At 37.4% G+C, this 130988-nt stretch overlaps 1 protein-coding gene and 1 long non-coding RNA gene across 3 annotated transcripts; one reads left to right on the top strand and one right to left on the bottom strand.

Moving 5' to 3' along the window:
• Positions 1-40702: 40702 nt before the first annotated feature.
• Positions 40703-78413, top strand: LOC125244248. The gene is made up of 6 exons (XR_007179265.1): positions 40703-41388; positions 41527-41649; positions 43761-43965; positions 59650-59708; positions 59810-59974; positions 77692-78413. It is a non-coding gene; the product is annotated as an uncharacterized LOC125244248 (long non-coding RNA).
• Positions 78414-92685: 14272 nt separating this feature from the next.
• eny2 (ENY2 transcription and export complex 2 subunit) lies at positions 92686-94667 on the bottom strand. Of its 2 annotated transcripts, XM_048154037.1 has the most exons (6): positions 94578-94667; positions 94414-94463; positions 93651-93724; positions 93243-93313; positions 93076-93150; positions 92686-92945 (listed from the first exon to the last, which is right to left on the bottom strand). In XM_048154037.1, exons 2-6 carry the CDS (start codon positions 94432-94434, stop codon positions 92872-92874), a joined length of 315 nt encoding a protein of 104 aa, XP_048009994.1. In that variant the 5' UTR covers positions 94435-94463; positions 94578-94667; the 3' UTR covers positions 92686-92871. The 2 variants fall into 2 exon arrangements, with proteins under 2 accessions (XP_048009994.1, XP_048009995.1); XM_048154038.1 differs by lacking the exons at positions 94414-94463; positions 94578-94667 and adding an exon at positions 94018-94198.
• Positions 94668-130988: the final 36321 nt, after the last annotated feature.

Below are 130988 nucleotides of genomic sequence, written 5' to 3'. Positions count from 1 at the left end.
GGTGGATGGAGCTCATGTTCATCATGATGCTCTGGAAAGCATGTGGAAGAAGGTAAAGGACTTCATGGGATCTCCTGAGAGACAATCTGAGAGAGAAACCCCGGCTTGAGGGCGGTGAGGTAGGTCTGGATGCTGGCAGAGGTGATTGAGTTCCCACAAGCTGGTGGTGCAGCCCATCCCAGGGTTTTGGCAAAGACCGGGAGGCTCCTGGTGGGTTTGGTATGAGGAGGGGGCATTCCAGAGTTCCAGCCAGGCTGATCGGTGATTGCTGCTACTCCTCTCTGCTCTGAGGCAATGCACTGGCCCCGAGCAGCAGGATGCCCCCTGACTGGCATGTCTCATTAACTGGAGTGAGTGGTGAGAAAACGAGAGAACGACCCAAGGAAGCCACTTTCCATGCTGAACACTCCTACTACTACAGCTGCATAGTACTGTACGTTTCTTCAGGTATAGTCAAAGGTGTAATCAAACTAGATTCAAATATACAAACAAACGCTCACTTAAAAGTCAAGAAAGGACGTGTAAAGAGAGATGAGCGTATTTGACTGAATGAGTAATGTGCAGTCTGAGGGGAAAATGAGATCGAAAGCAGCTCGCTGGCTCCATCAACAGGCTGCTGATCTGAATGACGTGCCCTTGGGCCAATTGCATTGCTTAGTGCAACAGCCATTAGCCAGTTTAGCTGTGAGACACCACTGACCTCTGGAAGCTGGGATGCATCTTAAGAACATATGGCAGGGTGTTCAATGTCTTTTTGGGGACTTAATTTAATGATTGTGGAGCTTTTTCATTTCATATTTATTTTATTTATTTTGGTGGGTGTTTGTTTGCTTTTCCAGAAGTCTTTTTATTTTTTGTTTTGTTATGTTTCTATTATTTTTTTTCAAATTTTATGTTAATATTCATTTCTACAGGGACAATTCATGCATTTTAACCATGTTACATAAAAGCTAAATTTCAGCTCTAGTCCTTAGGTTGCAGCATAGACCATGAGATTATTGACTTACAAAAGCAATGATTTATTAAAATACTAATCTACACATTGTTTAACACATTTTAGACATTTAGTGCAAAACACTAAGTACATTTCCCTTCCCAGAAGATATTTTATTGTTAAAAATGTTTTTATTTTATTTTATTTTTATTTTTTACATGTAAAGACATATTACATAAAAGCTGAATTTCAGCTATAGTCCTTAGATGATTTATAAAAATCCTAATCTGTACATTAAATAAAATGTCTTAAAAAAATAGCAAAAATTATAAGTGCGTTTGCCTTCCCAGAATATATTTTATTGCTAAAAACACTGCTTTTCATTGCTCTTAAGAATGTGGTTCAGTTTTTTCTTTTTTTTTTATTGCACTCGTGATCACAATAATTTTAGTTCTAAATTTTGTAAATCTGTGTTTTTCAGCAAACTCCCAGGTTTAAATCCCTTTTTTATTAAGTCCATTGTGTATCCAAAGAGACATCGGCAGAGCAGAGAGTTCACTTTTAAAACACTGAATAATAACAATCCTGAAACAGACAAACAAAAGCTTTCCAGCACACAGAACTGTGTCAATAAAAGCTTGGATTTACAGACATGTCAATTTTATGAGTTGGCAGTCACAGGACCAACACTCTTCTCTTACTGTGCGCTGGTCACATAAAATGGCTCGAGTGTTTATGTAGCCTGTGGCAAAGCTCTGCTCTTGGTTACAACAGTGCCTGCGTGACAAGATGTTTCCGGGTGAAGTTATGTGTATGATAAAGTTGTAGTTTCACATCACATAAAAAGGAAAAATCACAAATGAGATCTTCTCAAATCTCAGTTGTTTCTCTTCAACCAAAGTGTGTTTAGATGGACAGTTTCTTGCTTCTCATATTTTCTCCGCTGTAAGTTCAAATGGATTTTCATAAGAGACCTGTGCAAAGATACCGAAATTTGCAATCAGAAGTCAGACATTTCTCTATGAATTCAAACATTTCTCATTAAATAGTTCCAAGACCCATTTTTTTGAGCTACCTCTGCTGAAAATGTATGCTTTAAACCAGCCTGAGATGGTTGGCTGGTCTTAGTTGCGTTAAGCTGGTTTAAGTGGCCAAAAGCCCTCTAAAATCAGTTAAGAGAGTTGTTTGAGTTGGAAACAGCAAAAAAATTTTCACCCAAAAAGTGAAAATTCTATCATTAATTACTCACCCTCATGTTGTTTCAAACCTGTAAGACTTTCGTTCATTTTCGAAGCACAAAGAAAGATATTTTAAATGAAATCTCCATTGACAGCCTATGCAACTACCACTTTCAAGCCCCTGAAAGGAAGTAAAGACATCATAAAAGTAAATTTTCACAATAGCACGGTGATGCATATGTGTTGTGCTGGTGCGAGAGCAGACGTTGTTGCGTGAACACGCGTTGGAGATTGATATTTTGTAAATAAAGTGGTAAATTATGTCATAAAAATGGAGGTTAAACCACTGGAGTCACTTGGATTACTTTAATGATGTCTTTACTACCATTCTGGGGTTTGAAAGTGGTAGTTGCATAGGTTGTCAATGGAGGGACAGAAAGTTCTCAGACTTCATCAAAAAGATCTTCATTTGTGTTCCGAAGGTGAACGAAAATCTTACTGGTTTGGAACGACATGAGGGTGAGTAATTAATGACATGAACAATGAACAAACCCTTTAAGATGTTTTTTTTTTTTGTCTCTCTCTTGTCCTCTAGGAGGGATGCTTTCCACATTCAAAAAGAACATATATACTTTATATCTTGACTGTATATTAACATTTCATTTAATTTGTTTATATTTTCCCTAAGGAATTACAGTAAAAAACATTTACAGTTGATCTCAAAAAAGAACCACATTAAGTCTCATGAGAAATGAAATAGCAGTGTTTTTAGCCATAAAATTTTCCTCTGGGAAAGCAAACATGAAACTTCTGAAGCACTTGATGCTTAAACTGGTGATATGTTTTTTCTCTTACTAGGGAAAAAAAGAGAACTTGCCAGTATATAAAAGCATTACGCACAGCATTGCTGTAAACAGCGTTTTCAACAGAAACAGCTCTGGCTATATACATGGAACAGGATGGTGGCAATCTGCTTTTAGTGATGTCATGTTGCCGGGGATGGGGTCTCCCACCCCTGCTCAGCGGGGAGATTTTACAAGGGACACTATGATCTCACATACTACCCTAGGATCAGTGGTCGGCCTGTGGGGGAGTTCTGCAGTGCGGTGTGTGTTTCTCTGCCAAGCACAAGTCTAAGTAAATAAACAGTGGAACATTAAAAGCTTGGCCCATTCACCTCTGCACCGCTGCATTAGATTGTGCAAACATACATTCATCCACAGTTAGCGCTGACACTGTGCTCTGGAGTTTGGTGATGATCTTCTCCTGCAGTCTTGACAAACCACTCTTTGCTCTTTTGATGTAAAAAAAAAAAAAAAAAATTCTGTTATCATTTACTCGCCCTCAAGTCATTCTAAACTTATATGATTTTCTTTGCTCTGTGCAAGATGAAAGGTTAAAGGAATACACACTCTTAAAAGGATGTTTTTCGCAGGGATGCCATTGTTGGTTCCCCAAACAAACTTTCAGTAAACAGTTCTTAAAAGAACGATTTTCTTAGTGTGAAGAACATTTTAATAATCTAAAGAATCTTTTTTTCCACTATAAAGGACCTTTAGTGCAGTGGAAAGTTTACATGGATGTTAAAGGTTCTTCATGGAACCATCTATGCCAATGAAGAACCTTTATTTTTTTAAGAGTGAATATAAAGAATAGGGATGATAAAAGTATTGTAAAAGTGATCTATATGACCTGTGCAGTTTGCACTACATTCTGATTGTTCATAGCGATGAGCTTTTTGGTGAATGAATCTTTTCTGCTCTAAACAATTAATTAACATATCAGAACTGAATCAGTTCTTTTAGTGTTATCGTGATCTGTTCAACTAAAAAAATCTATCGTATGACTTGAGAAGACTTGAAATGCAGTGCACAAGTAGTATGGACTGCTTCTATGGTGCTTTTGTGTTCTTTTCAGTGTTTTATTTTGGGAAACTTTTACTTCACTACACTCCAAAGCATAATATCATATTTTTAATCCACTTCATTTCATAAAAACATTGTTCCTCGCTATTTCATACTGAAGAAATCTCCACCCAAAACCCAAACCAAGATGCAATAGCAATGTCTGATTCGTGAACGAGCCGATTCTTTCCAATGAACCCATTAAATTGGTTCACAAATTTCACTGAACGGTTCGTTCATGAATCAAACTGATCCAATTGATCCAACAACTCACTGATTCAATTATCCAGTCAAAATGTCATCAAAGCTTGAATGGCATGAAAAGTTACTGCCGAATTTGTAAATGAAAGTCAGATTTAGGTCATGACTGTGAGTTATTTGTGAAATCTGCTGTAAAAAAAGTATAATAGTAAGTACAATGTATAATAAGTTTTGGCAATAAAATAAAAAGTTTGCTTATTTGCAGATCAGTAAATAAATTTCTGCACTAATCTTTCTTATTAGTGCTGACTAATAATTAGTACTGGCTAGAATAAGTAATAAACAGGGTTCATCAATCATACTTTTTACTTTTAATATCGTTAGCCTCATAGCATAATTGCCCAGATCATATTTCAAAGGCAGATATCACAATTTGGCCAAAAAATTACTTGATATGTAAGTACATTAAATATCATTTTTTTTTTTTTTTTTAACTTAAGTAATAATGAAAATGAGTACTATTTTTACTGGAGTAATATTTTATTAGGGTATGTGTGCTTTTACTCAAGTTTTGTGTACTTCTTCCACCACTGGTACTTTCTGAAGCTTGAAAGCTTGGACCCCATGTGAAAAAACTGACCCCATTTGAAAAAAAAAAAAAAAAAAAACATCACTGCATTCATAAAAATTTGGTTTATCCTTTTTTTATTATATATATATAAAATATATTATAAGTATAAATATAAATAAATATTGTTTTGCACAGATGAAAGAAAGTCATTCAGGTTCGACATGACAGTAAATAAATCATAACAGTTAAAATTTTTAGTGAATCAAGTTATTTATCTTTACTTGTGTCTGAGAGAAAGAGTGAGAGAGTTAAGTGCACTCACCGCATTTGGTCTGTATTTATCCGTTAGCCGTTCATTTCCCTTAATCACCTTGGCAACATTGCCATGGTTTAGAAAACCAAACAATCCCGTTTCCAGGTAGATCCACCAGCATTAGTGGATGGAAAGCTCTCGGCTCTCTAAAGAGCTTGTGAATTAGAAACCGTACCTTTGTGCGCAGTGACCACATCATTAAAAGTAGATGCCGAACATGCCCTTACATATTTGTGAGGGTGCAAGCATGTGTTCATCTGTTTGTGTGTGTGCGTGTGCGTGTGCGTGTGCGTGTGTGCATATGACCTGCATTACCCCCACCTCCCCAAACCCTGGTTACAGTCTTTCGTGTTTTTGACTCATGATTTGCGCCCTGAGGCAGACAGCAGGGGTTCCATTCTTAGCTTCCTGTAAAAAATACCTCCCTACTCCACGTCCTAATTAATCTGAAGGGCATGCCCAAGATCCCTATAAAATCATACGAGACTATACCAATTTCCTGGTAGTTGTGCCCTACATGTGCTTCTTGTTCATGAGTATAAGTTTCTTTTCCCGTGACTCTACAAAGATTTATGCCTTCTCGTGTTTAATCTCTTATGTATGTTTGTATTTATTTATTTAAAGTTTTCCCTTTGTGAGATTAAGGTGTTATATTCCATGATAGTGAAAAATTCTAGATAACAAGCATATGGATTATCCATGTTTCTTAAAAACATCAAAAACATGTGGCCCTTGCTGTTTTAGCATATGATATGATTAACCAAGGTAGTGTGTCTGTTTTAGAGTATGTGTGTCTGAGAAAATGAGGGATTGTATGTTGTGTGTGTGTATGTGTGTGTTTGAGAGTGAGCATATATGCATATTGAGTTACACAAGGCCTAAAACAGTCACGGTCTGACATGTAAAGAAACATACATTGATTTCTGCAAGCGCTCCACCTCCAGACAAAACGACAAAGCCAGTGAAAGAAATGTCTGCGTGAAACACAGCAGAGCCTCGTTGCACATGCTAGAGCTGTGTGTCATGATTAAAAAAGAAAAGCATACACTCCCAAACCAATGGATGAAAAAATGAATACAAGTATTGCTCAAGTAATCACAATGCCCCGGTTCTAAAACAAACCAGATTTTATTCTCAATCATATATAGTTTGATATGGGTTAGTAATTTTTGTACGATTTTAAATATTATATCAGAAAATTAATGTGTTTAAGAATTTGTCATTTGCATTGTGCCATGTTAGGCTAAATTAATAGAATAAAATATATACATTAACGTTCAAAAGTTTGGGGTTGATTTTAAAATTTTTTTTAAGTAAGTCTATTAAGTTCACTAAGGCTGCATTTAATTAATCAAAAATGGTAATATGAAATATTATTACAATTTTGAATAACTGTTTTCTATTTTAAAGTTTTAAAATGTAAATTATTCTTGCAAAGCCGAAGATCCTTCAGAAATAATTCTAATATGCTGATTTGATGCTCAAGAAACATTTCTTATTATTATCAATTTTGAAAACAACTGTGCTGCTTAATATATTTTTGGAAACAGTGCTAGATTTTTTTTTCAGGATTCTTTGAATTCTAAAGAACAGAATTGATTTGAAATAGATCTTTTTGTAACAAATATTCTGTCACTTTTGATTTAATGCATCCTTGTTGACTATACTAATTTCTTGTCTTAATGACCACAAACTTTTGAATGGTAGTGTGTGTCAAATATTACGTTTGTGAAATCTTAGTTTCTTACTATACAAAACTGTGATAACAGGATTTATTATTTGGTCTCTTTACATACAAAAAAAGTTAAAGAAAAGAGGAGACTTTAATGTGACCACATCTTGAAAGGATGTTGAATTTGTTACTTTATTAAAGGAAATGTATGTTATTAACAGGGTAATGGGGTTGCCACATAATCTAGGGAAATAATGTCAAGTGTTTTTTATAACACATTGTTACAACTTAAATGTAAAACTTTATGTCAAGAGAACCTAGATTGGTAACACTTTATTTTGATGGTCCCATGTAGACATTCTGTTGACCATAAGTAACATTGCAACATGTAAAGTAATTTGTATTTGTAGTCGGTCTGCTTAATATCTGTTAACAGTTTTTGTTGCTCCCCCAACAGATATTCTACTGACTATGAGTAACTTTGCAAGTACATTACAAACCCTAACCCTACCAATACTCTAATTAGAGTTGACATGTAGGTGCAACATTACTTATAGTCAACAGAATGTCTAAACCCCTTTAAAGGTGCCCAAGAATGCTTTTTCACAAGATGTAATATAAGTCTAAGGTGTCTCCTGAATGTGTCTGTGAAGTTTCAGCTTTTTTAAAAAAATTTTTAATTAATTTTTTTAACTGCCTATTTTGGGGCATCATTAACTATACACTGATTTTGGCAGCGCCGCCCCTTTAAATCGCGTGCTCCCTGCCACACGAGCTCTCGACTATATTACAGGGCATTTACAAAGTTCACACAGCTAATATAACCCTCAAATGGATCTTTACAAGATGTTCGTCATGCATGCTGTATGCATGCTTGAATTATGTGAGTAAAGTATTTATTTTGATGTATACATTTGATTCTGTATGAGTTTGAGGCTATATGCTCCGTGGCTAACGGCTAATGCTACACTGTTGAAGTTGTGTTTATGCATTATACAGACTGCAAGTGTTTAAAAATGAAAATAGCGACGGCTCTTGTCTCCGTGAATACAGTAAGAAACGATGGTAACTTTAACCACATTTAACAGTACATTAGCAACATGCTAATGAAACATTTAGAAAGACAATTTACAAATATCACTAAAAATATCATGCTATCATGGATTATGTCAGTTATTAATGCTCCATCTGCCATTTTTCGCTGTTGTTCTTGCTTGCTTACCTTGTCTGTGCACAGATCCAGACGTTAATACTGCCTTTCCTTGTCTAATGCCTTGAACATGGGCTGGCATATATGCAAATATTGGGGTCATACATATTAATGATCCCGACTGTTACGTAACAGTCGGTGTTATGTTGAGATCTGCGTGTTTTCCGGAGGTCTTTTAAACAAATGAGATTTATATAAGAAGGAGGAAACAATGGGGTTTGAAACTCAATGTATGTCTTTTCCATGTACTGAACTCTTGTTATTTAACTATGCCAATATAAATTCAATATTTAATTCTAGGTCACCTTTAACCATCAAAATGTAACCCAGAGACTAAATGCCAAAGATTTGATGTATTTTGTTTTCATCCAAATGTGCATATTTGTATATAAATATACAGTGAAGATTGGAAAAGCATTCTTGGTCCCGTTTTATAGAATGGGTCAAAAATATTTTGTCAGGTAACCTAAAAAAGTACACATCAGTTACTTTTGGTAGTTAAAAGGATCCAGTTAGACATAAATAGCTGCTTTAAAGCTGTACATTTTCACTTGTACAGTGCAGCCTGCTTCTGGTAAACATGTTGAAAGGTGGCAGAACTGAATTTCAGCTGGTTTAGTTTTTAAGTGTTTGGCTATGCTTTATAAGTGATTGAATAAAGGTGCAATGGCAAGATATGAAGGTGGCCTAAGTGCTGCTAAAACAAGAAACACTTCCCTTCCTCTACCCTACAGACTGTGACGCAGTCCAGATCCCATTCCCGAGAATGTGTGTGTGTGTGTGTGTGTATGCTTAACTTGTTGTGAACTAGCATGGGCTGCTGCCTCTTATCTGTGCTGTCCCTCAGAGGAGATTCAATCCATCATGCCTAGACTACAAACTCGTTTATTGATTTATGTACGTTTCGAAATTGAACCCAGTCTTTAGCATTTGTTCAGCAAGTAACTTTTTGTTCAAACTCACTCTATTTAAGTTATATCCAAACTGCAAGCTCGACACCTTGAGGTGGGTTTCATGTAACTGGAAGGTTTTTATTGGCCTCAGACCAAGAAGCAGGAAAAGAAGGAACCTTGGCCAGGCCCTAGCAACAGACTACAGGCCTGAGGAAACGACTGTCGTTGGGTAAAGGCGAGAGCTTTGTGCTGACTGATGGATGATGGAGGTGACAGTGTATTGATAAGCAACAGTTTTGGCCGCAGCAGCGAAAATGCAGAGAGAGAACAATGTCTGTGGTCAAAGGGAGGAAATTGGGATGTGCAGTCGTAAAGTTGCTTGGTGGAAAAAGAGTGTTGTATTCTCAGATCAGTTCTGTGCTAAGAGAGATTACAAATAGTAAAACCTTCCAAAGAAAAATACCTTCATTTTGAAAAATTTGAGCTTTGTCTCACACTTAATATCTCACAATGTGACTCACGTGACTTTCTCTTATACATGTGACTTTGCATTTCACAATTTCAACTGTATCTATACTTGTGAATTATTATATTTCACAATTAAGAGTCTGCATTTCTCAGCTGTAACTTTTTTCTTACATTTGCAACTTTATTTCTCACAACTGCCTGTTTTATTTTTTTCTTCTGGGGCAGAATTGGGCTTACATACATTTATTAATGCTTATTTTTGACGTACTTGTGTATTTTAAAATTTAAAATAGCATTACTGATGGTGTCAACTGTTTAAATAGACCCGTTTTTAGATGATAAAAACAGCAGAAACATCAGTCAACCCCCCCCCCCCCCACAAAAAAATTATATTATATTATATTATATTATATTATATTATATTATATTATTTAAATTTAACATTTCCTTAAATAAAGTAATTAGACATGATTCCATATTTAACAGCCAAATTTATGTTTACAGGAAGCACCCACTAATTAGGCTTTTGTTCAAACAGGCCGAGTGTGACCGCTGATGTGAGCAAGACGGCCACGGGAAACCCTCCTATTACTCATAGGTGTGCTGTGTTTCATGAAATTTAGTCACTGGAGTTTTAAGTTGGTCTTGATGCAGTCAAAGGTTAGACATTTCAGAGAGCACTAATCAAGCCGTGTTCTCCATTTCCTCCCCATCCGTTTCTTCCTCTCACCTAGCAGCTGCATTCTGTAAGTCTAGCCTTGCACTGTAACGCTGCATCCCTTTCATCTCATGTCCTCATTAGCATTGCAAAGACTTGTGCATAGTTAAGGTTGCTCACGGAGAAAGGGCTGGCCAGGCAAGGAGGGAATACTCGTATAACAGTCCAATAAATATCAGGTCTGCGTTTATTGGTTCTGAAGCATATTTGCTATTTGTTGGGAACACTAAACCAAGGAAGGGTCCTGGCGAAGTGCTGGGGTGGTGCTCCTTTCTGGGTCAGTGAGAACACTGAGGAAATCCACCATGACATTAACAGGCTGCTATAGGAAGTGTTGTTGGATTAAACCTACGTAGCTCTGGCGGGCGGCTGGAAAGGCGGAGGTTGGGAAATCATGGAGGCTGGGGTGAGGGTTTGATCTCAGAGTTTGTGGCGAATATTGGCTCGGGGTGCCTATGATGTAGATTTAGCAAATTTGGAGGCCCTGACCACAAGGGTCTCTGTGAGCGAGAGGTGACTCATAGGTGTGGCCCGGCTCCTGTTCCTCTTTGCGGCACAATTATGCCCCAGGCACAGGGCGTGTCATCGAGTGGAGACGACAGAGTGTAAGGGTGAATCACTGATGGCCAAGTGCCGAGTGCCTGGTAGTCTGTCTTTCTTGCTTTATTTTCTTTCTAACCTTGAGTTTGTTTTATTTTTTTATCTCTCTAGAACTTGTGGCACCATGCACCCAGTGTCCAGTGCCACCAATGACAACAATAATCTTCACCCTTACAGCACTGAGCCAGCTGCATTCCAGCTATTTCCTGTGACATCACCCATTGCATGGCCCATTGCTTCTCAGAACCCTTTGCTTCTCAGGGTTAATAAGCAGGTAAGGATTTTAACGTGCTGTTCAGATTGTAACACATCTCTTGAGTTCAGAAATTTTTAGGCTAGATCGGTACTATATTATTATTATTATTATTATTATTATTATTAATAAAGATCGCATATGTGCTGAATTGAATATTGTATGAATTTCTTTGAATTGCATTCCATTAAAGGATTAGTTCACTTTAAAATGAAAATTGCATGATTTACTCACCCTCAAGCCATCTTAGGTGTATATGACTTTCATCCATGAGTTATATTAATAATCACCCAGATGCATCCACCCACCATAAACGTACTCCACACGTCTCCGGGGGGTTATATAAAGGCCTTCTGAAGCGAAGCGATGCGTTTGTGTAAGACAAATATCCATATTTAACATTTTATAAAGTAAAATAACTAGCTTTCACCATACAGCCTTCTGTATTCAACTGACGTTATGTCAGTTATGCTTGTTTTGTAAGTTGAATACAGAAAGCGTAAGCTTTTTGCACTGCGAGAGGCTTTACACTTTCTTTGTAAGTTGAATATGGAAGGTAGTCTGTTAAAAATTTGTTATTTTACTTTATAACATGTTAAATATGGATATTTTTCTTACAAATATGCATCGTTTCACTTCAGAAGGCATTTATTAAGCCGTGTGGAGTACGTTTATGATGGGTGGATGCACGTTTTTTTGAGGTTCAAACAGGTCGTTTTCCATGCACTGCCGTTATAAAGCTTAGGAGCATCAGGGTGATTATTAAATAACTCTGATTGTATTCGTCTGAAAGAAGAAAGTCATATACACCTAGGATGGCTTGAGGGTAAATCATGGGGAAATTTTTGTTTTAAAATAAACTAATCCTTTAAAGGTGCCCTAGAACACTTTTTCACAAGATGTAATATAAGGTGTCCCCTGAATGTGTCTGTGAAGTTTCAGCTCAAAATACCCCATATATATTTTTTTTTATTAATTTTTTTTAACTGCCTATTGGGGCATCATTAAATATGCACTGATTCAGCGTGCTTCCCCTTTAAATGCTCATGCTCCCTGCCCCCAAGCTCACAACTCTATAATACATTGTATAAACAAAGTTCACACAGCTACTATAACCCTCAAAATGGATCTTTACAAAGTGTTTGTTATGTAGCATACCCGATTATGTAAGTATGGTATTTATTTGGATGTTTACATTTGTTTCTGAATGAGTTTGATAGTAGCCTATGTGTGGCTAATGGGCTAAAGCTAACGTTACACACTGTTGGAGAGATTTATAAAGAATGAAGATGTTTATGAATTATACAACTTTAACCACATTTAACAGTACATTAGCAACATGCTAACGAAACATTTAGAAAGACAATTTACAAATATCACTAAAAATATCATGATATCATGGATCATGTCAGTTATTATTGCTCCATCTGCCATTTTTCGCTATTGTCCTTGCTTGCTTATCTGCATAAAGTCTGATGATTCAGCTGTGCACAGATCCAGATGTTAATACTGGCTTGTCTAATGCCTTGAACATGGGCTGGTATATGCAAAAGTTGGGGGCGTACATATTAATGATCCCGACTGTTCCGTAACAGTCGGTGTTATGTTGAGATTCGCCTGTTTTCCGGAGGTCTTTTAAACAAATGAGATTTACATAAGAAGGAGGAAACAATTAGGGCTGCATGATATATCGCACGATATGAAAAATAACATTGAACTTGAACACGATTATCGCTTAAATGCGATTTTTAGTGCGATTGTGAAATCGCAAAGGCTGCAATTGTTTTTTTTGCACAGCTTGTCAATGAAGTATGGCTCCAAATGCTAATCCATCTGAAAGCACTGCAAGTTTGAGTCGCTTATAATGTACATTTGAAAAAGCAACACGCGTCAAACTTTTCAGACACGAGAAGCATTTATTAACATCTTGTCCAACAAAAGACAACATTTAATAACATGTTTTTACTCCAAACTCACTTCATAACAACAGTTGAGCGTACTTCTGTGAAATCATGTGGCTTCTTACACAGAATAAGGCAGTTGTGTGTTTATTAGTCATGTTTAATTAAAGCGTTTCAATCTTCTGTTTACTCAACTACAGCGATATGATGCGTGTTATCTTCTTCTGCTGCAGGGCATATTTTGATTTTCTGTGCAAGAGCGCCCTCTGGCTTTCAGATGGAGAAGCATTTACTACTGATCACAGAGCTGTACAGCTCTGACAAGCCATGCATTAAATAATCGCAGCCTTTGCCATATCGTGTGCGATTTTATCGCGATAAATCGTGCAGCCCTAGAAACAATGGTGTTTGAGACTCACTGTATGTCATTTCCATGTACTGAACTCTTGTTATTCAACTATACCAAGGTAAATTAAATTTTCAATTCTATGGCACCTTTAAAGGTGTGTGGTATGTAGGATTGACAGCTAGTAGTCGAAATAGGTACTGCATTCCAAATTCAAAATATTGGAGATTGTGTTTCCCCGCCCCTTCCTACTCAGACTCAGTGCTCACACAGGTTGCCAGCTTGAGGACGCGCCACAGGAGCGAGCGCAATTGACAATAAAAGCAGAGGAGACTTATAGACTGTAAGTTGATGAGTTGATTTTTCTACGTTTTAATATTCTCTCATTCATAGAGATTTTTAGATGGATACCGAGGCTTTTTAGGTCAGGTAGAATCTGCGATCTCTGACCCATTTGTTTATTGGCTTCCATGGCTGCAATATGCTCTGTTTTTCGCCATCTGGCAACCTGGGGTATTGAAATACTATTGGGTGAACTGGCAACGTTTGGTATTGCACAGACCAAAACAAAAACAGATGTTCCGACACGGAATGCACATTTCAAAGTAAAATAACTGGCTGTAGCATTGTTTTTCAGAGAAACAAATATGTAAACTTAGCATGTTTCCTAAATCTCTGTACATATTATGGTATTTTTATGCTTTAGTAAAGTGAAACACTTATATACAGCACCTTTTAAAATGGGTTTTTCATTAAATTCAATTTTGTATTTTTACTTAAAATCAAATTCAGTTTAAAAATGTTTGAAAATTTGGCCAAAATGAGGTGTCTGTAGGTTCAGTGTAATTATTTGGTTTGATTATGACATATTGAAATGCTATCAAAAGGCGGCTCACTGGATTTTGTAACACAGCTATTGTCTCTCTTGTATTACAGACATAGTCAAAGTCAAGTCTTTTCTCTTGCTTATAGAGCTGCAATGTTCCCTTGTGTTCTTTCAAATGCAAACAAATGGAAATAGCCGGATATGAAATTGGAATGGGAATAATCATCATACATTACACTGACAGATGCAATAATTATATAACTATGGCTGTTTGATTAATACCTCATTCTTGCGTAACTGCTTTGTGGACCAAATACAACTTTGCTTCCATAGAGGCCTTTGCTGTTCTAATGAAAGTCCCGGGCCAGGTTGCAACAACTCCTTTAAGCTGAGAAAACCCTTAGTTATAATGGTAAGAGAAAATATTTTCAAGAATGTTTCAACTATTTATGTGTATAAAATTAAAGTCAATGGGTTCCAGAACAACACTGGAGCCCATTGACTATATCATTGTATGGACAAAAATGAGATATATTGTTCAAAATATCTTCTTTCGTGCTCTGCAGAAGAAGGAAAGTCATACAGGTTTGGAACAGCATGAGGGTGAGTAAATGATGACAGAATTTACATTTTTGGGTGAACTATCCCTTTTAGGGGTTTGTTGCAATCAGTTGAAGCTCTTTAACTTGGGTCACAAAAAGCCGGAATGTTCCGGAAGGAGCTCACGGAAGCGAGGCTATCAACTCGCGAGCCCCTCCGCAGCCTGCTCCCACCCGGCCAACCCGCCGCCCAGCATCCAAGGTGATGATTACAGTTTGATAAGGCCCACAAGGGTCCGGGGCTCAGGCGAGAGAGCCCAGAGGGAGAGAGCGTGGGGGCCTGTAGGCTTGAGTAGCCACCCCCTCATAGCTGTCTCTCATCACGCCATTGACCCCCCAGGAAGCTTTAGATGCCAGAAGCGGTTTCATAATTCTCTTATCCCGACGAATCTGCGAGATAAGCTAGGAGGAGTTGAAAGTGTAAACGGAGCACCACGGACCTGGAATCCTGTTGCAGGCTCATTCTTTACCAGCCCGCCAGCATCGTTTACAGCCGGCATCCTCCCCCTGTGCAAAGACAGAAGTACGGCTGCGGGTCTGTGTTTTTCAGTTTGGGCGTGTATGTGTGTGTGTGTGTGTGTGGTGGGCCTCTGTCTTTTTGACCATTCCTACAGCCCTCATCAGGACCCTTCCGCCCGCCCTGCTCAGATAGTCGGAAATTTGATTGATCTGTGAAAAAAGAAAGAATGAAGAAAAGAGGGAGCGAAAGGCTTTGGTCACATCCTGTGACCGGTGCTGATTTCCTTTGCCTGAATGCAGCCCTGGAGTATATCTCGGGCTCAGTGTCACGTTTGTATATGTTTCCAAAGATCACTAAGAAAAGTGAATGCTGTGGGGGGTGGCGGGCGCAGACCTGTGCAAGTTTAAAGTGTGGCCCTTTCTCTGACATAAATCTGTGTCATGGAGAGCGGATGTAGCTACTGGGGAATGCGTTAATTGATCCACAGATCACATGAATCGTATAATGGTTTAAAACCAGGGTTTTCAAGCAGGGGTCCGTGAATATACAATGGGGGGTCCTCGGAGAAGATATATAATAATAATCAAAATGTTCTTCCATTTATATAGTGCTTTACATATGGAAGGGGGCAATCTTCCCAACCACTACCAATATATAAACACATTTTTTATGTCTTTAAATAACGTTTGCATTTTTTGAGAAAACTTTGTTTAGGGGGTTCCTTTGTTGCCCCCAATCTAATGATCTCTTCCTCGAAATAGCCACTTCTCACTCCTCGGCCTGATGTAAATGTGCTCTCATAACTTTGCACAGTCAGTTTGCGTATGATGCTAAGGATAATTGGCAGTTTCTTATGTGGTAATTCGTATTTAGAGGTGTAATTTTAGATCTTCTAACCTTACAGCCTGTAATTAGCTTTTATACCACCTGAGGTAATGTGAGTCACCTTTTTAGAAGTGGCTGATGTGTTTGAGGAGTTGTAAATTGATAGAATCATCCACTGTCCACTACCATGAGAATTTCACCTTTATTTCGCCAATCTCCTTGATTGACACACAAACTTGCGAGGTTTTATTGTTCACACCGCTAACTAAAGATGCAAATGATTCTGACGTTTTTCAATTGTTCAGTCGCCCTTCCCCAATACTGCTCTTGTACTACGCCGTGTTTTAGCAGGCCTAGATTATAGAGTGCCACGGCATTTCTTGGATATCACAGTAATACAGTAATGGCTTGGCATGAGAGGAGTCTCCCTTTAATTATGCTTTTCCAATTGTGCAAGGGCCATATTTTTTTCTCCTCTTCTCTTTCTCTATTCTTTCAGAGCTGTCGCTGTCTCTTCTCTTTCATCTCTGCTCCCACCTGATTGTGGGCTGGTGTGAATTTGAGGGTATGGTGTGCAGCAAAGCTAAATAACATGCTTGGAGACTAAGACTCTTACACGCTACACTCTTTATATAATGAGACTTCAAACCTGTAGTCTCGTTTCTCACAGGCATACACACAATGTCTATCCGGCTGTCCTGTGATTCATTTGGGACGTGTCAAAGCAGTCACCTCTTTTGGCTTGGGGATTATTGCAAGCAAATCCAGTCTGGTGTATCCTCGTTAAATGTGACGAGTGATTTATTGGTTTTCTCACAATAATTAGTATGATTGACTCCTTGTTTGACTCCTTGTTTTTTATTGCATGTTCTATCTATCTATCTATCTATCTATCTATCTATCTATCTATCTATCTATCTATCTATCTATCTATCTATCTATCTATCTATCTATCTATCTATCTATCTATCTATCTGTCTGTTTGTCTTTCTGTCTCTCTGTCTGCCTGTCTGTCTGTCTAGAAGAAACGGTAAATTAAAGAGATCTCATTTCTGATTTTCCTTGCCTACAAGAGAACTTCGGCCCACTTTGAACTCATGGCTGATGAGCCGGTAGAGGAGGAGGAAGACTAGGAGGAGTCCTCTCTTACCCAGGGGCTGTCCGAGGGAAACTAGACTGCTCGAAAAACCTCCTACTCATTCCAACTCCAGAGAGGGAACACTGCGATGATGTGAGTTCTGTTTGGTTGATAAACTTGGAGGCCTTTCAGTCAAAGAAATAAAGTGATGCTTGAGCATCTGTAAGAACGACAATCCAGTTGGCCAGTTCACCTCTCTCCAAAAGCTTGAGGTGTTTCAGAATGTATGTTAATATTGTTATCTTAAGGGATCAACTTCAATTAATCCCTTCTTTTATGTACAAAATCCTTCTGTGTTTGTAAAAGCAATTCCAATAGCACACACTTTACAAAAACAATTAGACCATGATGTTGAACATTCGTCATTCACTTCCACGTACATCCGCAGTCTGAAGTAATCTGTGGAGTCTCTTCTTTGTTACAGAGTGAATATCGCACATACCTCCAAGACCCAAGTGCATATGGAGCCCAGCAGCCTCTTTAGGTCATTTGCGTGACCCTGGGCGGGTGAGGGTCTGCTCTTGATCACACGTCCATCTTCATAAGCTCGTCTGCTCATTAAAGCGCTTTAGCGGTTGTGTTCAGAACCGATAAATCAGTGGTGTAATATAGGGGCATGTTAGCACAGATAGTAGCCTTCTCAGTTACCTCCCTCAGGAGAAAACCGGCCCGGTCCTCAGGTCTTAGTTCAAATCAAAAAAGCTGTTGCAAAAGGGGGCCCTCAGACCTCGGTTAGAAATAATGCATGCTGATCAAAGGACAGCTGGCTACAAGATTGGTTTATCCGGCCGGGATCAATTTTTCATCTGGGATACAGTGATGTATTCGCGTCTGTATGTGTGCAAGCGAGCGAACGAACATGTACTGCTGTGGCAGGTGTGTTGAAGTGTGTACGCTGAGGTGGGGTGGAGGGCACTTTTTCATTATGAACCTGCACATCTGTGTGTGTGTTTTTGTGCGTATGAGCTTGCATGTGTTTAAGCAAGCCAGAGAGATTGGACCGGGGGCCGTTTTTGGGTTGAGGTCTTTTTGTTATTGCTCAGTGGATGGTTCCTGCTAGTACTGGGGCTTCTTGTGTTTGCTTTTGGGAGTGCTTCCATATGCACGGCCCCGCCAAGACATCTGGCTGAGCGAGAAGGAGATCAGCCACGTTAGGACGCCTATCCCTGGCCTCTTTGCTTTCATGGAACATCTCCAAAAAAGAGCTGCACCTGCCTTCTTGATCGCCGTTGTTGTGTCTCGCACATGCACAGCATTCACGGTTTAGTTTCCGCTGGGGGTTTTCTTGTGCAAAGGGTTTTAACCGTCTGCGCATCGCTGGGGAAAGTCTGTTCCATCACGTTAAGAGTACTTATTAACACTTCCCCAGACGGGGGGGAACGTTCCCCGCAGGATGGAAAAGGTCTTTTAATAACCTCTTCCCACTCCACGTAGGGCTCTCTGGGGGAAAAACAGATTTAAACAATTATCAGGCTACTGTACGAGACCAGCGCCCAGAGAACAGTCCTAAATTACAGTGCTTAAACTGTCCAAATGTATGCTGTGCTACCTCAAGGAAAGAACATGTTATGCATGACATAAATAATTGATATCAGTTCTGCTCTGACAGAACTGTTCTACATTTGTTCCTTGTTCTTTCAGTTGCTTTCCTAGATTCTCCCAGATCTAAGAGGAACAATCAAAGCCAACAGCCAATTTAGTTGGCGTCAAATGCAGGAAGCGCATTGTGAACTTTCTGCAGATGAGACTTATTGTAAGTCACTTTCATTTGTGGGGCCGTTCTCAAGGTTTGTACTTGGGAGTTTGGAGAGGTTAGCAGGTTAAAGGGGGGCCGAGGCTGCACTGACGGACAAGAGCAAATTGATTGCATGTGGGAGAGGAAGCCTTTCTATTAAAGGTATTTATTTTAAAGATGTATGGCCGTGCCTAAGCCCAAGCGCTTGCTTATTGTAAGAAGTCACTTCCAATCACATCCCAGTGCGGGTCCTGTGGTGCGTGCCACAGAGCCATTGTCACCCTATCACCAGGTCCGAGGCCTGCTCACTCCAAACTATTTTGGCCCCTCCGGCCCCTCACTTTTCCTATCCTCCCCTTAATTCTTCAGGGCAATATATTGGGGGGTGGGGGGGTTATTCATGCTGTTGTTAACCTGTGTTTCACACCTGCTGCTCAGTGTGGGGGGGTCACAGTTCAGGCTCCTCTGAGTTTAATTTACTTCAGGTGTTTTGGTGCCTGTACCAGGCCTCCGCTGCCCTGTGTCCCAGCCAGGAGCGCTTGGCTCCAGCACTGAAGCCTTTCGAGGGGTTTGTTTCAAGGGCAGTTTTAAATTGAATATCAGGTTATCATAAACATCATTTGCAATTTTATCTTAGCTTGTGGTCCTCTGAGGAGCTGTGAAAAGCAATTTTCTACTTCTTGGCATGCAATTCTTTCACTCAAGGTGTGCAGCAGACTATATAGAGAATGCCTTATGGCTACCAGACAAAAACATAAGGTTGAAACTGGGGTTAAATCAACTTGAAATGTGACTTTGTGAAATGGTTGTCGGCTAAATTTGTTTTACTTTCCAAACTTTTCAAGTTCTGCTCCAAATTAAGGACTGATTGGTGTGTTTTTGACTGTACAAGCTTGTTTTGTAGACTTTTCAACACGTGCACACCAAATATGTGCACTGTAGTTTATTAAATTACATGATTTTAAATAATTACTGACACTTTGCGTTATGTTTTTGGCTAACAACATGATAAAAATGTCCTGCTTTTAATAATCACAATGCATCTTATTTGTATCTTTTTATTTGACTTACTTTTTTTTTTTTTTTTGAGAGGATTTGTGGTTTTTATTTCACTTTTTAACAGTGGTATTGTCTTATTTTCTATGGAACAGCTGTGTCTATATTTTCAGTGAAAGATTATAAATTGAACAAGTCATCTTGTCATGTTTACATTTCATTCCAGTATAAGCAGCCTGTCCTTTAAATCAGCACATCAGTATTTCTAAACTCAGAGTTCAATGTTGAAATTGCCTCCAATTTAATCAGCTCTATGAGCTTGGGGCTACAAAACATTCTTCTTCATTTCACTTTTTGATTTATTCTTGCATCAGTCTATAAAAGCTGTTTTTGTAAAGGTTTTCCCTGGAATGTCAGACAACATCCCAGGCCACGCAACACAAACTTTAGTGAAATACATACTCATAGTTGGTAGCAATTAATGCTTTGGGTGTGTTATGATATTGTGGAAACCGAGGGAGAGAGAGGAAGATGAATCATTGACCTTGGAGATTAGAGCACTATTATCTCATTTATAATTGTTGATTGATCTGATAGGCTGTGTCTGGATTCAGGGGCTTTTTTCCCATGGAGATTAAACCATACTGTTTAAAGTTGTGTCAAACAACACACTCGCCAGAGGTCAGAGGGCAACCACATAGTGGTGGCTAATGGTAGCAAATAATGTCAATCATGTCAAATGACCCAGTGGTGAGACTTGTGCCTGCCTAAATCTGGAATGCCAGGAATGAGCTTGCTAGGCGTGCGTTCATGTGGGGGAACCGTTGTCTGCTAATCTTTCTTTCTTTCTTTCTTAGCGAGATATAGTCTATAGAGTTATTAGACAGGGAATCTGTATGATATGTTTCAGACACTTATGCTGCCTTCACACGGTATCGGAATTATCGTAAAATATGAGTTTCCTAAAAATTGGACATGAACACCCTCTTAAGTCATATATACCACTGGAAAGTTTGGGGATAATTTTGATACTCAAGTTCCTGAGTTGGCCATGAAATAAACTTTAAACATGGTGAAGGGGAGAGCGTTTGCTACTGTGACTGGTATTCCTTATTAGTTTTCAACAATAGCTACATCGCCTTGTCTTGTCATTAAAGGGTTAGTTCACCCAAAAATGAAATTTCTGTCATTAATTACTTACCCTCATGTCGTTCCACACCTGTAAAGGTGATGATACTTGGGGCAACTTTTTGAGCAATGTTGCCGTCAACGGGCAACCTGATGAGACACAGGGCAACTAATTAGGGCAACGGACAGTTGGCAGCAACTAATCAGAGAGGAGAAAATCTATTGCCAACCCAATAAATACTTTATTATAAACACTTGTTAGGCACTTTATTTCAACTTTTTTAAAATATTTTCTTCATTTTTATTAAAAATAAATGCCTTTCTGATCTGATTTCTGAGAAGAGCGAGTTCAGCAAAAGGCGGATTCGAACCCGCGTCGATCGCATCAAAAGCTACATTCATGTGCCATACGCACTACAGCCTACGCTACTACAGACGTCAAAAAGATCCTGTCATTTTAGTATTTAACTTCAACGGCTTAATTACAACTTACACACATTACATTGGACAGTTGCTGGTATTTTAAGCAATATATGAGGTAAATTCCCTGTTTTGGGTTGACGCATGACAACTTACTAGCGTAAAAATATATAAGTTCACACTCCTTTTCTCCGCTCCACTGCCGCTTAGAGACCGCCATCTTGTTTGAATTTTTTCTGAAATCTCCGAACCAGTCACGTGATCGGCTGCTAACATTCTGATTGGAGGATCTCAAAAAATTGCCCACGACTGATCTAACGTATCCAGATATAAATTTGTTGCTCATTCTCAGTGGGAAATTGCCCAAGCAACGTTGCTGGGCAACATTTCCCAGCAACATTGCTCAAAAAGTTGCCCTGTGTATCATCACCTTAAGACCTTTTTAGATATTTAAGATATTTTGATGAAATCCAAGAGGGTTTTTTATCCTCCATTGAAAGCAACGAAATTACCACATTCAATGTCCAGAAAACTAGTAAAAACATTGATAAATAGTCAATGTGACTAGTGGTTCAACCTTATTCAACAAATTTTTCTCTCCCCTGTCATTCTGCTACGCTATTTTCGTTGCAGCACTTCCAGGTTCAGTATTGGTTGGCGCCTGTTCACATGAGCAGCACGAAGCATGCGTGTGATGCTGACGCTGGAGCCGGTCAATAATGAGCCGGCATTCTGACGTAAACACGGAAATGCAGCACTGCACCAACTGTGTAACAGACTGAGAAGAGGAAAATTGTTGAATAAAGTCGTTATTTTTGCACACGAAAAGTATTCTCATCACTTCATAACATTAAGGTTGAACCACTGTAGTCACTTTGACTATTTTAACAATGTTTTTACTAGTTTTCTGGACATTCAATGTGGTAATTTTGTTGCGTTCAATCAAGGATTAAAAAAAACCTCTCGGATTTTATCAAAAATATCTTAATTTGTGTTCCAAAGATGAACGAAGGTCTTGCGGCTGTGGAACGACATGAGGGTGAGTAATTAATGACAGAAATTTAATTTTTGGGTGAACTAACCCTTTAAAGTATTGCATATTATTTATATATGAATAATCATTTGAAGTGTATTGTATCTTTTACACACAGCGAAAATTGCCTGTATTTGACCGAAAATACAAAACTGTCAGTAATCTATCTAGATACCGCTTTTTATATGTTTTTATGGTTGTCAGTGAAGCTAAATATCATTTTGTTTTTCCAGCTCAGCCTCAAATGAAGATTTTTATTATTGTTTTAGTCTTTTTTTATAATTCTGCATAACCCATTCAAATTAGTTAATGGTGATGTGATGAATAGGGATTTATTTTCCTTTTAATAGGGATTTATTTTCCTAGTTTCCTTTTAAACGTTATTTTGAATTAGACACTAAATAGAATTAAATATTATGCTACATGTGCTACATGTGAAACTACCTAAGAATGAGCTAGATTCAAACTCAAATTGCCACATGATCACCACCGCTAAGCCACAGCTCCGACTTGAGGAGCACCGTCTATCAGGTAGATCGTCTTGTATATTTTCTTTTCCCAGTGCTATTTGGTGTGGAAGACTCTGAATTTGTAGATTTCTGGCTACTAAGCATCAACATAGATACACACATATACACAGAACCATATTCCCAGAGTATCTGCCCCTCTAATAAGTGCATAACTTATTAGAAAATGCTAAGGTTTGAGACAGAAAGAGAGAGAGGGAATAAGAGTGTATGTATAATGTGTGCGTGTGTGTGCGCGTTCTTAAAACTCAAAGCAGCCCCCTTGTCATTGATATGATGTATATCAGTATCACTGTTGGTAAATGGCCATTGGTATTCAGCCCATGAAACTGGAGATCAGGTGTGTGGCACACAGTTAGGATGTTAGTGCCCGTACACACACACACACACACACACACACACACAGATCTTTCATCAACGCACTACACTAAACACAGCACCATTGTACATTCAAGCTTGCGTCATTTGAAGTATGTGCTATTTATTGGACTTATTTTGTTATTTATACACTCTAATGAATTAATGAGCAAATTTACAAATAAATTCAATCATGTCCGCCATAAATCCACAGCCTCCTGCTTGGCTGCAAAGACTTATGGGAGGAGGAAGTGTCCCAATCGACAGCCAGAACAACAGCTCATGCATGCAGGTGTGAAATGACAGTTTTATAAGTCAAAATGTCTGTCAATGTGTGTGTGTGTGTTTGCATTAGGGGGTGCGTGTGTGCCCAGATGCAAAGCTCAGTAAAAATTCCTTCACATCCACATAGGCAAACTCACATACACATCCTACTATGTTTGATCAGTTTATGGCAGACCTTTGGCACTGAGTTAACTCTGACAGATTAATGTAGGAGAACCTGCCAGCGGCCCTCTGCCGGAGAATCGGCACCCGGATGAGTGCGTATGTGTGTGTGGATACATCATGACACGTGGTAAATTCATAGTCTCTCTCTTTCCATGCTCTGCCTAACCTGACAAATCCAATTATAAGACGAATTATTTTGTCTGGAAGTGTTTGTTTTTGTTTGCTGGAAATTGGCTCGGACTGAGTTTGCTTTATGTTCGTCGTGTATACTTGTGGTGGTCTTCCCGTAAGCGTTTTATCGGGGCTATATGCTGAAGCTGTTTCTTGAATCAGCGGGAGATGGCTTTATTTTAGAGCATTAATCAAAAGGGCTGCTCGCTAAAACGTCGCCGTTAGTTTGTTTGCATAGAGAAAGATTTGTGTCGCTCTCATTTGAGCCATATAGTCTGAATAGACTTTTAAAAGACATATTTTGCACTGCATTCATAACTAGTGTTGGCTTGTCTAAATAAAGCCACTACATCTTCTTTGTTGGCTGGCCTTGTCCTTCCACTTCTCTAAAAGATCCCCCATTGTTCTAAATGACAGATGGCTACTTTATCACATTAAGCTACAATGACACTCAAAAGCAAGTATTTTTACAACCTGCAAGCATCAGTGACCAAATTTAAAAGATTGCTTAATGCCGCTGTTGACCTGATTATCGGCCAGTGGATGTGTCTTCGCCAGGCAGCCGGCCTTTTTAAACTCAGCAAGGTGCCAGCGAGAGAAGTTAATGAGCTTTAAGCTGCAATGCTATGCTACACTCACTCTCTCTCTCTCTCCCTCTAACTTTCATGTTGTAGGTTATTCTGAATTTCCCAGTGCTCAGCTCACCACATGATCAGCCAGCTCAGTGTTTTTACACCTGTTAAATCTACTGAGATGTTGAAAGGCTTTTTTAAGGGTGGCTGTTTTTCAGGGAAAGGGCTTTTGATGAAATAAGACTAGGTTTTTCTTGTCTGACTACTTGTTTTGCTCACAGTTATTTCATAACCTGCAGTTATTTTTCTTATTTTATAGATATAAATAATGTTGGGTCAGTGCTTCTCGACTGGGTTTGCTCTCTGTGTGTGATTAAAAATCGATTAAAATTTTTATTTCTGCCCCTCTTACCTCAGTGACGGTATTGTATTGAAACCATTTTCTTGCTACATATACATACACAGAGTCATGGTCAGAATTATTGGCTCCCTTGGTAAATATGATCAAAGATGGCTGTGAAAATAAATCTGCATTGTTTATCCTTTTGATCTTTCATTCAAAAAAATTGCACAAATCTAACCTTTCATTGAAGTAAAAAAAATGAAAGGAGAAAATCACATTATGGAATGATTTCTCCAAAACGTGTACATTTATTTAAGGATTCTTTGATGAATCGAAAGTTCAAAAGAACACCATTTATGTATGAGAATATATGTATTATATATGTCGTATGTGATTATCAACCAAATGAAAATATCTTCATTCTTCATTTAATTGCAATTAAGTTAATTGATTAAAGGATTAGTTCACTTCAGAATTAAAATTCCCTAATAGTTTACTCACCCCCATGTCATCCAAGATGTTTATGTCTTTCTTTCTTCAGTCAAAAAAAAATTAAGGTTTTTGAGGAAAACATTCCAGGATTTTTCTCCATAAAGTTGACTTCAATAGTTACCAACAGGTTGAAGGTCCAAAGTCCAAATTGCAGTTTAAAGGTGCCATCGAACGTTTTTTTTACAAGATGTAATATAAGTCTAAGGTGTCCCCTGAATGTGTCTGTAAAGTTTCAGCTCAAAATACCCCATAGATGTTTTTTAATAAATTTTTTTAACTGCCTACTTTGGGGCATCATTAACTATGCACTGATTCATGCTGCGGCCCCTTTAATTCATCACGCTCCCCGCCCACGGAGCTCGCGCTTGCCTTAAACAGCATAGACAAAGTTCACACAGCTAATATAACCCTCAAAATGGATCTTTACAAAGTGTTCGTCATGCAGCATGTCTAATCGCGTAAGTATGGTATTTATTTGGATGTTTACATTTGATTCTGAATGAGTTTGATAGTGCTCCGTGGCTAAAGCTAACATTACACACTGTTGGAGAGATTTATAAAGAATGAAGTTGTGTTCATGAATTATACAGACTGCAAGTGTTTAAAAATGAAAATAGCGACGGCTCTTGTCTCTGTGAATACAGTAAGAAACGATGGTAACTTTAACCACATTTAACAGTACATTAGCAACATGCTAACGAAACATTTAGAAAGACAATTTACAAATACCACTAAAAATATCATGATATCATGGATCATGTCAGTTATTATTGCTCCATCTGCCATTTTTCACTGTTGTCCTTGCTTGCTTACCTAATCTGATGATTCAGCTGTGCACAGATCCAGACGTTAATACTGGCTGCCCTTGTGTAATGCCTTGAACATGAGCTGGCATATGCAAATATTGGGGGCGTACATATTAATGATCCCGACTGTTACGTAACAGTCTGTGTTATGTTGAGATTTGCCTGTTCTTCGGAGGTCTTTTAAACAAATGAGATTTACATAAGAAGGAGGAAACAATGGAGTTTGAGACTCACTGTATGTCATTTCCATGTACTAAACTCTTGTTATTTAACTATGCCAAGATAACTTTTTAATTCTAGGGCACCTTTAAATGCAGATTCAAAGGGCTCTACACGATCCCAGCCAAGGAATAAGGGTCTTATCTAGCAAAATGATTGGTGGAATGTTTTCTCAAAAACCATAATTTCTTTTCGACTGAAGAAAGAAAGACATAAACATCATGGATGACATGGGGTTGAGTAAATTATCAGGAAATTTTAATTCTGAAGTGAACCAATCCTTTTAAAGCAGTAGAGCATGGTGCTTGCAAACACAAGGTCATGGATTCGATTTCCACTTATAAAATATAGTTTCAGTCCATTGTGCATCACTTTGGATAAAATCATCTGCAAATCATGTTAATTGGCATATGATCAATTTTTTTAATTGATTGACAGCCCTAATAACTATCATTATATATGTTTCAGCCATATGTGGGGGTAAAGGAATGGTCACAGGAAATGAGGCAATAGTGATTGTACAGCTAGTCAAATGGTCTCAAACTCAGTGTGCACGCTTGTAAATGTGTGTGTGCTGTGTTGACCTGAGGGTAGCTGCATGAACCCTGGAGGGGAAGAGGAAAGGAGAGAGGGAGCGGTGCAGAAAAAGGGGGGATTTGGCTGAAGTACGTTCTAATCCTGTGCTCAGCCAAGCAATCTCATGATGCAGAGGGCTTAGCCATGGCAGTGAAAGCAATCTAATGGCCAATGAGTAATCAACACTATTGCCTGTCCTGACTAATATAGTGAAACAGGCCAGGAAGGAGGTAAAGAGACGAAACAGTTGCTGGCTGCAGACTGCATACATTTATAGACCAGTGTTTTTACACAAAAGCACACCTATGTGTTTGTTTAACTCACATTTATTGTGAATATTTTAAAATGTTTGTACTGTGTCCAGGCAGCACAACTGTTTTCATAATTGATAATAATAAGAAATGTTTCTTGAGCATCAAATCAGTGTATTAGGTTTCTGAAGGATCATGTGACAATGAAGAGTGGAGTAATGATGCTAAAAAATTCAGCTTTGCCATAGAGGACTTTTTAAAAAAATATATTGAAATAGAAAAGAGTTTTTTTTTATTGTAATAATATTTTACAATATAACTGTTTATACTGTATTTTTGATCAAACAAATATAATGCAGCCGTTTTGAGCATAAAATAAATGGTAACACGTTATTTTGATGGTCCACTTTAGAAATTAACTGTCACTTTGTAACTACATGCCAAATAACTCTCATTAGAGTATAAATAGAATGTCAGCTTAATATCTGCTAACACTTTATTTTGATGCTCCCACAACAGACATTCTACTGACTATAAGTAACATTGCAAGTGCATGTCAACTTTTTCTGCTAACCTGAAGCATAGCACCTAACCCTAACATCACAGTCTACTACAGTCTACTAATACTCTAATGAGAGTTACGTGTAGTTGCAAATTTACTTACAGTTAGTAGAATGTCTAAAGTGGACCATCGAAATAAATTGTAACCTTAAGAGAGTGTTTTTCAAAAACATTAAAGGTGCCATCGAACGTTTTTTTACAAGATGTAATATAAGTCTAAGGTGTTCCCTGAATGTGTCTGTGAAGTTTCAGCTTTTTTTTTATTAATTTTTTTAACTGCCTATTTTGGGGCATCATTAAATATTAGCCGATTTATGCTGTGCAGCCCCTTTAAATCTCATGCTCTCCGCCCACGGAGCTCGCGCTTGCCTTAAACAGTGCCTAAACAAAGTTTACACAGCTAATATAACCCTCAAATGGATCTTTACAAAGTGTTCGTCATGCATGCGGCATGCATGCATCGGATTATGTGAGTATTGTATACTGTTATATTGTTTACATTGATTCTGAATGAGTTTGAGGCTATGCTCCGTGGCTAACGGCTAATGCTACACTGTTAGAGAGATTTATAAAGAATGAAGTTGTGTTTATGAATTATACAGACTGCAAGTGTTTAAAAATGAAAATAGCGACGACTCCTGTCTCCGTGAATACAGTAAGAAACTATGGTAACTTTAACCTCATTTAACAGTACATTAGCAACATGCTAACGAAACATTTAGAAAGACAGTTTACAAATATCACTAAACATCATGTTATCATGGATCATGTCAGTTATTATTGCTCCATCTGCCATTTTTCGCTATTGTTCTTGCTTGCTTACCTAGTCTGATGATTCGGCTGTGCTGCTCCAGACGTTACTGGCTGCCCTTGTCTAATGCCTTTCATAATGTTGGGAACATGGGCTGGCATATGCAAATATTGGGGGCATACACCCCGACTGTTACGTAACAGTCGGTGTTATGTTGAGATTCACCTGTTCTTCGGAGGTCTTTTAAACAAATTAGATTTTTATAAGGAGGAAACAATGGAATTTGAGACTCACTGTATGTCATTTCCATGTACTGAACTCTTGTTATTTAACTATGCCAGTATAGATTCAATTTTTCATTCGAGGGCACCTTTAAAAAATATTACTGACCTCAAACCAGTGTTGGGGAAAATGCGTTACAATATTGCGTTACTCCGTGAAAAAAAACTAATTGCGTTACTTAATTACTTTTTATGTAAGTAATGCATTACGTTTACTGCGGTACTTTTTCTTGGCTGGGCTGGGCTTGCTTGATTGTTTTTTTTTTTATTTTTTAAATAAAATTTAATAAAAAAGTAATATTTTGGCGAATGTAAAGGTGCTTTCACATCAAAAGTGAAATGAATAAGCCTAAAGCTGAAGGAAATGCAGATTCACGCCTGTACAGTAGAGGGCACAGCTCAAACAAACCTTTCAGCTGTGCTGCCATTCTGGATTGCAGAAGAAGAAAGTTCAACACTCTTACTTCAGCAATAAAAACAAAGAATTAAACACATATGTGATGCTTATATAAAGTAATTTTTGCTTATTAGTATGCTCACATTTAGTCTAGAATTACAATAACCATCATGTTTACGCAGCGCACACAACGCCCCTGCCTTTTAGTCACGATTTCTCTCAACATTGGGACAGGAGAACTGTCAGTCAATAAATGTGAAAACAAAGTAACTTGCGTTACTTATTTGAAAAAGTATCTCAGATATTTTGTTGTAAATTTAAAAGTAATGCATTACTTTAGAAAAAGTAATATGATTATGTAACTTCCCTTACTTGTAATGCATTACCCCAACACTGCCCCAAACTACACACATGCACATTTATATGTGTATATTTATATTAATATTTATTGAATTATTCTCTTTTTACTGTCTTAACTATTGTTATAGTGACTCAGATAGTTCATGATAGTAAGTTTGCGCCTGCAGTTAGACAGGCATTCAACCAGCTCTGTGGCAGGAAGCAGCTCTGGCAAATCAAATGAAGGAAAAAACAAGGAAAAGTACTCATTTGATAGGATTTATGGAAACACATAAAATGGCATTTATTTTGCTGGCAGGGCATTGTGGCGAGGGAGCTGTGAAACCATGCTTCACCCCCGCTTTAATTTAAGAACCCGTCCCACCCCTGCTCGAATGATGGTTTGATCCACCTGCCAGAGATGGGACTTGGCCAATAGAAAGGATTGCAGAGAGATGGATTGTCAGTTCACAGAATTAAAAAGCAATAGTGAATACAGTCAGGTGTACCTGAATGGCTTTCAATGGCTATTATTTATATATAAAAACGTACTTTATGCATGAAAGACCGCAACTCAAACTCAACTTGAGTTTTATGTTTACTGAAGAAAATGTGAGTAGTGCAAAACTCGCCACCCCAGTGCAAGGGTTTTCTAGGTGGTTGCTTGCTTACTCAAGTCAAACAAGCCCACCCGCAAGTCACTATGATGTTTATAGTCTCTATATGCCTTATTCCTCATTATAAGTCTATTTTATAATATTTTATCATCATACTTGGCTTAGCATGCACCGCTAATTAAGTTAAAATTACTTGGAAGCCATTATTAAAATGTGCTCTTACATTAAATCCATTTTACAGCAATTACCGCTTCTGTGAAAGTTTGTGATTGCGACTGACTAGCTGTGGTTTTGTTACTGAACCTTGAATGACGAATATGGTTTCCTTTTTACAGCACTGCTCAGCAGGAACAATTTATTTAAAAACTTTTATTAGCCAATGTCTCATCGTGCAAATGTTTATCCATCTTTTTGAGTCTACTAAATGTTTCACTGTGGTCACTGGAAGGTTTTTTTATGCCTCCCCAACACACTGTGGTTTGGAGTGCGCATAATAACAGGCACTGTGTTTGTGTAACAGGTTCTTTTTTGATACCGAGGTAAATGTTTCCAGAATTCGTGAAGAATGACAATTTTGGTCGGTCTTAATAGCACGGCCATTTTGTGTGGGCGGCTTCGATGTTGTGGTGGGCTCCGGTGTGTTATTCTATGCTGTTCATTGACTTTTCCTCAAATTAGTTTTGACGATTTTTGGCCCGAACGCCACTCTCCCAGTTGATCTCTCTCCGCGAACGCCGTGACAGGAGCCATCTCTCAAAGAAAAGAATGGCAGTGAGAGCGGAAGCCGGCTAACCTCTGTCAAAAGCACCATCCATCACTCGGCTGTTTAACCTAGGCCACACTGAAAGAGGGCCCAATTACTCCACCTAATGAATGAAATAAATATGTCCTCACATTAGGGCCCATTATGATCTCTCTCACTCTCTCCTGTTTCCCTCCGTTCGCCCGCAGAAGGGAGACTGGAATAGCGCTTGGAGGCCAAACTCCATAGCTCAAAGAAAGCAGACCAGAAGCGGCCTTATCCTATGGTAAGATGCGAGATGTGGTCCATCCATCATATTTTCATTTTGTGAAATCCATAGGGTCTAATATTAGGGTCATTTAGTAATGATGAAGATTTATTGCATCTATGGCCTAATGGTCTGCTCACATCCTCTGATAAGTTGAGATGTGGTGTTCATGTGGGATGATGTGAGTTTGAATCCAATAAGCCTCTATGAAGCCTTAGACATCTATCCCTGATAATATTTTGACTCGTTTCAGCTGTGTCGTAAGCCTGTGTGTTCAGATGACCTCTTCGAACCACCTGCAGTCCCATCCTCGTCCCCTCCTGCATTCCAGGTGTTCCGACTTTACAGACATTTTCTGTCCTTTAAAGCACAATAAAGAGTTAGAGTGGGTTGAGGTAAAGTGCTGGGGGTGGGGTGGAGGGGTAACCCTCTGTTTATTAGACAGCAAATAGAGGGCCAGCAGCTTTATGATGTGGAAGGTCATTGTTGGTTAATAAATGGCCACATGAGTGCAGGCAGGTGCTGTGTTAACACCTCCTCTCAACGCTCCACCATTCATCAGCCTGGTGTTAATGAAGGTTGGAGCATTAATAGGTGGGTGGCGGAGAAAGCCAGTTAATCAGTGTAAGTCTTGGTCCTGTTTGAAGTACCAGGCTACGGTGAAGGGGGGACATGGGATGTTGGCCTCTGGGGGGAATTCAGGGGCCGAGGTAAGTCGGGCTATTGTGAAAGCTGTGGGAAGCTGAGGGCCATCATGGTTTTGTTTTTTCCTAAGGTGGTGAGTTAAAATGATACATTTTGTTTACTCACATATTATGTGTAAACCATTTTTATGGCAATCAAATGCAAATTCTAACCCAGGATGAAACCATACATTCAAGAATGTAAAAGTTTAAGAATTGTTGTTTAAAACCCAGTTGAAAAATCAGTTGACCATCATTCTGAATATTTGGGTTGAAAGTGTCTGCCTCAGTGTTTATGGGGGTTAAGCATATAATCTGACATTTAATTCAAAAGAAAATTAGTTCAACAACTATATTTGACTCACTTCAACTAGGTTTTAGCAGTCAGTGCACCAGTACTCCAGAAAAACTGCATTGTTATTTATTTATTGTTATTACTGTTATTTATCTTATTTTTTATTTTCTGCTAAACTCTAAAATTGCTGGGTTAAAAAAGTTGGGTTGAAAATGGACAAACCCAGCAATTGGGTTGTTTTAACCCAGTGATTGGGTTAAATGTCTGCCCAACCTGCTCGGTAGTTTTATTTAACTCAACTGTTGTTTAAAAATTACTGTATTGCTCACTTAAAATGAACCCAAAGTATGTTGGAAATTTTTCAATCCAACTTAAAGTATTTTTTTTTTTTTTTAGAGTAAAGAATCAGAATCTTCAAAGGTTTTTGTGTTTGTATTTACTTATTGATATTTTTATTGTATTTAATTTATTTAATTTAATTTTTTTTTATTTTTTATTACTGAACCAGCCTTTCCAGATACCAATTTGCTCATGTTCATGTTTTTATGTGCATTGTTTTTAATTGTATTTTTTTAACCATTTGTTTTCATCTTTTATTGACAGGATTAAAGAAAGACAACAGGAAAGGATAAGTCGGACTGACATGACCACCATTGCTGACTGGAATTTCTTCAAAGAGGAAATATTGGTAGCATTTTGTCTTTTTCAGTTTTGTACTTGCAGGATAGAGGAATGATGACAGAAAATAAATTTGATAAAAAGAAGAGAATGGGATCAGGAACTGACAAGAGAAATTTGTGTCGCTTATATAAGCACCATTGCTGATTTTCACAGAGGAAACATTGGAAGTCTTCGTAGAAAGAAGAAAGTTATTCCTCTCTGTCAATCTCTTTTTCACTGTTTTCTTATCTGTCACACTCTTTAATTTCTATAGCTTGATGGGAATACTGATTACTTCACATTTATCTCCTTGACAATAAATCTCAATAAGTCACCTATAGCAAGACCTATCTGTGGACTAAATAATGCAATAGATAATCTCAGGTGTGCAGTCATCTGGTCAGCTTTGGTTCAGAGCCCCTGTAGCTGGTCTGTCCAGTGTGTGAACTGCAGGGATTCATATAAGCAAAAACAACTTGTATCTCAAACTCATTCGACGCTATACATCCGAAGTGCTTATACGTGTGTGTGCGCGCCTGTGTGTGTGTGTGTGTGTTCGGGGGTGGGGGGGTTGTTGGGGGGTTTGCTGGAGCTTAGCAAGACAATGCGCTTTGTGAGGAACAATTCAAAAAAAGGCCAGGTCAGGAGAGAAGGTGGGGGGTAGTAGCTGAACTGTTTTCCACGCTCAGTGGAGTTACAAGTGGCCTAGCAGGCTCTTTCTTCTGCCTGAGGAGTTTGATGCATATCACCGAGCTCCTCTTTCGTCCTCAAAGCAAACGCTTCAGCGCTGAACCCGTACCGCTTAAACGAATCAGAACAGCGTGGTGATTGCACACCGGCTTGAGGTACACAAAGCAGCCCTCAGTACCTCAGAAACGCTACTAAACAAGAATCAAAAGTGACGATAACAACTTTATCCTTTGTAATTCTTAAAGAAGTAATTTAGGCCTGCATCGCAAGGTTTTGGGGCAGGCTTTTCAAGGGTTTTTGTGCATGTATTTGATTCACTAACCTAAAATGGAATATGCATACAAATATTTTTTTCAAAAAAGGGCCTGCAAGGGGGTTCATAAAGTTTGAAAGAGAAATACATTTTACAAAATGTGTTTTTAAGGCTGTCAAAGTTAAGGTGCACTTAAGATATTAATGAAATATGAATATATTCACATTCAATTTCTGCTTTTTAAAGACTGCTAAGAAATAAAAATTTAATTGTGATTATTTTATTGTATTGACAGGACTAGTTTTTAACAGTATAAAAAAAATGGGTAACACTTTTTTTTGACAGTGTCATTGTTACATATGTTACATGTTATTATAGTAATAACTATAAATTATGCATAATTACATGCAACTAACCCTAAAGCAAACTAAACCCTAACCATGACCTTAAGTACATGTACTTACTTAATATTACTCAGTACTTAAATGTATAATTACATTATAACAAAAACACCTTAAAATAAAGTGTAACTGAAAAATGTAGTTTTGTATATGGTTTTGTGGGAAAAAATTGTTTTTGTTGTATTGTAATTTATAAGTACACTACCTTTCAAAAGTTTGGGGTCAGTTTATTTAAAAAAAAAAAAAGCAAGGTTGCATTATATGGATAAAAAATGACTGTAAATACACTGATAATGTTACAAAAGATTTATATTCCAAATAAATGCTGTTCTTCTATTCTTTCAATTCAACAAAGAATCCTGAAAAATTATATCATGGTTTTTAACTGTTTTCAACATTGATAATAATAAGAAAAGTTTGTTGAGCAGCCAATCAGCATATTAGAATGATTTCTGAAGGATCATGTGACACTGAAGACTGGAGTAATGATGCTGAAAATTTAGCTTTGCCATCACAGAAATAAATTACATTTTAAAATATATTCAAATAGAAAATTTTAAATTGTAATAATATTTCACAATATTACAGTTTTTTTAGTTTTTTTTCTCAAATAAATGCAGCCATAGTTAGCAAAAAAGCACATATATATATATATATATTATAATCCTTTTTATTTTGTAATTATTTTTAATTTTCCCTTGTAAAAAGATCATCATATCTGGGGGTCCTTGGCATCAAAAAGTTTGAAAACCTCTGTATTAGAGGACATTGTGGGATCCAGTTGAGAGGTGAGTTAGGCAGGCTGAGAAAGGCTGTACAATGGTTAACTGAAAGGAACCATTCTTTTATTCAGCAATTAACCCCATCTAGGTAAATAATACGGTGTTGTGGAATGGATATACATCGCTCCTACGCACAGCGCTCAGAACCCGAGAGTGCTTCAAAAAGACCCGTGATGCAAAATGATGCACCATACACCGCCTTTCATGAAGAATATTACGTAGAGAATAGTGTGTCATTGTACAGTAGAGAGAGTAAGGAGAGGGAGAGAGAGAGAGAGAAAGGGATTGTCTTGAGCTCCTGTGATAGTACAGATAACATGTCTGGATGCACTTATCGGCCCAGAAACCTGATCTTATTATTTTAAATTCTGAGACTCAGGCACTTATAAACGGACATGGAGAGAGAGAAAGAGAAAAAGGGGAGAGAAAAAAGACCTCTAAGTGTGACAGTGATTTTGTGGGGGTTGGAGTCTGAGGGTGGGGGGGGGGAGTGGGGGGGGGTAGGGTGTTTGGTTTTTCTGGGAGCTTCATTGCATTGTGGCCCTTCTCTCTCTCTCTCTTTCTCTGTCTCACTCACTCATATGCTTGAAACGCAGATATGTTCATCCTGCTTTCTCATGACCCAAGCCCCCCTTAGGACACACATAGACACACATCCCAGCTATCAGTCGCTGACTTAGAGGAGCTGTAATTACTGTCGATCAAGCGTTCCTTAGCTTCTCAGTAGAATGGTGGAGAATCTGATATGGCAAACGTGAGAGTCGTCGAGCGATGTGTTGGTGGCGGAGAGGGGCCCGGGGCCCAATGAAGAGAGGACCTGATCTCCCCACTGCGACAGGCTCATCAGCCTCCAGCTAAACAGCTCTGGGGGTCTTTTTTCCCCATAGGCTGACCAACTGACCCTTCCGCCTACCCCCAGCAAGGGGCGTAGATCCTGAGGGTAGAAAGCGGACACACCCCCACTTCGTAATATTAAAAATGTAATGTTTTTATAATCATTAGTGTAAAGAACATTTCCTGTTTGTTTGTTCCCTTCAAGGTGAAATGAAGTATACATCGCTGACCCCAATGCCCTCTGAAGCCCTCAACACTAACAGACGGGGAACCTCTGGGGCCTGACTTGGAGAAGGCATCTCACCTGGGGCAAGTGTTTTCTCAGTCCTTCCCAACACTAGGAAACTTTCTTCTCCACTCATCCATCACTTTTACTCATTTACTAACAAATGAAGCTTCACTTTTATACTCCCCATTTGCAGGAAGGTCATTATGCAGCACCTTAATTATGCAACTCTGCAATAGTAAAAAAATGAAAATGATTGTATTGTAATTTAAGGACTTTCTACCAGACTTGTCACCAGACTTTCTTGCTCAGGCATTTAAAGATTAAAAATTATATTTATATTAGAACTTGATTATTCACACAATGGCAGCAAATTTAAAAGGGTGAAAATATTGAGTTAAAGTTGGCTTAAAGAGAGTTAGTTTATATAAAGGTGTCATATTTAATATTTCTAATCTTTTGAAATGTTAAAGTTTGTGGTCAGTAAGTTTTTTTTGTTGCTGTTCTTTTAATCTTTCTATTAATCAAAGAATCATAAAAAAGTACCACGGCAGCACAACACTTTATAAGAAATGTTTTAGTTTTTTTTGCGCACCAAATCTAGACTGGGTAAACCCAGCCTGATCTGCCGGCGATTTGATTTCGCCCGGCAACTCAGTCTGGAAACCCGTACATTCATTTCTGCTTCCTCTGTTACACTTTTGCGGGAACCAATCACAGACTGGCTTATCCACCTTGCTCGCTATTGGCGGGTACAGAGCTCTTTATATGGCTCTGGGCGGGTATAACACGATGACGTCTCTCGCACGACAGTCAATCCAATTCCTTTTAACCTCTCAACGATGCTAAATGACTTCTTTAGTTTAGCAAACAAATCACTCGACTGGGTGTAAATACCACTCACTTTCATGTTTTTTTGCACAACCTGCAAAAATTGCTCGATGCCATTGCTGCTTCTGCAAACCGCTGATCAATGCTACAAACTAAACCTGTCTGGAGTTTTCGCGTCGCTCTGCAAAGTACGTCACCCGGATCGTTGATCTGATTGGTTGAAGGACTATCCAATTGCGTGAATAATGCTTGTTGATCACGCCTCTTGTGCAGTAGGAAATACATAGCAAACTCCCCAGACCAATGTTCAATTTTAAATTGAGCTTGGTCTGGTGATAGCCAGACAACACCAAATCATCATATTAGAAGGATTTCTGAAGGATCTTGTGACACTGAAGACTGGAGTAATAGATGCTAAAAATTTAAATGGTAGTGTACCATCTTATATAATTTTATCAAACAGGATGAAATAAAACAAACAAAATAATACCACAAAACATGCAGGATTCATATGTGTTCAATTAATAGCTAATATTTACATATACTACAGATGATTGTGACAACATCTACTCAATCCAAGGGAGTCATTTTTTTTTAAACAGTCACCTTTATGTTCACTTAATTGAAATATTAGGCTTAAACAGCATGATTACCATCTTTACATTTTAAGACATGAATTCCAATATCTGAACATATATAAAATGTACTGCATAGTTGAAATATCTTAATTTTTTTTTCCTTTGGGGGTATATGTTTGTTTCACAAGCTAAACCCATCTATATTTGCATTTTCACAACAAACATTTAAGCTGACTAGAAAACACAAAAGCAGCAGATGAAAAAAAAATGAGAAAGAGATTGCGTTATGGACCAATGTAAATACATTGGGTGATGTAAACCGTTTAATAATAATTAGCTCTTTCTTCACACCAGGCTTGGACGGTTGAAGTAAACAACCCACATGAAGATATCAGGAGAACCGCCATGTAAATTTTCAGCTGCAAGTCACCACATTTCTGCCTGTCAGCACACTGCAGTCCATAATTGCACATTCTGTTTATTTCCATTTTGTTGTAACGCATTCCTTAAAAACAAACATCCTCGGAGGGGAAAAAATGTACAAGTACCAATGATTTGTGCAATATTTCTTCTAAATTGCAAAAGCAGTGGGCCAGCACGAGCTTTTGCAAAATTACATTTCTTCAGCGTAAGCCATAAAAATGCCAAAGCGTATAAACATCCTCTGGTGGATTTAAAAGAAATGTTTAAAAGTTCAATAATATTACACTACTATGATCTACACTGTCTGAAGCCAATGTTTGTTATTTAATCTGCGATTAGATCCAGGCGAAATGGCTCGCCTTCATAAATTCTGCACCAGTTCGCCCTTCTGTGACGATATTATACAAAATTCCTCGCCTGCAATCTGCTTTAATAATTGGTTACATTTCCATCTCTGGTTTGTATCAGACCTGGCTCTCCTTGGGCTCTCAATAAACTGCAGGTTTTTGGCCAACGATGGCAAGCGCACAAAGCACCTGAGCGTTTCGATTGGTGGAGATTTAATGTCTTGTAGTATAGTTTATTGTATAATCACGGAAGGCCTTTGAGAGCCAGCCATGGTCAATGGACCCAAGCGACATGCCCAATAGAGTGCCCAACAGACTGTGTCATCTCAACTCCCACAATCAAAAACAAACACTCTTGTTGCTTTTTTGCCACAACCGAGATTGGGTTTGGGGGGAGGGAGTGTACGCAGCCGAGCTCGGAGCGCTGAGGTCAAGTGAAATGTGCTCTTATCCCCAGCTCTATTTATTTCTTCTACAATCTGGCTCTTAAAAGACATGAACTGTCTGACCGGGGGGAAATAGGGGTTAGACATTTTCCGTTTCTTTTTGTTGCGCTCTGGGATCTGAGATGCTATTACGATTCTGCTTCTGTGAAGACCTTAATTTTGGATTTCTTGTCGGGGCTTGTTTAACGCGTTCCAAAGATGTGTTTGATGTCGACTGTGTGCTATTAGCGGGACTGAGATCATTGAGGATTGGTTCAGAGAATGGAGTACGGATAGAGTCTTGAAGGTTTTTCCGGCTCTTAATTCACTGTGTCTCGATACGGTTAATTTCCTGGCTATTGTTCACCTCATATAATCCAGCCACGTCTAGTTAAGGACATGCATGTGTCTGCAAGTCAGTGTTACTTTAAGCATTTAGTTTGTGGTCTTGTTTTTGAAGTTCATAATTTTCAGACCACTGAACCGTCAGCAGATCGTACTTGCTTTGAATAATGAAATGACAGCCAATCAGTCACACCGCACTTTCAACAGGAGTCCCTACTTGTTGCCTTCGTGTTAACACGGCCCCTATTAATCATTAAAGAAACCAATTCACACCACCGGCGTAACAAGCTCACTCATCTACATCCCATTAGAAACCACAGGCAGAGAAAACCAGCTCTCCTGTCCCACGCTTTAATGAAAGTCCAGTTTCCCTTGCCTAAAGGTAACTTGGTGAGTTGATGGTATCTGCCCGAACAATTACACTGTCACAATCAAAGGAAACAGACTTTAAATAGTCTGTCAAGTCCCATCGGGGGCTAATAACTACTCATTTCTCTCCCAGCGTGTCAGCGGGGCCCTGAATCCTCCCTTTGTTCTCTAGATCACCTGCCACTAAATAGGTAGCTTGTCCTCACACTTCAAGTGCTTAGATGTCAGAGGCGAAACCCCCGTGCCCTCAGGGTGAAGAGGGCTCAGGGTTGATATCCACAGTGCTGAACTTAGTGAATCTTCTCACTCAAGTCTTCCGCTTCTTAGGTCGTTGGGTTTTCTGTTTCTTTGGAACCATTGCAAATAAAAGACAACAAGAATAAGCTAATAGACATTAAGTTGCAGTGTTGGGGTGTGCCTAACTGAAAAAAGCAATGCTACAAGCTTAACTAACTGTTAAGGTGCGGCCATTTACTGTTGTTCTGCAAATTTATATAGGAATTGTGTGAGAACGAAATATTTCCCCATGCAGATTTCACAACAGGCTCAAGTTGGTTGCTTGAATTTGCCTCAATGACCAACGTAAAGCTGCGTGGGTTGAAAGTGAATTCTGTATGAGCTGTGCTTCATACATCACATCACTATTAACAATAAACAATGGACCTTAGCTAAGCTATTTTCAAAATAGTGTAGCTTTTCAGTAGCGGCGTAGCGTAACAAAACGCTAAATTGCTGTCACGTTTAGCCAAGCAAACTGAGACATCACACATGCTCTACAGTATTTATGTTAACTGTATCATTGGGAAAAAGGTTTTTGAGGAAAACATTCCAGGTTTTTTCTCCATATAGTGGACTTCACCAGGGTACAACGGGTTGAAGGTCCAAATTGCAGTTTCAGTGAGGCTTCAAAGGGCTCTTCACGATCCCAGCTGAGCAATAAGGGTCTTGTCTAGCTAAACGATTGGTCATTTTCTAAGTTTATATACTTTTTAATCACAAATGCTCATCTTGCACTGCGATGCGATGCGCCACGCATTACGTAATACGTTGGAAAGGTCACGCGTGAAGTAGGCGGAAGTACCGATCCAGTGTCTACAAAGCAAACATCCAAAGACTAAGCCAAAAGCCCTTTACAAAAAAAGGTAAAACAATGATGTTGGATGATTTTGAAGTTGGAGGAGAAAATTAGGAGTTTTTTTTACCTTTCCTACATGATTTCGTAATGTGTGGCGCAGAGCAGTACAAGATGAGCATTTGTGGTTAAAAAGTATATACAATTTTTTTTTTTTTTTTTTTTGAAAATGACCAATTGTTTCGCTAGACAAGACCCTTATTCCTTGTCTGGGATTGTGTAGAGCCCTCTGAAACTGCAATTCAACCAGTTGTACCCTGGTGAAGTCCACTATATGGAGAAAAAACCTGGAATGTTTTCCTCTAAAAACATAATTTCTTTTCAACTGACGAAAGAAAGATATAAAACTCTTGGAAGACATGGGGGTGAGTAAATTATCAGGAAATTTTAATTCTGAAGTGAACTAATCCTTTAATAGCTTCAATGTAGTTAGCCATTAGCTACTTTTAAGAGTAGCTTGACTGTAGTTTAAGTTAACTTGTAGCTTAAAAGTAGCTTTCCAATACTTTTCAGTTGTTTCAGTAATAAACAGCTCTTATTTTCTCACTGTCAAGACTGTTATTTATGTCTTTCCTTATACATTGTGTTTCTAAAGAGTCTGAGTAAACAGGTGCCAGTGCTTGATGCTAATCTGTCTAATTTATAACCCTATTATGCATCCTCTCTAGAAGATATAGTGTTCAGTTTAATGCTCACATATCACCTTCCCAAAAGGTAAATACCTGTTTCATGTTTTAGATCAATTACCGGGCAACAAGGGGAAGACACGGAAGAAAGGAGGCATCCTGGAGTCTCTTTCCCCCCCGAGTTTAATGATTTGCCTGTAGCCTGGACATTTGGCATGTGTGGAATGTTTGTCTCCACATCTAGACCCATTGTGTCGGAGGAAGAGAAAACTAGAGTAAAAGATCTACGTGCCTATCTCAGGATGGGTGTTTGTCCATTTTGAAGCTGATCAATGAATGAAAGAAGATTATTGTTTCAAAGCATCCAGAAGGTCCTGCTTGAAGCCAAAGCAGCAGCTGGTTTCACTTTACCTGCTTTATCGATGTACAGAACCCCATCGTAATAGGTACAATTTCTAAAAGTTATTTTTCTTTCAAAAATGCCTGTTTCTCTTGTGCTCTCTCTCCCATTCTGTCCCTGGGACACCCCATTCATTCATTTTTTATTAAACTTCAGCACTCCCTATGCTCATTTCCTTTCCCAGGTCCGTTCCTGTGGTTTTAGTGGTGGAGTACAGAGGGATCGGATAGGGCCCTTCTCACAGACTGACATGGGGACTGGAACAGCTAAACCTGGAGCTGGAATCTGCACTGAAGGGGTTTTGGAGGTTGGGTAGAGGCCAAGGGTTTGAACTTTGGGCATAATTCACCTGTTATTCAAAGAAACAATTCACACATTTAATAAAAATGCAAAACAGGCTTAGACAGTTGCTCTGTTCCAAAACCTAGTGAGCTCCCCACGGAGGGAGTATTTTAAGGCATTATGAATGTGTTCCTGATGCAACCCGTCCCAAAAAGTAGCTAATTTAATTATGCAGTCTCATAAGTTACCTAAGAAAGCAGCATCGCATGCAGCATTCACAGAGAGTGTGATCCCTGAATGCACTGCAATGCATGTGGTGATAATGTAAATCCAAAATGGTGGACAAGGTGAGAGGAATGAACTTGGCAACATCATGGTCTGATTGTGAATAGGAGCATGCATTTTGGTGTTCAGATATTTCAAAATATCAAGCAGTCTACACTTTTGTTCAAAGGTTAGGGGTCGTCAAGATTTTTTTTTTTTTTTTTTTACCGAACAGTATTTATATAATTTTTAACCTCTAATACACCACTATGTCCAACTGCGTTCAGCATTCGCTTAGTGAGGTCTGATCGCGCTCTGACAACAGCAGTGATGTCTCGTGCTTATACATCAATGAGAATGACATCACTGCCGTTGTCAGAGCGCGATCAGACCTCACTAACCGAGTGCTGAACGCAGTTGGACATAGTGGTGTATTAGAGGTTAAAAATTATATAAATACTGTTCGGTTTCTCGCACAAACCGATCGTTTCGTGTCTTAGGACATTAATGTGTCGTCACGAGCCGCAGGGTTTAATTTGGATTTGTCTGTGCATGTTTTATCGACTCTTATTGATCGATTTCCCATTCACTCCCATTATTTGACTGACAGACGGCAACGGTTGGAGTTAAAAATCATCTTTTGTGTTCTACTGAAGAAACAAAGTCATCTACATCTTGGATGCGCTGGGGGTAAGCGGATAAACATTAAATTTTCATTTTTGGGTGAACTATCCCTTTAACATGTTATAAAGTAAAATCACTAGCTTCCGGCCAAATGGCCATATGGATTCTACTTACATCTAAAGCGCAACTTACATGACGTACTACTGCTTCTACCAAAGGACTACGTTACGCCATGACATACTACGCCACGTGCTACATTACACGTTGCGTAAGTTATTCTTTAGACATAAGTTAAATCCGTTTGGACGGAAGCTAGTTATTTTACTTTATAAAGTGTTAAATATGGATATTTGTCTTACACAAACGCATCGCTTCGCTTCAGAAAGCCTTCATTAACCCCATGGAGCTGTGTGGAGTACATTTATGATGGATGGATACACTTTTTTGAGCTTCAAACTGGCACTGCCATTATAAAACCTGGAAGTGTCAGTGTGATTATTAATATAACTCTGATTGTATTCGTCTGAAAGGAGAAAGACATATACACCAAGGATGGCTCGAGGGTGAGTAAATCATGGAATAATTTTCATTTTAAAGTAAACTAATCCTTTAAGACTTTAAATATCATCATTGAAGTTGTAGACACCGATGATTTTGCTGGTGATTTATACATTACTGTGGATATTGCAATGATTTTAATACCATTTAACTTCCTAAAGAATGTGTCACTAGTTCAATCCTTGTCTAAAGTATAAAAGTATTGTCAGAAATGTTTTAATAGTTTCTTTGATTTAAATTTAAGCAACAAAATGCAGTTTGGTTCATTTCTGAGAATCAGTTCAATCACTGAGTCGATTCAAACGAAAATGTTTGCATCATCACTCAAAAGCATTCTCAGAAATTCAGGTCTTTTTATGTATTAAACTGTTTTAACAACAAAAATCAATATTTACCTCAACAGTATGAGCATCTATTCAACTACTAACGACACAAGGTTACATGAGCTTGCATTTTTTTATTTGTTAATTTCTTATTTTCTACATATAATTATGACATCTAGCGGTAACATCACTTAATGCTTTAGCATAATCCTCCTGTTGGCTAATTGGTTTAAATCTCTATTTACTTTTGTGTCACTTTGTGCCTTGATGTGTTACAGTAGGAGTAGGAGTAGTGTGCCCTCAGGACATACAGCATGAAAGATTTTATTCATCATGTAACAACAGTAAACTTCCTTCTCGCCTGCAGATGCCAAGCTGTTCTCCTAATGAGATGCATACCAGCACTGAAGCCTGTGAGACAGATTGGGCCTCCTGCTAGCGTGGTCCACCACGGTCAGAGACCTTCCACTGCCCTGCAGGCAATACAGCCACAGCTACACTCTCTTCCCATCATGCTCTATTGCTGCTTACCTTGTGCTCCTCCCACCTCTGCATGCTTGACATCCTTACAGGTCAGTTAACCCCATACAGAGTTAGGGGATAAGTTGAGAACAGGGATTTGTTTTATATATTTTTATAATAGTATTGTAGATGTGGGAATCAGGAACTGGTTCTTATTCAAAACTGGTTCCGTTCATAATGTTGATTTGATTAACCGTTAACAGTGCAGTCTGATTCGAGACCAAATGTCTCATACGAGCAGATTCTTTTAATTAAACTAAAGACTCATAACTTAAACTTTTATTAGACTTGAAGTCGATTAGTTTGAATCACTCTAATGAGTCACTTGGACACTGAATCATCCAGGTTCTTCTTTGAATCATTATTTGACCGTGAGCACTGCTGTTTTGGTATTATTTATATGCTATTATTGTAGGCTATTTATTCAGATTTTGAATTAGCTTTTATTTTTACATTTTCACATTTCTTTTTAATTTGAGTAATTTGAGCTTTTGTCATTTTAATTAGTTTTTATATTTATTTTTATTTTGCTTTTAATTTGAGTAATTTTAGTACTTCAAGTTAAACTTATTGATCTCAGTTTTTTATCTTAAGTTTTTAATCTAAGCTTTATTTCAATTACTAAAAGCTATTTTTAACAGTTTTAGTTTAGTTAACACTGTTTGTGATACTTAAATCAATATAATAGGAACTGATTGTTCACATGACTACATGTATTTATTGCTTTATTTAATCGATTAATGGCACTTTATTATTGTGTTTTTAATGCACTGTAAACCTCAATAAGTTGGCAAAACTCAAAAAATGTTGTACTCATACATTTTAATTGCTCTTAACTTGAAATTTTGGGGAAAGTTAATTCATACATTTAACTTAAAATTATCATGTAATCTCAATTTTTATTTTTAGCAGTGGAAATTTAGCTAGCTATAACTAGCTAATTCAGCAAATGCTAGTTGGTGACACAATGCTTTTATAACATTAGCATAACATAGCAATTGTGAAGTACGGATTAATACAAATTAGATCTTTGATCATATACTGTTTCTCAAACTAAGCTCATGCTCCTCTCGTCATCATGGTAACGCCTCAAAAAACCCCACATGACAGAAACTCTTCTAAATTGGGATAGCAAAGCATTAAACACTACTAAATCCCCTACTTTTCATTAATATTGCACAAAACATTATACAACACTTAATTTGAGCATTTATTCTCCCGTTCAAGTGTTATGGCAAAGCATGCTGGGAAATAGAAACCCCTGCCCAGTTTCAGGTAAATTGAAGTTTGTCTAAATTAAAAGAAAAAGTTTGTAAAACTCAAAACAACGGAACAATTCAGATTACTTAAAATGTGTTAGTTTCGCAAATTAAAAAGAAAAAGAAAGTTCTAAATACTCATAAAAGTCAATTTGTTTAATTTGAGTTTGCACGACTCAAACCAATTAATTATTTTGAGTGTTAGGGTTTACAGTGTGTTGTACTTTCATTTTTTTTATTCCGTATATAGACAAATTATTGCTTCGTCAAAAGTATTAAAGGAATCGTTTTTATAATTATTGAGGAACCAGAGCTGTTTAGTGTAATCAGAATCTGAACCAGATTTCCATCCCTTGTGAATAGTCCTATCATATTGAAAAAGATCTTCCTGTGCTTCGAATGTGCAGCATGATGAGTTGGAAACATTGGTTCGGTGTCGCACTGGTTCAGATTGTTCAAATTGTTTAATTCATTATGAAAAGCCAGGTTTAGCTGTGACCCAGTTTTGTGGTTATGAGTGCATTTACAAATGCCCAGTTTTGTGGGGTATTGATTTCCACAACCTGAGTCACTAGGGAAAAACAGCTGCTGGAAATTCCAGACTGCTTGTAACTTTCTTCAGAACATGACATTTAAAAGAAAACATTCTAGAAAAGACCACATGAGAACAACCGCTAAATTCTGCCTTTGTGCGTGACCTCTCGCTGGCTCGAAAAGCACACTCTCTGACTTTCCACTGGCCTGGTAATGATATGTCAATATCATAAGTCATGTGCAGTGGTATCGCAAAGGTTGAAGCCGTAGAAATCATAGTTTATACCTATTTATTCCCATTTTGAATTAATCTCTTTGATGTGGCTTGTTCATAATCCACTTTACCACTATTGAAAAGTTGCAAAGTTCCCTCTCTTTAGTCATGACTTAAGTCTGTCTGTTGAAGTTAAAGGCCGGATTTCATCCTTCGTTTCAGTGGATTTGAAATTACAAATGCACCGAATGGCAACACTCCAAAAACGATCCTTATCCAATCGCACAATCCTTACAGTGACCGTCTGTTCCGATGGATTTTGACTTTATTTTCTTTGAAGACTTAACCCAAACAAGAGATTTCATTTATTTTTCTTCCAGAGGAGTGTACACTTTGGGATATTGTCTGGCGTGCTGATTGTTTTGGAGGAGTTTCATTGTGTGAAATCTTTCCCTTGCCTAAAACAACAGAATGTGGGAAAAGGTGGGGGGTTTGCCCACTCTTGCCTTTCTTGATTTCCATCCAAGTTTGCTGCAGTTAATGTGGTTACAGGCAGGGCCTGGCCAGTTTTCTCTCCTGCTGAGCTATATCGAACTGTGCATTCTTTTTTTTTTTTTTTTCTCTACCCCCACTTCAATTTCATATGTCACAGTATCCGGGGGTGGACTCAGAATGAATGATATTTGCAGGTATGAACTGTAATCCCAGTAAGGTATTTTCTCACCATGGAGCGGCAGTTTATATACGCATCCCACAAGGGTTATGTTCCCTTATAATACTTGTTTTCTAAAATCATTTGTTTTAGTAATGCACATGATAACATTGCACAATTTAGAGTAAATTACACTCCTTGTGTATGATATCGCATTGCAGGTTGAAAAGGTGAAATGTAATGATTGCATAGAAGCTTCTACTTTGTAATTGTGCTGAATATCAGAACGTTCCATGTTAAAAAGTTAGGTCACCCAAAAATAAAATTTCTGTCATTAAGTACTCACCCTTATGTCGTTCTACACCCATAAGACCTTTGTTCATTTGATGTTTTTGGCCAGCTCCTGCGTCAGCATCACACGCATGCTTCATGCTGCTCATGTGAACAGTGTCGGCCAATACTGAGCCGCCGTTCTGACGTAGAACCTGGAAGTGCTGTGACGTAAATAGTGTCTGAGAATAACAGGGGAGAGTCGAATTTGTTGAATAAAGTCATTATTTTTGTTTTGTTTTTGTGCACAAAAAGTATTATCGTCGCTTTATAACATTAAGGTTGAACCACTATAGTCACGTGACTATTGTAACAATGTTTTTACTACTTTTCTGGACCTTGAATTTCATTGCTTTCTATGGAGGATAAAAAAAAAACCCTCTCAGATTTCATCAAAAATATCTTAATTTGTGATCTGAAGATGAACGAAGGTCTTATGGGTTTGGAACGACATGAGGGTGAGTAATTAATGACAGAAATTTCATTTTTGGGTGAACTAACCCTTTAAAGGGGTCATAACATGTTTTTTTATTATTTTAAAATGATTCTTAGGGTTCACTTATAATGTTAATGAAGTTTTTTTTGCACAAAAAAACAAACAAACAAACAAAACAAATATATATGTGGAAAAACGATTATTTTCAACCCCCATTCTGACCCCCTGTCTGAAATGATCAATTTTTAATGTCATTGCATAGGAAACCGTATCAATGCCCACTCGCTATTGCACGTAAACAAGTGTTTTGAAAACTTTTTCATTTACACACAAAGCATTATGAAATCATTTACTTGTGGTTTATAATGCAGTTGCTGTCAGATCCAGTACAGTTGGCTGCTTCATCTTTCAACAAAAAGTTTCTTTGCAAACTCTCCATTACACTGTGCCTCGATTATAAAATAAAATGCTCCGAACAAACATATAATCCTCTGACAAAACCCAGGGCGCGATTAAAATAAACCAACTACTTGTTTCCGACGCTGGAATCCTTCTGATATCTATACAGTTTTTGAAGTCAGTGGATGTAAGGTTGACCCCTTTGGGTTTTCCTCCCTTCTTCACCCCTCAATATTACTCTTGTTCTGTGTACTTTCCAAACATGTTTGCTTTCATTCACCCTTGTCAGTGCATTTGGGGAGCACAAGCTATGGATTGTCTGTCTAGGGTGGGAAAAGGTCTGAATCTTCTCACTCCAGACATCGACCCAGGTCAGATCCTAACAGTTCCTCTCCATCCAGAGAAAAAAAAAGTTGTTCCAAATGTTCTGGAGGAGTCGGGAGTGTGTGCGTGATGTGTGTTAAATAGCTGAGGCTGCACTCATGAATTTAAAAATGAATTATCTCTGGGAACGGGAATACATTTCTGCTGGTGGCTTTTTGGTCCACTGTCTCATACTGAACTAGTGAAATGATGTTCAACAGATACAATTACAGAAAAAAGAGAAAACACAACTTATGAAATTGTGCCTGTCTTCACGCTCTGCCTTAAGCAAGCCCAGCGCTGTTCATGGCCCAGCTCCTGATTAATTGTGCAGCTTTAGATTTGTGAGTCCATCTGTTTTTCCAGATGAGGTTAGTGTTACTGGGAGAGAGAAAGAGTAAAATTGAACAAGAGAATGAGACAGCACAATGGCTATGTTCCGAATAGCAAACTTCATACTACACTTACAGGATGCATACTGTGGGCAGTAAATCAATTTTTCTGTATGCATGTAATTTACCAAAATGTTTAGTACAGAACCTTTTAGCAGTGGTGAACAGTATTTTTACTTCCTTACTGTACTTAAAGGATTAGTTCACTTTCAAATGAAAATTACCCCAAGCTTTACTCACCCCACTCAAGCTATCCTAGGTATATATGACTTTCTTCTTTCTGATAAACATAATTGGAGATATGATGCATCTGAGCTTTATAATGTCAGTGAGCAAGACCAATGAGTATGAAGCTAAAGAAAGTGCCTCCATCCACATCCATCCATCATAAACGTACTCCACACAGCTCTTCTGAAGCGAAGCAATGCGTTTATGTAAAAAAAAATCCATATTTAACAAGTTATAAAGTAAAATATCTAGCTTCCGCCAGATGTTGGGCAATGTTATGGTGGTCGCACCAGCTAACAAATTTTGATCGCACCAGCAAGAAAAATGGTCGTAAAATGCGACCATTTAGTCGCAGTCTGGAGTCCTGAATTTATTCTTTTATTTATTTCATATGCATACTGTGCAGCAAGCAAATATTTAATTTTGAACAGCCAGAACAAAGTTATTTCCTGATTAATCTACTCATTGGTTACTACTGCAATGAATTCCTCCTTGTAACCGTGCACTGAACAATTTATGTACAACTAAATCAACGGTAATTAATTCCAGTTTACCGTTTAATTGCATTCAGCTGGAGCGTGTCATGTTTTCATGAAGGGGGAAGCATGCTTGGAATATCCCCTCTCTCTCTGGCTCACACACGCTCAGAAGTATGAAGGTACAGCAGGTGTGTGCCGTGGTGTTGTGTTCGTCTCTCCCGGGGCTCCCTCTGCCTCACACTTTCCACCCCATACTGGAATTTTACAAAATGCGTCTGTACATTTACGCTGCTGTGTTATCGCTCCAGAGGCATCTCTAACTGTCTTTGACACATAACATTTGGGAAAAAATGCACAGAAAACGTGATGAAAGTAAGAGCAGTGTTAGTGTTCATCTGCGCGGATGTGTTTGTGTTAGAGCTCTCACCGTGGCTGCATAAAGCTTAGGTTAATTTTGTGAAACTGTAAAAAATCAACTGCTTTCACAAGAGTCAAATTCAATCTCGGACGGGGCTCTGAGATGTTAAAGAAATCTGTGGCCCCAGACCTCACAATGAGGGATCTATTACACCGACTACCAAAGAAATGTTCTTTTAATTAGCCACATTTATCTTTTTTTCTATGTTTTGACAGAATTTCTTACATAAACATACAGCACAAAGAGAGACTGACACACAAAGCATGCTCATTTTTATGTTTGACAGAGCCACTCGGAACAAAAATAAAGGTGACCTTGCTGTGCCGTTTCGGACTGTAATGGGTTGCTCTGTTTCATGCGTGAGGTCATATCAGCAGCACCTGTAAGTACATAATAACAGATTAAACGGATGAACCTGAAAGGCCCTATGAAATCAAAAAAAGATTTTTGTGGCTTAGAGTTTTAGTCCATGTGTGTTAACTTTGAGGGCATCTTCATGCTAGTGTATTTCTAAACATTGACTAAATTTACTTTTATGTGTGATATGCATTTCAGTTCTTTTTTTCTTCTAGGAAAATGATACAAAAATACTGATGATGGAACAGTCGTGTTCTGTTTTGGTTTCGTTTTTCCTGTTTGGCTTTTTTAGTTCTCATTGCTGCATTCTATTGAACTATGGACAAAAAGCCTATAGAAGCTAGTTTGCGGTATTGAAATAATACAATTTAAAAGATAATTGTGACTTTTTATCTCACAATTCTGACTTTTTTCTCACAATTGCGAGTTTACATATCACAATTCTGAAATATAAACTTTTAGTTGCGTGTTATAAAGTCCAATTCTGACTGATTTTTTTTTCTCAGAATTGCGAGTTATATCTTGCAATTTTGACCTCATAACATGCAATTGCGACTTTATATCATGCAATCCTCACTTTATAAATCACAATTACTAGTTTATATCATGCAGTTCTGACTTTATAACTCACAATTGTGAATTTATATCTTGCAATTCTCTGAAAAAAGTCAGAATTGCGAGATGTAAACTCACAGTTGTGAGAAAAAGTCAAAATTACCTTTACTTTTTTTTCTTTTTTTAAAATTCAGTGGTGGAAATTTTTAAATAAAATGTTTAAACCCACCGGTTGGGTTTGTCCATATTTGACCCAAACATGTGTTGAAACAAACCAGCATTTTTTTTTTTTTTTTAGAGTTGTTTCCATGGTTGCTAATTAAGTTACACATCTGTTTTGTTGATTATTTCCCTGTATATATAAGCCCTCAGTTCTTGGTTTGGTGTCATCTATGTTTTACGTGGTTGTTTTCTATGATTTTTATTATTCCTGTGATCTCCTACGTGTTCCTAGTTGGACTTGTGAATAAAGATAGCCACAGCATGACGGATGACTCATCCTGTACTAAACAGATTTTTGTGCAATCAAATGCTCTCTACAATGAGAATGTTCCTCATTTGAGATTTTTTTCTCTAATGGGGTGGTTCAACAATCCCTGCAGGGTGTGTTGTTTTGTTGAATTAGAGCTAAATGAGAAAAACTATGTAGGACTTTTTTTTTTAATGTTGCATTTCTGTTGTTGCTTCCCATCAATGCTGACCACATGTTACTCATCTTATGACATGATTGTTAGTCACATCATTCTCCTTTATGTGAAATGCCCATAAAAAAGACTCAATCTCTATTTTTGGAACATTTTTTTTCTACTTTGGAGCAATTTTTATTATAATGATTGTTATATTATAAATATTAACAATTAACTATAATTATATTACGATACAGCACTAGCTTCGAGTACCTTATTGCTTTTATAAAACAGTTACCACACAATACAAATAATAAAGCCAAAAATATGTAACAATGCATCTTTAATGAAGTAAACTCTTACTAAAAGCCTTCCTTCCGCCGGAAAAAATAGTCCCTGACCGTGAACAGCAAAATAAGTTACATTATTACGCCATTAGATGGTGGCAAAGACTGTCTTTATGAGTGTGTCAGTCAATAGCGAAGACTTTTACATTGAAAAGACTAAATTGTTGTGAACAACATGGAACAAGACACAACTGACAAATGCTTTGACTGGCGCTGTCAGTCACGGGAAAACCCCTTAACTGTTAAAAGGACAGGATAATACATAAGACATTTAAACAGATTTTTTTATTATGAACATAGGACTGACCTGAAGGAAAATGCTAAATCTGAATGCAGGTAATAAACTCGTTCACTCCATCTTTTTCTCACAACACTCTTCTACATAATACAGTAAGGTTCAATGAACAATATCAATTGAGAACATACAATTTACGTTCTGTAAGTTAGTAATACACAGAACCGTGGGGTGAAGCGGTCATAGCCCCCAATTATTATTACTATTTTTTTCCTCGAAAACCTGAGGTAGGACAGTATTGTGAACTTGGCACCTTCAGCTTCAACTATCCCCCACCTGTATGTCTGAATGTTCTCAGCTGCCCGTCTACATGATGAAGTGTTTAGCCTAAGTAGGTGCAGAATCCGATTCCATGTGCTCTCTCTAGAATATAAAACCCAACATGACATCCAAACTGAGAAGCATTACATTTTTCCCTCCTCATTACTAATGTTTATCTGTTGGATTTTATCACAGTCTGTTGTTAAAGGTGCCCTCGAGTGAAAAATTGAATTTATCTTGGCATAGTTAAATAACAAGAGTTCAGTATATGGAAATGACATACAGTGAGTCTCAAACTCCATTGTTTCCTCCTTCTTATATAAATCTCATTTGTTTAAAAGACCTCCCAAGAACAGGCGAATCTCAACATAACACCGACTGTTACGTAACAGTCGGGGTGTACGCCCCCAATATTTGCATATGCCAGCCCACGTTTCCAACATTATAAAAGGCATTAGACAAGGGCAGCCAGTATTAACGTCTGGATGTGCACAACCAAATCATCAGACTAGGTAAGCAAGCAAGAACAATAGCGAAAAATGGCAGATGGAGCAATAATAACTGACATGATCCATGATAACATGATATTTTTAGTGATATTTGTAAACTGTCTTTCTAAATGTTTCGTTAGCATGTTGCTAATGTACTGTTAAATGTGGTTAAAGTTACCATCGGTTATTACTGTATTCACGGAGACAAGAGAGCCGTCGCTATTTTCATTTTTAAACACTTGCAGTCTGTATAATTCATAAACACAACTTCATTCTTTATAAATCTCTCCAACAGTGTAGCATTACCCGTTAGCCACGGAGCACTATCAAACTCATTCAAAATCAGAAGTAAACAATATAACAGTATACAATACTCGCATAATCCGACGCATGCATGACGAACACTTTGTAAAGATCCATTTGAGGGTTATATTAGCTGTGTAAACTTTGTTAAGACACTGTTCAAGGCAAGCATGAGCTCTGTGGGTGTGGACCACGGGATTTAAAGGGGCCGCAGCATAAAATCGTTTATAATGATGCCCCAAAATAGGCAATTAAAAAAATTAATAAAAAAAAACTCTATGGGGTATTTTGAGCTGAAACTTCACAGACACATTCAGGGGACACCTTAGACTTATATTACATCTTTTAAAAACATAATCTAGGGCACCTTTAAAGCAGGCTCTGATGTCACATGGCTTATTTTGGCACAGAGGGGGGTGACCACCACAGTTGTATTTGGATCATGATCATAAAACTCATATTCTGTCCTGGATGGCTTCTCTGTCCATGCAGGCACTCCTCTTAATACTAAGTTTTTTCACAGTAACAAAGTGGAATAATAACTGGTGATTGCAGCTATTGTTGTGTTCAACACACAAAAAAAATTGAGTTTTGAGAGCTGGCCTTTCCATGCAAGAAACAAAATGGGTCACTGGAAGGAAAGATTTACAGAGAATCACGATTAAGTCTTTCAGACTGGTTTTGTGAACTGAATCAACTGATTCAGTTAAAAAGATCTGACTCAAAGGTAAGATTTGATCATGAATCTGCTTAATTCTCACACAAAATGATCATGTGGTTTCGGAAGATTTGAAATGTCTTGAACTTGATTGAACTGGTGATTTCAACCAGCAATTTTTGTGTGCAATATAGTGTACATCAGTTCGCCAGTTTGTCTGAGGCTAGAAGGATATAGTGCAAAAAAGAAGTGAGAAATGTGATGGACAGAGATTGAGAGGAGAGAAATCGTGCGTAAGGAAATAAGAGAGGGAGAGAGAGAGTATGTGTGTGTGCTCCTCCAAACACTTCTCCTTTACAATGTACAGGTGTTGCTTGTGGAGTGTGGAATGGTGGTGAGGCCTGTGCCATTCTCTTAGCTGGCCGAGATGGCGTAATGGGAACTGCCAGCTGTGATGGTAATTACAGCACCACTGAAGAGGATGGGGGCTGTTTTTCTTCAGGGGGCTTGCAGCTGAACTGATTTTTCATTTACATGTTTTAAATAAGATGAAGGAGCTCCCCAAATGGGTTTGAGCCATGCATTAGCGAGAGTGGATACATGCTATTTTTCAAGTGTTGTTCTTTGTCACCGGCGGATTGTTTTAACGCACCTCCATGCTTGGATCTATTAAAGGAATGAGGTCTGGAGGAATGCTCAGGAAACGGATATAAACCTCAGCCCATGCATTTCACAAGGGACGCATTGATTAGGAAATGCTGTTTTGATTAGTCGATAAGGAAGTGCTTTATTAGTGGTGTTAGCTAAGGCAAGTATCACTATTATTATTAGTGATGCGACCATAATTCGTCCTGTGTCATTTGTGCCATAGAAATGAATGATACCTCAAATTGTTTATCGAGGAGAGGTGTGCGATTACCTTTCTAAGCGATCAGACTTATTTTCACCTGCCGGACGATGAAAGGGGAAAAAACAGACTTTAATAAAGGTCATGAGTCATGTATAACGTCCAGAATATTTGGCGTTGGTTTGCCAGATACATTTTCTGCAAAATGCGCACAAATTTTAAAGACGCTTGGGTTACATAATGGCTTGCATTACACTCATTAGTTCTGACATGATTGAAAGTAGATTGTATAATTTCATAGTCTAAAACTTGAAAACTGTTTAGCCAGAGAGGTTACGTTAAAACTAAAAGGGTTACTCATGTTGCACTAAATCTGAATACTTTCTTTCTCCTGTGGAACACAAAAAAAAATTGGGGTTTTGAGAGCTGGTCTCTCTTTTTATGCAAAAACAATGAGTAGGAGCTTAGATGCTTCAAAAAGGATGATAAAGCACCATACAAGTATCATAAAAAAATATTGTAGAAGTAGCCTAAATGATTTCTGCCCTAAGTCTTCTGCACTAAACCATACTTTGTTTGAGGAACAGACAAAAGTTCTTGATTTGTGAACAAATTCACAAATTAATCTTTCAATAAATCAGTTCACAAAACTGAATCACAAATCATGCTAATCTGGTTGTTGGATTTGATTCACTGACACCATGATCAAGGCACTGGAGGGAAAGATTTACAGCAAGTCACGATTAAATCTTTCAGATTTGTTTGTGAACTGAATCAAATGATTCATTTGAAAAGATCTGACTCAAAGGAAAGATTTGGTCATGATTCTGTTAGTTGTCTCAAGAACTTTTGTGAACTTTCTTTTCAAGTCCCTTTAAGAGAGCACAGGTAATTGTGAAATGAGAAAGTTGCTTGGCTGTGACTTCTGAAACCTTTCAGTAATGGCATTAAGACTGAGCACTTCACCGGCAACCGTGCCAAACTAGAGGAGGGGAGAGACCAAGAAGCTGAATGTATTGCAGATGGCACAGCTCTATTCTCTAACCAAACCATCTGGAGTTTACTTAAACTGATGACTTCATTATCAAACTCTGTTGCCAAATACTACTTCTGACATGCTCACACACATGATGACTGACACACACGTTAATGTTGACAGACAGACACACGCATTGGCATGATTCAGTGTATGGTACCCATAATGATGGACCGGCTTGAAGACGAGGGCACTGTATGAGAGTGTGGGTGTGTTTGTGTGTGTATGTGTGCATTCGATGAGACTTTGGCATTGAAAACGGTTTAAGCTTCGTAATTTGATGACATAATAGTGTAAAACAGGCGTAAGTGGCCTGACCTCTCTCTCAAAGGTCACATAGAAACCTCCGCTGACCCAGCCTTGTGAGTTTGTGCCTCAGCGTCAGAAGTAATGGTTTGACCTACTGTAATTTGTTTGAGAGGCCTCCTCTGAGACACCTGCAGGAACTGGGTGGGTGCGGGCAAAAGCGGCCAAGTTCTTGCCAATTAAATCATCATGGCACCAATTTTTCCAGTGCATGCCCTTCCAGCACTGAAGTGTTGTGGTAATTGATGTTCATGACATCAGAACTGCGTATTTTTGTAACCCGTATTAGATTTGTTGTACATGTGGTTTTGGCTGATACATTTTTTCTCATACAGAGCAGCTACTGACTGAGGACTCTAACCACAAGTTATTCTGCAGACCTGAATGAAACATATGCTTTATTTAAAGGGATAGTTCACCCAAAAATGCAAATTATCCCATGATTTACTCACCCTCGAGCCATACTAGCAGGGCTTGACATTAACACCCGCCAACCCGCCAAATGCGGGTAGATTTCCGCTGTGGCGGGTAAGACAGCCACTCCCACTAGCCACTTTGGCGGGTTGAATATAATTTCAGCCTACAGCCATATGAAATGTAGCTAAGCTCGTCGTATCACAAAATTACAATTCAGTCACAGTTCTTTATCGATTAACTTGCGGTTAGTGAAGGCGGGATAGGCGGAATCGCGCTGAATGGCACACAGCAGAAGCGCTCGCGTGCGCGCTCTCTCTGTCGCGCGCGATCAGTTCTCCTTGCGCCTGAATACACGCACACACAGATGTCAAAATGCATCGTGTGAAGTAGCCTATCTCGCGTGAATACAGTCAGCTATGGCTTAAGTGGACGTAAACAGGTGGGTAAAAACTGGATGTGTATGACATCCATGCATTCAGCAGCACCCAAATAAATACCTGTATGTCATTAATGTTAATCAAACATCATAAAATGTAAAAAAAAAAAAAAAAAAAAAAAAAAAGTATACATGCTAAATAAACATATCTGAAAAAAAGATTTTTTTTAAAAAAAATTACTATTTGTAATTTTGCTTCTTTGTTCTTTTTATATAGCCTAACAAAAATAGCCTAACTGTACATTCCAGCTGATACATACAATGTATAGTCTTGATTTGGGTGGTCAGTCTACATTTGTAAGTTTGAAAGGATTTTAAATCTTGTAAATCAAGTAAAATGACTCAAAATCTAGTAATTTAAGCATGCCAAAGTCAACTTTAATCATATAAAATGTAATTTCCCAACAGCAAAATTGTGGCCAGTGAAAATGCTGAGTGGCTAGTAACTTTGGAAAACCACTAGCCACAGTGGCTGGTGAGCAAAAAAGTTAATGTCAAGCCCTGCATACTAGGTATATATGTTCTTTCAAACGAACACAATCTGACTTAAATTAAAATCCTGGCGCTTCCAAGCTTAATAATGGTAGTGAAGGGGGTGTGAGATTTTGAAGCCAAAAAAAGTGCATCCATCCATCATAAAAAATAATTCGTACGACTCCAGAGGGGTTAATAAAGGCCTTCTGAAGCGAAGTGATGGGTTTTTGTAAGAAAAATATCCAAATTTAAAACTATATTAACTATATTAACTAGCTTCCGGCAGACGGCCAAACTCATTTTTCTTAGAAAAACCCATCACTTCACTTCAGAAGGCCTTTATTAAAGGCATCGCCAAAAACAACCACGGCGACGTAAAAGTGCATTACCAACGCCGACAGATGAAAGGATTCAATGGAATCAATTCAATGGAATCAATTCAATGGAATCAATTCAATGGAAAGGATTCCGGAAGAGAAGACAATGCTGAATAAAGTCGTAGTTTTTGTTATTTTTGGACCAAAATGTATTTTCGATGCTTCAAAAAATTCTAACTAACCCACTGATGTCACATGAACTACTTTGATTATGTTTTTATTACCTTTCTGGACATGGACAGTTTACCGTACATACATTTTCAATGGAGGGACAGAAAGGACTAAATCTAAAATATCTTAAACTGTGTTCTGAAGATGAACGGAGGTCTTACGGGTTTGAAACGACATGAGGGTGAGTCATTAATGACATCATTTTCATTTTTGGGTGAACTAACCCTTTAACCCCTCTGGAGGCGTACGAATTAGCCCCCTTCACTACCATTATAAACCTCTGAAGAGCGAGAATATCATTTAATATAACTCGGATTGTGTTCATTTGAGAGGCTCCATCCATCCATCCATCCATCCATCCATCCGACAAGTTTAAAAGGTTTTAACAAGTGGTTAATTAAAGACCTTTTCACAAAGTACTACACAAATTGTTCAGCAACACCAAATCTGATGTAAATGTACCATTCACAACCATTATAAACCTTGGAGGACTAAGGATATTTTTAAATATATCTTGGATTGTGTTCGTCTGAAAGAAGATAGTCATATACACCTAGGATGGCTTGAGGGTGAGTAAATCATGGAATAATTTTCATTTTTGGGTGAACTATCCCTTTAAGTCATGCTGTGTATTTTCTGATTCCTGAATGGTGCGAATAGGCCTTTTACTAATTTAACTCATCTTTTATACTATAAAACAAGCACACGAAGTTACTGTTACTATCCATTTCTTTGGCACTTTAAACACCACAGAATCGTCCCTCTCTCATGCTTAAATACACTTAAAAATGAATGTCATGTTTCTAAAGCTTGACCCAAACTGGGCTTATAAAATACACACAAAGCATATCAGTAATGTTCGCATTGCGCCCACAAAGCCTACCTCTGTGATTTAGTACATTTTCATTGAGATTACGTTCATATATTATTGTGAGCGTAATTAAAGAGTTCTCCTTCTCCGTTGTGCTTCTTTTACAATCCCTCTGTGTAGGGGAGTGGACCCAGTTAATTGCGTGCACACTTGTAACCATTGGCGTAATCATGGAGGTTTTTTATTTGACCGGCGCACAGCACCGGTTTCACACTTTCTCCCCACACGTGTGAGGCCTCCAGGTGTCATGCCCTCCTCCAGCCGCCTTGGACCCGTCGCACAAGCTCAACGCAGGAACGCAAGAGTGGAAAGAGAACCCAAAAGGTTCACAGGCCACTTGATTATGAGTTGGCGGACACAGCTGCGGTTTGTGCCACTTCATTAAAACTGTCATCTGCTTCACAACATATAGCAGAGGCACATGACATTATGGGATGTGTGCAGTTGCAAAACCTTGGTGGTGAATGGAAGACTGAATCCTTAGGCTCACAAACACTGAGGCAAGTTGTCACATTTTTGACTCCAGTAAATATTTCTTAGGGTCAAGGTTTTTTTTTCAAAAACATTCATTGTAGATTTAGCAACAAAAAAGCTTAATAAGAACTGACCTTTTGTGATAGCATCCATCCAATACAAAATCACTGCTGGAGAAATGCATTTGTGTAATTGAACTTTTGCCTCAAAACCTTATACTGAGTTAACTTCCTTGTGTGACAACTAGCCCCAGTCTCTCCTATATGGTTCATTATTGTGGCATGTTATGATTTATATTGCAGTCATCTACTGATATAATGTATTTACTATGGTCGTAATACTCATTTGATTCATGTGATTCATTCACACTGTACCCTGTAGAATAAGCTTGCAGGGAATGAACCAGGTTGGGTTACGCTGACATTTATAACCATTAAAATGTTGGCCTAGCCAGACTTACATGAAGTCAAACATTTAACACATGTTTTCATAATTCATATTTTTGTATACACAGTTGTGACTAGAATAAACTCTCCAGTTCACGATCACACTGACATCTGTATGCAATTATAAACATTTGAAATAAAAAATATATATATATTAATAAACCCACAAAGAAAAACCTCTAGATTATTTGGTGTATCCTGATAACTTGCTAAAGATGCAACAGCACAATGATGTACAGAATAACTAAATATATACATTTTTGTTCCCTTTTTTTGAGGCAGAGTGCCTGATAAATGGAATCTGACACAGGGGGGTCCGTGTGTGCCGCAAATGCCCAGAGGTTGTATCAGTTTCTTTTCCTAACTAAATATAAGATTGCATTTTGTTTATAAAAGAAAGTGAAGTACTCATAAATGGCATTTGTCTGTGGCTGCTCAAAAGTTTGACTAGGAGCTGAACAAAGAGAGCTGTCAACCAGTCAAGGTCCCACTTCATAATTAACTTCTCCTGGGGCACACTGACCATGTGGCCACACAGACCACAGTGAATATGAACTTCCCTCGTTTGGAATCCCATTCTACCTCAGAGTAAAAACACACAAAAAAGGTAATGAGATAATGGTAGTAAGATAATGTTTAAGATAAGAAATAAAATCACATTGTGAGATATAAAATACACTTACAAGAAATTAAGTTGAAACATTGTCTCAACTGCAAGGTTTAAGGTCATGTTGTGATAATATAAAATCACGTTGTGAGATATAAAATTGCAACTGCAAGATTTAGTCACATTGTTTTTTTATTTGCGAATATACAAAGTTCTGTCATGAAACTCTAGATGTCGCAGGCTGATAGATCCTTAAAGGTGCAATATGTAGGAATTTTGCAGTAAAATATCCAAAAACCACTAGGCCAGTGTTATTTAATTTGTTCAGTTGAGTACTTATAATATCCCAAATGTTTCAAACTATTTGTAAATTGTGAGAAAACTAATTATTGTTAGATAGCTCAACACGTTTAGTCTTATTGTTTAAATCAAAATTTCTTGATTTTTTGCGAGTGCCATGCTTTACCATGCCTCAGAGAAAAACACTATTTTGTGAAGTAGCTAACATAACATAATCGGATGCAGCTTTATTTTTAGTAACAGTAATACAGAATTTTCTCCATCATACAATACATTTTAAAATGAAATGCATGCCATGTATCAACACAAGCTATCCAGCATTTAATATGATATTCTAATATCAATCTAGCTTACTGCAGTGTGCAACAAGTGTCTCACAGCAGCCGCTGAGCAAATGCACAATGTAATGTCATAACATTTTCAACACACTCAAATGTATCTAATACAGTGCCCTCCACAATTATTGGCACCCTTAGTAATTATGAGCAAAGGCGGCTGTGAAAATAAATCTGCATTGTTTATCCTTTTGATCTTTCATTCAAAAAATTCACAAAATTCTAACCTTTCATTGAAGGAAAACAGTTGAAAGTGGGGGGAAACTCACATTATGAAATAAATGTTTTTCTCCAATACATGTTGGCCACAATTATTGGCACCCCTAGAAATTCTTATGAGTAAAATATCTCTGAAGTATATTCCCATTCATATTTACATTTTTAGCACACCAGGGTGATCATGAACATGAAATTGTCCAGCCATGACTTCCTGTTCCACAGGAGAATAAACATGAGGAAACACAGCGGCCAAATTCCCTTAATCATTCATCACAATGAGTAAAACCAAAGAATATAGTTCTGATGTGCAGCAAAAGATTGTTGAGCTTCACAAAATAGAAAGTGGCTGTAAGAAAATAGCTAAAGCATTGAAAATCCCCATTTCCACTATCAGGGCAATAATTAAGAAGTTCCAATCAACTAAAGATGTTACAAATCTGCCTGGAAGAGGATGTGTGTCTAAATCGTCCTAATGTGAAGTGAGGAGGAAAGTTTGAGTGGCCAAAGACTCTCCAAGGATCACAGCTGGAGAATTGCAGAGATTAGTTGAGTCTTGAGTCTCAGACAGCCTAAAAAAAAATGTATCAAAAGCACCTACATCCCCACAAGTTGTTCAGGAGGGTTTCAAGAAAAATCCTCTGCTCTCATCCAGAAACAATCTCCAGCATATTCAGTTGTCAGACATGACTGGAACTTCAAACTGGACTGGCTTCTATGGTCAGGTGAAACCAAAAAAAAGAGTTTTTTGGCAGCAAACCCACCAGATGGGTTTGGTGCACACATGAATAAAAAGTACCCCATGCCCACGGTTAAATATACTGTTGGATCTTTAATGTTGTGGGCCTATTTTTCTGCTGGAGGTCCTGGACATCTTGTTCAGATACATGGTATCATGGATTATGTCAAATACCAACAGATAAAAAATCAAAACCTGACTGCTTCTGCTAGAAATCCAATAATGGGCCATGGTTGGATCTTCCATCAGGACAATGATCCAAAGCAAACATCGTTCAGCTCCCACAACACTCGGTCCTGCTCTGCTTCATACTACAGTAACGTTAATAATCGCATCCATGAGCATGATTTCTTTCTTAGTCCTATCCCGATTCTTTTCCACTGGCTGTGATGTGAAGACCACATGTCCCAAGATTCCGTGCTCAAACTTGGCGTCATCAAGCTATGCCTTTGTTTTGAATAGGCCTCTAGCGGACAGAAAATCTTACATATTGCACCTTTAACTCAATCTGCTTGCTATCACATCATTCTCTTTAGGGCACAGCTGATTGGTTCCTGCTGTATCAGTAGCCAGTGAGCTTGCTGCACAGCATTTAAATACTTGGTTAGCATTTGCTGTAGCAGTTGCAGTGCACTTTCAGAAACCCTTCACCTTCCCCAGCTCCACCTGTATCTGCTACGGGTAATTCATGTATGCAATATTGTAAGGCAAGGCAAGGCAATAACAGCAGCAGCAATGTTGCAGATCTATTCCACCAAGACCAAACATATCAACATTGTCATATCCATTACCATGCCAAACACTCAGAGATATGACAGAATTATATTTCACAATGCAACTTTCAAACTCACATTAAGACTATTTTGCAGTCGCAACTTTAGATGTGAGACATTAAATCTCATAATCTTCATAATTTGGTTCACAAGTCCCAACTATAAGATTTTATGTCACGTTTCAAAATTTGTCTGACTGTTTTTCTTTGCGAATTTATGTTTTACAATGTGACTAGATCTCACGTCACATTATGAAATATAAATTCGCAATTTGTGAACTATACATTCTCAATGTGACTTTAAAAACCCAATTACACCAAAGACGATAGCTATAATGATAATAAATAGTTCTAAAATCATTCTAAATATAAAAGAATTGCAGAGTCCACACCACAGCTAACTATAATGGGAACGAGAGAAACGATTATCATTGGAATCTCTTTCAGAATTTTTTTTTTTTTTCCAGCTGATGATCAATAAAACTAATCAGAATCCATCCAAAGAGCTCGAGCATTTAAAGCGGCAGATGACAAAACTGCAGAGCATTATCATTTGTTGATGTGGATGCTAATATAGTTATCGTTATGGTTATCTTCATAGTTATCGCTCTTGCTGTCTTAAAGCGGAACTCAGTAAGATTTGCGAAGCTCCCCCTACAGGTTCCTTCAGTGAATCACACTGTCGTAAATACTTCAAGCGCAGCTCTGGACTACAACGACTAAAACGCTCACCAGCACAGTAGTTTTGCAAATACAGTACAAGAAATCTCAATGGAGGTGGGTAATTTCCGAAATTGTCTTATAAAGTCATAATATATACATTGTTTTTGATATATACATTTTGTTTTTGAGGTGAGATTGTGTCGGGTCGGTGCAGCTCAACTTGCAAGTGCTGTTTTCTGGTGTAGACGTGCCAGAGGGGGTTAGTGCACGCGTCAAACACACCACTACAAGTCAATTAACCATCGTAAGGACTTAGAAAACTATTTATGAAGGTAAAAAAAGTTACTTAGTTCTGCTTTAAGTCTTGAAATCTTACAATCACGACTTGTGAAACAAATTACAAAATCATGAAAAAAAGTTGCAATTGAAATATTTATCTCCCAGTTATGACTTTAAATCTCACAATTTTTCAGTAATTCATTTCGCAAAGTCACAATTCTAAGTTTTGAAGTCATCATTGTGAGAAATAAAGTTGCATTCGGAAGTTATAAAGTCATAATTGTGTTTTTTAAACTATGAGGCAAAAACAGGCTTTCATAGTCTTTTGCTCTATTACTCTTTTCTATTTGAGGAAAATGTGCTATTAGCCTTCCTTGGCAAAGACAGGATTTTTGTCAGCATGGTTTGTTTATATCATCCTCTGAAATCCAACATGCTTGCAACACGAGTCTTAAAAGGATTAAAGTGCTATGGAAAAGATGCATTTGAGTCCTTGTTTGGGTGTGTGGGAGACTATAGTGCATTTAGCCATGTTCTCATTCATACTGTAACAATAACACATTGTGTTGTGAGTAAATATGACCTTCAGATAATCCTCGTAAAGTTTCTAAGAAATAGGATTTTGTGAGCTCGCATTTTTCATGCTGTAAAGTTAATCTCACTCAAATATTAATGAGAATAAGACACAGTGAACCCAGTGGCATGTTTGTGCAACGTTTTTTGTACTCTGGGTGAAAAGTTCAGTTTCCTATATTCCATCTGAACCATGTGGAATCAGAAGGATGCAATAAAAGAAAAGAGTGGATGAATAAGGTAAAAGAGACCGCGTGGGGTGACTATTGAGTCCGGTGCTGAGTGATTTCTATCGGCTCCTCGTTGCCACCCAGGTCTCTCACAAGAACACCCAGACAGGAATTCCAGCGCGGCTTATCAGAGCGCCCCATCTCCGTACAGGAGGAGGGAGTTTGGGGGTTTGTGTGTGCGGGGGGGTCGTTGTGCAAGCTTGGATTAGGTCGAGAGGAAGCGCTCTGTTGGGGTTACCGGTTCATTAGTGTTTACTAACAATCGCTGGATGTCAGAAAGGTCTCAAGAGAAGAAAAGATGTTTAGGAGGAGAGATTGGTTTATGGGGTCATGTCTTACAACTTATTACACAAAGAGATAAAGGATTAGCCTCCCTCTCTCTCGCGTACACAAACTCTCTCTCTTTCTCTCTTTTTTCTCTGTTGCTCGCTCTGGAACTGATCTGAGCGAGTGACCTAAAGCTTGATTAGGTCAGTGTACCACAGCCGCTCTGTGGTGCTTGTGGAGGGGTTTGACTCTAATGGTCACTAATCCAACTAGCATGCTCTCAAAGCATGTGGCTCACTTTCTCTCTTTAGTGCACTGCTAGCTAGAGGTTAAAACCATTAGGTCTTAAAGTTGCCATCATTAAATGTTGCCTATGGTTTCATCAATTGTTGCCCATGGCAGATTTAGAAGCTAAGAGGATTGCAGAGATATCGAGCATCATTTTATAGAGATATTGGTTGCTGCTTCATTAAAAAAGCATTTTTTTATTTTTGAAATACACAAACATGTTGGGTTTCCATGTTTTATGGGGACTTTCCATAGACATAATGATTTTTATACTCTACAAACTGTATAATTTATCCCCTAAACCTAATCCTATACCCCTAAACCTTCCTATCACAGAAAAATTTCTGCATTTTTACATTTTCAAAAAACATCACTTAATATGATTTATAAGCTGTTGTCCTCATGAAGACCAAAAAAATGTCAAATTTTGTCCCCATGATGTAAGGTATACCTGAATGAAATAAATAAATAAATAAATAAATAAATAAATATATATATATACAGTACAGTCCAAAAGTTTGGAACCACTAAGATTTTTAATGTTTTTAAAAGAAGTTTCGTCTGCTCACCAAGGCTACATTTATTTAATTAAAAATAAAGTAAAAAACAGTAATATTGTGAAATATTATTACAATTTAAAATAACTGTGTACTATTTAAATATATTTGACAAAGTAATTTATTCCTGTGATGCAAAGCTGAATTTTCAGCATCGTTACTCCAGTCTTCAGTGTCACATGATCCTTCAGAAATCATTCTAATATGCTGATTTGCTGCTCAATAAACATTTATGATTATTTTCAATGTTGAAATCAGTTGTGTACTTTTTTTTCAGGATTCCTTGATGAATAGAAAGTTCAAAAGAACAGCATTTATCTGAAATACAAAGCTTCTGTAGCATTATACACTACCATTCAAAAGTTTGGGGTCAGTAAGAATTTTTATTTTTATTTTTTTGAAAAGAAATTAAAGAAATGAATACTTTTATTCAGCAAGGATGCATTAAATCAATCAAAAGTGGCAGTAAAGACATTTATAATGTTACAAAAGATTAGATTTCAGATAAACACTGTTCTTTTGAACTTTCTATTCATCAAATAATCCTGAAAAAAATAAAATATTGTACACAAATATTTTGTACAATTGTACACATTAAATGTTTCTTGAGCAGCAGATCAGCATATTAGAATGATTTTTGAAGGATCATGTGACACTGAAGACTGGAGTAATGATGCTGAAAATTCAGCTTTGCCATCACAGGAATAAATTACTTTGTGAAATATATTCAAATAGAAAACAGTTATTTTAAATTGAAATAATATTTCACAATATTACTGTTTTTTACTGTATTTTTAATTAAATAAATGTAGCCTTGGTGAGCAGACGAAACTTCTTTTAAAAACATTAAAAATCTTAGTGGTTCCAAACTTTTGGACTGTACTGTATATATATATATATATATATATATATATATATATATATATATATATATATATATATATATATATATATATATATATATTATTATTATTTTTTTTTTTTAAGTTAGATAAACTCATAAGATATACTACATCTTATGAGTCTTATTTTCTCTTTCAACCTGACCCCCGATAGACATTTAATTTATTTTTTGATAGATTTTTTTAAACATATGTAGGGCTATGCTTATTTTTTTTTATATATTTATTTACATCACAGATCAATCTACTGTAGATCAAGATCTTCAAATAAAACAAAAAAAAAACTGACCCCCAATAGAACAGCAGGCCAGGGTTTCTTGGTGTATTATTCTGAGTCAGCAAACCTGCACCAAATCTCAGCAAGCTTCATTTAGAAAGTAAATGCAGCATTCTCCCTGTGGGGGTTGGGGGAATGCTACCATAAAACTTGTTTTATTACCCAGTTTAAAAGACCATATTTTATATGAACAGTAAATAGGAGCACCTTTCATACTAAAATTGAAAATGCAAGTAATGTTAAGCGTGCACATTCATCTCGTACTGCTGGACTTCAAAGACACCAGCTGAACTTATCTTCTTAATAAAGAAGAAGTTCTGTCAATTTTTTTTCTCTAGTGGAGACAGGTGAGAGGTCAAGGATATTTTGTATTGAGGTTGAAAGGCCTGCTGGTGGACTCACATTTTGGGGGCAATCTTAAAACAAAACACTTCCATCTTTGCCATTCCAGTTTGTAAATAGTTTAATGGATTTAGCCTTATTGAATGATTAAGCCTTATTGATTTAGCCAATTATTTGTGTGCTATTTTTATTTTTAGAAATAGGGGAACATTTCTCTAAAAACTAAAATCCCACTATGATATTTTTTTCTTCTATTAAACTATACTCCTGGGCAAATAAATTAAAGGTGCCATCGAATTGAAAATTGAATTTACCTCGGCATAGTTGAATAACAAGAGTTCAGTACATGGAAATGACATACAGTGAGTCTCAAACTCTATTGTTTCCTCCTTCTTATATAAATCTCATTTGTTGAAAAGACCTCCGAAGAACAGGCGAATCTCAACATAACACTGACTGTTACGTAACATCATTACTATGTACGCCCCCAATATTTGCATATGCCAGCTCATGTTCAAGGCATTACACAAAGGCAGCCAGTATTAACGTCTGGATCTGTGCACAGCTGAATCATCAGACTAGGTAAGCAAGCAAGGACAACAGTGAAAAATGGCAGATGGAGCAATAATAACTGACATGATCCATGATATCATGATATTTTAGTGATATTTGTAAATTGTCTTTCTAAATGTTTCGTTAGCATGTTGCTAATGTACTGTTAAATGTGGTTAAAGTTACCATCATTTCTTACTGTATTCACGGAGACAAGAGCCGTCACTATTTTCATTTTTAAACACTTGCATCTGTATAATTCATAAACACAACTTCATTCTTTATAAATCTCTCCAACAGCCACGGAGCACAGCCTCAAACTCATTCAGAATCAAATGTAAACATCCAAATAAATACCATACTTACGCGATTAGACATGCTGCATGACGAACACTTTGTAAAGATCCATTTTGAGGGTTATATTAGCTGTGTGAACTTTGTTTATGCAGTGATATAGTCGAGAGCTCGGGAGGGGGCGGAGAGTGTGCGATTTAAAGGGGCCGCAGCATGATTCGGTGCATTTCTAATTATGCCTTAAAATAGGCAGTTAAAAAAATTAATTTAAAAAAATCTATGGGGTATTTTGAGCTGAAACTTCACAGACACATTCAGGGGACACCTTAGACTTATATTACATCTTGTAAAAAAACGTTTGATGGCACCTTTAAATAATTTAAAAAAATGAACCAAGCCAAAAGTGGCAAAATATTTAGTGGTCTTTTAATGATCAACCATTTTAATCACAAATCACTGGTCAGGAAATTAGCAAGAATTGCACAAATACTGTAGATAAAGTAACTTAGTGCAGAATAGCCTTCCCCAAATTGTAGACAGCTTTTTACAGGAAGAAGAGTCAGTGTTGCTCGACTCAATGTTAATGGCTTCAAACAGCTCATGAGTAGTTGAAAAATGAAAAATGTTACTTTTAATTTGTGAAAGCAAGCCATTCGGCAGTATTCTCCTCTACTCCAAAGCATTAAATGACAGTGAAGTAGCTCAACAATACCAGCAGCTAACAATGACACCTTTTCCTTCATGCTTCACTGTAGTAGAGATGCATTCATTATTATATTTCTCAGCAGATTTCCAAAGACACCGCTCTGGAGCACGCGTTTTATCATGATTCATCACTCCACACACAACTTCCCATGTTCTGCCAAAAGTTTCATTCTGTCTTTCATGTTTTTCTGGCTTTTTAAGTAGTGCATTTGCTTAAATTTAGCTAATTTGTCAGACAATTAAAAGCTTAGTGTTTAGCCATTTTGGCCTTGTTCCATTTTTTTTTTGCCCAGGAATGTAGTGAACACAATAAAACTGCTTATATTCAAACAAGTATTTTTCATAAATGTCCGGTCAGGACAAGTTGTCAGCAGATTTACCTCCAAAACTCAACCTGAGAAATATTCACTGGAGTAAACAGTGTGATAACTAGCCCCAATCCCCCCAGCTTTTTTTTTTCTTCCTACTTAAAGGAGATTTAATTTGTTGCGCTTCTGTCCATGTGTATTTTAGCAAGAGCAAGTCACCGTAAAGCAATAAGCTGATTTCAGAGTGGTAATGGCTTTTGAAGTTATGTATCCTTGCTCATTCTTTTGCTTCCAGTGGGCCGTGACCCCGTGCTAAGAGGGTGGATTGTGTATACGTTTGTGCCCGTGTGTGTCAGAGAGTGTGTGTGTCTGTGTGAGAGAACAGAAACAGTACAGAGTTGACGGTCAGTGTTTCTGACTTGATAGCCGATTTGCCCTCTTGTTCACCTTTAATCCCTGATGTGACTGACCAGGGAAGGGGTCACAGAATGGTACTGCAGGTTTTAACCCAGATGACTTGATGAACTGTGGAAATCCCATGTAAAATTGTGTCACTCTTTGGCAAACACAAGGCATTTCCTCCCCTGGTTAGTCTGAGCCAGGAAGCAGGTATCAGAAAAAGCATGGTGGAAAACAGCAGAAAGAAAAATATTAATATAATGAGCTTTAACGTTTAGAGCAGAAAATAAAGAAAAATGACTGATGTTAAATTGATGGTGTGGTTAAAGGACTCGGCAAACAAAAATATGTTGTAAGAACATTTTGATAATGAAAGTAATGAAAATGCTATTTCTGAATGTTCTCTGAACGTTCAAAACGTTTAGTAATTTAAATGTTTTAAAAAAATGTTCTTACTTATTTATGCGAACGTTAAAGAAAGATTCAATTTTACTATTCTTCAACCAGCAAGTCAATCAAGTAGAAACATTTAAAAAACGTGGACCAATGTCCAACTAAAGCATTTCAGAAAAAAGGCCAAAAATGAAAATGGTTATGATTTACTCATCCTCATGTTGTTCCAAACCTGTGACTTTCTTCTGTGGAACAAATAAGCACCGTTAAAATGTAATAAAAATGGTCCATACTTGTGCGCTACATTCCAAGACTTCTAAAACCGAACAATGGCTTTGTGTGACCATTTTTTTTTTTTTAGCCCTAATTCTTTTTGAAGTGTTCATGAGAGTTCATGACATTACTAACAATGTCTGATTTGTGAACAGAATGTTCCTTTGAGTGGGATATTTTCAATGAATTTCATGATTCAATTCATAACACGGATCCATTTCTAGAGTTCAGAACTCAGTCTGTGATCTTGATGTATTAGTAAATAATGATTTAAATTTTGGTCTGTTTGTGAAACGGATCTATCGTATTTCTTCAGAAGAGTTGGAATATAGTCACACACACCACTTTTATGAAAATTATGCAGTATGGTGCTTTTGCATCCTTTTTTGGAGCTTGAAAGCTCCAGTTCTCATTCATTGTAATTGCAAGATCACTAAAAAAAAAGTGATCTTTTGTTTTCTACAGAAGAAAGAAAATCATAATGATGCCAGAGTGAGTAAATGAAAGTGAATTGGTTAGTGATATTTTTTAATTTTATTTTATATTTGATATATATTTCATTCAACAGCATAAAGCAAAACATAAAAATAATAAACACTTAATTAGCTCAAGGTTTCTTATATGATTAACACTGGTTTCATGGTTGTCTTAGTGGCACAGGCTGTCTGTGTGTGTGTGTGTGTGTGTGTGTGTGTCTCCTCTTATCAGCCTGAATCACAATAAGACTAATGCTGACATCCTGACGAAATCCAGTGCCTCCTCAAGGTGACAACTCTGCAAATCGCTTTCTGATATAAGCTGTAATAATAACAAATAAATGTCCAGATTTAAGTTTTTTTTTTTCATAGTACAGATAGATTAGATAGATGAGGCCGTATGCAGGATTTTAACTGTCCTGTGTGTATCCAGGACTAATAAATTTGTAAAATCTGGACCTGCATCCAGAACTATTCTCTTGGGAGTTGTAAATTACATGCTCAATAACAAATTTCACAGAATTTTGCTATTTCACAATCGAATGGACTGTGTGTTTAAACAGCTGCTGTGAAACTTCAGCTGATCACTGTCGACTGCCATGTCACAGGATAGTTAGAGCGTAACATTAAGTGGAATAGAGTCTCAGAAGGACAAGTACAGAAAGTTTTGTAGCCTCGATGATAATTTAAAGTTTGTGACACTGTATGTCAACACTTTCTGAAGGAAAAGTTCATATTTCCAAACAGAAATGTTTTCAGAAATTGGGAACAATTAGGCCTGGACTGGGTGAAACTTTTTTTAGGTAATGATTAAACTTTGGAGTCAAACAGATGTGAAAAATTACAAAAAATAGCACTTGTTAGAACAGAAGAATAAAGCATAATGAGAACAGTCTAGTTAAAGATTAACAAATGTTAAAGAGCATCATAAAACTTAGCTACATTAAAATTTATTTCCTGTTATCACCGTGGAAATATTTACTCACATTATCTGTCTTGGATTACAAATTCAAGAATACTACGTTCATGACTAAAAGAGAGAAATTTCACACACACACACACAAACATCGCTGGAGATAAACGATCAAGATAAGATGACCAAAAAGCCCAAATTGGCATGTGGGAAGCCTGGAGAGGGTTAGGTGCAAAGAACAGCCTGGCTAAATAAAGCAGCTCCATTAAGGATCGGAGGCAGGAGTGCCCGCTCTTCAAATCTGCCTAATGGGCCGACCAGGACTTTCATGTGATAAATGTTGTTTATATTAGGGCTCAGGCCCCCTACATTAGTGTCCTTCAAATGCCTCTTGGCCTAGTTGAAGCTGGGTGTTTCTAAACACTTGAGGGTACTCCTATGTAGTGGCTGTTATGGCTGTGTTAGGGCAGGGGAGAACGGAAAGGAATGGTAATTGAGCGGGAGTTGCTGAAGTGGTGGACTGGAAAGTATGTGGCCGTTGTGGTCACCCGGACCAATATGGATCTTACCTGAGTGGGGGCTGTTGAGAGCAAATACTGCCCCCTATAGGTCTGGCAATGCAACTGCTTATCGCACAGTGTGTGTGTGTGTGTGTGTGTGTGTTTGTGTGTGTGTATATTGTGTGCAAATATTAGCAGTCATCATCGATCCATTCCATCAATAACAAATCTGTCATTCAAATAATCAAAATTATATACCCCAAAATAGAATTAGTTAAAGTTTAAAAAACAAAAATTATTCTAATAGATATTCAAAGCAGGTATATAGTTATTCAGCTCTTTTAAAAACAATATTACTATTTAAAAGTAATATTACAATTTTCAGATAAGCCAATAAGAATTGTTTAATTTGTACCAATACTGTTCTTTGCCCAGATTTATGAAATGGTGCTTTATATATAATATATGCCACTTCACAAATTGGGAAAAAAAAAAAAAAAAAAAAAAAAAAAAAAAAAAAAAAAAATATATATATATATATATATATATATATATATATATATATATATATTTTTTTTTTTTTCCCAAATTCAAAGTTTTTTCAAAAGAAATTAATAACCTTTATTCAGCAAGTTTGCATTAAAGGGATAGTTGACCCAAAAATGAAAATTATCCCATGATTTACTCATCCTAGGTGCATAAGACTATCTAAATTTGAGATATATTTAAAATATCCTTAGTCCTCCAAGGTTTATAATGGTTGTGAATGGAGGGCCGCGTTTTGAAGTAAAAAATAATGCATCCATCCATAAAAAAAGTAATCCAGACAACTCTAGGGGTTAATAAAGGCCTTCTTAAGCAAAGCAATGCATAATTGTAAGAAAAATATCCATATTTAAAACTTTTTAAATTCAAATAACTAGCTTCCGGTGGATGGCCGTACGCAGAATGCGCAAGTCGACTTGCAGCGGAAGAGTATCCTTTGACCTGATGTACAAAGTAATGACGAATGCGGAAGCATAGAGCAAAACAAATCACCAGTCATGGATTATAAGTCTAAAACTATATTTTTTAGAGGATTCGATTTCAGAGGGTTTCGATATAAGAGAAGAGGAGCTTAAATTTGTTGCACAGCCCTATTTGTTTGAACCACGAGAGGTGTCTAAGCTTATGATATTCCTACATCCTGCGTCATACATCGCATCAGAGATTACTTATTTGACATAAGTCGACTTGCACATTCTGCGTACGGTCGTCTGCCGGAAGCCAGTTATTTGAATTTATAAAGTTTTAAATATGGATATTTTTCTGATAAAAACGCATTGCTTCACTTCAGAAGGCCTTTATTAACCCACTGGAATTGTATGGATTACTTTTTTTTATGGATGGATGCATTATTTTTGATTTCAAAACGCGGCCCCCCATTCACTACCATTATAAACCTTGGAGGACTAAGGATATTTTTAAATATATCTCTGATTGAGTTTGTCTGAAAGAAGATAGTCATATACACCATTTTTGGGTAAACTATCCCTTTAAATTGATCTTAAATACTGTTTGTTTGAACTTTCTATTTAATGTATCACAGTTTCCTTAAAAATATTAAGCAGCACAACCGTTTTAAACATTAGTAATAATAATAAATGTTTCTAGAGCAGCAAATCAGCATATTAGAATGATTTCTGAAGGATCATGTGACACTGAAGATTGGAGTAATGATGCTGAAAATTCAGCTTTGCCATCAAAGAATTAGATTTTAAAATGTATTAAAATAGAAATCAGTTATTTTAAACTACAATAATATTTTACAATTTTACTGTTTTTGCTAGCTTGGAGGCTCAAATTCAGAACGGGACAAGACTAAGCTAGCCTTGAGTAAACTCTGCCAATCACAATTCGAAAAGTGTTTTCCATCATGTCACGACGCTCGATACACAAGATGCGATTTGCTAGGAGTAGAGACTGGACTCTGACTTGCAAAACAACGACTTGGACGCATGTCTGGTGTTGAAGTTCAGCCTCACACTCCGTTCGGTTATGCGAGAGCACAGCTGCATGGCAGCGCTCCTTCAGAGGTCACCTGACACCGCAGCGAGCCGCAGAACAGTATGGATGTGTACACTGATACTATTATGAATCATAAGAGACGCAGCTTTACGCATATTTGACAGCAGGGAAAGCGGTTTTGGAACGAGTATACTGCAGTCAGCCTGACTAACAAGGTCTCTTTTGGCTTGTGGTTTTGACTCAGGTGAGATTCTCTTGTTGAACAAAAGGAGCTGCTCCGGATGTCACAGAAGCACAGTTCAATAAGCAACGTGAAGCCATTCCACTCGGCACAGTACACAAATTATTACCTCCCAAACTTAATTCAAATCATGGTTTTTCCACAGAGAGGCAGTGTTATGTGACAACAGACTACTCAACACAGTTTCCTAAGAAACAAGCTAGCGGTTTCGTTTTAAAAAAAATATGATTATCTTATAAACCCTTAGGGAGGTACTTGCACACAGAGCCAAATAGAAAAAAAAAGAAACGGAAGAAAAAAAGTGTTGAAAAGACTGACGATGCAGCCCAGGCGAAGAATCGAAACAACACGTGTGGCGCGTAAAAAAGCCCATCACAGTCAATCAGGCAGCTGAGGCTAGTCAGGCAAGAGGGAGGGAAACCCTATCCAACATGAATCTGTCTGCAGAATGAACACGAGCGATGTCACATCAAGCATGATTTTTTTATGTTTTGATACCCCATGCAAAGGCTCTATTTCAACCAGGTGGATGGTGTTTATATGAACCGTGTCTGACAAACAGGAGAGCTCTGATCCTGCTGGGTTATTAAAAAGATTGTTATTCCAATTACAACTGGAAATAATTAGCCTAGAAGAAACTACAGGTCGTTTGGAGAGGCGTAGTGTTTCCTGTATACCGTATGTGAGTGTCAGACTTCTGCAATTGACAGTTATTTTTTAGAGGAAGTAGGATTGCAGAAATCCCAGTGGATATTTGAACTTATTCTTGTGTGTGTGTGTGCTTGTGAATATGCATACAAATGAGAAAGAGAGCCATAAAGCAGAACCAGGAACAGAGAGGTAGACATAAAAAAAAAAACTCACTTAAAGGTATGTTCACCTTAAAGTGAAATTTTTGTCATCATTTATTTGCCCATATGTCATTTTGAAGTCAAGTCACCTTTTTTTTATATAGCGCTTTATACAATAGATATTGTTTTAAAGCAGCTTCACAGTAATAAACAGGAAAATAATGACTAATTAAAGCTGCAAGCAGCGATGAAAGGGCCCTCGCACCCACGCTCACCGGCACCCGGTGGCCTTAGGAAAACTGAACAGTGGGCGATAGTCATTTAAGTGGATAAATAGAGGAGAAATATGGCAAAGTGATTTTGATGCATCACAGTTCCTGCTGCCAGCAGATGGCACTTTGACTATAACTGAATATTGCCATGTAGATGTCTTCAGGCCAGGACTATTATCAAACATGTGAAGTTTGGAGCAGATTGGACATTGTATGCCTGAGTTACAACAACTTCCTGTTTCGTGGCGTTAATCGCATACATTAGCACTTAGCCAAGTGTTGCATGATTTAATGTGTTTCTAGCATGTTTGGCACTTCATGGCATATACAAATGTTTTTCTGGGAGTGAATTACAGTGTAAAGCATGCCATTCCCTGTTGCCAGCAGGTGGCGTTATGACTAACTGAATATTGGCATGTAGATGTGTTCAGGCCAGGACTCATCAAACATGTGAAGTTTGGGACAGTTTGGACACTGTATGCCTGACTTACAGCAGCTTCCTGATGGCGAAACATCAGATTTTGTCAGGCCTCCACAAACACGCCCTTCAACGAAAATTTAAGATTTTCGCAAGTTAACATTGCTAAGGCCTTAAGATTAGACCAAATATGATGTTGATCTGGTTAAATCTCTACGAGGAGTTATTCACAGTGTAAAACATGTCATTTCCTGTTGCTCACAGGTGGCGCTATAACTGTAACTGAATGTTGCCAAGTAGATGTCTTCAGGCCAGGACTCTAATAAAACATGTGAAGTTTGGAGCAGATCGGACATTGTATGCCCGAGTTACAACAACTTCCTGTTTCATGGCAAAACATCAAAATTTGTCAGGCCGCCACGGTCACGCCCTTCAGTGAAAACTCAAGATTTTCCCAATTTAACATTGCCAAGGCCTTTAGATTAGACTGACCAAATATGACGTTGATCTGATTAAAGCTCTAGGAGAAGTTCGTTAAAGTACAACATCTGGAAATGGCAAAAACTCCAAAAATTTGCAGAGAAAATTCAAAATATCTCACTTCCTGTTGGGTTTACAGATTTTGCACCCTTGTACTTTTTTGTAGGTATTGTAGGCTGTTACATGTGTCCACAGAATTTCATACCTGTATGTGAAAAGTAGCGCGAAAGCCGTCATTTCGGAGAAGAATAATAATTGACTGAGCAATTACAAAAGGGTTCTCGCACCATGGGTGCTCGGGCCCTAATGATTCAAACCTGTATAGCATTTTTGTTGTTTGTTTGTTTGTTTGTGAAATCGCTCTGACTGATTTGTTCATGATTCGGTTCAACTCACTTTCTCAATGGTCCGGATAACTGTCTACTTACTGGAAGATTATCAGTGAATAATGACTTAAATTAAACTATTTGTCACACCAAGCTATCATATAGCTTTAAAATACTTGGAATATTGAGCACAATCCATGTGGACCACTTTTAAGATACATTTAGGGTAATTTTATGTCCTTTTTGAAGCTTAACAGCCCCAGTTCTCATTCACTTTCATATAAGTCATCTTTTGTATTGCATGGAAGAAAGGAAGTCATATGGGATTGGAAGGACGAGAGTGAGTAAATGGCCAATTTTAGGTGAACTATTACTTTAATTAAGAGCTGTGAACATGCTAAACAGACATAAATTGCTAGATTTGACTAATGTCATTCCCATATGTGCTGGCAAGGACACAATGCGTTATAATTTAGATTTAGTTATGGCATAAACATACAGAAGTGGGACTAATAGAGCAGGGCCATTATAAACAGCCATTTCTTAAGCAACAATAATATTATGCAAGAATCAAAATAGAAACAAGGGCAAGTAAATCTGTTCAAAATATAAAGTACATTCCAAATGACAGAAAATCAGTCAGAAAAGGCCAATAACTTTCTCTTTTTCACACTTTAGGGCACCATGAATATAAGCTTTTGCCCAAGTTCATCCACTGTGAAATAACGGTGCACACGCTGCTCAATTAATAGCCCATTTGGCTCTGTATGACCCTTAGGAGAGCAATGAAAGTGTGTCTTTAAATCTATGTACGTGTTGATATTATTTCATATCAGGCCCCTTCCTCTTTGGGCTGTGCAGAAATCCACCAAGCCAAATGTTAATGAGTTCCACCTGCAACACTATACAAATGTTCAGTGCACATTGGCACTTGTCTAAATGAACGAAACGTTGCATATGACTTGTGTAATGTTACATGAAATACAGAGTGTCTTGTGGAATGTCAATAAGAGTTAGCCCAAGGGTCTCCTCTGCATGTGATGGGGATTTCTCGCCATAAGCAGATCCGACGATTAATTCAACAAACTGTATACTTGCAGCTACATATATCTGAACAGATTAAGAGACCGTTCAGTATGGGCTTTTGTGCAAGTTCAGTAAAGAACCGATTAGCTTTCTAATCTATACCCTTCTCAGCCTCTACTTTCAGATGCCAGCTAGACATTTGGATCCCTGAGAAAAAAAGTGGACGGCAGTCAGCGGTGTCACCGGTGTTGATTTGGCAGTCTTTCCCATGATGCTTTCACTGAGATTCGTATGAGCTGGTGCTGAAAGACAGACTGTTTATTGCCCTCGTTGAAGGGAGGTTAAGTTACAGCTAAGGCCGTTTCATTAGCATTAAATCACAGTGCAAACCATCCACCCCCAGCGGGACAGTGCTGCTCCTTTAGCCCCCGAGCTGGTATTCCACTGGTCTGTAGGGGGGCGGGCTGTTCAGATTGAGTGAATGCTTGACATCTTTGGCTGTGGTCCTTCAGGGTCTTTTTTGCATTCAGTAAGACTTAGGCTCTTAATTGTGTGACTAAACCAATTGTTTTCTTAATTGACGCCACTTAACCTCTTCAACAGGCTCCCCTCAGGTGTGCCACAGGTGACTACCCTGGCTCCCATGCGGAACCTGATGAATAAGCAACAACGCTGTGGATTATGCTGTGAGGTGATGTCGTTCCCTTTACATTAGTGAGCTTGAATCAACCATTTTTGCTTGGCTCATCCAATCAGACTGGTTGGTTTTGAGCCAGGTCTATAATTATTAAGGATTAACACACTACACATCTAGTATTAAAGGGATATTTCATCTAAAAAGGAAAATTGTCATTATTTACTCACCCTTATGCCATTCCAAACCTCTTTCGTATTCTGTGGAACACACACACAAAAAAGACATTTTGAAAAATTATTTAGCATTTTTTTTTATCACAATGACAGTGACAATTCTACAGAACTGTCTTCAGAATTACATCAAAGTAGTACATAAAAATAAGTAACAACCAATTAAAGTTTTTGTGGATTTATTTATTTTATTTTATTTTTACATGGAAATGATATAAGACCTCATCTTACTGGCTGTTGCCATAATAGGCCATAACATGAATTGACTGCTCGTAAATATGAATATTTGAATATGAACCCGCACACAGGGAAATGACCCTGTGAAATAGCAGAGGTAAAAATTCCCTCCTCAGAATTTATGACTGCTCTGGGTATAGCCAATACTTTTATTGTGGTCTCTTGCCAGATATGGTCAATTGTACATGAATGCCAGGAGCAATGGGGACTATGGGGTTGCAAGAGGGAAATGTGGATGTTAAATTTCCATTTCTTTTTTTTTTTTTTTTAACCCTCTGAAGTCATATTTTATAGTTAACAAATCTCCACTCGGTTTCTGTTAGTTTCCATCACTTAATGTCACAAAGAGTGCGGCGGAGTGTCTTTGAAGAGCTTGTTCCCTTTAAATCCTCGAGCACCTGTGAAACCGTTTCTTTCGCAGAGTGGCATTTCAACATTAATTCCTCATTTTGATGAATTCACAGGCCCAGAGAATGCTACAGGGTGGAGAGGCTCAAGTTAAGAATGTTCCAGAAAGAAACACCCTCTGATGGAACATAAAAAAAAAAAAGCTAGCTAGCTCTGGCCAAGGTTTGTTTTCACCTGAAGCAGCCATTTGTCTTGGCGTTTGCCCAGCGCTAAACCACTGTGTATGTTTCTATGGTCTCAGCGGACCTGAGTGTGCACCACAACCACTTAATGTGGTAGAGGAACCGAAGATCTCTGTAATAATCTTGAAATTGTGAAACCACACAGTTTCCTCGCACCAAAGCTAACATGAGAAAAGCACATTTCCCTTAAACACTAGCCATACAATACCGTCAGGAGAATGCCAGCTCATCAGCCAAACTTGCAGCTAATCACACAGGGGCATAAAGAGGTACTTGACCTCATTGAGCTTGTGAGGCTTCCAAGAGACTCGGAAAGTACTAAGCTTTAGATGAGAACATCTCAGATTTGGGCCACTTAGCACTTAAATTCAGTGGTGACTGTCGCAAGGACGAAGCCCTGAGGGCTGGACCTGATCTCCATGTGGATCTGATAAAATCGAGTGCGAGTTTGAGAGCTAATCCCTCATCTTGTCGCTCACCTGCATAGCAACGAGGCTGACGCATTCCTCGCGCCTCGTTTAAGAGAACAGGATAGAGCGGGATTAAGGGCTGCTTTTGAGACAAGCCATCACACAACCGCAGAACATAAAAGAATACTGTCCAGAAAAACATGGAGGTGCTTCTCCAGGTTAGAAAGCTCTCCCGAGAGCTTCCTGGAACATAACTTGGGATTAGACTTATGTCGCTGACCTAAAGAAGGATCTGATAATTTATGGGAGGGATTTAACTGTGAGGCCACAGTTGCACAACAAGGCAGTCACTTGCAGGAACCTTCTGTGTTGATACACTCTGATTTACTGGAAGTGGAAGCAAGGTCCAAATGTTATCACAACCATATGGAGTATAGGTTATGAATATTACGATTTAGTGTCAACGTGACCTTGGGAAAACCAACCTTGTACTTGGTTCATTGCTTTAGTGGATAATTGCATATTCAGTCCAACTTTAGACAAGTCTGAGGAGCGTTTTGTTATTGCAGAAGCATAAAATTCTAAATTTCCTGTAGTAGTTCCTGATGAGCCCAGGCTGTCTTTGTATATGTGGGTGAGTATATGTATGTGTGCAACAAAATATACAGTGAAGGTCAGTAAGCAATTCAGTTCTCTTAAAAGACTCTTCTAAGACATAACAAACAGTAAATTGTCTGTACTAAAACAAAACATTTAAAGCACGTGGTGATATGGACTTTGCTACGCCTCTTAAGCTCTACTGTTTATGGGTGTTGTCTCAGGAGTTATATATTATTAAAAGAAACATTTGTGTTTTATGAATATCATATTAAAATGGTCTTAGATTTTTTTTAACCATTATTGCTACTTTTTTTAAAATGCATTTTAAATTAATTATATTCTATTATTCTGAATTATTACATGTTTAGGACAGCTATAATATTCTAGCTCTCACTGAAAACATGAATCATTTTAATATTTATTGTGCCACCACAACAAACAGTTTTGCCTTCTTTTTCCCCCTCAAAATTTAGTGTACCTGATTACCAAGGAGATAAAAGAGCATACTTGACATGAGAGTTGTGATATGTGGAAAAAAAAAAGAAAAATCAAGGAAAAATCACAGTATTGTTATTGCACATCATTTCTACAGAAGAGGATTAGGGCCAAGCAATAATAAAAACATGAAACCATCTCGAGATTAAAGTTGTTAAATTTCGAGAAAAAACTCGTTAAATTTCGAGAAAAAAGTCAAAATAAAATGTTGAGAATAAACTCGTTAAATTACGAGAAAAAAATCGTTAAATTTCGAGAAAAAGATCGAGATAAAATGTTGAGAATAAACTCATTAAATTGCGAGAAAAAACTCGTTACATTTCGAGAAAAAAGTCGAGATAAAATGTTGAGAAAAAAGTTGTTAAATTACGAGAAAAAATTCGTTAAATTATGAGAATAAATTTGTTAATTTAATGACTTTATTCTCAACATTTTATCTCGACTTTTTTCTCGAAATTTAACAATTTTAATCTCAAGATGGTTTTATTTTTTTATTATTGCTTTTACATTTCCAATCCAGCTGTAAGTTTTTTTTTTTTTTTTTTTTTTTTTTTTTCAAATTTTGCAAAAAGTATGAAAATTTAATTTTGTTGTGTATTTAAGATAAATAAAAATGAGTTATTTTATGTATTTTTGCGCAAGATGAGAAAAGGGAGAGACTTAATATCGTGTAATAGTGTTTGTTGAAGGAGAATTTAATGCTTAGCATTTAAGATGCTAATGTGTGCTATTACTAGCTAAAAGTTTGTTAACTAGCTAGTAGACTCTTATAATTTTGTTGTGACATTAAAATATATGAAATTTAATTGGATGAATGAATATATGAAATTGAATGCCTGAATCATGTCAGGGAGCCTGAGCCTCAATTCAGCTTGAGTCTACTTAATTGACCCTTCGCAAAGACCTGCCCCCCTTAGTTACTGTTGCTTTGTCCAACCTGCCATGGTGCTGTCACGCCACACAGAGTGAAAAATACATAGTGGAGCAAAGAGGACAATGACGACATGTCGACAGACAGGACAGAGCAGGTTACTTATGATATTAAACATAGTCCCAGCTTTTTAAATTGTGTAATTTTTTAAGAAACTCAAATAATAAAAACCGTTTTGTGGCTCTTTAATGTGTCGTGACAGATAGCTGTAGCGCCTCAGGTCAAACGGCTCGTGAACCGGTCATCTCTTCCTACTAGTTAATTAATAGCATCAAATAAACATGAATGAACATGAGAAGGAATGTTGTTTCAAATGCGGAAAGACGTCAGTAAACACCATTTTTCAAGTTCAAGTCCAACAAGGTTAATCTTCTAACTGCTTACTGCTTTGTCAGACAAAATGGCGGATTCGGTGTTATGATTGGTTAGATCGCTTGTCAATCAAACTCCCGGCGAAGGGTCAGTTGGGTCATTTAAAATGACTTCATTCCATGATGTTGAAGTTACATTAACTTAATTGATTCATGTGGGACTGATGTACAGAATTAAATCATGTAAATCCAACAAACTTTCTGTTTCAGTCAATGTTGTTTCCACGGCTGTCATTTCCATGATACAATGCTGTTAAAATACATAATTTGAGATGAGATAGAAATGACAGTGGTGAAAATGTTCACTTATGTTTCAAAAACAAATGTCCAAACTGACAGAATTCTCCTGGATAACCACTGTGTGAAAAGTGTATTTTAAGTGGGTTTATTTTCTTTAAGCCCTCAGGGCCAAAAGTGACCATAGTTGAAGAAACACCCATATAAATTTTCACAAATGTAACTTTGCCATTTGATTGCAGAAGTTTAGAGTCTGCAGCTAAGAAGATGTATGTGGATTCAGCAGTGCACAGCAACATATGTGAGTCGAGCAGGGTGGAGCTGGACCCCGGGCCGCTGATCGTGACTGGTTGGTGGGGAGAGAGGCCCCGGCAAGGTGGGTCCCAGGCCTGCAGCGAGGTCCTGGGGAGTCATTTCAAATGTTGTCCATGACATAGCGCTGGGCTGATGTGTGCATGCTCCCCTTTTCTACTCACCCCGCCTGTCTCACCTCTGCTGCGCTGGAAGTGGCGGAGTTTTGACAGCTGTGTTTGGATCACTCCGATGGCGGTCTTGGGGAAAAGGGTGTGTGTTTTGCTTGTGCGTGAGCTTGTGTGCACTTCGATATCAGGTGTATGTGAATTTCTGTTAGTTAGACCAGTGATCTATAGGCAGGGTGGAAATGTAGAGCATATGCATGCTCATTTCTTGACATATGACCTTGAAGTTACAGTACTGCACGTTGCCCTCATCAGTGAGGCCGAAGCTTTGGGAATAAACTTGGAATGTTGGCTAAGTGGGGGCTGGCGGGTGGCTCAGCTCTTCTGGGTTGCGGGGAACATGGCCTGGCCGGCCACATGAGTCTCAGCTGATCCCAGCGTTAACCACAACTCTGGTGGTATCAAGACTGGAGCGAACTCTGCCAAGAGTCCTATGCACTCATAAAAATAAAGATTACAAAAGGGGTTTTCCCAGTGATGCCATAGAAGAACCATAAAACCTTGTTTTTTTTTGTCTTCAGATCTCCATTTCGGAGGACTTAAACTTAATCTTAAAGTAAAATCTGTGTAAATGCATAATTGCAGTTTAATTGACGTCAGCCAGATTTCGGCTAAAGTGCAGAAAGAAGCATCGCACCAATAAACTTGTTTATATCCAGGTCAACAGAACCGAATTGAGTTGGATTTCTGCAAGCACTAGATCTGCTTTTTCTGTGTGCTGCACATGATGCATCATATGTGTAATTGCTTTATTGTTTTTCTTGGCAAGGGGCGAGCTCTTTCACAGCTGTGAAGTTGAATAGACTAATTAAGTCGGAAGAGTTCACAGAGGAGCAAGGTGAATCACTCTTACCGCATGCCTGGCACCTGCGTACCAAACAAGCCGTGTTCCTGCAGTGTTACGGTAACAATGTTCCTGGATTTTTTCCGATAGCATGGCTCTGACGACCTCATGCCAAGCTGTAAAACCTTCACACTTTCGTAAGCGCTTTATTGCAGGCACCTTGACTCTAGTTTACCGACCAAACACCACTGCTTATCAGCAAGGCTGACACAGGAAAGACAAGCAGGAAACAATTCTGCCTCACCAACAGGAATGCTGTGACATACCTTCTTCTTTGGAATAAATAAAAGCTAGCTAATAATTACTCTGACCTTAGCATCATTACAGAAGATTAGCTTTATTAGAAAGATGTGTGCTTTTATATCTTTTGGCCAACCTAATAAAAAAGGCATGCAAGTTTCTGTTCTGTTGTTGCTTTTTAGATGTGTCCTCTGGGAAGGAAAGTGAATCAACGCTAAAACTACTTTGTTTCTTTTTTCCTGCTGTTTTTCAGGATGGTCATAACCTTAGGTGGTTACACTCTCGTGGTAGAATCAGGAAGCAGTTCCCTTTTTTCCCCCATTTTGCCCAAGAAGCTCATAAAAACACAGGACATCCTGTGGACTTTTAATGACACTGTGCACATTGTAATGAAATGAGTCAAATAAACACTCCCGGTCATGTCAACCAATAAACAAGCATGACCTGAGGAATGGGTGGTTTTATATATCTTTATCATTCATCCTATTATACCAAGGGTTATTAAATGGCCCACCTGGTGATATTTTCCAAGCATGCAAACATACTCGGTTTGGGTTTGAATCATCTTACCGGTTAAGCCCATTGGCCCATCGCTTTATTATCAATGCCAACTGCTTTAGTCTCCATCTGTGGCTGTACTTTTGTTGTCAGTGGTGTTTGGCCTATTGGTAGCACTTGATCCATGAAGACTCTGGTGTTGCCACGCCACCAGGTGGCTAATCTGTATTATTGCTCTTTTGCATGATGTACTGTTACACATTTCAGTGTGGAATTTAAAGACAACAGATGGTGTAAAGACATCTGAAATTGACCACAACTTATAAAATCTCTTAAGAAAAACATTTTACCACATAAGAAGAATCATACTTATTTTTTGATTCCCACAGATTTTTTATCACCAAACAAAAACAGAGTTAAAATAAGGCAGTGGCTTTAATCTTTCCTTTCATGGTTGCGTTTCTGACTATGGTGCTTATGTTTTGCCCACTGGAATATTTATATTGCAGTTCAGTTGAAATATGATGGACAATCCAGTGGTATTAAGAGCTGCTGCTGTGCCAATAGAATAGAAACTGAATAGAATCTTTTTTTACAGATATAGATATAGGTATTATAAATTGTTCACATAATGGGAATGCAGCAGAAATAAAGTTTTTGATTTCTAACTTAAGCCTTAAATGTGCATTAATATTACATGCAGTGAAATACTGAAACTTCACTTGGTAGCAGACTTTGATAATGATTTGTGGTCATAATGGCTTTGATAAGAATGTCAGTGATAAGATGACTGATAAATAGCCCACTCATATCATGTCTTTTGTGCTCTGAACACATGCTCAAAATCCAACAATACACTTCCAACAGTGAGAAATTACATTAACTCTTTAATAGGCATCTCAGTCATTTGTGTCATTATATCCTGTTTACAGTCAACTTAACCTAATTGAGACATCTCTTGCACTCTGTTTTTCATTGCAGCAGTTTTAGAGGATACAACATTCACACCAACATCATTTCAGAATATATATATATATATATCTCCTGTATATATTATATTATTATTACACAACCCGAATTCCAGAAATGTTGGGATGTTTTTTAAATTTGAATAAAATGAAAGCTAAAAGACTTTCAAATCACATGAGACAATATTTTATTCACAATAGAACATAGATAACATAACAGATGTTTAAACTGAGAAATTTTACACTTTTATCCACTAAATGAGCTCATTTCAAATTGGATGTCTGCTAGAAGTCTCAAAAAAAGTTGGCACGGGGGCAGGCAACAAATGGCTGAAAAAGCAAGAAATTTTGAAAAGATTCAGCTGGGAGAACATCTAGTAACTAATTAAGTTAACTGATATCAGGTCTGTAACATGATTAACTATAAAGGGATGTCTTACGCAGAGTCTCTCAGAAGTAAAGATGGGCTGAGGCTCTCCAATCTGTGAAAGAGTGTGTAAAAAATAGGGATAGTGGAACTTTAAAAACAATGTTCCTCAACGTCAAATTGCAAAGGCTTTGCAAATCTCATCATCTACAGTGCATAACATCACCAAAAGATTCAGAGAAACTGGAGAAATCTTGTGCGTAAGGGACAAGGCTGAAGAACTTTATTGGATGCCCGTGTTCTTCAGGCCCTCAGACGACACTGCATCTCATCGGCATGATTGTGTCAATGACATTACTAAATGGGCCCAGGAATACTTCCAGAACCCATTGTCGGTAAACACAATCCACCGTGCCATCTGCAGATGCCAACTAAAGCTCTGTCACGCAAAAAGGAAGCCATATGTGAACATGGTCCAGAAGCGCCGTCATGTCCTGTGGGCCAAGGCTCATTTAAAATGGACTGTTCCAAAGTGGAAAAGTATTCTATGGTCAGACAAGTCCAAATTTGACATTCTTGTTGGAAATCACGGATGCCGTGTCCTCCGGGCTAAAGAGGAGCGAGACCTTCCAGCGTGTTATCAGCATTCAGTTCAAAAGCCAGCATCTCTGATGGTATGGGGGTGCATAATTGCATACTGTATGGACAGCTTGAATGTTTTGGAAGGCACTATGAATGCTGAAAGGTATATAAAGGTTTTAGAGCAACATATGCTCCCCTCCAGACGATGTCTATTTCAGGGAAGGCCTTGTGTATTTCAGCAGGACAATGCAAAACCACATGCAGAAGCTATGACAACAGCATGGCTTCATCGTAGAAGAGTCCAGGTGCTGAATTGGCCTGCCTGCAGTCCAGATCTTTCAGCTATAGAGAACATTTGGCGCATCATTAAACTGAAAATACGTCAAAGACGACCGCGAACCCTTCAGCAGCTGGAAACCTATATCAGGCATGAATGGGACCAAATTTCAACACCAAAGCTCCAGAAACTCATAACCTTGATGCTCAGACGTCTTCACACTATTTTGAAAAGAAGAGGAGATGCTACACCATGGTAAACATGCTCCCGTCCCAACTATTTTGAGACCTGTAGCAGGCATCAAATTTGAAATGAGCTAATTTTGTGCATAAAATTGTAAAATTTCTCAGTTTAAACATTTATGTTATCTATGTTCTATTGTGAATAAATTATTAGCTCATGTGATTTGAAAATCTTTTAGTTTTCATTTTATTCAAATGTAAAAAACGTCCCAACATTTCCGGAATTCAGGTTGCATAATAATATTCACATTAAGATTGGTTCAACATCACATTTTCGCTAAAAGAGATATAATTCAGTGGTTCTTAACCAGGGGGCCGGAACAAACTTCCAAGGGCGCCTCAAGATTTAAAATAAGAAAAAAACAAACATTAAAATAAGCTAAAACAACTAAAATCAAGATATTTCTATATTTTTATAACAAATTTTATTTCAAAACGTACAAATAACAAAACGTATTTCTAGTTATGCCATCTTTGACGTACTTTTGTAAACACAGGTGGATATGAACATAACTGTCTGAGAGTCATACACCCTTGTTCGTCTCTCTTCTGTGTAGTTAATGAAGTTCTTTCTGTTATGAGTGGTTTGCATAACACCTGGTTCCATGCCAGATCTTGGGCTGGCCAGTTGCTGCGATACACAGGTCATGCACTCTCTCTCCCTCCTGCAGCGGGGCTTTTCAAGACATGATTAACGGCCATTCTTTTTCCCACTCTCTCATTCTTGTTCTTTCTCTCTTTTCCTGTTGGGATTCTTCCTCTTTAACCTAGCATTAAGTCTGTGGCCCGTGCAACAGCACATGTGTGTTCCAAGTTCCCACAAGGAAACGGCTGGGGTTGATGAGAGAGGCGGACGGCTCGGGATGGCTGGGGTGTCGTTGGTGGGGTCCCGATCGGGGCTGTAAATTCAAGCGGGGAGGGCGAGATCCTGTAAGATGAAACCCTTCTCCCTCCGTGTATCAGCAACACAGCTCGGGCCGAGACAAGAGAGAAGAAGCAGGCAGTAAATCCATTGGAGTTCACTGATAGCACTGTTTGCACAGCCACCGCCGCCTCCTTTGATCAAATCGCCGGGGGAGTGGGGGTCGTGTGTCGCTGCCAAAGGTCAGCTATATATTACGCTCCTAAAAGTGATTACTGAAATTCTTAACTGAAACCATTCTGCTGCCAGGGTGTGCCAGAAGCCCCTGCAGCGGTGTCTGGCCCGCTCGGGGGCCTCTCTGCAGCTCCGTCCACCAGAGAAATGCTCTCTGCTTGTGTTTCCTATCATAAGAGGAGGGCCCGAGAGAGCCACACATGGAAACGCGCTATCCAATTGCAGCGGCGGTGGGTAAAAACCCACAGTTGAGGCTTTAGAGTCAGGAAATATCCTCATGTCATTCCAAACATGGCTTTTTCCTGTTTTTGTCTATGCAATGAAAGTAAATAGGGTCCAAAACAAACCTAAGACATTTGTTCCAAAAAAGAATGTCATACAGGTTTGGAATGACATGAGGGCATGTAAATCATGACAGAAGTTTCATTATCGCACAAAAATGTTCACCTAAAAATGAAAATCCTGTCATTAATTACTCACGCTCATGTCATTCCAAACCCGTAAGACTTTAATTCACCTTCGGAACACAAATTAAGATATTTTTGATGAAATCCAAGAGCCTTCTGTCCTTCGATAGACTGCAACACAATTACCACGTTCAAGGCACAGAAAGATAGTAAACGCATCGTTAAAATAGTCCATGTGACTACAGTGGTTCAACCTTAATGTTATGAAGTGACGAGAATACTTTTTGTGCGCAAAAACGAAACAAAAATAATGACTTTATTCAACAATTTCTTCTCTTCCATGTCATTCTCATGCGGATCACATAGTAAACACAGTGCAGCGCTTCCAGGTTCTACGTCAGAACGCCGACTCATTATTGGTCAGCTCCTGCGTCAGCATCGCACACATGCGTCGTGGTACTCACTTGAATAGCGTCGGCCAATACTGAGCTGGTGCTCTGACGTTTTTTATTTCAGTTTTAGTTATTTTAGTGCATCAATTTAAACTAAATGAAAATGAGAAATGCTGTGGCAACTGGCTCAAAATCACTATGAAATCATAATTTCTTTTTTATGGAATATTGCAGTATTTATTATAAATTATTAATGTGCACAACATTATTTTTCTAAAATCCATGTGCCCTTATAATCTCCCTGTTACAGTGACATCTCTTGTCTTCTTTGATGACATTTACTGGTGCGGGGCGGGACAACCTGTCAATCACAAGAGAGTGTAACTATCCAAAAAATTCCCAATACACAAAATCAAGTCCTGCCCTACATTTCTTCTTGTTTGAGAAGCCGTTGCACTCAGAGTCAGATCACAATATAGGGAAGAAGAGACCATCGCAACTTCCGTTTTATGCCGACTTTAATTATAATCATTTTTTACATTTATTTTTTATAAGATTTGAGTTAAAGTTTATTTCAAGTAATGAAAATGTTTTTTTTAAGATTTTAGTTTTTCATTTTATTAAACTATAATAACCCTGCTCATATCTAACTTCAGTTACAGCAGATTCTGATGATAATAAATAAATAAATCTGCACTTTGACAACATTCCTTCCATAGCTGCCATGGATTTAAAAGTTGCCATCATGGGATAAACAAGAGAAATGTGAAGTCACTCTCAATGAATCTTTATACACCTTTGCCGAGCACTATACCTAAGATTTCCTTGTGTTAACTTTGGCAGACCTCAGCTTGGCACTTAAATTAAAAGGGATGATGTATTTCCTCTTATATGTAATTTGCAGTGGACTACTGGGAAAAGAAATAAGGAAAAGAGAGAGAGAGAGAGAGAGAGAGAGAGAATGATGCCTGTTTGACCGGCAGGCGCATGCCAGAAATAACAGAGTGGACCTTGCTCTAGAGTCTCATTAGCTGGTGGAAAAAAGTTCCCTGGAGGCACAACAGGGTGCAAATACGTTTAAACCTTCTTAGACCTGAGGCAGACCTCCAATTTTGTCCTTACTCATTCTCAGAGCGAGCAAGATGCACACCCATGCAGATGTAGACTTGAACTGTAAGCTCCACAAGAGCTGAATCCTGAGTTTTAACTTCATAAATTCAGAAAAAGAAAAGGAAAAAGAAAAAAAAAATCAGTTGATTTTAGCACACACCCTGAGAAAGCCAAAAAGTGCTCTAGAAATCTGATATGTATTTTATGTCTATTCTTGATTTGATGACAAAACTAAAATTACAAAGCTGTAGGATTGAAATTGTCTTTTGTGGTTAGTGTGCTCTGTGAAATTTTAAAATCAGGGTTATGCAATTTGTCATTTTAAATCTATGACAAAAATTAATATTTTTTTGTTTTCATCTTAAAGGGATAGTTCACCCAAAAATGAAAATTTGATGTTTATCTGCTTACCCCCAGCGCATCCAAGATGTAGGTGACTTTGTTTCTTCAGTAGAACACAATTGATGATTTTTAACTCCAACCGCTGCCGTCTGTCAATGGTACAATGCAAGTCAGCGGGAACTTGGACTATAAGAGTAAATAAAACACGGTAGACAAATCCAAATTAAACCCTGCGGCTCGTGACGACACATTGATGTCCTTAGAAACGAAACGATCGGTTTGTGAGAGAAACCGAACAGTATTTATATCATTTTTTACCTCTAATACACCACTATGGCATTCATCACTCGATTCGTGAGGTCTGATCGCGCTCTGACAACGGCAGTGATGTCTCGCGCATATACTTCAATCATTTTTGGGTGAACTATCCCTTTAAACATTGAGATTTCCAGACTGTGTTCTCTTCAGTAAATATTAGGAGGTTTTGGTTTTTATTATGCTAATATAACATGAACATGTTCCATTTTATGAGAGATTTTTGGAATTGGAAAGCATGCAGAATATTTAATTTAATTTGATTGGGATAAAGAGGTGGCTTCAGTAGACCAATAACTGGAAGGATTTTGTTTTGATATTAATTAGTCTAAATTATGTTGATGCCTAAAACAGGACTTGAAATTCAAATGAAACACATTCAAACTGGCATTAAATGATTTTAGTATTAAGTTTGGTTTGTGGTTACAGTTTTATTTAGTGACTTTTACTTTGATATTTCATTGAATAGTTTGAAAAAAAAAAAAGGCTCATTCATTTGAAATGAGGAAAACCATGAAAACCATTTACAACAAAATAGACGTTTACAACTGAAAAAATAGCATTTACTTTGGATAGCTTAGTTAATCTTACCACATCAAAATGTTATTTCATATTCCATCCTATTATGTGTTTTTGCTTTTAAGGCTATTTGTTTTATTTAATTTTTAGTTTACTTTTGAAGTTTTAATGTCTTGACTTTTTAGATACAGAAGGGTACCATCCGTCTCCACCTCAAACTCTGGCTCAATTAGCTATTGGCGCAGCTGCTTTAATACTTCACTATTATTCCTGAGATTCCTATTCTTGACCTAGACACAGAAATGACAAAAATTGGATCTTCTTAAAACAACACATTTTTGCAGTAATTTATCAAACAGCATATCGATCATGTATTTAATTTATGTTGACATAAATGATTATCAGTTTGGTGCAAATTTGATTACTTTAGCCTCTTCTAGACAGATATATCTGAAAGAAAGCACAGCTCAGTGTGTCACGACACATATCTGTACTGCACCACAATATCTTAATAGGCCCTTTTTCTTTTTCATTGATAAAGATTGGTATCGTCTTGTGCAACAGGCTAGGAGAATTCATAGAATTGTTTAAAATCATGATGGTTATTAGAGGTTAATCATTAGGTATCTAGGCTTGCCCAGAAGAGGGCAGTGGTGTGTTGGTGAAAGCACTGCAGAATGAGGGTTTCTGTATACTGTACTAGACTAACTTTTGGAAAAACACCAAATGAATATATTAATTAAATACAGAGATAAGGTAATACATAGCCTGTTAACTGTCAGTCCCGGGAGCAGGACACGTGGTACACTTTATTTATTGCCCCATCACATATTATAGAAATCCTCATAAATTAGAAATGATTCAAAAGCTTAAACACTCAAAATTTATCCTGTGAAAACATTTTGAATTTCATAATACCATGAAAACAGCATTTAAATCCTTTCATGTGGGCTCAATTTTTGTGATATCCACTCCATATTTGGAATACAACTTGGTTAGACATGACTTTGATTTTCTAATAATTTGAAGCCCAAAGTATAGTTCACTTTTTACGCATGCGCGAGGGTCAGCATACAGTGTGCGTGACATGAATTTCATCAGAAGAGTATAAGCGCACTGTATGCGCACCGCCAGATTTTTGTACTTGTACGCGCAGGTCGCACATGCGCAATTAAATTTTTTTTTGGCAGTAATTAGTTTATCCACAAGGTGGCAACTGTGCCCTGGGGGGGGGGGGGGGCGTCGATTCACAAGGTAGTTGAAGAAAAACTGCATAAACAGAACAGACCGGAACACATGCAAGCTACAATGACAGTGGAGGCCTATATAGATGACAGATTGTGTGAAGAGGTTAGAAAGTACCCTCATTTGTGCAACTCTAGCATGAAAGAATACAAATATGTTTACTTGGGTTCTAATTCATGGCAAAACTGCGCACATGCCTGTGTATGCGTACCAATCAATTGAAGTATACTTTGCAAGGCTGTGCACATAAACTAGCATACGCATAAAAAAAATAAAGTATACTCAGAGCTTTAAAGTCAAAATTATTTTGTGAAATATACATTTTGTATATGTGTGTGTGTGTATATATATATATATATATATATTTTTTTTTTTTATTTTTTTTTTTTTAATTATTATTATTATTTATTTATTTATTATAAGTTCAGTACATTTGCAGTAAACTTTTATAACCATTTAAAGGGTTAGTTCACCCAAAAGTGAAAATTCTGTCATTTATTACTTACCCTCATGCCATTCCACACCCGTAAGACCTTCGTTAATTTTCGGAGCGACGAGAATATTTTGGTGCGCCAAAAAAAAAAGTTTTGTTTTTGCCACTCCAAAAATATTCTCATCGTTTATAATATTAATATTGAACCACTGTACTCACATGAACTGATTTAAATATGTTTTTAGTACCTTTATGGATCTTGAAAGAGGAAATGTCATTGCTCCCTATGCAGGCCTCACTGAGCAATTGGATTTCAACTAAAATATCTTAATTTGTGTTCCGAAGTTTAATGAAGGTCTTACGGATGTGGAACGGCATGAGGGTATAAATAAATTACAGAATTTTCATTTTTGGGTGAACTAACCCTTTAAGTTCAGATCTATGCTCAAAAAGGGGGGTGACAGTTAACAGGTTCAATTATTCAAGCTGTAAAAATAATACTGTTTATGTACAAACATGATCAACCTTTATTGGCAGTAACAAAAAACAACAAAAAAAAAAAAAACATAGAAGAATGAAATTCCACCATGAAACTGTTTAACTTATTATAGCATTCTGGCATTGCTATTGGCATAATGTCAATATAAAAATGACAGATACTCTCAGAGTATTTTCAGATATACTGAGCATCATGTCGAGTGCTGAGCTAGGAAGGCTCTTATTCTCTGCAGCAGCTCCTTCTTTACACTGTCAGGCACCAGGGCTGAGGAACACAAGAGAGTTATTATTAATGATATTCATTTTTCATCTTTGGCAATACTTGTTAACACCCAAATGGTTTAAACAAAAAAAAAAAATAATAATTGTGGGATGTACAGTTAAGTACGGCCTACCTCTTCCTTTGGGGGTAACTCCAGCAACCAAGTCCTCTACAGTAACATTCTCTATACCTTTCTCCTTGATCACCTCTGCATAACAAACAAAAAACAATGATGCTGCTTTACAAAACAACCTTGGAACATATGCAATGATTTGAGAGAGATCAGACTAGTGTTCTTACCTTTGCAGAGTGCTTTGAGCTGATCTCTCCAACCACACTCGATGAGCTTGGCTCGAAGCAACTCCTTTAACCTGATCAAAAAGCAAACAAAGACAATGAGAATCATAGATAAAATACAGCCAGTATGGGATGAGTCTACTAAACACCATTTCTACAATAAATGCCATCTACAGGGTTCCCATTCCACGACTTTTCCAGTCATTTGTGACTACTCACAAAGAGCAATTTGTAACCAAACCAAATACAGTAGAGAAAAATGAAAGATTTCATAAATTTCAATAACGTATGTCCATGTAGGCAAATCACTAGTGTTTGAGACTATGATGCCCAAAAATGTTGTACAAGTACGCAACTTTATAGGTGTTTAGACCCAGTCCATGGGGAAACATGAGGATTATAGGCACTTACCTCTCCCTCTCACCCATTTCAATTAACTTCTGGTTAATGGCGGCCCTCATTTGTGATTCTTTACTCATATTAATCTGAAATAAGAAGTGAAGATGATGAAACGTGACGTGACATCGAGCTCGTAATGAGGGTGCCATAGACAACGGTTGTCTTGCCCACTACCAAAACACATTTCACGCCCCATTTTTACACTAAGCATGAACAAACAAGACATCTAGCCGGATTTTGGGGGAAACACATTTTTATCAGATGAACTAATGTGCATTTTTGTGTTATGTTAACGAACACAGGTGGACCTTTTTATGGCCTGTGGCATATCCAGTTAACGTTGTTGCAATTATAACTTAATATTGTTTAACAAACGTACCAAATACTGATGAAAATAAGCATAATGTTCTCATCGGCGTGTACGCGGACCTCTCTCTGCTGTTGTTTGTAGCCGGCCGTTCCGCACACCGTTTAGCTTCCCCACAGAAACACGAGGATCGGCGGAAGGTTCCTTCCTACTTAATGGTTCCTATGCAATTGCAATGTGAATGGCGTTCTCAACTTGAATGATTTACCTCCAAGAAGACCTGGGCGGTACATGTTTTTGAATACATACTAAAATACTCTCTCATTTTAACTGTCGTTATAATAGTGTGCTTGTAATTAAAAATACGCCGTAGTTATCCAAACATATGTGGAGAAAGAGCTAAAATGTCCATGGTACAAGTCATATTAGTCAATTAATCTATTCTTCATATCTATTTATTGGTCTTACCTGCCACGAAGAGCAATCCATGGCCTTAGGCCTGCACGTCTGAACCAGCACTACAATTACCACACATACATCAAGAACTTAAGGCAAACTTTTCTGAAAGTTGAATTACGCTTAAGTGTATTTTAATGTAATTTTAGACTCGTTGAGAACAAATTAATATTTACATTTTCCTTGCTTTTTATGAAGGAGTCCTACACCACAAGATGGCGATGTGTCATAGAGAATGCGATACAAAATCCACGGTGTTTGGTCAAGTGTCCGCTTCGGGTTAGACCAGGTTAAAAATCGAGAAGAATATCATGTGATGCCTTAATTATGTAAAATAGCACATTAGGCTGAGTTATGTGGCTCTTTCTGTATTAAGCTTTGCTCATAAATTCTCCCAACTGCATGTGGTAAAGATATTTATTTGGTGATTGAGACCAAGGATGATTGAGCACTCATGAATGAACCAGAGTAATGTTGGCAGAGAATTGGTGAGGTCTGTATTTATGGTCTGTTTCATCTGCCATGCCACTTTGGACAAAAATTCGAAGCATTCCAGTAGCTTGAAGAGGAAGTTTTAAAGTTTATCCCAAAACAAAAATGTCTCCCCCTCATATCACCCACTTTTTTCACATTATTCTAAATAACAATTTTAATGATGTGCTGGTCACTCTTAATTCATATCAGTTTAAATAAAGTTAAAAGTTCCCCAACAAATGTTTCCTTCTCTATCGTGGTTTTCTGCTTCCATGCACCTTGTTTCACAGAATGACTATTTTAGGCTACAGCAGCAGCCAGAAGCCTTTCAGTGAGGCAGAAGAAGTCATCCTGACTGGCTGTTTGATGCAGACAGAACACCTGTGGTACAGATTAAGTCAGTCTCAGGTAGAAACATTTATTTCACGGATACATATTGGTTAGTCTGGACTATTTATGCCAAGCAGAACCTGATATATATATATAACATATAATTGGACATCAGTTCTTGCTCTTCAAGTCTGCTTTATAATTACAGTATAACTTTCTCAGTTCTAGGACCGTGGTTAGACAAAAAGTATTACAATTATCTAAATTATAATTTCCACCCACATCAGCTAATTAAACCACGGGGGTTTCATAAACTGCTAAAACGTGTGGCATTGTGATTTTTAAGGGGTCTTATTATGCTTAATTTGAAGACCCCATGACAGTCTATTACCATGGATTTGCTCATCTCTGGTTTAATTAAACACTCTACTGAGCTTTTGGATGCCTCATGATTTTTAATTGCCTTTGATTTACTGATTTCTAAGCATTGCAAGCTCTTTGCTGAATGGGCTAGGGTTCATAACATTTGTCGTTAACACTTTCCAGACATTGTGTGTTGATTTTTATCAATACTGACCGGTATGTGTGTTAAAGTCATGAACTGAGGCTATACGATTGAGGGACGGGTGAGCACTCAAGTGGAAACGTCCTGGTCTGACAGAGTGATTGATGGATGAAAAGGTCTGTTATAGTGTGTCTTTAAAGGAGAGAAAAGGATGGTAAGATTGATCGTACTCATGTGAAATCCAGAAATTGCTTGTTAACTGTCAGTCTGAGGTATTTATAAAGACTGTTCTTTATTTAGTCTCCTTTCAGCTTAACTTCAGATACGTTGCAATGATACGTTCTTGAAATAAGTAATTAACTGTTGAAATATGAGTTGCGGAACATAATCTGACAGTGTTATTAATGCTCTGAGATACAAATTCAAAGTTGTGTAAGTGATAGGAGGTGAGCAGTCAAAACATCCTCTTTTGCCTGTTTCTTTTAGGCTAATTTTATCATTCGCCATCCATTACCAGTGAAGTGAAGAGAGCAGATGAGACATGCCTTAGCAGAGGAATGTACTGGCATATTTAATCGAGATTCTCCATGGATGAACAGTATGAGCCGCATCTGTGCTGAAGTTACTCACTGGCTAAATAACATCTTTAAACCACTAAAAACTCTGGCTTTAATGGTTTACAGGAAAACCATAAATGTTAAGCCTTAGGAAAATGGCGTATTGGTCATAGGCCTTTTTTTAGGGGTTAAAAGAATCATTAAAAACAGCTTAATTGTTTCAGGAAGTTTCTCCAGGTGGTGTTTTATGGAAAGAGACATGGTGATTCACAATCTCTCTTCTCTACAGCCTGGTGCGGCACTCGATCCTCCACTTACAGCTGCTAATGCCTGGCAACTTCACAGCCGCCATTTAATTTGTCATGAACCGGGGCCATTTGCCTTTGTTATATAATCAAGACGTCAGAGTGAAAGACGCAAAAAGAAAGAGAAATTGTGATCTTGCTTGCCATTATTCAGAAAACATCACCATTGCATGCTGACTAATACTCTTTAAGAGTATCAAATGTAAAAAGAAACTTCCTGCTATTAAGATATTTGTTTTTTAATTGTAAAAAAGATCATTTCTTATCTATATGTCCATATTGACACATATAGAACACATAGTAATTGGATCATTCTGTTTAAACCCATTGCAGTTACCTTTTTTTGTCACCTCCCCCTGGTTGCTGGCTACTAATTTTTGTTGAAAGACTCTTTAAAGTGTGATATTTATATTTTTATATTTTATTTTATATTTAAATTTTTACAAAGTTGTTATTGATTAACAGCTAAAACTATAGAAGATGTTTGTTAAAGGCACAGTATGTAGAATTTCACCACTAGAGGTCACCTATTCAAAACAAAGGTTTAGCTTGATGATGCCGAGTTTGAGTGCGGAATCTTGGGAGATCTCGTCTTCACCTCACAGCCGGTGGAAAATAATCGGGATAGGACTCGGGCAGAAATCATGTTCATGTATGAGATTATTAACATTACTGTATTATGAAGCAGAGTGGGGCCGAGTGCTGTGGGAGCTAAACGAGGTAGCTGGAGCAATTGCTAATGAGAGACGATCGCAACCCACACAGCAAAAGGACTATCGCGGCTTCTGGAACGTATCCGTGAACGGACCCGTATCGGCGTCCACAATGAAGGCGGATCACGAACCCGCCATGGCTCCGTGCTGCATCCGCTCCGCATCCATGATTAAAACCTTACCTCCGCGGTAGGTCCGTTTGGGACCCGCAAATTGATACATCCGTTACAGTAAAGACGCGTTCGCGCATCCGACATGGGTCCGCTCAGGATCCGCTGATTGACAGTAGAATTTACAGCGGCGCCTGGAGGCGGAGCTGATCCTCTGGGCGGCGCCAAAACGAATGTGACAGTCACGCGGGTTTGACGACTTGAATGCGGATCCGCATGGAGTCTCCTGCTGTGTGGGAACACACGGCTCGACAGCAGCAGAACTTTAATTATGCCACAGTTTCCGCTTCTTCCGGTCAAGCGCATGCATAGGCCTGGGTGATAAAACGGTATCGATATTTATCGATGGTACGTTTTAATGATAGAAAAAATGTGTTCGGTATAACTCTCGATAGTTTCACTTAAATGCGTTAAAATGTAAACAGATATGAAGTTCGGTTGCATGAACAACTCTCAAGCTCGCTCCGTCCCAAACAGACGCGGTACGAGTGACATGCAAACAAATTGCTGTGAAGTTTAGCTGCGCAATCGCCACGTGAAATCAGAACACACAAACACGTGAAAATGAGTGCTGTACCTGCCGGCTACGAGGAGATAGTGAATAAAAAATGACATGTCAGTGTGGCAGTTTCATGATTTCCTTACGTCTTACAGTTGATCTACTTCAAAGTTCGTCTTGAGAGAGCAGTTGTCATGTAGGTTTTAACAGCTGCACAGTGTTTTCAACCACACTTTATTTCTGTGTTACAAATATTCAAATTATCACAGAAATACTGAGATGAAAGTTTATAGTTCAGATATAAACACTAACGTTTATGTTATCGATGAAAATTGAACAAATCAGCTTCTAAAAAAAACTTGGCGCTGAAAACGACGCATTTATCGATTACATTGTTTCACCACCAGGTGGCGACAAGTGTGTGTTAAAAAATGTATTTGACCTTGAATCTTCATTCAACAGATTCTTTCAAATACACTGATTCATCCAGTAGGCTAGTGAAACAAAAGTATTTACGAGTGAGTCACTGAATCATACATCAAAATAATTAATTCAAATAAATTAAAAAAATTAAAATAGACTGCAGCAATTAATATTTTGTCAGAACCTCTAGTAAATTAGGTTATTTGACATTCAGAATTGTGATCTTAGTTTCTGAAAGTTTCTCAATTTATCCAGAATTGTGCAGCTCTAAATTTAAATGAAAATTAATATATATATAAATTAAAGCTAAATAAAAATATTAATAAACTAATAAAATGACAAAAGCACATACCACATTTGCTTAAAATTAAACTTAATTTAAAATGAAAACTGTTAATTCATAATATTAATACCGTTAATAGTATATAAATAATAGTAAAGTATTATTTAGTACAATAACAGTGCTGTTTAGTAGTATTTATTCAGCGTTGTCGTGACGTAATTTCCTATGGATCCAAAGTGATTAGTCATTTACAGCATAGGTTACAAAAAATTGTCCAGCACTAAGTGCCTGGTAGCAAAGATGTCAGCAGGCAAGTTATGTGCTTTGATCAAAATTGAAATTCCCTGGTCCATATGGCTGTTTGGGAAACCTTTTTGGAAACAGTCATTATGTTTGCTCATACTGCAGAAATTGCTTCCAGCAGCTTTAAAATGTGTCAGAACCGTCGTTATGCATAAGAAAATTCCACTCTGTCATTCCTGACGCAGCAGCTGCTGCACGTCTCAGAAATGTATTTGTCATATTTCAAAACTGTCATTAGAATACTGAAATAAATGAAAGTCTTTCTGCCTGTGCTCATTACCTGACAGCGTTGAATAGAGATCTTCTCGTGAGAGAGGTAGTGATCACAAGAGACAGTCTGAAGATTTAGAGCTCAGGTGGGAACGTTGAAGTGTGGAGGATGCGTCCTTCTCATCAGAGCCACTCATTCGCTTCAGCTTTAATCAGTGACAAACCGGTTTGGTGCAAAATCACTCGGTGAAGAACAGAGCATGCGTGGCATTCATTTGATAATTATGCATAAGCTGCTGTGGGAAATTGGTGATTGTGCCATTGATGAAATCTCGTTTGAGATGCAACGGTGAAGCACGTCCCTCGAGAGAAGCTGCACTGCGTACTCGAGCCCGGCATCAAGGCTGTCACTGACCGTCAATTCCTGATCTTAATTAACAGCGAATCAGCATGCTTTCCATAACCCTGCTACTCCAGGGTAACCCCATCGCATAATTCCTCCATCTGCCACAGCAATCTTGACCTCAACAGTAGCTTAACATATTGTTTGTTTGTTTGTTTGTCTGTCCCTCATGTGCTCCACATCTATATACTTGGCAGCTAATCTCAGTGCCACAAATGAGTTTCCCTCAGCGAGCACCTGAGGAGAAACACTTGCTTAAGTTAGAAACATTGCTTTGATTCTCTAGTGCTCGGCCACCTGCAGCTCTGCAGCGCTGTTGCATGCTTAATGAAGTAAGCCGACACTGAATTTGAAATAAGCCACTCTGTTGTGGTCGATAGAAATGCTGCAAATAAATCATGAGATGACAAACATCAGTGCAGCAAAGAAGGAATTTATGAGGGCAGCTTGTGCCCCAAGTAGTTGATCACATGGAGGGTCATTTTAAACACAGTCAGCATCAGCACCACAGCTTAAGGGCTTCAATATAGCAGATGTGTCCAAGCTAAAATTGAAGTGAGAGCTCTTTTAGGTCTATGTATGTTGTCTCTGCCAGTATCAGTCAATATGTTCACTGTCTCTGTGGTGTTGGGGTTACTGAACCGAAATTGATTATGTGGGTGATGATAGACTCGTTTTCTTTCTGTTTTTTTTGTTCCTTCTCTTACTCTTTTTTGGTTGCTTGTGTACTTTTTCCAGTCATGTCTACACAATGTAAAAACACCAATCAGTCACATTTCTAGGGCTCTCGGAGAAATCCCTGCTCTTGTTGTGTAATGCTTATTGCATTGTGGTAGGGTAAAATAGAAACGGACTCCGGTCCCGTCAAGCCTTTAGGCTGCATCTTGCTGCTTTTTGGTGTGTATTTATTTTTAAAACACCATAAAATGTTGTTTTAGTTATATTTAATCAATTTATCTTCTCAAGTTTAAAGGATTAGTCCACTTTCAAATAAAATTTTCCTGATAATTTACTCACCCCCATGTCATCCAAGATGTTCATGTCTTTCTTTCGTCAGTCGAAATGAAAACATTCCAGGATTATTCTCCTTATAGTGGCCTCCAAACGGTTGAAGGTCAAAATTACAGTTTCAGTGCAGCTTCAAAGGGCTTTAAACGATACCAGACGAGGAATAAGGGTCTTATCTAGCGAAACGATCGGTCATTTTCGAAAAAATACAACTGTATATGATTTATAAACACAAATGATCACCTTGTACGTGCTTCCGCTTTCCGCATTCTTCAAAAAGCTTACGCCGTAAGTCCTACGCCTTCCCTGTTCAACTTACGGAACGAACGCGGCACCAGTGACATGGGGGTGAGTAAATTATCAGGAAAATTTTATTTGAAAGTGGACTAATCCTTTAATGCTGTATATGGAAGCACATTTCTGAAATAAAAATTGGACTTTGTGATTTTATATCTCACAATTGTCATAACTATGACTTTATATTTCACAATATGACAATTCCTTATTTTAAACATCTCTATGAAATCTCTATTTTCATCTTTATTTTAGCTTAAATGTTAGCTGTGTTTTCTTCCAGAGCTTGTAGTGTAGCCAAATACATAAGCAGCTTAAAGGGTGAGTTCACCCAAAAATGATAATTCTGTCATTAATTACTCATTGTAATTAATTACCTCATGTCGTTCCAAACCTTTAAGACTTTCATTCATCTTTGGAATACAAATGAAGATGAAATCTGAGAGCATTTTGTCCCTCCATAGACAGCTACGCAACTGAAACTTCAATGCTTCAAAAAGTTCATAAAGAGATTGTAAAACTAATCTAATGATTAGCTAAACTATTCTAATGAATAACTAATAATTCAATAGTTTAGTTGGTTTAATTTTCTGAGGAGAAATGATCACTTTATATGATGAACAGATTGAATTTAGGCTTTTATTCACAAACATTCATCAACTCGCACATCAGTTGTGGTAAATGGAAGCTCAAGCACATTTGTTTGACGTGCGAGAATCAGCGAGGTTCGTTTTTGCGTTACGCAGCACATTTGAGCTTCCGTAAGAGGTTTGTTCTCGCGGGTCAAGCAGTTTCGGTTGAGCTTCTGTTAATGTACGCTAGTCAATGTTTATATGTGAATAAAAGCCTAAAGTCAATCTGTTCATTATATAAAGTGATCGAGTCTCTTCAGAAAATTTGGACTAAACCACTTAATTCATATATGGATTTGTTTTATGATCTTTTTATGAAGGGTCAACGTTTTTGAAGTGTCAACATTTTAGTCACGTAGCTGTCTATGGAGGGACAGAAAGCTCTCAGATTTCATAAAAAAGATCTTCATTTGTGTTCCAAAGATGAACGAAAGTCTTACTGGTTTGGATCGACATGAGGGTGAGTAATTCATTACAGAATTTTCATTTTTAACTGTAGTTCAACTATTATAAGTTATTGAATTTCTTGGAGTTTAGCAAGCTAAACTTTTTAAAAAAGCTTTTCCAATACTGGATGGTAGATCCATCATATGGTAATGCCAACTAACGCCGCAGTGTGAGACTCCATCATGGCGTCGGTGCCAAATGACTACTAATTCTTGCTTTCACATAATCATGGCTGAATATTGGATGATTCTTTTGGGAGGGTGGCAAAGCCTGGAAAAACAGCCAACTTTGGACTGTAGCCGGTGTGCAAGCTGCTATGTCATTTTTCATGCAGCTGTGTGGAGTGTCAGAGATGGACTGAGGATATTTCTCATGTCCTTCTGCTTACTGTTGATGGGATAGGCGGCAACACTAGCCCCTACAGGAATTCATCAACTGAAATGGAGTTTCCATTAAGAGATAGAGCTACTTAGGCTGAATGCAGTCCTCTGATACTTATGCTGTGTAAATGTGAGTTTTGTAACTAGCCAGATTGCTAGATAATTAGTTCATTAACATGCAAGCTGAATAGCTTCTTTTAATGCCATGTTGTCAGTTATTTGTCCTCTGGTCATATAAGTAAGCTGGTATAAAAGACATCCTCTGGTCATTTCCTGTTCATTAAAATAACATACATGGTACTAGCATACTCAGGAAGTCTCAAAAGAAACTAATTATACACAAATACATAATTGTAAGACCTCTTGCTCAGTCGGCTAATGTTGCACATTCCAGCTTACACATTTGTGGATGTGCACATACTGGTGGGGAAATCTTGGCTGAATCTAGGGTGAATGTGGTGTGTTGTGGCATTCACCTGAGAATTAATAACCATGCATACAGCAAATGACCTTTAGGGTTAGAGGTTTGAAGGCTCCAATCTAATAAGCACCAGCCTCCTCAAACAGCACCAGAGTGTTGATCTTCAGCCCAACCAGAGTCCAGTGTGTTTGAGCGTTGAGAAGCTCTTAACTAAAGGTTTATTGATGATCTTTAGCCAGTATTTGGAGAAGCTTTATTGTCGCCACAGTGATTGATCTATAGGCGGAGGCTCGGATGGTAATAAATGAGCTTAGGTCAGGAGGGCTCATGCGACTAATTCGTCAAACTTCATGGAGGTTCAATTGTTGAAACAAAACAGGTTTCCAACTAAGCCTAACCAGAGGGCTGTTTCATAAAAGACGCTAAGAAAAGTGAGGATTAAACTCTAACACCTGACTTGAATGAGCCTAACAAATATGTTGGGGCTAAAGCAGTTTCATAAAAGGTAACTGAAGTTCACGGTTTACCTAGTCAAGATAATTGCACATGCACACTTTTCTTAAGCAGCCCCAGAGGTCAATCATGGATCAAATCGATCCACCATAGGAAACAGCATACATTTTGTGGTATTTTATGCATTTGAGACATGGGGCCCTATAATACACCCGGCGCAATGCGACGCAAGGCGCAGCGCAAGTGTGTTTGCTAGTTTGCGTCCGGGGCCGTTCGCGTTTTCCCGTTCAGCGCCACGTCCTTAAATTAGTAAATGCATTTGCGCCAGTTAGTGCGCCCATGGGCGTGCTGGTCTAAAAAAGAGGTGTGTTCAGGCGCATTGCCGGCGCATTGCTATTTTAAGGAGCTGAAAATAGACTGCGCCATAGACCAACTCAAACCTGGTCTAAAGTCTAAAGTCAATGGCGCAATATTTTTTTGTTAGCGCGCGTTGGTAGAAACTGCGCCTCTGGGCGCGTCCACAGTGCGCGTTGACTTTGCTTATTACACACAGGGATGCGCATCACACAAGCATGCCAAATATTAAAAACAAAAGGATTACAGTGTAAAAGAATATTATTGTGTAGGCTACATAAATATAAAAATTTAACTTCGTTTAACTTCTAACTAAACGTTTAACTTCGCGCACGAGCAGATCGGTTTCTTCCCTTGAAAAGCATTCAGCTTTTCCGCCAACAAATTCCGCCATGTAAATAGCAATCCGCAATGGCGCATCTCGCTCTTAAAGGGAATGGGAGATGACACTCTGATTGGTTTATTGAACGTTACGCCCATTACTCATTAAGAGAATAGGGACAACCCATTTCAAAAATGCGCCCGGGCGCACGGACCGTTTTTCCGTCGTTAAAATAGCAAAAGTGGATTTGGACACGCCCTGAGTGCACCTGCGCCGTGCGCTTTACACTTTGCGTTTAGATCGTTAAAATAGGGCCCATGGTGTTTTCCTCAGTGCATAACTTGCATTTCACAGGAGCACAATAATTCTGACTAAAATATACATTTAGCCAAAATATTTGATATTGAACATTAAATGTGCCTTATTTAAACCTACAAGTAAGTGTATTTTATGATAGCAGTAACTGTAAATGGACTATTGTAATGGGGTTAATCAAGGCTAATATACTGTAGGCCAATTACTGAGTTTAGATTCATCTTGCCAATTAAAATTTAGTCTGTGCATATTTATTTAAATTTTAAAATTTGTGATTTTAACTTCTGCTTTAAAAAGATTTTTTTTTTTTAGATTGTAATGTTCTAATGTTCTTCTAATAACCATAAAAGGTACTACAGCTGCCAAACAAAACCAGAGAGAAATGTATTCATATTTTATCTTTCAATCTAATTAAATCTTGAGCACAAAACATTTAGTCAGTAAGAAAAGAAAACCTGTAGGTCACACACACACACACACACACACACACACACACACACACACACACACACACACACACACACACACACACACACACACACACACACACACACACACACACACACACATATATATCTATATATATATATATAACCAGAGTATGTGCTTTGACTACAGTAGGTAGTTCTAGTGTGGACAACAACCATGCATGTCATTTCTGCAGGCTGCAAATGACTCTGTCACTCTTTTCAAAGCTTTTGCTGGCTCTGAGACACTTATTTGGTATTTCTCCTGCTCTTTGTCTAGCTAAAAAGTCACTCATCACTAAATGAAAGCTTAAAATGAAGGCCTGGTTGTTTGAGGAGCCTTGTCACATGTCCATTGATTTTGAAATTCTGTGTTACTTTTACTATATTTTGACACTTAAAACAATGATTTGGTAATCCTCTTGTACCACTGTCCTCTTTTGTGCTAAGAAATAAGACTTCTGACAGTTCTCTCTCAAGTGGTTCCATTGTTGTCAGTATTAAGTCTGAGAATGATTCAGTGAACTATATAACTTTTAAGAAATTAGTTCTCTGTTTCTCTGTCTTCTATGTTTTGGTTCATCATACTTACCTTTTAATCAAAAATTGCCTTAAGTCTACACCAATTTTTTCTTTATTTAGCTCTATTTAGTAAATGGGTGTACTCATTTTTGCAACAACATTTTATCACTTTGATAAGAAAATCTTATTTTTCTGAATAATTTTACATGGTAACTGATCAAGCAGATTTGCTGGAACATTTCTAATATTGCTTCTAAGTAAAGAGTAATTGTTGAATTTAAGTTTCAGAGAGGGTGTACTCATTTATGCCGTGTATATATATATATATATATATATTTATTTATTTATTTATGGACTGATAGTTGTTCATAAAGTCAAATAATTGTATGTGAGAGAGTCAGCTGCTACATGAATCTTTTGTTTCGAATCAGTGATTCGGATTGCGTATCAAACTGCCAAACTGCTGAAATCACATGACTTTGGTGATCCGAACCACTGATTCGAAACAAAAGATTCATAAAACTCCGAAGCAGTGTTTTGAAATCGCCCATCACTAGATATTGTTGAAAAGTCATTATTTTGTTTTTTGAATTGGCACACAAAAATTATTCTCGTCGCTTTATAATATTAAGGTAGAACGTGAACTGTTTTAAATATGTTTTTATTACCTTTCTGGATCTTGAGAGGTTCGGTGACATTGCTGACAATAGAGGCCTCACTGAGCCATCAGATTTCATCAAAAATATCTTAATTTGTGTTCCAAAGATTAACGAAGGTCTTACGGGTGTAGAACGACATGAGGGTGAGTAATAAATGACTTGATTGATTTTCATTTTCACTTTTGGTTGAACTAACCCTTTAAATGCATCTTGTAGGGCATTAATTGTTGTGTGTTCCGTAAAGAGTTTAAATTGAGTAGGTCATATGCTTGTCATTTATTCACACTAAATGGACATTCAGTACAGACTTGGGCAATCTAAGTGACCACAGAGGGTTAGTCATTTGCTTTTGAAGATAGAGAGTACATAGATTACAATCAATAGTGTTTACTCAGGATTTCTGATGTTGATAAAGATATAGCATCTCTGTGGCTTATATTTGTCTTTAATGTTTTTGCTCCTTAATGGTGGAAGAAACCTTTTACACTAACCACACCTCCTATATAAATGTTATCTCTAGCCGTCCTATTCTTCAGATGCACAGCCTAAGTTTGTGGCACCATGTGCAGGTTGTCATGATTGCTTTCGACTTTGGCCTTGACTTGATTTATATCTTTTGCTTTTGGCTGAAAATCAATTGTTGCCGCACAATATTGTATGACCTTGTAGGTCACTTTTGACGAAAGGCATCTGTCAAGAAAAGCAATGTATATGTAAAGCATTCTGTGTTAGATGAGGTAATGCTTCTTCAGATGATTTTTGAAATAGATTTCTTCCAGTCGATGTGCTTTTGGCCTTAATCCAATCTGATCCCAGCAGTTAACGAGATGGAATGTAGTCATTCAGTTTAATGTAACACAGTCCAATGTGAGAGAGTCAATAAGCAATTAATTGAAATAACTGTTTAAAAGGGTTCATAAATAACCTTCCGTTCCACAGAAAGTCATGTCGGCGAGTAAATAATGACAGTGATCATTTTGGGGTGAACTTTTCATTTAAAAGTACTTAATCTAAATCATAAACTACTGACTTATTGGAATTCAGTATGAGAGATCTGGAGTCTCTTTTGCATATTTGCATTTCTTTCTTTTTCTTTCTTTCTTTCTTTCTTTCTTTCTTTCTTTCTTTCTTTCTTTCTTTCTTTCTTTCTTTCTTTCTTTCTTTCTTTCTTTCTTTCTCTTGCTGCTGTAATCACACTGAATGATGGTGTTAGTTTCTCTGTGGGGACTGAATGTCAAAACCCAGAGTGATTTGCCCTCCCACTCAAAACATCTCCGGCAGACATTGATTAATAACCGCTGGACCGTGAAGAGTCAAAGGACTCAAAAGTGAATCTCTGCCTGTTGCGTTTCTATATTTCCGTGACCGTTTGATGGCTTCCTAAAGAAGCACTGTTATTTGTTAATGTTGTTTGTACGATGAGTCACAATTTAAAATAATATTTCTAGAATTATAGGGCTTATTATGCTGTTCACAATTCACTGCCATTATATGGACAAGCACGAGCAGGAATTTTCTTTTGTGGTCTATAAAAGAAAGAAGGGGATACAGCATAATAACAACAACAACAGTAATTTAGGTCTTAATTTTCATTTTAGGGTGAACTATCCTTTTAAGTTAATTAATGTGAAAAGTCTAGATTTTTTGTGTTTTAAATGCAACTGCAACAAAGAATCAAGAAAGACATAAGCACGCCAGCCACTCCGAGACTGGTAATTCTTGGTAAGAGAAGACTTGCCTGTGATTTGTGGAGTTTTGTGTATCTCATATGGGGTATGTATTTTAAAAGTGTAATTTCTCCTTGTTTTTCAGGGAACACATTTGTCTCTGTAACAAAGTGGATGGTGAGCAAAGCTGGCATACATTTTGGAGCAGCACCTGGGTTTTGCAGATGCCTTATATGTATTCTTTGGCTGCTTATATTTTTTTTCCCCATTAATGTTTTGTTACCTAAAGATTCTTTTTGAGGATAAATCCAGAGGATACAACATATTGCCGCAAAAAGTCGTAAGACCGTAGAAATAGGAAATATACACTGTCCCAGCATTGTGTATTGTTAAAGGCATATTTCATTCAAAAATGTCATCATTTACTCAAACCTGAATGAATTTCTTTCTTCTGCTGAACACAAAAGAAGATTTTTTGAAGAATATGGGTAACCAAACAGTTAGTGTTGTAGTACTTGAGATTGGTCTTAAGACCATTTTTTGAAGGTCTTGGTCTCGATCACATTTGTATTCGGTCTTGTCTTGGTCTCAGACTGAGAGGACTCAGGTTTTTGTTTCAAGACCGGTCAAGACCACAACTGCGGGGATATCACTAAATTGCCGGTGCATTGTCTGATTTATTTATTAACATCATTAATGTGATTGGATGTAAAACTTTGCAATTTGATTTATTGTGCTGGGTCAGAAATGAATAAAAAATGTTAACAAAATGAATACAAATTTCAAGATACTGATGCAAAAAAGTACTTGTAGGAGATCTGGATTTTTATATTATAACTTGATATAATTAAGCATCACATGAGCTGTTTTCACAAATTTGAGCACAAGTGTAAACTTTATATTGCTTTTATACTAACATTCAATAAACAAAATTTTATTTTTAAATTATTATTCTGAACATTTATGCATTTGTAATTTTACTAATTCAGATGCAACTTCTGTGCCACCTTTGCTGCGCAAAGATGAATTTTGTTGTTAATGATTTCATTTGATAGTGTCTTATTCTAATTGTATTTATTGATTAAAAACAAGTAATCTTTTAGAAGAATTTAAGGATTGGTCTGGTCTTGGTCTCGCCCCCCCTTGGTCTTGGTCTTGTCTTGGTCTCAACATACATTGGTCTTGATCTTGACTTGGTCTTGGATTAGGTGGTCTTGAATACAAAACTACAGTTCATGGACCCCATTGCCTTCTTATATCGAAAAAAATACTATGGAAATCAATGGGGCCCATCAACTGTTTGGTTTCCCATATTCTTCAAAATATCTTCTTTTGTGTTCAGCAGAAGAAAGAAATTCAAGAGCAACTTGAGGGTAAATGATGACAGACTTTTCATTTTTGGGTAAACTATCCTTTTAAGTGTTACATATGTTTTAAATAAAGAATTGGATATTTGTAGTAATTGTTTGAATTTAATGTCAGTAGTACTAATATACACAGTAGTGTAGGATACAATTTCTATAAAAAATTATGAAATCTATATAATTTATATTTAGTACAAATAAATGAATTACAGTAGTGTACTGATAATTGGGTGCTGGGTTTTTACAGTAGTTGCATTCTATTACATATTTACAGTACCATGAAGTTACTGTAAAACTGAAATATGGCATAGAAATGTCTAACAGTGCAGAAAAGGGACTACAGTTACCTGCTGCTCTTGCCCTTAGGGACAAATGCACATGGACAAGCACATAATTATACGTTGTTCAGTATTATTCGTTCTTGTTGTAGACTGATGTGTTTTCAAGTAGATTTCACTTACATGTGTACATATTCAAATTTACTCACAATAATGTAACAAAAATGTCCTGTGGCTCTGGTATTAGACTGTACGTGCTTTTTTATGGTACTGAATAATAATCTTGTTTATGCACCAATTTATTTATATGGTACTCCGATATACTTCAAGGAATACCATTATCCTATTATATTTCTCCTTGCCTATCTCTACATTTTCCTTAGTTTAAAATGTGAATTGGCAAAAATTTACCCAGTAGACCTGAAAATTAGTCATCTGTTCCTGAGAATTTCATTTTATCAGCAGCAAGAGGCCACGTTTTAAATAGAGTTGTGTTTTTTCAGTGCCAAATTCATGCTGACTAACATAAGCAGTGTTGATTGGTTTGATGTGTGTAATCCCATGTGAAGTCAGTTAATATTTCTTTGCCACATAATTAGCCTTTATGGTTCCCCCTTATGGAAAAAAAGCAAAAACCCAGACAAAAACCCAGTCCCTTAAGATGTTGCTTTTTTCAAACCTGCCTTTTTTCTGATTTTATTGTCTCTTTTGAAAGGGAACATTTTGTCAGTGTTTGCATGCCGTCCATCTGGGGCGTGTGTGTGTGACTGACGTCAAATGACTGTAAACAAAAGATGGAAAGTACAAAAAGACCAATGTTTAATATCCTCTCGCTGTTCCACTCATCAGTGCCTTTTCATACTGTTCAATATGTGAGATATAAAAGGAGGAAGTTGTTTACCATCCCTCCCTTCCTCCCTCCCTCCCTCCCTCCCTCCCTCTCTCTCTCTCTCTCTCTTTCTCTCACTCTCACACACGTACACACATAGTGGATGCATATTTTTTCCTTCCTTTGAACCCCAAAAGCTCACATCAGAACTACAAAACTGTTGTGTTCACTTGTAGTGTTGCCATAGTGACCAGATGACGGCTAATGGTAACTTGAAAAGACGTGCTTCCATTTAGTGAGAGGCTTCTCTATGATTTCTCTTTATTTGGAGATCATTAATACCTGTTAACTGTTTCCCCCCCCTGAAGCCAATTATGTTAGCACCTTTTGTTTCAGAAATGCAAATGGGAATTTTAATTCAACACAATACTATAAAATTTTATTGTAGATTTTAATTTGTTTTATAAATAAACTACAAGATGTAGATTTTGTTTTTTATCCATATGTGTTAAAATTAGTACTGTCAATTGATAAAAAAAATTAACTAATTAATCACACATTTTTTTCGGGGATAAGTTGCACATAACAATGTTTTTAATATATTTTTATATTGTAATAATTTCACATTTAATCTCCAAATTAGTGTAGGAACATCATAAAGATGAAGTATATTTTAAATATTTGATCTAACAGGTAGGAAATATACAGAAATTGAATAAAGCTGTCAAACACTTCACAGTCTTCACCGCATAAATTATAAATTAAATATAGAATAATCCTTATTAAAGCTATAAAAGTCATTCAGTCAAGAGCAGTGAGTGATTTTCTCTTTTTCTTTTGTTGTTTGATTAACTTTAATGACAGACTGGGACAGGTTTATTAGGCTGCTGTCACTTTAGGACACTTCTGACATGCATCACATTTCCTCACAACTCTTTACGTTACTTTAAGACTTTAAGTCATTTAAGACTCATGAGGATACTTGACAAAACAGGTGTTTTGGCATAATTTTGTGTTTTTGTCCATTCAAGCTTGAAAGAGAACTCAATGTGGCCGGCGAATTCATGCAAAAAGCATTTGCATGAATAAGAACGTGATCATATAATATAACACTAGCTTAAGGATGATGGAAAAAACGGATGCTGCATGATTTGCATGAAATATTTTAACGCGTTAAACTGAAAAAAACATAATCATATGCGTTAATGTCAATTTTGACAGCCCTATTTAAAATATATGTGATAAAATGTTAAAATTGGTAAATTTATGCATAAAACAAGAAACAAGTTACCAAAATAAATGACAGTAATTCAAGAAATATTCTCTCTAAAATTCAGTCTTAAGATAGCTATTATGCATATTTGATTCTTGAGTAATTTCTTGTTTTAAGGATGTTTTGATATTTTCACTGGAAAAAATTTAAACAAAAAAAGTTTTGTTACTGTAAATGTGTTGTGTTGTTGTGATGAAGCACTCTATGCTCTCTTGAACTCCTCTGTCAAAAGAATCATTGTTGTCTAATTATGAGAAAATCACATTCACAGAGATTTTACTCCAAGATTGAATGACACCTTTGTGATATCTGCCATAGTTCTGACTTCCAGTTCCTTTTTATGTAAAATGGATTTGAGAGAAGGTTCTAGGTCCAGCATTAGTACCACTGCAAAGCTCCTTGTGAAATGACGGCTTATATTACGGACAGCAGGCTGAAACTGGGAGATAAGGGCTATTTGGAAGAGCCTTTGACTGACTGTGCCATTTATAATAGAGCCATTCAACAGACTGAAAAGAACAAACAATATACTAAGCTTCTCACTCCACACATTTTTTTAAATAATAAAAAAAATGGGATGGATAAGACTTGCTTTTTCAGGTCAAACCAATATTTTACAATGTTAAAGTCACCTGCATTAACTTTTGATTAGGATTTGTGCTATAATATTTTTGTCCAAGCTGGCTTATAGCTATATCATGTTCTCCAGCATGATTTGAGAATGATCCAAGGAGCATCTTGAGGTTCAATAGAAGCAAGAATATCTTACATCTGTTCTAAGATGTTCGCATTGATCATTGTCATAGTGACCTAAAAATAGTGCAGAATCTTAAATATTTATGTATGTATCATTTCTTCACATCACTTTAAAGCTTAAATTAGATTTTAAATGCCATATTTTCATATAATTTTTGAGCTCCAATGTAGAGATTGATGCAGAAAACAATTACTAGGCGTTAGATTTGAAAAATTAAATGTTGAATTTCAAAGAAAACCACCATTTTTCATGTTAAGAGATGCTTGATGAGATGCTTCTGCTTTATCCAACTTTCCTCTTGTCTTTTGCAAAGTTCTGCTCAAGAAAACATCTATTTCGAGGATAGACTACATGGAAACAGCACTATTTCTCTAATGTCTGTCCATGTGATCACATGAAGAAAAGGCTGGGCTGTTTATACAATGCACCAGGGTTAAGAGAGAGTCAAGAAAGAGGACAAGCAGCACTGTAAGTGTACTGAATTTTCTCTGTATTTTTTTCTTCAGTATTTCTTTTAATGCATCGTAAGGTCATATCGGTAAAGGTTGTGCAATTGTAGTGAATTAGAATGTGAGGATTTCTTTCAACATGAACAAACAAACAGATGGGCCAAATGTATTTCCTTGTGTGTTCTGCTCATGTGTCGATTTTTGCACTAATCGTTGCTCTTAAATACCAAATGGTGGCTTATTGCTCACAATCAGGCTAATATCACAAAGATGCCATGATATTTATGCTATAAATGCCACCTGTCTTCCTCGCAGTTGCCATCCGGAGGCCACGTTACGAGAGAATGTTTTAATAAGAGCAGGTTAAGAGATGGAAGTAAACATTAGCCATCTGGAAGCATGACCCAACATTCAATGGTCCCCTCATTTAGTTTGCCGTATCGATTAGTTATCTCTTAGTCTGGAAAAGGTGTACATCCGATACACACACAGCAGCAGCAAAATTATTAGCACTGTTAGCAGACTGTCATTAAATCTATCATTAGCAATTAGGAAACATATTACTGAAAGAATTCAGCATCCCAGACTAGACCTTAAAGTTGTTTACTGTGAAGCATGTCTGGACAATCTCACCAATTGTCGTCATAATCTTCACAGCCCTTATCGCTCACAAAGTGCTGCGGTACTATTGAGCTGCTTGTCTGATATGGCACCATAAACAACCCAGAACAGGAAATCTTTGACGTAATATTTCTTAAACAAACATGCACTACTGTCACAGTAAATCCAGCCTAATGCGGTGAAATCCAAGCCACCCAGGTCACAATGTATTGGGTCTGACAGAAAGAATGAGAATGTAAACCATCTTTTGGTTTGGTTACTATTTTCTACACTACATGTACAGTATAGTACAGTAGTACTATACAGTAGTACAGTAGTAATTATATTTGGTGATTTAAAATTTCTTGCATATACTGTAGGCTTTTTATTATATTATATTATGTACTATACTTCGTTAAGTATTTCGAAATTTCAATGGCTCACCACTGGGGGGCGTGACTTTGGCAGTTTGATACATGCTCCGAACCACTGATTCGAAACAAAAGATTCAAAGCTTCATGAAGCAGTGTTTTGAAATCGCCCATCACTAGATATTGTTGAATAAAGTCGTTATTTTGGTTTTTTGGTGCTCAAAAAGTATTCTTGTTGCTTCATAACATTAAGATTAAACCACTGTAGTCACATGAACTGTTTTAAATATGTTTTTAGTTGCTTTCTGGACATCTGAAAGTGTTAATTATCTTGCTGTCAATGCAGGCCACACTGAGCTATCAGATTTCATAAAAAAAATTCTTATTTTGTGTTCTGAAGATGAACGAAGGTCTTACGGGTGTGGAACGACATGAGGGTGAATAATAAATGACATTATTTTCATTTTTGGCTGAACTAACCCTTTGGTATGTGTGTGTAGCTTTTCATTTCTTAAACAACCATGTAGGAAGACGTATCATGGCCATATTTCAGGATGACAATATCAAGATTCATCAGGCTCAAATTGTGAAAGAATGTTCGGGAGGGAGAATGAAGAATCACTTTCACACATGAATTAGCACCTTAGACCTTAAATTCACTGAAAGTCTTGTGGGATGTGCTGAAGTAGACTTTACAGAGTGCTCGACTCTTGCATTGTCAATGCAAGATATTGACCAAAAATTGGTGCACCAATAAATGTTGTGATATTATTAAGAGGTACATCAGTTTTTTGGTCAAGATCTTCACAAGTCAAGCACTCTGTAAAGTCTAAACTCTGTAAAGTCATTTCTTAAAGTTCCAAAGACTTTAAGAAATGGTAATTTAAAAAATGAAAAGCTACACATTCCATCAATTAGGGTTAAAAAAAAAAAAAAAAAACTGTTGCCAAACATATAACATGCTAGAAACAATAATCACAGCAATAATGATCAAGTCATGAAGTACAAACCCGATTCCAAAAAAGTTGGGACACTGTACAAATTGTGAATAAAAAAGGAATGCAACAATTTACAAATCTCATAAACTTATATTTTATGCACAATAGAATATAGATAACATATCAAATGTTGAAAGTGAGACATTTTGAAATGTCATGCCAAATATTGGCTCATTTTGGATTTCATGAGAGCTACACATTCCAAAAAAGTTGGGACAGGTAGCAATAAGAGGCCGGAAAAGTTAAATGTACATATAAGGAACAGCTGGAGAACCAATTTGCAACTTATTAGGTCAATTGGCAACATGATTGGGTATAAAAAGAGCCTCTTAGAGTGGCAGTGTCTCTCAGAAGTCAAGATGGGCAGAGGATCACCAATTCCCCCAATGCTGCGGCGAAAAATAGTGGAGCAATATCAGAAAGGAGTTTCTCAGAGAAAAATTGCAAAGAGTTTGAAGTTATCATCATCTACAGTGCATAATATCATCCAAAGATTCAGAGAATCTGGAACAATCTCTGTGTGTAAGGGTCAAGGCCGGAAAACCGTACTGGATGCCCGTGATCTTCAGGCCCTTAGACGGCACTGCATCACATACAGGAATGCTACTGTAATGGAAATCACAACATGGGCTCAGGAATACTTCCAGAAAACATTGTCGGTGAACACAATCCACCGTGCCATTCACCGTTGCCATTTAAAACTCTATAGGTCAAAAAAGAAGCCATATCTAAACATGATTTAGAAGCGCAGGCGTTTTCTCTGGGCCAAGGCTCATTTAAAACGGACTATGACAAAGTGGAAAACTGTTCTGTGGTCAGACGAATCAAAATTTGAAGTTTTTTTTGGAAAACTGGGACGCCATGTCATCCGGACTAAAGAGGACAAGGACAACCCAAGTTGTTATCAGCGCTCAGTTCAGAAGCCTGCATCTCTGATGGTATGGGGTTGCATGAGTGCGTGTGGCATGGGCAGCTTACACATCTAGAAAGGCACCATCAATGCTGAAAGGTATATCCAAGTTCTAGAACAACATATGCTCTCATCCAGACGTCGTCTCTATCAGGGAAGACCTTGCATTTTCCAACATGACAATGCCAGACCAAATACTGCATCAATTACAACATCATGGCTGCGTAGAAGAAGGATCCGGGTACTGAAATGGCCAGCCTGCAGTCCAGATCTTTCACCCATAGAAAACATTTGGCGCATCATAAAGAGGAAGATGCGACAAAGAAGACCTAAGACAGTTGAGCAACTAGAAGCCTGTATTAGACAAGAATGGGACAATATTCCTATTCCTAAACTTGAGCAACTTGTCTCCTCAGTCCCCAGACGTTTGCAGACTGTTATAAAAAGAAGAGGGGATGCCACACAGTGGTAAACATGGCCTTGTCCCAACTTTTTTGAGATGTGTTGATGCCATGAAATTTAAAATCAACTTATTCTTCCCCTAAAATTACACATTTTCTCAGTTTAAACATTTGATATGTCATCTATGTTGTATTCTGAATAAAATATTGAAATTTGAAACTTCCACATCATTGCATTCTGTTTTTATTCACAATTTGTACAGTGTCCCAACTTTTTTGGAATCGGGTTTGTATTTGCCCATTTAACTCCAAACAGCGACAACGGAAAAACAAAACAAAAAAGTTTTTTTGTCTTTCATTTGATTGGCATCTATTGACCATTGACTGTTTTAACAACCAAAACGCTATTGACAATATCTCAGCCATAACTGAAGTTTATATCTGTTTTTTTCTTATGTAAGAAAATATATTATCTGTTTTTTTCTTATGTAAGAAAATATATTATATTTTTAATGTATTATATTAAAGAGCGAGTTGATTCAGAGAGAGAGAGAGAGTCAAATATTATATAAAATATTAGTATTTTCCATTCTTGCAAAACATTTTTATCATGTCCGTTGCAGTTTTTCCAATATGGTCTGCAGGCGTTTTACAGTTCTTTATATTTTCTGCTTCTTTAGTGAGTCATCATATTAATCTTTTAGTGCTCTGCTTGCATATGGCTAATGGAGGATACAATGTCTTACATTATAAGTTATGTCTGACCAAAACACAATAACTTTCTGTCTTCTGGCTTTCAGTGAGCTCCAGAAAAGAGTATATCTAAATTGATCTCTCCCCTGTGGCTTGTTCATTAAAATACAGTCAAAGCGATTGTTCCACGTTTGTGTTTGATGCTGATTGGTCTTGAAAGCCAGGGTACCTGCGGATAGATGAAGACATGGTACACTGATTTGTATTTTTAGTCATGGTTACTGGATCAATTTGTTACTAATTACAAAGCTAGGTCATTCCTTAGATACTTTTGACTGTAAGCGTCTAATCCGGTTAATGCAGTTTCAATCAATAAATGTCTTCAAAAAGGAATCATTTTATCTTAATGTATTTGAATATATTACAAGGAAGGCTACAGTTGATGATTATTTGCTGGTTTAAGCTAGGGAAATCATGAACCTATAGTCTAGCAGTGCCAGTAAACATGAGTAAACTTTACATTGTCATTTAAGGCTGAAGGCTTTACAGCTCCATATGTGTCTGTAAATATGGTTTATATGGTTTAAAAACAACTTGCACACAAATAGACAACCTTAACAAGAGCTTTTGACAACTTGCTGGATAATGTGTCATATGGTGGTGTTAAATTCATGCTGATGTTTATGGCTGTTTACTCAGAAATGCACCTGGCAACTTTATTGACCTATGAGGAAAGAGACCACTAATTATCTCTCAATAGGTTTCTATGCGAGTTTCTATTAAGAGACATGTTCACAGATCAAAAAAGTTGCCATTTAAATCATCTTTACATAACAAATAAGCATAGAAATTGTGAAATAACTGTTCATATTATTTGTATTAATAACTTTTTGTATATAATACATTTTTATAACTATTTTTATTCATTTATGGTCTGATCACAGTTTGTCTCTATCATTTATTGCTTTCACTTGAATAATATTTCAATAATTATGTAATTAAAACAGGCCAGCAGTATGCATCCAGAATTGTTCACCATTTATGAGCCTTTGGCTAATTACCTCAGTAATAGCTAGCTTTATTATGCTAATATGTGATCTCTGCTAGCATTAACCTTTAAGTTTTGCAGTGTTTTGATTTACAAAAAAACTGGTGACTTGCCAAATAACTGTGTGGGCGAACATTGTATTTATACAAAATTCTGTGGGGTTCTGTAGCTGCAGTGATTATTTAGTTTATTTATAATATGGTATGTGCCTATCTAGGAGTTTATTTAAATTGCTCAATTTTTGAGACTAAACATGTCATGGATTAAAACTTGAGCTTGGATTTACTGTAAGATTTAGTTACTATGTTTGAATGATAAAATCTAAAGTTTATGCATTTTTTATTTAAACTTTACAACTTTTATTGAAAATAATAATAATAATACATTATTGTAATTTCTTGTAATATATGTTGATGATTTAATTCAATTATTGCTACATTCTAACCTTTTTAAACTTTTTTTTGGTCTTCCGATCTTATTTTTTTACTGCAAACACTCTCTATTGACATCACTATTATTTCTGTTCATTCAAGTGAATTTGTCATTGATATTCCTTTGTTCGAGAGACCTTTTCATCCAGGTCTAGAGTGATAATCTTCCTGTTCATTGTACTAGAGATGATGGCACATTTTAGCAAGAAGGCCCTAAACCCCCTGTGATTCAGCCACTTGATCCTGCTTAATGCCATTGGCACTCCCACTCAAATTTGGAGATTAAGCCTCTTCTGATGACAAAGAACAGATGATGTAAACAAAAGCCTCCACCAAAACAAACCTCAGTACATCCGTTTTTTTTGTCGAAGTTTCATTTGATTGGCATCCGTTGACCATTGACTGTTTTAACACAACCAAAAAACACTATCGACAATATCTCAGCCATAACTGAAGTGAAGTGTTTTTTTCTTATGTAAGAGAATATTGTTTTGTTTGAATGCTATAGGTTATTAATGGTGACATTAGAATGTTTCATTGCACTTCAGAAGCTTCAAACATTCACTTGTGTGAAATTCCTCAAACAGCTTTCACATTTTACCCCTTTTCTCTCTCTTCGGCAGATCTGGCTAAATGGCTTTGGCAGAAAATGCAACTGAATTATTTCTAGCGTTTAGATTCTTTTTTTTTTTTCTTTGAGTTCTCCAAATGAGTCTAATTACCTGTTGTTCTCAGTATTCTCTAGATGAATATGAAATTGGTGTTAGAACAACAACAGTATAATATTGCGACACACACACAAAATAACACACAAACACACATAAAGACCAAAACGACTGAAAAACAAAAGGATTTATAGAGCAATTAATTCCACAAAACGCATAACAATGCCGTAATATCACAGTTGCAAAAATACTTAAGCAATAAGCTAGTATGAGGCATCTTGCTAATTGTTATGATAGTTACAGCTAATTATATAGTAAAGTAATTAAACATCGTGGATTTTAACATGGTTGTACCACTATATTGACCAATCAGCATTCAGAACCGTGTGATCCATTTTTATCAAATTGCTTAATTGTCAAGAGCAGTTACAAAGATATAATATTCAATATAATATTTCACAGATTTTTGGGCTTTTCTTTTAGGTTTAATGGATAGTCCACCCAAAAATGAAAATTCAATCATCATGTACTCACCCTCATGTCATTCCAAACCTGTATGACTTTCTTTATTCTGCAGAACACACACACAAAAAAAGATATTCTGAAGAATGTTGGTATACCAAACAGTTTGTGTTCCTATTGACTTTCATTGTAATTTTGTGTACTTATAATGGAAGTCAGAGGGAGCCGAAACAGTTTTCTTATTAACATTATTCAAAATACTATTTTGTGTTTCACAGAAGGAAGAGGATGAGTAAATGATGACAGAATTTAGATTTTTGGGTGGACTCTCCCTTTAAGGATGCCAACAGATTTCTGTTTGAGTATGGTGGTGCAAGCAGGGTGGTAGCCTAAAGATATAGTTTGTTTCCTTTGGTTTGTTGATGTTTTTTTTGTTTTTTTTTTGCTGTAGTTGTTGTTTGTTTTTTGGATGTTGGAAGCTCACCCAACATATCAAGTTTCAACTCCGGACAGATGGGTGCTTAAGGGTTTGCTATCTGTCAGGAAACGCTGCCAGACTGCAAAAACAAAACAAACGTACCTGAGAAAACAGACACAATTTAGCTGCTCTCTTCTGTTAGTAGGAGTGGGATTATTGAGCAGATGTGACTTTGTGAGAACAAAGAACCAAAGTACAAACCAAATTTGCAGTCCTGCTATTGGCTACTCTTTCAAACAAAAATGGGTGTATTTAAATACAGCGTGATTGGTAATTGTCTGAAAGTCATTAGGGTGTTTAGTTAGGACACATATGAGCCACCACTCCCAATCCCAGCTGTCTTAAGTACATAAGTAAACATTAAGTGTGAGTAAATGATAACCGAACTTCCATTTTTGTGTTAAGTATTAAGGATAGTAAACATAGGTGGATGGTGAACCAACTCCAGTGTAAGGCTATAAGAACTTACTTACACATCACAGCACAAACGCTCACGTTAAATTATTTGTTATTAAAGGGTTAGTTCACCCAAAAATTCTGTCATTAATTACTCACCCCCATGTCGTTCTACACCCGTAAGACCTTCGTTCATCTTCAGAACAGTGAGGCCTCTATTGACAGCAAGATAATTAACACTTTCAAATGGCCAGAAAGGTACTAAAGATGTATTTAAAACAGTTCAGGTGACTACAGTGGTTCAACCTTAATGTTATGAAGCGACAAGAATACTTTTTGTGCACCAAAAAAACAAAATAACAACTTTGTTCAACAATATCTAGTGATGGGCGATTTCAAAACACTGCTTCATGAAGCTTCGAAGCTTTACGAATCTTTTGTTTCGAATCAGTGGTTCGGAGCACGTATCAAATTGCCAAAGTCACATGAACCATTGAAATTTCTAAACGTTTCAAAACACTTATGGCGTAACGAAGCCATGTTTACTGAAATCATGTGATTTTGGCAGTTTGATACACGCTCCGAACCACTAATTCAAAACAAAAGATTCGTAAAGCTTTGAAGCTTCATGAAGTAGTGTTTTGAAATTGTCCATTATCTTAATTTGTGTTCTGAAGATGAACGAAGGTCATACGGGTGTGGAACAACATGAGGGTGAGTAATTAATGACAGAAATTTAATTTTTCGGGTGAACTAACCCTTTAAAGAGACTAATTTCACAAACCACTAGCCTATAATTTGAACAGAAAAGCAAGCATACTGTATGCGTAATTTGGCATGGCAGCCAATTCGAATAATAAATAACCATTGCCTTTCCTAATGCAGCAAAACAAAAGTTTTATTCAAATTCTGAATTGATTATATATTGCATAGAAAGTGCAGAGCTCTCCATTTATATTCATTAAAAAGCTGTCACTCATCTCAATTTATCGCAATCTCTCAAAGTTCTGACTGTACAATGAATCTCTTTGTTTTAAGTTAAAGGTGCCCTAGAATCAAAAATTGAATTTATATTGGCATAGTTAAATAACAAGAGTTCAGTACATGGAAAAGACATACATTGAGTTTCAAACCCCATTGCTTCCTCCTTCTTATATAAATCTCATTTGTTTAAAAGACTTCCGGAAAACACGCGGATCTCAACATAACACCGACTGTTACGTAACAGTCGGGATCATTAATATGTATGACCCCAATATTTGCATATATGCCAGCCCATGTTCAAGGCATTAGACAAGGAAAGGCAGTATTAACGTCTGGATCTGTGCACAGACAAGGTAAGCAAGCAAGAACAACAGCGAAAAATGGCAGATGGAGCATTAATAACTGACATAATCCATGATAGCATGATATTTTTAGTGATATTTGTAAATTGTCTTTCTAAATGTTTCATTAGCATGTTGCTAATGTACTGTTAAATGTGGTTAAAGTTACCATCGTTTCTTACTGTATTCACGGAGACAAGAGCCATCGCTATTTTCATTTTTAAACATGTGCAGTCTGTATAATGCATAAACACAACTTCATTCTTTATAAATCTCTCCAACAGTGTAGCATTAGCCGTTAGCCACAGAGCATAGCCTCAAACTCATACAGAATCAAACGTAAACATCAAAATAAATACTTTACTCACATAATTCGAAGCATGCATACAGCATGCATGACGAACATCTTGTAAAGATCCATTTGAGGGTTATATTAGCTGTGTGAACTTTGTAAATGCACTGTAATATAGTCGAGAGCTCGTGTGGCAGGGAGCACGCGATTTAAAGGGGCGGCGCTGCCAAAATCAGTGTATAGTAAATGATGCCCCAAAATAGGCAGTTAAAAAAATCAAAAAAAAAAAATCTATGGGGTATTTTGAGCTGAAACTTCACAGACACATTCAGGAGACACCTTAGACTTATATTACATCTTGTGAAAAAGCATTCTTGGGCACCTTTAAGTTATAAAGCATTGGACAAAAACTCTGGCATTTTGAGCTGTGAGTGAATTCTAACTTAGTCACCTCTGATTGGCCATTGCATTCAAGAAATCAACAGATATGTTTGTGATTGACGCTCTCAAGAGCAAACACTCTATCTTTCGCCAGTATGCTATTATTATGGAGAAAACTAATCCTAGATCAGTTTGGGCAGCTTTTCCCTCTAAAAGCAATCAGAAGCAGCAGCAGTCAGTGGTTTGAGTGAGAAAATTCAACGCTAGTCTCAAGTCCGTGCCCAGGGGAAGACTAAGTCTTGTCCAGCCTTACACACGCTCCGCCTATGATATTAAAATGCACCCTTTGCACGACCTCTCTTTCACACTCTTTCGCTCTTTCCACATCCTCACACACATATGCAATTAAGCTGAAGTCACGGAGGCTCATCATGTAATTAAAGGAGTGCAAAATAAAAGAAAAAATAAAGAGTTAAACCAGGCAAAACCACTGAGACATTGCATGGAATTGTTTGCTGTTTGTGACTCGTTCCAATCCTTCCTCTGTAACCATCTGCTAAAGTCAGTAACTGTGTAGTCCCTGGAGCTATGTTTATTCAAAAGCCTCCATTTTGCATCTCTCAAGACATTTTTTGGTTTTCTGCATACATCTATGAGATGATGCTTGAGGCTTCAAGTAAATTGTAAATAAATGTACAATTTTAATATAGATTTTGTATTACCTAATAAGCAACGATCCTTAATATTTTTGTTCTTTTTTTTTTGCACTCTTATGCTTATTTGTTTTTTATCAGTTCATTTTTAAAATTAAATTTCTTAAAATTAAGCAACATCCATTGATTTTTTTTTTTTTTTTTTTTTTTTGCTCTTTTGCTTTCCTATATGCACAATTCCTTTCTCTAATAATTTAATTTACTTTTTAACATGTCTTAATGAAATAACCTACAATTAAGCAACCACCTTTTTTTGTTCTCTCTTTTGCATCATGGTAATGTGAAATTGTAATTGGCAATCTTATGTTGCTTTTTTTTTTTTTTTTTACACACATATGAGACTCATTTATTCATTTTTAATTATTTATTTAATTATTTTAACACATTTAAAGGATTAGTTCACTTTCAAATTAAAATTTCCTGATAATTTACTCACCCCTATGTCATCCAAGATGTCTATGTCCTTCTCTCTTCAGTAGAAAAGAAATTAAGGTTTTTGATGAAAACATTCCAGGATTTTTCTCCATAAAGTGGACTTCAGTGGCCTCCAAACGGTTGAAGGTCAAAATTACAGTGCAGTGCAGCTTCAAAGCGTTCTACACGATCCCAGACGAGAAATAAGGGTCTTATCTAGAGAAACCATCGCTCATTTTCTAAAAAAAAAAAAAAAAAAAAAAAAAATTATATACATTTTAACCATAAATGCTCATCTTGAACTAGCTCTCTTCTTCTTCTTCTCTATTAGAATTCCGGCAGTGTAGACACTGGTAAGTGTATTACTGCCCTCCTCAGGTCAAAGTTTGAACTAATTGTTATATACTTGCACTAGCATATTGTATATGACAGTTTAGTTCAAACTTTTAACTACCTAAAATTAAGCAACACGCTCATCTATTTTTTTTTTCTGTCTCCTTTTTAGAACTTTTTTCTCTTTTTGTTTAGATTTTTTTGTTTAGTGCACATCAGGCTTAAGTAAATGTGCACCTGTTCCATTTCATTTAGTTTGCCTTGTTAAATATTTCTTTAATTAATTAATTAAGCAGCAACAGTTCATCCGCTCTCTCAGATACACACTTGATGAAAAATATTGCGATTTCACAGCCACTTGTAATGTGGTTAATTCTGAGTTGAGTGGCAATGTAAGAGCAGGCCTGCTGGTCCAGCACTGTCGTCTCTTGCAGCTGTGTCCTGATGCATGCACTTCACTGAGAGGCTGATCAGCAGTCCACCTCTGCTCCTTTTCCATTCCATTAACATTTAATGCTGTCATCCCTGTCCTCTGATAAGCACATCTCCCCCACACAGAGATGATGAAGGCCACTCACCCACCACACTTACTGATACTCTTTTATTTGATCATTTGAATGCACTATTAAGAGATGGAGAGGGAGAATAGGCTGGGAGATGGAATTAAAATGGATTAAGTTTAATGAGTTCCCATGATCTTTATGCAACCGTCCAAGTAACACATGATACTGCCACTTTTTTTTTCAATAAAAAATGATTAGATAATTATAGTGCCAGACCTCACAACAACATGGTCATCATCATATTATATGTATTTCACGTATTCTTTATTTTCTATGCTATCTTCTTTCATCAGTGATGTGAATTCAGAATCAGTTTTTTCATTGCCATGGTTATTATGATGTCGATGGGTAGGCTCTACTCAACTGATTTCTGTGGTGATGGTAATGACGGCCCACAGTAGTAGTAGTGGCACACAGCCAGGTAACATTGATTTAGATAGGCCTGACATTTTACCCAGCGCTGTGGCAGAGTGGCAATAACGAGGGTGCCCACATCATGCGCTTAGCAGAAGGCTTTAGAGGTCGATTTGGTATTGTGCTGGTTCTGTTTTTTAAGTGGAGGTCGAAAAACGGTTCTGTTCAGAGTGGGAGTGCGTTCTAGAAAGAATCTAAAACCCGCCAAAAATCTTTTGTGATTCAGCCTTCCTACAGCGAAGCACTGTGGCATTTTTAAACCTCTGTCCTCTGATACTTTCCCAGAAAGTCTTAGTTAGAGCTGAAGTCTGTAATTTCTTAAAGTAGTTTAAATGATTTAAAGGAATAGTTCGCTGGAATTTTACTCACTTCTGTTTACTCACCCTCATGTCATTCCAAACCTGCATGACTTTCTTTCTTCTGTTGACACAAAAGGTGCATTTTTGAAGAATGTCATGGCCTCAATTGGTACTTGGGTCAAGTGAATTGGAACTTGGGTCAAAATGACAAAGCAGCACAAAAGGATTATAAAAATGGTCAGTATGACCCTTGTACTATATTAAAAGTCTATATCTGATGCCGCACGATAACTTGGTGTGAGGAACAGAATGAAAAATTTAATAGTCAAATAAAGTGTGACATCTGCACTAGCTCTTGATTCTGAGAGAAATAGAGAATGTTTGATGTGATTGAATCAGATCTCACTGATTGTATTTGGTTCATAAAGATGGTTAATTTTCAAATGAAAATTACTCCAAACTTTACTCACCCTCAAGCCATCATAGGTGTATATGGCTTTCTTCTTTGTGATGAACACAATCGGAGATATATTAAAGGTGCCCTAGATTATGTTTTTAAAAGATGTAATATAAGTCTAAGGTGTCCCCTGAATGTGTCTGTGAAGTTTCAGCTCAAAATACCCCATAGATTTTTTTAAATAAATTTTTTTAACTGCCTATTTTGGGGCATCATTATAAACGCGCCGATTTTATGCTGCGGCCCCTTTAAATCCTGTGCTCTCCGCCCACAGAGCTCGCGCTTGCCTTAAACAGTGCCTTAACAAAGTTTACACAGCTAATATAACCCTCAAAATGGATCTTTACAAAGTGTTCGGCATGCATGCGTCGGATTATGCGAGTATTGTATACTGTTATATTGTTTACTTCTGATTTTGAATGAGTTTGATAGTGCTCCGTGGCTAACGGGTAATGCTACACTGTTGGAGAGATTTATAAAGAATGGAGTTGTGTTTATGAATTATACAGACTGCAAGTGTTTAAAAATGAAAATAGCGATGGCTCTCTTGTCTCCGTGAATACAGTAATAACCGATGATAACCACATTTAACAGTACATTAGCAACATGCTAACGAAACATTTAGAAAGACAGTTTACAAATATCACAAAAAATATCATGTTATCATGGATCATGTCAGTTATTATTGCTCCATCTGCCATTTTTCGCTATTGTTCTTGCTTGCTTACCTAGTCTGATGATTTGGTTGTGCACATCCAGACGTTAATACTGGCTGCCCTTGTCTAATGCCTTTTATAATGTTGGGAACATGAGCTGGCATATGCAAATATTGGGGGCGTACATATAAATGATCCCGACTGTTACGTAACAGTCGGTGTTATGTTGAGATTCGCCTGTTCTTCGGAGGTCTTTTAAACAAATGAGATTTATATAAGAAGGAGGAAACAATGGAGTTTGAGACTCACTGTATGTCATTTCCATGTACTGAACTCTTGTTATTTAACTATGCCAAGATAAATTCAATTTTTCATTCGAGGGCACCTTTAATAAATATCCTGATGCATCCAAGCTTTATAATTGCAGTGAGCGATACCAACGAGTATGACCTCCATCCACATCCAGTGGATCCATCACATCCATCATAAACGTAAAAATCCATCATAAAAATCCATATTTAAAAAGTTATGAAGTAAAATATCTAACTTCCACATGACCACTTTCCGTATTCAACTTAGGAAGAAAGCGCAATGTTTCTCGCAGTTCAAAAAGCTTACGTTATGTCCTACACCTTCCCTAATCGACTTAAAAAAAAAAAAAAGCTTAACTGACACGATGCCAGTTCCCCTTGAATACGGAAGGCGGTCTAGCGGAAGCTAGATATTTTACTTCATAACTTGTTAAATATGGATATTTATTTTCACAAACGCATCAATTTGCTTCAGAAGGCCTTTATTAACCCCCCAGAACCATGTGGAGTACGTTTATGATGGATGGATGTGGATGGATGCCGTTTCTTGAGCTTCATACTCATTGGTATCGCTCGCTGCCATTATAAAGCTCGAATGCCTCAGGATATTTATTAATATTTTTCCAATTGTGTTCATCAGAAAGAAGAAAGTCATAGGATGGCTTGAGGGTGAGTAAAGCTCTGGGTAATTTTCATTTGAAAGTGAACTAATCCTTTAAATTTCTGTCTGTTCATAGTGCAAAGCTATCATATGGCTTCAGAACACAAAATTAACTATTTTTATGATATTTTTGATGCTTCAAAGCTTTAGTGGCCATTCATTGTAACTGAATGGAATAGAATGACCAGTACATTATTCAAAATACAAAGAGACATACAGGTTTGGAACAACATGAAAATGAGTGAATTATTCTGAGCTATGTTATCCATTTCTACAATGATTTCCAGTCATCTGTTTGTCCGACCAATACTGAATGGGGGATTGTTTGTGAAACCGTTATTATTTTTGCAGTTCTGCTTGGTGATGCAAGTGGAGCAGAAATGACACACTTCAGCTGTAACTTGATGGCTACTGTATTTGTCCTGGCGACACTATGGGTGCTGTGGTGTCATAAATGTGCCATTGTTTGTTTGAAGAGCTGATCTTTCCCAGCAATGTGATTTATGAATTCTGTACTTTGTGATTTTCATGTCATTTTATCCTGTAGAAGAAGCACAATTGGACTATTGGCTGACAGAAACCATAATGCCCACTGAATAGTGAATGAACATGACAAATATGCTCTGAAAAGCACTTTACCACTTTAATGTGGCCTTTAACCTTTTTGGATCATCACAAAACAGGCACTCTTGCCTGTATGAGCAAACAATGTCCCTGTCTATGGATTGTTTTCTGTAATATTTCCAATGTTTTAGGTTATTTTGCACTACTATCTGTCAGACAGTGTGCATTTAAGAGCCCCTGGCAACTGGCAACTTTTTAGATGAATAAAAAATAAATAAATAAAACAAACAAATAAACAAAAAAGCTTTCTTGTGTTGTGGGTGCATGCAGTTTTCTTTTCTTTTTTTTTCTCCTAGTATATCAGTGCAGCTTTGATGAGTCCTTTTGTGTGCGCTCTGTGTGTTAGGCAGGCTGTGTGAGGAGAATGTGTGCTCTCCTCCCAGCGGTGTGACTCGAGCATCCATTAACCATTCTTAATCACAATAAGAGCTTCCGAATATTCTGAACATCATTGGGAGGATGAAAGGAACCTGCCGGGCTATTATTGCCAATGTTGTAAAGATGCACCCCCCCTCAGAGGAAAAGTTCTCAGTTTACAGTTTGCAACAAGGTTTGTCTAAATTGCATTGAGGGAAAAAATGTTCATTATGGAAGTTGTAGAAAACTGCATTGACCTCCCATTGTTGCATATCCACTTCTTTTTTTTAAATCTTCCTTTCTTGTCATAACATCACAGCACTGCAAAAGCACTTCAGTGTTCCCAATGAGAGGAAGCACAATTCATTTACAAGGTCCTACAGGAAGTGCTGCCTCAATACAACAGTGACCATATGATGAATGTGTTTTTTTTTTGTTTTTTTTTACCCCCAGGTAAGTTTTGACAATTCTTTATTCTTTACTGTTCATCCATTCCAGTGGATGATGACGGTTACAGCATTTCTCCCATCTGGATGTGTCTCTAGCCAAAACTCTTCTTTAGGAAATTTGACCATCGAGTTGGTGGGTGTCCGAGTGGACCCTCTACTTGAGCCACATGCTCAGCCCATCGGTGCTTTTTCTTGCTGCTGTAATCGCATTTTTCACCTTTGACATCTCCCGTATAGCAGTGCTGGTTGTATGGTGGTATTGAAGAGAAGGGCTTGAAGGGTTGGGTCATTGATGGTAGTGATCACCTCGCTGATGGTAGAATAACTTCTTCACTCTGCTTCCTGTCGATGAGATAGCTGTTGGTGTGTTCCATTGTAATTTCTTGGCTCAGGTATGTGTAACCATTGACTTCTTCAATCTTTTCAGAACCAATCTGGATGGAGCCGTTCTTGACCTGGTGGTTTTTCATCCACATTGTCTTTGATCGGTTTATTTGGAGTCCAAACTTTGGACTTTCGTGGTCCAGCTGGTCCAGCTTCTTTTTGACTTCTGTTGTTTCTCCAATAATGTAATCAGCATATCATTAGATGGTTTAATCTTTCACCAGTGAAGTTGATGCCATCTTCCAGTCCAGTTGTTGAAAGACTTCCTTGAGGGCAGCATTCAAGAGCTTTATTGTGGATACGTTGTCTCCTAGCTTTACCCCTCACACTACTGGGATGTGGAGGGTTTTGTGGAAGAGTGTAAAGTCTTATGTGTTTTCGGTTGGATGGCGACACCATAATCAAAATTAAAAATTTAATCACTGATTGTGCTTTTTCTAAATATTAAGGAATAAAGCCATAGATAAAAAGGATGTGTAGCATCATGTTGCCAGATTCTCAATTAAAACTCCTTCATTGAATGCCAAAAGAGTAGGGAACAAATTAATGCAGCGCTGTCATATGTTTGGAGGGCAAGGGAAATCTAACCAATGCAGTACACCAACCAATTAGGTAGTTCCATTTACAAGGTTGATTTCATATTATGTACATAATCTTATTATGTAATTGGGTATCATATTAATTAGATTAATTACAGATATTTATATACTGTAACACTTCAACATTTTTAATATTTGCAGTCTGGATGATTTTCTCATTGAATGCAATATAAGTGGAAGTAATTAGTTCACAACTCCAGATTCACCTTTACCTCAGATACAGTGCTCAGTGTAAATGAGTACACCCCCTTTGAAAAGTAACATTTTAAACAATATCTAAATGAACACAAAAACAATTTCCAAAATGTTGACAAGACTAAGTTTTATATAACATCTGTTTAACTTATAACATGAAAGTAAGGTTAATAATATAACTTAGAGAACAAAATTTTCAGTTTTACTCAAATTAAGGTGATGCAAAAATAAGTACACCCAACTGAAAGTCTCTGGAGCAAAGCTAAATTTTAGACTACAAATGTCTAATTTAACAAGAATTCAACCACAGGTGAGTCTAATAATTAATTACACAGGTGTCCAGCAGACAGTTGACTATAAAAGGGTATTAAAACCCCTTCCCATTTCATGCTGTCAGCAATGGCACCACATGGAAGAGAAATGTCACAAGACCTGAGAAAGAAAATAATTTCTTTACACCAGAAAGGTGAAGGCTACAAGAAAATCAGCAAAGCTTTACTTATCAGTCAGAATACTGTAGCAAAAGTGGTACAAAAATTTTAAAAAGATGGAACTGCAACCATCTCACAGAGACATCCAGGTCGTCCACTGAAATTAACATCTCGACAGGAGCGTCTTCTGATGTTAAGGGTTGAAGAAAATCGTCATGCAAGTTATCTAAAGAAGGAGAAACCCAAACTGGGGTGACTATTTCCCGTAACACAATACGCCATACACTGCAGAGAAATGACATGCGTGGGTGCCGTCCACGAAAGACTTTCCTAAAACCCAGGCACAAAAAAGCCTGCCTAGTGTTTGCCAGGGCCCATGCTGTCAAATATGAAGACTACTGGGACTCGCTACTTTGGAGTGATGAGACCAAGATACATGTTTTTGGAACTGACGGCTTCAAAACTGTATGGTGTCGCAAAGGTGAGGAATAAAAAGAAAAATGCCACTTTTCCAACATGACAATGATCCTAAACACACATCTAAGGCCCCTGTTGGATTTCTGAAGAAGAACAGGGTGAAAGTGATTCAGTGGCTCCTGATCTGAACCCAATCGAACACCTATGGGGAATTCTGAAGAGAGAAGTTGAGCATCGCTCTCCATCCAGCATCCAGCCTCTAAATGAGGTCATTCTTGAAGAATGGATAAAGATAGATGTTGCAAAATGTTGCCAACTTGTTCATTCCATGCCTAGAAGACTTGGTGCTGTCATTAAAAATCATGGAGGCCATACAAAATACTAGATGTAGTAGTTTTTGTTGTGGGGTGTACTCATTTTTGCATCACCCTAATTTGAGTAAAACTAAAAAATGTGTAATCTAAGTTATATTATTAACCTTACTTTCATGTTATAAGTTAAACAGATGTTATATTAAAATTAGTCTTGTCAACATTTTGGAAATTTTTGTGTTCACTGAGAAATTATTTAAAATGTTACTTTTCAAATGGGGTGTACTCATTTACGCTGAGCACTGTATGCTCCTCGCACATGCTTTAAAATGGTTATGCATTAGAATTTGCCCATTATATCTGGAGACAAACTTTAGACACCTGTGGGATTTGGCTGAGTGCTTTCAGATCCCACAGGCACATTACAGTGTGGACCCACTGACAGTTCAGATGCCAGAGAGGAATTCCTTTGGGAGAACTGG

The sequence above is a fragment of the Megalobrama amblycephala genome, linkage group LG13 (assembly GCF_018812025.1).
Source record: "Megalobrama amblycephala isolate DHTTF-2021 linkage group LG13, ASM1881202v1, whole genome shotgun sequence".
In the NCBI taxonomy this organism is placed as follows: Eukaryota; Metazoa; Chordata; class Actinopteri; order Cypriniformes; family Xenocyprididae; genus Megalobrama; species Megalobrama amblycephala.
The sequence above is the reverse complement of the archived record's forward strand: the minus strand, read 5'-3'. Positions and strand labels throughout refer to the sequence as shown.

Excerpts from the sequence above, each read along its gene's own strand:
- eny2 (XM_048154037.1), bottom strand. The coding sequence starts at position 94,434 with ATGGATTGCTCTTCGTGGCAG. Across the intron at positions 93,725-94,413 it reads TGGATTGCTCTTCGTGGCAG|ATTAATATGAGTAAAGAATC; the intron begins GTAAGACCAATA and ends TTCTTATTTCAG. Across the intron at positions 93,151-93,242 it reads GCTCAAAGCACTCTGCAAAG|AGGTGATCAAGGAGAAAGGT; the intron begins GTAAGAACACTA and ends TTTGTTATGCAG.